Consider the following 144,179-nt stretch of genomic DNA (forward strand, 5'->3'; position numbering starts at 1 on the left):
AGAGGAGAGATAACAAGCAACACCACAGAAACACAAAGGGTTGTAAGAGCATATTCTGAAAAATTACATGCCAAAAAATTGGACAATATAGGAGAAATAGATAAATTCATTGAAACATATAGCCTCTCAAAACTGATGAGGAAGAAATAAAAAATTTGAACAGACCAATTTCCAACAAAGAAATTATATTGGTAGAAAAAAATTAAAATTCCCAACAAACAAAAGTCCAAGACTAGACAGCTTCACAGTTGAATTCTGCCAAACATGTAAAGGCAATGTAATGGAGAGAGGAGTATGAGAATATGGTAAAGTAGAAGGACCTTGAGCTCATACTGTCCCATGTTTACAATGAGATATCCTCCACATCCAAGTTAACAATCCAGAGAGTGATGTGAAGATTGGAAAGATCAAATTCCACAAATAAATATACAGAAGAAACTATATCTGAAACTTTAGGAAGGTTAGAAAGGTTAAGGGAGGTTGCCTGCAGGAATAATGGAGCTGTGTGCTCAGAGTGACCAGAGAAATTGGACCTCACACCACGGAACTCACATGAAGAAGACTAATTCCCATAATATTTGGCTTCAAAACCAGACAGGCTGAATTCCATGAATTTATAAAATCCAGTGGGACTTGGAGCTTAAAACTTTGAAAGTTTGCTTACTCAGTACTGAGCAAGCCAGGAGGGTGAATGATAGCTGAGTCATTGACGTTAAAGGGACTGCAACCTTCACAGAGAGGCAACAAAAAACTGCAATTTGAACAATGCCAGGGGAAAATGGGAGAAAGATCTGTTCATACTGATTTTGGAGCATGTTGGAGGACTTCTCTAAAAATGAAGGGGTTGGCAGATATGATTTTCCTCCCTAACCCCCAACATAAACAAACTGTGAGAAGTGGAACTACAGAGACGTTAACAGGGCACCACACCCACAAGTACTCCTGAGGACTAGCCCACTCCAAGCTTGCTGATCTCAGCCCTGGGCTCAGGGAAAATTTTACTAAAGCCAAGTATGTGCTCTGACCAGCGGCTGGTTGCACAGATGCCACAACATGCCATGCACATTTCCCTTGCCATGCCCAGTACCCTGAGGAGCTGTCAAGCACCATGTCCAGCTGCCAGGTGCATAGATGCCAATGTGAGTATTACCCAGTTGTTGCATCAGACCCAGATTACACACTGCACCTAACTGCATGCCCCCAAACACCATCCTTTTGCACTGCATCCAGCCTCACACCCCTGGCAGCACCAGCATGCTTCAAGGAATCAGACATAGGACTAGTGGTCCAGCACAAATTTTGTGAATGCTGCCACCCTGCTCCCAAGTTCCCTGGTGGACATGCCTCCTAGGAGCTGGTGTTCATGGGTCCCACTAACATCACAAAGAGAAAGCATAACCCACAAATGGCAGAGAGTCAGTACAGATGACTACACTGAAAGGAAAAGTGAATCAGACACAACAGCAGGGAGTAAGCAACAAACATAGGATATTCTCTTTAATAATTTTTTTTTTTAACGTTTATTTATTTTTGAGACAGAGACAGCATGAACGGGGGAGGGTCAGAGAGAGAGGGAGACACAGAATCGGAAGCAGGCTCCAGGCTCTGGGCCATCATCAGCCCAGAGCCTGACGCGGGGCTTGAACTCACGGACCGTGAGATCGTGACCTGAGCTGAAGTCGGACGCTTAACCGACTGAGCCACCCAGGCGCCCCTAGGATATTCTCTTTAAAGGTGAGATTCTGGTGAACAGAGGACACTACACTGCATGGCAGTCCAGGATCTCTTATTCATAAAGTCACTATTTGCAAAAGCAGAAGCTATAACTCCTAGACACAGAGAAACAGACCTGGAGACCAGACCAAATGAGAATACAGAAAAATGTATCCAAAATGAAAGAACAGGTGAAGGCCACATCCAGAGAGCTAAGGAAAGCCAACATCTGTAACACGGCTGATAGAGAATTTAAGTAATGATCGGAGGATACTCACTGAACTTGAGAAAAGAGTGGAAAACATGAGTGAAACCCTTAACACATATAAGGAATAACAAAGCAGAGATAAAAGGCTCAGTAAATGAAATGAGAAACACACTTGATGGAATGAATAGCAGGATGGAAGAAACAGGAAAAAAGGGTGACAAAAAGACAGATTAATGGAAAGTAACCAAGCTGAAAAAAAAAATAGAGACAAAAGAATTACACAAAATTGAATAGACTTAGGGAATTCAGTTACTCTATCAAATGTAATAACATTTGTATTATAAGAGTCCAAGAAGAAGAGAGAGAAAGGGGACAGAAAATTTATTTGAAGAAATAATAGCTGAAAGCATTCTTAACCTGGGAAGGGAAACAGATCCAGATCCATGAGGCACAGAAGAGGCAAATCAAAATTAGCAAATACAGGCCAACACCAAGATATATTGTAATTAAACTTGAAAATCCTAGTAATAAAAAAAGGTCAAAATAAGTCATTAACTTACAAGTGAAAACCTGTAAAACTAGCAGGAAAGTTTTCAACAGAAATTTGATAAGCCAGAAGGAAGTAGCATAATGTATTCAAAGTGCTGAATGGGATAAATCTGCAGCTAAGAATATTCTATCCAGAAAAGCTACAATTTAGAATAGAAGGAGAGATAAAGAGTTTCCCAGACAAACAAAAACTAAAGGAGTTCATGACCACTAACCAATCCCTGAAAGGAACATTAAAAGGGAAACTTTGAGTGCGAAGGAGACCCAAACTGACAGTATAAAGATAAGAAACACGAAAGCAGAGAAAATGAATATTTCTCTAAGAAAACAGTCAAGGAACTCAAGTAAAATAATATAATATAGAATAACATATACCTAAAATGTGGAGAGTAGAGGAGAAAAAAATAAGTTAAAAAGTAAAGAGGCACAAGCATAACATATACTACTATATGCAGAAAAGGTTATATACAAACCTAATATATCAAAAACCTCTAATACACGTGTAAGGAATAAAGGGAAAGAAATCCAAATATGTTACTAAAGCAAACCAGCAAAATATGAAAAAGAAAGACAAGAAAGATCATAGAAAATCATCAGAAATAAGCACAAAAGTAATACAATGGCAATAAATACAAAGTATCAACAATTACTTTGAATGTAAATGGCTAAATGCTCTAATCAAAAGACATAGGGTGAGACAATCAATGGAAAAATATTTGTCATGAAAATGGATATCAAAAGATAAGCAAAGTAGCAATACTTATATTGGACAAAATAGACTTTAAAACAAATACTGTAGGGGCGCCTGGGTGGTGCAGTCGGTTAAGCGTCCGACTTCAGCCAGGTCACGATCTCGCGGTCCGTGAGTTCGAGCCCCGTGTCGGGCTCTGGGCTGATGGCTCAGAGCCTGGAGCCTGTTTCTGATTCTGTGTCTCCCTCTCTCTCTGCCCCTCCCCCATTCATGCTCTATCTCTCTCTGTCCCAAAAATAAATAAACATTGAAAAAAAAAATACTGTAACAAGAGACAAAGTAGGACACTATATAATAATAAAGGGAAAAATCAAACAAGATCTAACACTTGTAATATTTTTGCATCCAACATAAAGACACCCAAATAAATAAAACAGTTAATAACGAAAAATGAATTAATTGATAATAATCTAATAATAATAGGGGACATTAACACCCTACTTACACTGTTGGACACATCATTGAAGCAGAAAATCAACAAGGAGACAGTGGCTTTGAATGACATAATAGAAAAATTGATTTAACAGATATGTTCAGAACATTCCATCTTAAAACAGGGGAATACACATTCTTTTCAACAGCACATGGGACGTTGCTCTTGAATAGATCTCATATTAGCCAGAAATATCAACAATTCAAGAAGATTGAAATCATATTATGCTTATTTTCTGATCATAATGCTATGAAAATAGAAGTCAACCAAAAGAAAAAATCTGGAAACACTACAAATACATGGAGTTTAAATAACATGTTAATAAACAATGAATGGGTCATCTAGGAAATAAAAGAAGTAATAAAAAAGTATATTAAAATGAAAAGACAAATGGTCCAAAACTTCTGGTATGCAGCAAAAGCATTTCTAAGAGGGAAGTTTTCAGCAATACAGTCCTACCTCAAGAATCAAGAAAAATCACAAAAAAAAAAAACAAAAAAACAAAAAAACAAAAAACCAACCTAACAATGCACCTATAGGATCTAGAAAAAGAACAATAAACAAAACCTAAACAGCAAGAGGAATGAAATAATAAAGATTGGAGCAGAAATAAATGACATAGAAACTAAAAAAAATGATAGAACAGCTCAATGAAACCAGAGGCTGGTTCTTTGAAAGCATCAATATAATTGATCAACGACTAGCTAGACTTATAAAGAAAAAAAAAAGAGGACTCCAATAAATAAATTCATAAGTGAAAGAATAGAAATATCACCAGAGAAACACAATCATAAAATAATATTATGTAAAACTATATGCCAACAATTTGGACAATCTGGTTGAAATGGATAAATTCCTGTAAGCATATAAACTACCAAAACTGAAAGAGGAAGAAACAAAATAAACAGACCAGTTAACAGTAAAGAATTGAGTCAGTAATCATAAAACTTCCAACAAGCAAAAGTCCAGGGCCAGATTGCTTCACAGATAAATTCTAGCAAGCATTTAAAGAAGAGTTAATACCTAATCTTCTCAAACTACTCCAAAAAATAGAAAAGGAAGGGAAAACTCCAAATTCATTCTACGAGGCCACAATTACCCTAAATACCAATATTAGATAAAGACACCACACAAAAGAGAACTCGAACATACACATAACTTATCCTCCAAGAATTCCATTCTCATGTCTATATGTGATGTAAATAGCTAATATATATGGGTACTAAAGGTACATGTAAGAGAATATTCATAGCAGCATTTTTCATGACAGTAAAAAATGGGGGAAAACCAAAATGCCCAGAAATTCTAAAATTGATAAATGGTGATATATGTATAAAATATAAAGCATATTCATATCCATATAAGACAGTAAAAATGAACAAACCTCAGCTATTCAGAATTAGGATAAATTTTATATAATACTTAGTGAAAGAATCCAGCCATAATTAATTCCTATTATATGATCCTATTATTATAGGTTCAAAAAAACAGCAAAAAATAATAGATGGTGTTAGAAGTCAGGATAAATTTGCCTTTGAAAGAAATAAGGGTTTTATTTAGGTGAGAATAGTAAGAGTGCATCTGGAGAATGGATAATCTTCCATCTATTGACTATGGGTTTGTTTGCTTTGCTGTAATTAATTGAACTGGACACTTGATAATTGGTATGCTTTTCTTTCTTTTTTTTTTTTGGTATGCTTTTCAAAATGTGTAATACTTTACAAATAATATATTTAAACAATGTTAATTTAATCCATATTTTAAATTCTTTGTCTTCTATTCTTATAGCCTTGAAAATGTGAAAAATAATATGTGTATATAGTATTCATCAAAGCAAAATATTGAAAACAACTTGATTATCAATGGCATATTTATAAATAGAAAATCATGCTCCCAGGGGCTCCTGGGTGGCACAGTCGGTTAAGTGTCCGACTTCAGCCAGGTCACGATCTCGCGGTCCGTGAGTTCGAGCCCCGCGTCAGGCTCTGGGCTGATGGCTCAGAGCCTGGAGCCAGTTTCCGATTCTGTGTCTCCCTCTCTCTCTGCCCCTCCCCCATTCATGCTCTGTCTCTCTCTGTCCCCAAAATAAATAAACGTCCAAAAAAAAAAGAAAATTTAAAAAAAGAAAATCATGCTCCCAGATATTAAGGTGTTCTTTAAGTACTGATATGAAATTATTTTCTTATTAAAAAAAAGGGGGAGCACCTGGGTGGCTCAGTTGGTTAAGTGGCCTACATTGGCTTAGGTCATGATCTAGTGATTCACAGGTCCAGGCCTTGCATCTGGCTCTGTGCTAACAGCTCAGAACCTGAAGCCCGCTTTGGATTCTGTGTCTCCTTTTCTCTCTGCCCCTCCCCTGCTTGTGCTCTCTCTCACTAACAAAAATAAATAATAAAACATTAAAAAAAGAAATAATTTTCTTGATATATTGTTAAGTATAAAACATGGAGACCAATATTTTAATATCTTTTCATGTATGTATAAAGAGAGAAATCTATAATCTTATTTGTTTATTTAAGCTTATAAAAGTGTATATAATGTGTGATAACTTATGTTAAAAATGTGGAGATAGTTGAATATATAGTCGTACTTGTTCATGTGTAAAAACATTTTATGTATATACACATATATGTTTATATATAACATAAAAAGAAGATAAATTACTATCCATACTATCCAAACTATTCTATAGTTTATATAGAAATATATAAACACAAATTGTCTCTGGAAGGATATACAGGAAACCTAACAGTTTTTAATGCTGGGGAAGAGAACTAGATGGCTGCAGAATAGAAGGAAGAAGAATGACTTTTTATAATATATTTTAATATATCTTGAGTTTTATATGATGTGAATGAAATACCCATTAAAATAGTTTTAAGTGTGAAAAGATTGAGAGAAAAGGGTGACATGTTTTCATATGGCTTGGCTCCATGACATGTTGTCATATGGCTTGGCTCCAGGTGGACTGACCACAAGATTTATTATGACTAATTTTCCTCTATTTTCTCTAATAGGTCAATTTAACAATGGAGACTGTTTACTTCGCTTCCCTTTGGTAGGAAACCTTGACTTCCAGTTAAAAGGCAATTACTGATAACCAACATTTTAAAAATATTTTATATTCAATTTTTTGATAGTCTCAAAATTATATTAATAGACATCTATTGTTCTTTTTGTGAATTTTTTTTCAATAAAACCTTATTTTATAATGAAAATTAACTTAAATTTTAAACTTCACTCCAATCTGGCTGTTATCTTTTTTTTTCCTCCCAATAGCCATTTTATGGTATGGTTCTATTGAAAGGGCGGGCCTACGCCAGCCGACTCCATCTTGTTCTGTGTCCTTCACCTGGACCACGCCTCCTCCCTTTGAGTGACCTCCCGCTCACCCATTCAAGCTTCCTGATCAAAACACGCCACTTCCCCAGCCAATCGGCTGCCCCTAGACCCCTATAAAACCTTTGTGCTTTTGAAACTCGCTCTCTTTCCCTGGTATCTCACTGCTGTGTCGGTGCATTGGGGATTGAGCTCGAGCTAGCTCGAATAAAGGCTCTTTGCTTTTGCATCGGACTCGGCTCCCTAGTGGTCTTTGGGGATCACGAATTCTGGGCATAACATTTGGGGGCTCGGCCAGGGATCCCCAAGACCCCCGAGGGACCCCCGACCCGGAGAGCCTGACTGGCCACGGTTAGTGTCTGTTCTGTCTTTTCTGTGTGAGCTCATTTCTGGAATTCTGGTAGTGCCCGACGCGGTCTAAGTGGACGCACTGGAGGACCACGGGCCGGGAGTTACGGAAGACGTTCCGATTCTCCCTTCTGGAGGGATGTGGAATCCCCTCATCTGTTTCGGAGGGACGTGGAATCCCCTCAAAGGTCTGAGACGAGGCGGGTCGCTCCCGCTGGTTGGCGTGAGGCCGTCGTCTAGCTTTCGGTTTTGGAGGGACGTGGAATCCCCTCAAAAGCTAGCTTTCAGTTTTGCTTCCATGGAGTTGGAAGATTTTCTAGGGGCCCTCTGTTTGTCTGTTTTTTTGTTTCTCTGTTTTGCTCTGTGGACTTACTGGACGGACGTTATGGGACAGACTCAGACTATGCCTCTACCCACCCTCTTGGCTTAAGCCCTTCCTAGCCCCGCTCCCTCTGGAGCCAAAACCCATTCTTGCTTTGCAGGGGACAAAGAAGAAGAAAAGTCTTACCCAGCCTTCAGCACCCCTCTACCCTGTCCTACAGGGGGGTACTGAAGAAGAATTAATTTTTCCTCCCCCGTATAACCCCTCTAGGATGCCGGAAGAACACCATCCTCCCCCTCCGGGGGAGGCAGACACTGTTCTGAGAGCGGGAGGCGGAAACGCTCCAGGGGGAAGCTCGCCCTTTACCAGACAAAGGGCTCAGGGGGAGCAATCCGCCTCCGCCGCCGACTCCACTATTCTGCCCCTGCGAGCCACCAGACCCCCAGACGCGGAGGGGAATCAGCCCCATCACTATTGGCCTTTCGCCACTAGTGACCTCTACAATTGGAAAGCTCAGAATCCTAAGTTTTCCGAGAAACTGGCAGGGCTTATTGATTTATTAGACTCTGTTCTTTTTACCCATCAGCCCACGTGGGACGATTGCCAGCAGCTTTTGCAGGTTCTGTTCACGACTGAAGAAAGAGAAAGAATCCTCAATGGGGCCCGAAAACTAGTTCCGGGTGCAGATGGGAATCCCACCACCAACCAGGCTCAGATAGATGCCTTCTTCCCCTTAACTCGGCCCCAGTGGGATTTCAACACGGCAGAAGGTAAGGAGAGGCTCTGGGTCTACCGCCAGACTCTAATGGGGGGTCTCCGAATGGCTGCTAGAAAGCCAACCAATTTGGCCAAGGTAGGAAATGTACAACAGGGAAAAGATGAATCTCCGGCTGCCTTTTTAGAACGGATCATGGAGGCATTCCGTACCTATACCCCCATGGATCCAGAGGCTCCGGAAAGCAAGGCAGCTGTTATCATGGCCTTTGTAAACCAATCGGCCGTAGACATTAGGAGAAAATTACAGAAAATAGATAGACTAGGAGAAAAAAGTCTGCAGGACTTACTGGTGGTAGCCGAAAAGGTATATAATAACCGGGAGCCTCCTGAGGACAAGCAGGCTTGCACCATGGCGGCTGCCAGCAGTAAGCAGACTCGAGACGTGGCCAGAATACTGCTAGCTACCACTGCTGACTTCCCCGAGGAACGAGACCGCCGTCTCTGGCAGCTGGCAGACGACACAAAAAAGGTAAAGGAACCACCAAGAGGGGGAAGCAGAGGCTGCAGAAGGATCAGTGCGCATACTGCAAGGGGATAGGGCATTGGGCCCGAGATTGTCCGAAAAGGGCCGGCGGGAAGGGAAGCAAGACTGATCGAGTAAAAGTCCTAGAGCTGGATGAACTAAGTGATTAGGGGAGTCAGGGTTTGGACCCTCTCCCCGAACCCAGGGTAACTCTTAAAGTGGAGGGGACCCCTATTGACTTCCTTGTCGACACTGGAGCACAACATTCGGTCCTCCGCACCCCACAAGGAAAACTAGCTAGCAAGAAGTCCTGGGTACAAGGGGCAACTGGTATGAGCCAGTATTCATGGACTACCCGAAGAACAGTAGATTTGGGAATGGGCCGGGTATCCCACTCTTTTATGGTAATACCAGAATGCCCCTACCCGCTGTTAGGACGGGACTTACTGACCAAGATTGGAGCTCAGATAACTTTCAGACAAGGGGGGCCTCAGGTCACCGATGGCAAGGGCCACCCCATCCAGGTCCTGACCATGAAACTGGAGGATGAATACCTCCACCACCAGGAGGCGCTCCCGAGAGAGGATAATATAGACACATGGCTACAAGAATTCCCCTCGGTTTGGGCAGAGACAGGGGGGATGGGACTAGCCGCTCATAGGACCCCAGTCTTGGTAGAGCTCAAGCCAGGAGAGAGTCCGGTAAGGATCAAACAATACCCCATGTCTCAGGAGGCCTGGAAGGGGATCCAGCCACACATCCGGAGACTACGAAGCCTAGGGGTACTAGTTCCTTGCCAGTCTGCCTGGAACACCCCCTTACTGCCGGTCAAAAAGCCTCACACAAATGACTACTGACCAGTACAAGACCTCCGGGAAGTAAATAAGAGGGTCGTGGACATACACCCAACTGTTCCCAACCCATATACTCTCTTGAGCTCCTTAGCGCCCTCCAGGGTCTGGTATACTGTACTAGATTTAAAGGACGCCTTCTTCAGTCTGCCGCTGGCACCCCAGAGCCAACCCTTGCTCGCTTTTGAGTGGCATGATCCAGAGGGCTACAGTGGACAACTCACCTGGACACGGCTACCTCAGGGATTCAAAAATTCACCCACCATCTTCGACGAGGCACTACACGAGGACCTGGGTGAGTACAGAAGGGAGCACCCTGGCCTCACCCTTCTACAGTATGTAGATGACATCCTGATTGCTGCCGACACTGCCAAAGACTGTGAGCGAGGGACCCAGGACCTGCTGGCTACCCTGGGGGCCTTAGGATACCGGGCATCCGCGAAGAAGGCTCAGATATGCAGGGAGAGGGTAAGTTACCTGGGATATATCCTGGAGGGCGGACAGCGGCGGTTATCAGAAGCCAGAAAAGAAACTGTCCTAAAGATCCCTACTCCCACCTCCCGAAGAGAAGTGAGGGAATTCCTAGGATCAGCCGGCTACTGCCGCCTCTGGGTTCCAGGTTTTGCTGAGATCGCCAGGCCCCTATATGAAGCTACCAAAGAGGGGAAAACATTTAAATGGGCTGAAAAAGAAGAAACTGCCTTTAATCAGTTAAAAAGGGCCCTCCTAAGTGCCCCAGCCCTGGGCCTACCGGACATTACGAAGCCCTTCCACCTCTTTGTAGACGAACAAAAGGGAATAGCAAAAGGAGTTCTAACTCAAGCCTTAGGCCCCTGGAACCGTCCAGTGGCTTACCTGTCTAAGAAACTAGACCCAGTGGCTGCCGGCTGGCCGCCATGCCTAAGAATTATTGCAGCGACAGCACTCCTAGTCAAGGATGCAGACAAACTGACCCTAGGACAGGAGATCTGGATCACGACCCCACAAGCCATTGAAGGGGTCCTGAAACAGCCTCCGGATAGATGGATGAGCAATACACATATGACTCATTACCAGAGCCTCCTACTCAACCCTCCACGAGTGCAGTTCCACCCCAGTGCAGCCCTCAATCCCGCAACCCTGCTGCCCAACCCTGACCTAGGTGCTCCACTACATGACTGTGCGGGAATCCTGGAACAAGTACATGGATTCCAGACGGACCTGACCGACCGGCCCCTCCCCGATGCTGAGGCTACTTGGTTCACTGATGGCAGCAGCTTTGTGCGAGACGGACACAGGTATGCGGGTGCAGCGGTGGTCACCAAAACCGACACCGTATGGGCAGAGGCTCTACCCTCTGGAACGTCAGCCCAGCGAGCAGAGCTCATAGCCCTCACCAAGGCGCTGATGCTGGGAGCTGGAAAACGGCTCAACATCTACACAGACAGCCGTTATGCATTTGCCACAGCTCATATTCATGGGGCAATTTATCAGGAGAGGGGGTTACTGACGGCAGAAGGACGGACTATAAAAAATAAGCAGGAGATACTTAACCTGCTTACGGCCTTATGGCTTCCTGCCAAGCTAGCCATTATCCACTGCCAAGGGCACCAAAAAGCTGATAACCCAGTAGCTAGAGGTAATCGAAAGGCTGACCAGGCAGCCAAGGCAGTAGCCCTTACTCCAGTCCCCACCATGACCATACAACTACCAGACCCGGGAGACCCAGTTTTACCAGACCAGCCCAAATACTTCCAGGAGGAGTTACAGTGGATCAAGAAACTCCCCATGGCCCAGGAGATAAAGGGATGGTGGTATACACCTAACAAGGAACTCTTGTTGCCAGACCAGCTCGGAGTCTCAATATTAGAGCACATGCATCGGTCTACTCACATGGGGGCCCGAAAATTAAAAGACTTACTCTGACATGCCAGAATCAAGATTCACCAACAGGACACCAAAATAGAGCAAGTTGTATCTGCCTGCAAGACCTGCTAACTCACCAATGCGAGCGCCACATCAAATAAAAAAGGAACCAGGCTCAGAGGCACCAGACTGGGAGCGCAATGGGAAGTTGACTTCACTGAAGTCAAACCAGGAAAGTATGGTTTTAAATATCTTTTAGTATTTACAGACACCCTCTCTGGCTGGGTGGAGGCATACCCAACCAAGCATGAAACGGCTCAGACGGTGGCTAAGAACCTACTAGAAGACATCTTACCCAGTATGGTTTTCCTGCCATGGTAGGATCGGACAATGGACCAGCTTTTATCTCGCAGGTAACACAGGCAGTAGCCAAGGCAGTGGGGGAAAACTGGAAATTACATTGTGCTTATAGGCCCCAGAGCTCAGGACAGGTAGAAAGAATGAATAGAACCCTAAAAGAGACCTTTACCAAATTAACCATGTAGACTGGCGGGGACTGGGTGACTCTCCTACCATACGCCCTTTACCGGGTTAGAAACACTCCTTACACTCTGGGTTTTACTCCCTACGAGATCATGTTTGGCAGGCCACCCCCTGTTATTCCCAGCCTTAGAGCTGAACTTATTGCTGAGTTTAAAGATCAAGAACTTTTTCTTTCCTTGAGCGGGCTCCAGAGGGCGCACGAGGACATTTGGCCGCACCTCCGTGCCATCTACGAGGCTGGCCCGACCCCGACACCTCATCAGTACAGGCCGGGAGACTGGGTCTATGTCAAGAGGCACCACCGAGAGACTCTTGAGCTGCGCTGGAAGGGACCCTACATCGTGGTGTTGACAACCCCCATCGCTCTCAAGGTAGATGGCATCGCGACCTGGGTCCATCACACCCACGCCCAGCCAGCGGACCCCTCCTCGATCCGGAAGGACTTCGTCACGCGATGGGCCATCAGTCGGGACCAACACAAGCCGCTCAAGCTCAAGCTACAGCGCATTCGACCTACCTAATACCGGTAACTCTGTTAACTCTGCTTGTCATTGCTCATACGCCCCCCAAAACATCACCTGGCAGATCATAGACACCAGCTCGGGGACAATACTTAATCAGACTTCCCAGAGCCACCCCAGGGACACTTGCTTCCCAGAACTTTGCGTAAACCTCCAAACTCTGTTCCCCTTGTCACCATAAATGCAGCCGGCCCCATGATTGGGTCCGTAAACTACATGACAAGGGGGGAATGAAAGGGCTGGCCTACGCCAGCCGACTCCATCTTGTTCTGTGTCCTTCACTTAAACCACGCCTCCTCCCTTTGAGTGACCTCCCACTCACCCATTCAAGCTTCCTGATCAAAACACGCCACTTCCCCAGCCAATCGGCTGCCCCTAGACCCCTATAAAACCTTTGACTTTTGAAACTCACTCTCTTTCCCTGGTATCTCACTGCTGCGTCGGTGCAGGTAGGGGATTGAGCTCGAGCTAGCTCGAATAAAGGCTCTTTGCTTCTGCATTGGACTCGGCTCCCTAGTGGTCTTTGGGGATCACGAATTCTGGGCATAACACTATTTAGTAAGCAGCATTAGTTCTTACAACTTATCTAAACCCTGAATATTGTTGTTGTTGCTGTTGCTAAATTTTGCAAAAAATTCACATTCTTAGGACCAGTTTATGAAAGACTATTTTCATATTGGATTTTGGTAGGAACTACAGATGGCCTTTAGTGAAAGAAAATAAAGAATGATTGGGGTGTGTGGTGAGGAAGATGGCGGCGTAGGAGGACGCTGGGCTCACCGCGCGTCCTGTTGATCACTTAGATTCCACCTACACCTGCCTAAATAACCCAGAAAACCGCCAGAGGATTAGCAGAAAGGAGTCTCTGCCGAAGCCAAGCCACAGACAAGAGGCCCACAGAAGAGGGTAGGAAGGGCGGCGAGGCGGTGCGCACTCCACGGACTGGCGGGAGGGAGCCGGGGCGGAGGGGCGGCTCGCCGGCCAAGCAAAGCCCCCGAGTCTGGCTGGCAAAAGCGGTGGGGCCTGACGGACTGTGTTCTGACAGCAAGAGCGACTTAGCTTCTGGGAGGTCATAAGTTAACAGCTCTGCTCGGAAAGCGGGAAGGCTGGAGGACAAAGGGAGGGAGAGCTGCTGAGCCCCCTGACAACAGAGCTCAGTTTGGTGGGGAACAAAGGCGCTCGCCAGCGCCATCTCCCCCGCCCATCCCCCAGCCAAAATCCCAAAGAGACCCAGTTCCTGCCAGGGAACTTGATCGCTTCCCGAAAACACCCAAATCTGTGCTTCTGCGGAGCCAAACCTCCTGCAGCGGATCTGACTCCCTCCCGCTGCCACAGGGCCCCTCCTGAAGTGGATCACCTAAGGAGAAGCGAGCTAAGCCTGCCCTCCTGCCCAGGTGCACCTTGCCTACCCACCCCAGCTAATACGCCAGATCCCCAGCATCACAAGCCTGGCAATGTCCAAGTAGCCCAGATGGGCCACGCCACCCCACAGTGAATCCCGCCCCTAGGAGAGGGGAAGAGAAGGCACACACCAGTCTGACTGTGGCCCCAACGGTGGGCTGGGGGCAGACATCAGGTCAGACTGCGGCCCTGCCCACGAACTCCAGTTATACACCACAGCACAGGGGAAGTGCCGTGCAGGTCCTCACCATGCCAGGGACTATCCAAAATGACCAAGCAGAAGAATTCCCCTCAGAAGAATCTCCAGGAAATAACAACAGCTAATGAGCTGATCAAAAAGGATTTAAATAATATAACAGAAAGTGAATTTAGAATAATGGTCATAAAATTAATCGCTGGGCTTGAAAACAGTATAGAGGACAGCAGAGAATTTCTTGCTACAGAGATCAAGGGACTAAGGAACAGTCACGAGGAGCTGAAAAACGCTTTAAACGAAATGCATAACAAAATGGAAACCACCACGCCTCGGATTGAAGAGGCAGAAGAGAGAATAGGTGAACTAGAAGATAAAGTTATGGAAAAAGAGGAAGCTGAGAAAAAGAGAGATAAAAAAAATCCAGGAGTATGAGGGGAAAATTAGAGAACTAAGTGATACATTAAAAAGAAATAATATACGCATAATTGGTATCCCAGAGGAGGAAGAGAGAGGGAAAGGTGCTGAAGAGGTACTTGAAGAAATAATAGCTGAGAACTTCCTTGCACTGGGGAAGGAAAAAGGCATTGAAATCCAAGAGGCACAGAGAACTCCCTTCAGACGTAACTTGAATCGATCTTCTGCATGACATATCATAGTGAAACTGGCAAAATACAAGGATAAAGAGAAAATTCTGAAAGCAGCAAGGGGTAAACGTGCCCTCACATATAAAGGGAGAGCTATAAGACTCGTGACTGATCTCTCTTTTGAAACTTGGCAGGCCAGAAAGAATTGGCACGAGATTTTCAGTGTGCTAGACAGAAAAAATATGCAGCCGAGAATCCTTTATCCAGCAAGTTTGTCATTTAGAATAGAAGGAGAGATAAAGGTCTTCCCAAACAAACAAAAACTGAAGGAATTTGTCACCACTAAACCAGCCCTACAAGAGATCCTAAGGGGGACCCTGTGAGACAAAGTCCCAGAGACATCACTACAAGCATAAAACATACAGACATCACAATGACTCTAACCCACATCTTTCTATAATAACACTGAATGTAAATGGATTAAATGTGCCAACCAAAAGACATAGGGTATCAGAAAGGATAAAAAAACAAGACCCATCTATTTGCTGTCTACAAGAGACTCATGTTAGACCTGAGGACACCTTTAGATTGAGAGCGAGGGGATGGAGAACTATTTATCATGCGACTGGAAGCCAAAAGAAAGCTGGAGTAGCCATACTTATATCAGACAAACTAGACTTTCAATTAAAGGCTGTAACAAGAGATGAAGAAGGACATTATATAATAGTTACAGGGTCTATCCATCAGGAAGAGCTAACAATTATAAACGTCTATGTGCCGAATACCGGAGCCCCCAAATATTTAAAACAATTACTCATAAGCATAAGCAACCTTATTGAGAAGAATGTGGTAATTGCAGGGGACTTTAACATCCCACTTACAGAAATGGATAGATCATCTAGACACACAGGCAATAAAGAAACAAGGGCTCTGAATGATACATTGGATCAGATGGACTTGCCAGATATATTTAGAACTTTGCATCCCAAAGCAACAGAATATACTTTCTTCTCGAGTGCACATGGAACATTCTCCAAGATAGATCATATACTGGGTCACAAAACAGCCCTTCATAAGTTTACAAGAATTGAAATTATACCATGCATACTTTCAGACCACAATGCTATGAAGCTTGAAATCAACCACAGAAAAAAGTCTGGAAAACCTCCAAAAGCATGGAGGTTAAAGAACACCCTACTAATGAATGAGTGGGTCAACCAGGCAATTAGAGAAGAAATTAAAAATATATGGAAACAAACGAAAATGAAAATACAACAATCCAAACGCTTTGGGACGCAGCGAAGGCAGTCCTGAGAGGAAAATACATTGCAATCCAGGGCTATCTCAAGAAACAAGAAAAATCCCAAATACAAAATCTAACAGCACACCTAAAGGAACTAGAAGCAGAACAGCAAACGCAGCCTAAACCCAGCAGAAGAAGAGAAATAATAAAGATCAGAGCAGAAATAAACAATATAAAATCTAAAAAAACTGTAGAGCAGATCAACGAAACCAAGAGTTGGTTTTTTGAAAAAATAAACAAAATTGACAAACCTCTAGCCAGGCTTCTCAAAAAGAAAAGGAAGATGACCCAAATAGATAAAATCATGAATGAAAATGGAATTATTACAACCAATCCCTCAGAGATACAAACAATTATCAGGGAATACTATGAAAAATTATATGCCAACGAATTGGACAACCTGGAAGAAATGGACAAATTCCTGAACACCCACACTCTTCCAAAACTCAATCAGGAGGAAATAGAAAGCTTGAACAGACCCATAACCAGCGAAGAAATTGAATCAGTCATCAAAAATCTCCCTACAAATAAGAGTCCAGGACCAGATGGCTTCCCAGGGGAGTTCTACTAGATGTTTAAAGCAGAGATAATACCTATCCTTCTCAAGCTATTCCAAGAAATAGAGAGGGAAGGAAAACTTCCCGACTCATTCTAGGAAGCCAGTATTACTTTGATTCCTAAACCAGACAGAGACCCAGTAAAAAAAGAGATCTACAGGCCAATATCCCTGATGAATATGGATGCAAAAATTCTCAATAAGATACTAGCAAATCGAATTCAACGGCATATAAAAAGAATTATTCACCATGATCAAGTGGGATTCATTCCTGGGATGCAGGGCTGGTTCAACATTTGCAAATCAATCAACGTGATACATCACATTAACAAAAAAAAAGAGAAGAACCATATGATCCTGTCAATTGATGCAGACAAGGCCTTTGACAATATCCAGCACCCATTCTTAATAAAAACCCGTGAGAAAGTCGGGATAGAAGGAACATACTTAAAGATCATAAAAGCCATTTATGAAAAGCCCACAGCTAACATCATCCTCAACGGGGAAAAACTGAGAGCTTTTTCTCTGAGATCAGGAACACGACAGGGATGTCCACTCTCACCGCTGTTGTTTAACCTAGTGCTGGAAGTTGTAGCATCAGCAATCAGACAACAAAAGGAAATCAAAGGCATCAAAATTAGCAAAGATGAAGTCAAGCTTTCGCTTTTTGCAGATGACATGATATTATACATGGAAAATCCAAGAGACTCCACCAAAAGTCTGCTAGAACTGATACATGAATTCAGCAAAGTTGCAGGATACAAAATCAGTGTACAGAAATCAGTTGCATTCTTAGACACTAACAATGAAGCAACAGAAAGACAAATAAAGAAACTGATCCCATTCACAATTGCTGAAAGGTAAATGCTGAAAAGCTTATGAAGGTAATTGAAGAAGATATAAGGAAATGGAAAGACATTCCCTGCTCATGGATTGGAAGAATAAATATTGTCAAAATGTCAATACTACCCAAAGCTATCTACACATTCAATGCAATCCCAATCAAAATTGCACCAGCATTCTTCTCGAAACTAGAACAAGCAATCCTAAAATTCATATGGAACCACAAAAGGTCCCGAATAGCCAAAGTAATATTGAAGAAGAAGACCAAAGCAGGAGGCATCACAATCCCAGACTTTAGCCTCTACTCCAAAGCTGTCATCATCAAGACAGCATGGTATTGGCACCAAAACAGACACATAGACCAATGGAATAGAATAGAAACCCCAGAACTAGACCCACAAACGTATGGCCAACTCATCTTTGACAAAGCAGGAAAGAACATCCAATGGAAAAAAGACAGTCTCTTTAACAAATGGTGCTGGGAGAACTGGACAACAACATGCAGAAGGTTAAAACTAGACCACTTTCTCACACCATTCACAAAAATAAACTCAAAATGGAAAAAGGACCTGAATGTGAGACAGGAAACCATCAAAACCTTAGAGGAGAAAGCAGGAAAAGACCTCTCTGACCTCAGCCGTAGCAATCTCTTCCTCGACACATCCTCAAAGGCAAGGGAATTAAAAGCAAAAGTGAATTACTGGGACCTTATGAAGATCAAAAGCTTCTGCACAGCAAAGGAAACAACCAACAAAACTAAAAGGCAACCAACGGAATGGGAAAAGATATTCACAAATGACATATCGGACAAAGGGCTAGTATCCAAAATCTATAAAGAGCTCACCAAACTCCACACCCGAAAAACAAATAACCCAGTGAAGAAATGGGCAGAAAACATGGATAGACACTTCTCTAAGAAGACGTCCGGATGGCCAACAGGCACATGAAAAGATGTTCAGCGTCGCTCCTTATCAGGGAAATACAAATCAAAACCACACTCAGGTATCACCTCACGCCAATCAAAGTGGCCAAAATGAACAAATCAGGAGACTATAGATGCTGGAGAGGATGTGGAGAAACGGGAACCCTCTTGCACTGTTGGTGGGAATGCAAATTGGTGCAGCCGCTCTGGAAAGCAGTGTGGAGGTTCCTCAGAAAATTAAAAATAGACCTACCCTATGACCCAGCAATAGCACTGCTAGGAATTTATCCAAGGGATACAGGAGTACTGATGCATAGGGGCACTTGTACCCCAATGTTCATAGCAGCACTCTCAACAATAGCCAAATTATGGAAAGAGCCTAAATGCCCATCAACTGATGAATGGATAAAGAAATTGTGGTTTATATACACAATGGAATACTACGTGGCAATGAGAAAAAATGAAATATGGCCCTTTGTAGCAACGTGGATGGAACTGGAGAGTGTGATGCTAAGTGAAATAAGCCATACAGAGAAAGACAGATACCATATGGTTTCACTCTTATGTGGATCCTGAGAAACTTAACAGAAGCCCATGAGGGAGGGGAAGGAAAAAAAAAAGGTTAGAGTGGGAGAGAGCCAAAGCATAAGAGACTGTTAAAAACTGAGAACAAACTGAGGGTTGATGGGGGGTGGGAGGGAGGAGAGGGTGGGTGATGGGTATTGAGGAAGGCACCTTTTGGGATGAGCACTGGGTGTTGCATGGAAACCAATTTGACAATAAATTTCATATACAAAAAAAGAAAAAAGAATGATTGGGGTGACTGGGTGGCTCAGTCAATTAAGCATGCAACTTTGGCTCAGGTAATGATCTCACAATTCATGGATTCGAGCCCTGCATCAGGCTCTGTGCTGACAGATTGGAGCCTGAAGCCTGCTTTGTATTCTGTGTCTCCCTCTCTCTCTGCCCCTCCCCCTCTCATGTTCTACCTCTGTCTTTCTCTCTGGCTCTCAAATATATATTTTTTGATTAAAAAAATAAAGAATCATTTATTTTATTGCATATCCTTCAGAGAACAGAGAGCCCATTCATGTCTAAGTCAATGAAAATCTAAAGTACTTTATTTTTCTTGTCTAAGTTACCAAAGCAAAAATAATCAAACCGATGTCCTAGGTCAACCACTTGTAGACAAATCACTGGCTGGTGTGCAAATTTGACATAGGAGTTAAGAATGAGCTAGAATTTGATGAGTCAACTACATTCAAATATTACACAATTATTTGAATTAAGAATTTTAGAGTTTGTGAATAGGAATAACAGATTTTTTGCTCCTTCAAATTTGTAGGTTCCTTTTGTCACATGTAAATCAAATATCTTCAATGAGTAGTAGTAATAGCAAACAATAGGGGTTCCAGGGTGGCTCAGCCAGTTAAGCATCTAACTCTTGGTTTCGGCCCAGGTCACAATCTCACAATTTGTGGGTTCGAACCCCACATCAGGCTCTGTGCCGACAGTATGGAGCCTGCCTGGCATTCTCTTTCTCTCTCTCTCTCTCTCTCTCTCTCTCTGCCCTTCATCCACTTTCTCTCTCTCTCAAAATAAATCAATATTAAAAAATTTAATTAAAAAAGAAATAGCAAACAATGTATCATAAAGTTTAAATTTAGAAATAATTTTGTTTCCAAAATTTCTTCATAAGATTTTACTTCTTTTACAAAAAATATTTATTTTGAGAGAGAGACAGAGAGAGAGAGAAAAGGAGTAAGGGGGTGAGGCAGACACAGAGGGAGAGATAGAGAATCCCAAACTGACTCCCCACTGTCAGTGTGGGGCTGAGACTCATGAACTGTAAGATCATGACTTGAGCTAAAATCAAGACTCAGACACTTAACTGACTGAGCCACCCAGGTGCCATTATAAGATTTTACTTCTTAGTTATCTCTTCAGATTCTTCTACATTCCTTTTTCTCTATAGTAGTTCTCAGAAATTTTAAGTTTATTTATTTATTTATTTATTTATTTATTTATTTTGAGAGAGAGAGACAGAGGGAGATCACGAATAGGGGAGGAGCAGAGAGAGAGAGAGTATGCCAATCAGGCTCTACACTGTCCGTGTGGAGCTTGATGAAGGGCGCAATCTCATGTACAGTGAGATCATGACCTGAGCCAAAATTGAGAGTTGGACTGAGCCACCCAAGCAACCAAGTTGTCAGATGATTTTGATAATGAAAACAGCAGCATTTTTGTTTTCTGTGATTTCTTCAGTCACATAAAATTTTCCTTTCTCTTGTCATACCCTTCAAGTATTCTTTCCAATATGTTAAGAAGACTGCCCCAAATTGACACCAAACCAAATGGTTGATAGGAAATGATCTAAAAATTTGGATGCAGTGGGAAATCAAAGATTATATCTGACATGTAGAGGCTTCCATCTGATCTTTGGATTTGACATGTAAGGAATGAGTGTAAGGAGCTACATCATTGTTTCTCTCCATAAATGATAGATAAATATAGATATATAGAAAAGCGCTAGCCAAGTATTATTTCATTTGTTCTTAATATGAAATATACATGTACATATATTTGAAGGGACAGGAAATAGAGTATTACATTAGTATAGTATTTTCTTAAAAGCTTAGATTGTAAAAATTCCAAATCAGAAATACGACTGTAAAAATTGATGGAACTTAGGATTTAGAGGGATGATAGCGGTGGAGTAGGAGGACTCTAGGCTCATCTAGTCCCATGGACACAACTAGGTACCTATCAAATCATCTTAAATACCGTTCAAATTGACCTGAAGACTGATAGAACAAACTCTACAACTTAAAGGGAGAGAAAGGTTCACATCAAAAAAGGTAGGAAGTGGGGATGTACGGCTTAGGGGAGAAATGGACTGGAGGTTCTACATAAGGGAGGGAGCCATGGTCACAGAGAAGGACAATAAAGAGGAGAAAAAGGAAACACACAAAGAGAATGTTTCCCCAAAAACATTGGCTTGGAAAAAAAGAGGGGTTAACTTTGTGAGTTCATGCAACAAGTGGTATTTAAAGCCTGGAGTTTTAAAAGTCAGTGGGTTTGGCTGAGATAGAGACTGGAGGACACTTCCATGTTTCTCTTGGAGGAAGGCAGGCAAACAACTTGGAGGAAGACAGCGTGGAAGTGGTGATTTGAAGAATATCTGGAGCACATGTTGAAATTATTTGCTCTTCTTAGAGTACATCTTTAAGAGGCAACATTCACAGAAATGCCTCTCTGGAAACAAAACAGTTGGCTAGTGCCATTTCCTTCCCCCACTTCTCAGCATAAACACAAAGCTACCTGGCTGAAATAGTTCAGTACTTATACTAGCTGCCTAACGTGCTTATACCAAACCCACACTGCTGCACTCTGGCAAGACTGCTTTTCTCAGTCAAGCTTGCCTCAGTCCCAGTGCAACAGCCTCTTCCCCCTGAAGACTGGCACAAACACGTGCCTATGCCATGCCTCCAGATCAGACAGTTTTTCAGAGCCTCAGTTCCACTGGAGGTGATGACAAGTCTCATTTCACAAGCAGAATAGAGCACATCTAGTTAAAACTCTCCATATTCAGGCTAATGACTAAACACTGCCCACAACAGGCAAAGAGAACCTCTGTAGAAGACAGGCTTAAAGGATACAGTAGCCAAAACACAACAGCAGAGTGTACCCAGCACACACCAGACACCCTCCCTGAACATCAAGCTGTGGGTACTCAAGACCTGTTCTTCATAAAATTATAACTTTCAAGAACAGGAGACATAAGTGGTTTTTATAATACAAAGAAGAAGGCAGAGATTTAGACAAAGTGCAAAGACAGAGGAATTTATCCCAAATGGAAGATAAGGCCATGGCCAGAGATCTAAGTGCAACAGATATAATAAGTAACATGCATGATGGAAAATTTAAAGCAACAATCATAAACATACTCCTTGGGGTTGAAAAGAGATTAGAACACATCAGTGAGACGATTACTACAGAGATAAAAGAGTTAAAAAAAAAGAACCAGGGATGAAGAATGCAATAAACAAAATTAGAAATAGACATGATGGATGCAAGAAACAGCATGATGGAAGAAACAGAGGAATGAATTAGGGACCTGATTACAAAATAATGGAAAACAATAAAGCTGAACAAAAGAGCAAAAGAAGAGCTGTGCAACATGAGAATAGAATGAGGGAACACAGTGACTCCATTAAACATAATAACATTGGTATTATAAGACTCCTAGAAAAAGAGAAAGAAAAGAGGGCATAGAATTTATTTCAAGAAATAAGAGCAGAAAACTTCCCTAATCTGTGGAAGGAAGCAGACATCCAGATCCAGGAGGCACACAGAACTCCCTTTAAAAGAAATAAATAAAGCAGGCCAATAACAGGACATATTGTAATTAAATCCACAAAATAAAATTATAAAAAATATCATAAAAGCAGCAAAACAAATTTAAGTCCTTAAATTACAAGGGAAGACCCATAAGACTAGCTGCAGATTTCTCAACAGAAAGTTGGCAAGCCAGAATGGAGTGGCATTATACATTCAAAGTGTTGAATGGGAAAAAATCTGCAGATAAGAATACTAAATCTAGAAAGGCTATCATTAATAATAGACGAAGAGATGAAGAGTTTCCTGAAGAAAAACTAAATGAGTTTGTGACCACTAAAACATCCCTGCAAGAAATATTAAAGGGGATTATTTGAGTACATAGGAGAGACCAAAAGTGACAAAGACAACAAAGGATCAGAAAAAATCTCCAGAAACAATGAAAAAAACAGTAATAAAATGGCACTAAATACATATCTATAATAATTACTCTGAATGGAAATGGTCTAAACACTCCAATCAAAAGACATAGTGTGTAAGAATGGATAAAAAAAATCTATATTTTGCCTACAGATACTCATTTTAGACATAACGAAATCTACAAATTGAAAGTGAGGGGATGGAGAACAAGCTATCATACAAAAAGAGGACAAAAGAAAGCCAAAGTAACAATACTTATGTCAGACAGCTAGATTTTATTTTATTTTTAATTTTTTTTCAACGTTTATTTATTTTTGGGACAGAGAGAGACAGAGCATGAACCGGGGAGGGGCAGAGAGAGAGGGAGACACAGAATCGGAAACAGGCTCCAGGCTCTGAGCCATCAGCCCAGAGCCTGACGCGGGGCTCGAACTCACGGACCGCGAGATCGTGACCTGAGCTGAAGTCGGACGCTCAACCGACTGAGCCACCCAGGCGCCCCCAGACAGCTAGATTTTAAACCAAAGATTGTAACAGGTGATGAAGAAGGGTACTAATAAATGGGACAGCCCAACAAGAAGATCTAACAATTATAAATATTTATGCCCCCAACTTGGAAAACCTAAATATATAAGTTACCAACAAACATAAAGGAATTCATTGAACAATACAATAATAGTAGGGGACTTTAACATCCTAATTTCATCAATGGACATATCATCTAAATAAAAAATCAACAAGGAGACAATGGCTTTGAGTCAGCACACTGGACTATATGGACTTAATAGATATATTCAGAACATTTCATCCTAAAACAGTAGCATACACATTTTTTTCAAATGCACATGAGACATTGTTAAGAATAGATTACATGTTAATCAGGCCTGAACAAATACAAAACAAATGAGATCATACCAAGCATATTTTCTGACAACAGTGCTATGAAACTTGAAGTCAACCATAGGAAAAATGTGTAATAACCACAAATATATGGAGGTTAAACAAAATGCTTGTACACATTGAATGGATTAACCAGGAAATCAAAGAAGAAATGTGAAATATACATAGAAACAAATGAAAATGAAAACAGAATGGTCCAAGATCATTGGGATGCAATAAAGCAGTTTAAGCAGGGAGTATATAGCAATATAGGTCTATCTCAAGAAGCACGAAAAATATCAAATAAAAAAACTTACCCTTACATCTAAAGAAGCTAGAAAAAGAACACAAAACAAAGCCAAAAGCTAGCAGAAGGAAGGAAATAAGAAAGATTAGAGAAGAAATAAATGATATAGAAACAAAAAAATAATAGAAAAGATCAATGAAACCAGGAGCTGGATATTTGAGAAAATTAATAAAATTGATAAGTCCGTACTCAGATTTATCAAAAAGAAAAGAGAAAGGGCATGAATAAATAAAATCACAATTTAGGGAAGATAAATAACAACTAACTCCACAGAAATATAAACAATTATTAATAGAATATTATGAAAAAACTATATGCCAACAAATTAGACAACCTGGTAGAAATGGATAAATTAATAGAAATATATAAACTACCAAAACTGAAACAAGAAGAAATAGAAAACTTGAACAGACCAATAATCAGCAAAAAATTTGAATCAGTAATCAAAAAACCCTTAACAAACAAATGTCCAGGGCCAGATGACACTTAACCAACAGAGCCACCCAGGCACCCCTAATCAAAATCTGCTAAATATAATAATAGAGAAGGGTTAAAATGGAGAGATGAAATATAAATATATATATGCAAAACCTATTTAAAGAAAGCTGCTGTGGTCTCATTGACATTAGGAAAGTATACTTTAAGAAAAAAGCATTATGAGAAATAATAGAGGATATTTCATAAAAATAATAATGCAGCAGTACAATATGAATATACAAAAATCCAAAACTTGTTTTTATCAAGTAACATAACTTTAAAATATATAAAGCAGAAATTGACAGGAGTGAAAGATGAGATTTAAAAAAATCCATCCTATAAGCTGGAGATTTTAAAACACTTCTTTTGGTAACAGAATAAGAAAAAGCAGTCAATATAGATATAGAAAATTTAAATAAGACAAAGAAACAAAATGATCTAATTTAAATGTCTATACTACTATATCCAGCATCTACAGAATACACTTTTTTTCCCCCCAAATACACATGGGACACACACCACAATAACATACCCTTGGATATAAATTAGACCTCAAAAATTCCAAAGAGAAGAGTGATGTCCACAAGATGGTAGACTAGCAAACTCCAGGTCCATATTACCCCACAGAAACTTTTAGAAAACAATTATGTTGACTTTTTTAAAGATCTTATTTAAATTTCAGTCAATTAACATACAGCGTAATACTAGTTTCAGGTGTACAATTTAGTGATTCAACACTTACATGCGCCATTTGGTGCTCATCACTGAAATACCTATTACACCAATCCCCCACCCCCACCCCCACCCCTTTGGTAACCATCAGTTGATTCTCTATAGTTAAGAGTCTTTTTCTTGGTTTTCCTCTCTCTTTTTTCCCCTTATGATTGTTTTGTTTCTTAAATTCCACATATGAGTGAAATCATATGAGTTTGTCTTTCTCTGACTGACATTTCACTTAGCATAATAATCTGTAGCTCTATACATGTCATTGCAAATGACAAGATTTCATTCTTTTTTATGGCTAATATTCCATTGTGTGTGTGTGTGTGTGTGTGTGTGTCCCATGTGTATTTATAAATAATTTCTTCTTTATCCATGCATCAGTCCACAGACATTTGGGTCCTTCCCATAATTTAGCTATTGAAGATAATGCTGCTATAAGCATTGGGTTGCATGTATTCTTTTGAATCAGTATTTTTTTTATCCTTTGGGTAAATATCTAGTAGTAAAATTGCTGGATCATAGGGTAGTTCTATTTTTAACTTGTTGAGGAGCCCCTGTACTCTTTTCCACAGTGGCTGCACCAGTTTGCATTCCCACCAACAGTGTAAGAGGGTTCCCCTTTCTCTGCATCCTCACCAACACCTGTTATTTCTGGTGTTGTTAATTTTAGCCATTCTGACTGGTGTGAGGTGATATCTTATTGTAGTTTTAACTTGCATTTCCCTGATTATGTGTGATGTTAAGCATTAATTATATTGAATTTATAAGAGATATGGAAAACAGTCAAAGTCTACAGCAACCAACAGACTGCACAATTAAGAAAAAGCCACATTCAAAATGGTAAGAAATTTCATGGCATTTGTACTCAACTTTGTCCCACCTCTTCAACAGCACAGCACAGTGCAGTCAGGGGAAACCTGTTGGACAAGTTTTAGTCCATTCCCTCAAACTAGAAAAAGGAGAGTAGACTTTATTTGCAGTGTTTTAAACAGTCTAAACAATAAATAAAGAATTGATCTGTTTCACCTAAATCAGGGCTTAGATAAGGAAATGCAATATAGTGCATATCTGAGTCAGGGAAAATCTGCAGGAAGTGGAAGGCATTATACATGAGAACTGATTAGGAAAGCTGCAAGTGGACTACAGAACTGAAGGGTCCAATAGCAAGAGATCATAGGAAAATACAATAGAACATTCAGGCTCTGAAAAGAAACAGAAGTGACACTCCTTGTGGAGGAAAAAAAAGACATTTAAAAACAGCCATGTATAGAATCACACACACACACACCCACACCCGCACCCACACCCACCCACACACACACACACACACACAGGCAAGGTGCATGCCAAGAAAAGGCCTGAGAAAACAATAGGTCTTCATGTCAGGCTGATCTTCAAGCACAGATCATGGCCTGCTAACTAGTGAAGGTCTTCCCTGACAGAGAGCCAATCTGCATAGTCTGCAGAGGCTCAGAGCTGGCTGATTTTATTTAAAAAAAAATTACAAGGTATACACAAAATAGAAAAAAAATATTGCTTCTTCAAAGGAATAAAATGATGTGGCAGAAAAATTACCTAAAGAACCTGGAATCAAAAATAATAGACAAATAATCATAATCAACCATCTTAAATGTGTTCAGAGAGTTAAATGAAAACATCAACAAAGAACAAAAGGAAATCAGGAAAAATTTTGTAAACAAAATCATAAATATCAATAAAGAGATAGAAATCATAACAAGAAATGCAAGAGAAATTCTGGAACCTAATAATACAATAACTAAAATAAATTTACTAAAGGGGTTTAACAGCAGAATTAAAGGGACAGAAGAATCAGCCAACCTTTAAAAATGACATTTGAAATTATCAATTCCAAGAAGAAAAAAGAAAAAAAGAACAAGGAAAAGTGAACAAAAGCTAAGGGATCTATAAGAAATGATAAATGTAATAATTGTTAGATTTCCAGAAGAAGACAAGAGAGATAAAGAAGTAGGAAAAATTGAAGGAATAATGGCTAAAATGTTCCCAAATTTTAGGAAAGAGATGAGTCTACAAGTCCAAGAAGCTCAACAAAATCCAAGTAAAATAAATTCAAAGATATCCACACCAAGATACATTATAATTAATCTGTTGAAAGACAAAGACAAAGAGAGAATCTTGAAAGCAGCAAGAGAAAAGTGGTCATGTAAAAATCTTCAATTAGATTAGCAGTTGATTTCTCAGCAGAAAAGTTGGAGGCCAGAAGGCAGTGGATTGAATGATTGATTGATTGATTGATTGATTGATTTGGAATAATATATTTAAAGTGCTGAAAAAACAGAAGCCCCTGGGTGGCTCAGTTGGTTGAGCAACTTCGGCTCAGGTCATGATCTTGTGGTCTGTAAGTTCGAGCCCCACATCGGGCTCTGTGCTGACAGCTCAGAGCCTGGAGCCTGCTTGGGATTCTGTGTCTCCCTCTCTCTCTGCCCCTCCCCCACTTGTGCTCTGTCTCTCTCTGTCTCAAAAGTAAATCAATGTTAAATTTTTTTTTTTAATTTTTAAAGTGCTGAAGGAATAAACTGTCAGATAAGAATTGTGTATCTGGCAGGGTAATTAGGCAAGCAAAGGTAATAAATAGCATACAAATCGTTAGTGAAGTTGTAAAATTTTCTCTGATTGCAGATGACATGATTATCTATGTGGAAAATCTGAAGGATTCCACAAAAAATGTGAAGCATTTTAAAAATTAAGTTACAAAATACAAATTAACATACAAAAATCAGTTTCTTTTTTATACATTAACAATTACCATTCAAAAAGGAAATGAAGAAAACCATTCCATTCACAATAGAATGAGAAAGAATAAAATACTTAGGAATAAATTTAATCATAGTTATGAAAGAGTTGTACACTGAAAACTGTATAACATTGCTGAGAGTAATTAAAGATACAAATAAATTCATGTTCGTGAAGCTATGCTTATGGAGGATTTAATATTAAGATGTTAATAACGAAGGAAATCTGAAGATTCAATTAAATTCCTATCAAAATCCCAATGATGTTTTTTTGGTAGAAATATAGCAATCTATCCTAAAATTCAAATGGATTCTCAAGAAATTCCAAATAACCAAAACAGTGTTGAAAAAGAACAAAGTTGGAGGTCTCATACTCCCTGATTTCAGATATGACTGCAAACTACAATAATTTAAACTGTGATACTGGCATAAAAACAGACATATAAGCAGTGCCTGGGTGGCTCAGTCAGTTAAGTGTGTGACTCTTGGTTTTGGATCAAGTCATCATCTTGCATTCATGAGTTCAAGCCTCACATCAGGCTGCGCACTGCTTGGGATTCTCCCTCTCTCCCTCTCTCTCTATCCCCTCCCCACTCTTTCACACTCTCTTGCTCTCTCTTTCAAAATAAATAAATAAACTTTAAAAAGACATAAAGAACAAAATAATAGAAGAAAGTGCCCAGAAGTGCCCTTCCATATATGGCCAAGTGATTTTTGCCATGAGTTTCAAGAATATTCAATAGGGAAATAGTCTTGTCAACAAACTGCATGGGGAAAACTGGGTATCCACATGCAAAAGAATTAAATTACACTCTTACGTTATACCATAGATAAAAAAAGGAAAGTTGACCAAAGTTTTAAATATAAGAGGTAAAACTATAGAACTCCTAGAAATACAGAGGGGAAAGCTTCATGATGTTGGACTTGACAATGATTTATTGGATAGGATATGAAAAATGCAAGCAACAACAAAAATACTTATATCGGACTTTATCAAAATTAAAAATTCTTGTGGAAGATTGAGTAATAGAGAGAGAAAGCACAAATTACCAATACAGGAAAGGAAAGAGGAGTTATCTTTAAGACCCTGTGTACATTAAAGGGTAATAAAAGCATATTATTACACAACTTTTTCCCAATAATAATTGAAATGGACAAATTCCTTGAAAGACATCATTTGCTAAAGTTGAGACCAAAAAATGGAAAATCTGAATAGCAAGATAATTTACTAAATAAATTTAAACTGTAATTAAAAACACTTCCACAAAGAAAATTTTAATCCTGGTTTGTTTCACTGCTGAAATTTTCCAAATATTTAAGGAAGAAATCATATCAAACTTACACAAATCCTTTCAGAGGATAGAAAAAAAAATCTTTCCAACTCTTTATATAAGCCTAGCGTAGCCATAATACCAAAACTTGACAAGGACATTGTAAGAAAGAAGACTAAAAGCTATATTAAACATAAATGCAAAAGTTTTCCAACAAAAATATTAACAAAAATAATTCAGTGGTACATAAAAGGCATAATGCATCATGATCAAGTAGAGTTTATTCAGAGAATGCAATGTTGGTTTTACATTTGAAAATCAATCAACATAGGGGTTCCTGGGTGGCTCAGTCAGTTGAGCATCTGGCTTCGGCTCAGGTCATGATCTCACAGTTTGTGGGTTCGAACCCCACATCGGGCTCTGTGCTGACAGGCTAGAGCCTGGAGCCTGCTTTGAATTCTGTGTCTTCCTCTCTCTCTGCTCCTCTACCACTCATGCTCTGTCTCTCTCTCTCTCCTTCAAAAAATAAATAAAAAAATTAGAAAATCAATCAACATAATTCTGCATTTTAAAATAATAAAGGGGAAAACATATGATCATCTTGAGACAGATAAAATACTTGATAACATTGCACACCCATTTATGATAAAGCTCTCAGAAAATTAAGGAAAGAAAGGAGCCTCTTTAATGTGATAGACAATGTCCACTAAAATGTATAGAAAATATTAACCTGAATGGAAAAATATAGAAAACTTACCCCCTGAAGTTTTCACTCATTAAGGATGTCCAACTATCATTTATATTTATTATTTAATAGAGGTTCTATCCAATGCTATAAGACATTGGAAAGGTAATAAAACATTCACATAGAAATTGTCAGTGTACATGTAAAATCTAAAAGACATCTGGAATGTTTTAGAATAAAAACATAAATTTAACAAGTTCAGTGCATACAAAACCAATATAAAATATAATTTTCCCACATATAGGCAACAAAATTAGGAAATTACACTTTATTATCCCATTTAAAATAGCATTAAGGGGCACCTGGGTGGCGCAGTCGGTTAAGCGTCCGACTTCAGCCAGGTCACGATCTCGCAGTCCGAGAGTTCGAGCCCCGCGTCGGGCTCTGGGCTGATGGCTCAGAGCCTGGAGCCTGTTTCCGATTCTGTGTCTCCCTCTCTCTCTGCCCCTCCCCCGTTCATGCTCTGTCTCTCTCTGTCCCAAAAATAAATAAAAAAAAATAAATAAATAAATAAAATAGCATTAAAATACTAAGTTCCTAAGGGATAATTTTGAAGAATGGCAGGCAAGACTGCTACACAGAAACATACAAAATATCACTGAGAAAAGAACTGAAAATAAAATGAAAAATTCATGATTACAAATTAGAAAGGTCCATATGAAGATGTCAGTTCTCCAAAACCCCAACGGGCTTTTTATTGAGTATGATCAGCTGATTTAAAATTTATATAGAAATGTAAATAGTAGAGAATAGTCAAAGTAATTTGGAAGAGAATCAAAGCAGGAAGGCTTATAATGACCTCTTACAGAAATTAAGAAAGTGTGATACTGAAACCAGAAGACACAGGTAGACTAATGGATCATCTAGGAACGTCCAGAAACTAACACCTATGTAAATTACCTGGCATATGATGAAGTTGAAACTACATGGCACGGTGGAAGGCCTGCTATTGCAGTAAATTATACTGGGTCAATTTGCTATCAAATGTGGGAAAATGAATTTTGCTCCTATATATTATTATAAACAAAAAAAAGACAAGAAAAACAGATCTAAATATGACAGATAGGGGTTCCTGGATGGCTCAGTCAGTTAAGTGTTCAGCTCTTCATTTCAGCTAGGTTATGATCTTACCATTTGTGAGTTCAAGCTCCATGTCAAGCCCTGTGTTGGGCTCTATGCTGGTTGCATGAAGCCTGCTTGAGATTCTTTCTATCCCTCTCTCTCTGTTCCTCCCTGTTTGCACGATCTCACTCTAAAGGTAAATAAACATTTTAAATAAATAAATAAATCAGATAAAGGCAGAACTTTTATAAGAAATATATAACAACAACTTCATAACATTGGAGTAGGCACATATTTTCCTGCAGAAAACTAAAATTACAAATCATAAGGTAAAATTGATATATTAGACTATATTATGATTTAAGACTTCTGTGCATCAAAAGATACCAATTAAAGAGTGAAAAGGTAATGCATAAAGTGGGGGAAAGTATTCCCAAAATATATTAATCCTTTTCTGAAAAGGTTGATATACATAATATATAAAAAAAGCATTCCAAATAAATAGGAAAAGAGAGAGAGAGAGTACAATTTTTGAATACACAAAAGACTTAAACAAGTACCCTACAAAAATGATATTCAAGCTGGTGATAGGTGCTAAACTTTAGTTTTCATTAAAATAAATTCAAATTAAAAAAAACTTGATACCATTACATACATTGTAGAATGGCTAAATTGAAAAAAAAAGATAATAAGTGGTGCTTCTGGAAATATTCTTATATCTGTCACTTGGTGGACACATTTAATTTATCTGTCGGGCATATATTTAGTAGTGACATTGCTGTCTCAAAATGTGTACACGTTCACTTTAGGATAAACTGCCAAACTGTTTTCCAAAATGTTTCAATTTACTTTCCCACAAGCAGTTTATGAGAGTTCCACTTGTCTTTATCAACATTATTGATAAGCAAGTAATTGTGGTATTTTCATAAAACAAAATGCTTTATAAAGAATGAAGAATGAAAAATTACAACTACACATAACAATATGGTTGTATCTTACAAATATGATACTACATAAAGAAACCAGGCATTAAAGGATATATAATATACTATTTCATATATAGAAAGTTAAAAAAATAATGTATAGTGTTAGAATTCAGGTTAGTGGTTACCCTTGATGGCGCTGGGGAGAGGTGAGTAGTAATGAGAAATACCAATTTTAGTAGGTACAAGGAAAGGTGGAAACGGTTAGAATGTTACTGGCAGAGTGAGCACTTGATAAAAGTCTTTGGTGTCACAGAAAGAAAGTTGATGGTGTCATATGAAAGTGGATTTTTTTTATATCAAGGTTTTATTTAAATTCTGGTTAATGTATATTGTAATATCGGTCTCAGGAATAGAATTTAGTGACTCATCACATATATAACACGCAGGGCTCATCACAACAGGAGCCCTCCTTAATATCCATTACCCATCTAGCCCATCTCCCTCCCACCTCCCGACCACAAACCCTCAGTTTGTACTCTATAGTTAAATGTCTCTTATGGCTTGCCATATATATATATATATATATATATATATATATGTGTGTGTGTGTGTGTGTATATATATATGTATATATATATGTATATATATATGTATATATATACATATATATATATATACATATATATACATATATATATATATATATATATATATATATTTATCCCCATTCATCATCAATGGAAATTTGGCATCTTTCCATAATTTGGCATTGTTAATAATGCTGCTGTAAACATATGAGTACACGTGGCTCTTTTGTATCCTTTGGGTAAATACCTAGTAGTGCAATTTCTGGGACGTTGGGCAGTTATATTTTTAACAATTTGAGGTACCTCCATAATGTTTTCCAGAGTGGCTACACCAGTTTCCATTCCCACCAACAATACAAGAGGGTTCTCCTTTCCCAGCATCCTTGCCAAAGCCTGTTGTTTCCAGTATTGTTAATTTTAGTTACTCTGACAGGTGTGAAGTGATATCTCATTGTGGTTTTGATTGGTATTTCCCTGATGATGAGTGATGTTGAGCATCTTTTCATGTGTCTGTTGGCTATCTGGATGTCTTCTTTGGAAAAGCGTCTATTCATATCTTCTGCCCCTTTCTTCACTGGATTGTTTTTTGGATGTTGAGTGTGGTAAGTTCTTTATAGATTTTGGATACTAAGCCTTTATCTGATATGTCATTTGCAAATATCCTCACCAATTCCATAAGCTGCCTCTTAGTTGTGTCCATTGTTTCCTTCATGGTGCAGAAGCTTTTTATCTTGATGAAGTTCCAATAGTTCATTTTTGCTTTTGTTTCCCTTCCCTACAGAGACATGTCAAGTAACAAGTTGCTCTAGCTGAGGTCAAAGAGGTTGCTGCCTGAATTCTCTTCTAGAATTTTGTTGCTTTCTTGTCACACATTTAGGTCTATCATATATTTTTAATTTATTTTTCTATGGTGTATGATAGTGGTCCAGTTTCATTTTTCTGCATGTTACTGTCCAGTTTATTCAACAACATTTGTTGAAGAGACTTTTTTTTCCTTTGGATATACTTTCCTGCTTTGTCAAAGATTAGTTGACCATATAGTTATGGGTCTATTTCTGGGTTTTTTATTCTATTCTGTTGATCTATATGTCTGTTTTTGTGTCAGTGCCATACTATCTTGATCACTACAGCTTTGCAATAGAACTTCAAGTCTAGAATTGTGATGCCTCTAGCTTTGTTTTTCTTTTTCAATATTGCTTTGGCTAATCAGGGTCTTCTGTATTTCCATACAAATTTTAGGATTGCTTGTTCTATCTCTGTGAAGAATGCTGGTGTTATTTTGACAGGGACTGAATTAAATGTGTAGACTGCTTTCAGAAGTATCGACATTTTAACAATATTTGTTCTTCCAATCCATGAGCAAGGAAGGTTTTTTTTCCATTTCTTTGTGTCATCTTCAATTTATTTCATAGGATTTCTACAGTTTTCAGAGTACAGATCTTTTACTACTTTGGTTAGATTTATTCCTAGGTATCATATGTGTTTTGGTGTAAATGTAAATGGAATCGATTACTCGGTTTCTCTTTCTGGAGTTTCATTAAGGTGTATAGAAATCCAACAGCATTATATACCTCATGTTTGTCTCCGCAACTTTGCTGATTCGTGTGTCACCTCTAGCAACTTTTTGGTGGAGCTTTTCGGGTTTTCTTTTTTTTTTTTCAATGTTTATTTATTTTTGAGAGAGAGAGAGAGACAGAATGTGAATGGGGAAGGGGCAGAAAGAGAGGGAGACACAGAATCTGAAGCAGGCTCCAGGCTCCGAGCTGTCAGCACAGAGACTGATGAAGATCTTGAACTCACAAACTGTGAGATCATGACCTGAGCTGAAGTCAGACACTTAATTGACTGAGCCACCGACGCCCCCCCCCTTTTTAGTGTTTATTTTGGGAAGAGAGAGAGACAGAGTGTGAGTGTGTAGGGGGGAGGCAGAGAGAGAGGGAGACACAGAATCTGAAGCAGGTGGGTTTTCTACATAGAGTATCATGTTGTGTGTGAATAGTGAACACTTGACTTCTTCCTTGCCATTTTGGATGTCTTTTATTTCTGGTTAATAAATCTTTAAATGTACTGTTTGATTCAATATGCTAGTAACTTTTGGAGAATTTTTGCATTCATCCTCATCAGGGATATTGAACTGTAATTCTCCTTTTTAGTGGGGTCTTTGGTTTTGGATCAAGGTAATGCTAGCTTGGTATACAGAGTTTGGCAGTTTTCCTTCCATTTGTATTTGTTGGAACAGTTTGAGAATTATAGGTATTAACTCTGAAATGTTTGGTAGAATTCCTCTGGGAGGTCAACTGGCTCTGGACTTTTGCTTGTTGGGAGATTTTGATTAGTAAATCCATTTCTTTGCTTGTTATCAATCTGTTTAAATTTTGTTTCTTCCTGTTTTAGTTTTGGTAGTTTATATGCTTCTAGGAATTTATCCAATTCTTCCGGGTCGCCAAATATTTTAGCTTATAATTTTTTATGATATTCTCTTATAATTGCCTATATTTCTGTGGTGTTGGTTGTGATATCTCCTCTTTCATTACATGATTTTATTTATTTGGGTCCCTTCTCTTTTCTGGCTAGGGGGTTACCAATTTTATAATTCTTTCAAAGAACCAGCTCTTAGTTTTGTTGGTCTATTCTACTTTTTGTGTGTTTGTTTGTTTCTACAACATTTATTTTTGTTCTAATCTTTATTATTTCTCTCCTGGGTTTAGGCTTTTTTTTTACTGTTTATTTTCTAGCTTTTTTTTGGTGTAAGGTTAGTTTTGAGACTTTTCTTGCTTCTTGAAGTAAGACTGTGTTGCTATACACTGCCTTCTTATGACCACCTTTGCTGCAGCTCAGAGTTTTGGCATGTCATTTTAAAATTTTCATTTATTGCCATGTATGTCTTTATTTCTTGTTAATTTTCCTGCTTAGCTCATTTATTCTTTAGTAGGATGATCTTTAGCCTCCATGTATTTATGATTTTTCCAAATTTTTATTGTACTTGATTTCAAGTTTCATAGCATTGTGTTTGGAAAGTATTGTTAGTATGATCCCAATCTTTTTGTATGTGTTCAGGACTGATTTGTGACCCAGTATGTGATCTATTATGGAGAGTGTTCCATATACATTTGAAGAGAATATGTATGCTGCTGTTTTAGGATGGAATGTTCTAAATATATCTGTTAAGTCCATCTAGTCCAGTGTGTCATTCAGAGTCATTCTTTCATTGTTGAAATCTGCTTAGATGATCTGTCCATTGATGTTAGTGTGGTGTTAAAGTATTTTCTATTATTATCAGTGTGTCTTCATGTTTGTTATTAATTGACATATATTTGGGTTCTCCCAAGTTCAACACATATATATTTATAATTATTAAATCTTCTTGTTGTATAAACCCCTTTATTATGATGAAGTGACCTTCTTCATCTCTTGTTACAGTCCTTGGTTTACAATCTAGTTTGTCTGATATAAGTATGGCTACTCCAGCTGTTTTTTTGTCATTTATTAGCAAGATAAATCGTTCTCCATCCCCTCCCTTTCAGTCCATAAGTATTTTTACTTCTAAAGTAAGTCTCTTGTAGGCAGCATATAGATGGGTCTTGTATTTTTTCCCCCTTGTTTGTTTGTTTGTTTTGTTCTGTTTTTTGTTTGTTTGTTTGTTTTTGTTTTTGTTCTTGTTTTTGCTTTTTCATCCATTCTGATACCCTGTCATTACATTTAGGAGGTTTAGCAACTTTATTGCATTTTTAAATTTTCAGCCTGACTAGTTTTCAGGCTTTTGTCTCTTCTTTAAGGGACCCCCTGGTGTCTTGCACGCTTTTGTCAAGCCCAGGTAGTATCCTTATGATTATTGTTTGAAATTCTGCTTCAGGAAAATTACTTCTATTTGTTTTGATTAGATCCCTGGCCATGACCTTTTCTTGTCATTTCTTTTGGGATGAATTCCCCTGTCTTGGCATTTTGTCTAGTCTCTATCTTCTCTGTGTTAGTAAAACTTGCTGTATTTCTTGTTCTTGAGATTGATGGCTATATCAAGTTGTCATATACTGTCCAGGGCCTAACACTTTAGAAAGTGTCTCTGGTGTGTGCTGTGTACACTCTACTGTTGTGTTTTGGCTGCTATTTCTTCTTGCCTGCAGTGGGGAGTGTTTGGAACTTTACAAACTATAGTAGAAATTCAGGTTAGAGATTATGAGTCCTAAGTCCAGAATTACAGCAAGGGAAATACAGTGATGTGACAAGTATATCTTTAGTGGGAGAATCAACATAATTTCTTGAAAGATTAGATTCAGAAGATCAAAAAGATGAAAACTTTCAAGGTGACTCTATTGTTGTTAGCTTGGATGTATCATTTATTAAAAGATAAAAAATATATGTCCTTTTGGAAGATATGCTAATTCCACTTTCAGGCATATAGAATTTGATGTGATTAGCCAAGAGTAGGTTTTCTATAAGCAGAAATTTTGCACATACCTTTTTTTTTGTACGTGTGTGTTACTTTTTTTTCCCAATTTGCCTTCTTCCAAGCTTTCCCAGTTATTTCCCAGGCTGTTTACCCCAGGGTTTCTTTCCAAAGATTACTTGGAAGGTCAGGCTGTATACTGAATGTTTGTGTGTGTGTGTGTGTGTGTGTGTGTGTGTGTGTGTGTTTTAGTTTTGAAAATGATATCTGAATTAACATGAAGGACTACTTAAAGAACAGGCCTCAAATACTCCTTATTTGGGCTCATCTAGCCTATCCCTGAAGAACACGTTCTTACCTCAACTCTGCAGGAGATATATCATCAAGATTTGAAGTTTCCTCTGCCACATATTTTACATTCAGCTTGAGTAAAGGGAGCTGCTCCCAACACCAGATTTCATAGTCTGATACCACAATTATCCCCTTTGAGGCCCAAGGCTCAAAGTTACTTTAAATTGTATATTTCTGCCCTTAGCATAAATAACTCAATGGATACTTAGTGTTAATATTAAAATAATTTTTTTAAAAAATGAGACAGGATTCTATTCTACTCCCTTTCAGAAGGCCAGAAACTATTTTGTTCTCTCTATATATTTTATTTTGATAGGTCTGTGCTTGTGATAAAATCATCCTTCTTCATTCCCCAATTAAATTCCTGATCCAACATATTTTTTTTCTTGTTTTAGCATGGCTACTTACCTGTAATAAGATGAAGAAAACTTGGAAGAAGGGAATCTGAAACTAGAACTTTGCATGTGGATGAGAAACACACTCATTTGGACTGACTCAGTCAATAGTTCTGAGAGCCCAATCTATCATCCAATACACAGCATTCAAAGTGAATTATGGCTGTACTTTGAAACCCAGGCAAGCATACAGGTGCCCATATGCCTCAATTAATGGATGTGTAATAATTGTGGGGTAGTGATACTCAAACTCTAGGTGACCAAGAGGCAGGAATGAAGTTATCCAGTGGGTAGTAGAGGTACAGTCACTGTGCTGGGATTCAGTAACAAAATTTGGGACAGAGAAATGCAAACCAAAGAAAACTTGAGACATAGTCTCTGTACTATTCGGTAGGTTACAAAGTCAAATGATCAAGCACAAATATAAAAATTTAATTATATACTTAAAAATTAGTCACCTGCAGTAGAGGTAAGCTGACACTAAGTTTCAGGGTACTGAATAATAGCTACTTATGTTATTTTCTGGATAGACTTGTTCCTAGAGAAGACAATGGAGGTGAAAATAAGGGAAAGGCAAACTTTTAAGAAAGGGATAAAACTTTTTAAGTAAAGGGTCAGAGAGAACTATTCAGGTTTGAGGACTATACAGTTGCAACTATTCAACTCTGTCATTGTGGTGCAAAAACAGCCATCGACAAAACCAATGCTTGTAACTCTGTTCCTAAAGAATTTGTTCAAAAAAATGAAGTTATAGACCAAATTTTTCCCACAGGCTGTACTTTGTTAATTCCTACTCCAGGAGGATATTTAATGGTCTCAGGTGAAGGGAGAATAAGCTTAAGAGAAAAACAGGTGAATCTGAATACTCCTCTCATTTTAAGCAATGAATTGGGTTTAAGATAGTCTGCCTTCTCTTCTTTCAATCATCTCCCTCCCTAAATCCATTAAAGGGCTACTCTCAAATACCTCTTTTGAGATTCCTAGTTGGATTGGTCTGTTCATTTATATAAGACTTAGAACGATATGATTATATTCAGATTACAACTAAGAAAATAATTTAATGTAATAAAAAAAAGGTATCAGTGCAATAATATGTTACCACTTCTCTGCATATACCTACCTTTCTTTTTCTCACTTTCATGACTGTAGCACAGGGAAACACTTCATCAAAGATATTGCCTAAATTTGTCTATAAATTCTTTAAAACATAGCTATTATCCAGTCTTTTCTGGGTGACTGTATAAGGAGGAAAATGTTTCCACAAGAAATTCAGGCCTTCTTATTTTGAAGCTTTAAGGAATGCAGCTTAGAAGACATAGGTTAGTAAAGTAGAAGCAGAAGCTGAGAATTATCAGAGCCTTAAATTGGTTTTTGAAAAATTTATTTGTTGAAATCATGTGATGCTCTTTAGCTTGCAAAATATAGATCATATGACCCAGCTCTATTAAATTATGGTTCAGCTTAAATGTAGGAAATCCTGACTAATGTAGTACACAATGATTAAAAAAAAAACTGAATTTCCCAGAGGAAAATAATAATGTTCTCTCTGACTATAACTAAGAAATATTGAAAATATTCATTTTCATATTTTCCTAACATCATCTGGATCATGCAAAAAGTCAACTCATACTATTGTATTATCCCAATTATACTTATTTCTTATTCATCAAAGGCCTTTGATGAAGTAGTCATACAATAGCAAGAACTTATCCCAGGTTTTAAGTGATACTGGTGCTTGTGAGAGAAATCCACTGGAAGTTGATAGGGATGTAAGTAGCATTTCAACCAAAATGCAGGTATGGTATTCAATAAAGCTGCCAGCTTTTGCACTCAAAAATATTTATGGGTATAAAAATAACTTATAAAGATGACATTCTGGGGCTTCATATTTATTTTCTTTCAATGATTTCCAGATCAAATTTGCTCAGTTTACAAGTTAAAAGATGATTTTCTTCCTAGCTCTCAGCCTTAAGAAATTCCCATCAGAATACAAACAAATCTGTATTTGCTCAACCTATGACACTATTACTTGGAATGACATTTCTGCAATCCAAGCTTTAGATCATATCATGTTGAGCATAAAGAAAAAGCTGCATCAGTGTTACCAACTTCCTCATCATTTCTAATACATTTGTTGCTGTCTATCATTATTGAAATCACCACCATTCCCTTTTAATACAAGTTTAAAAAAACATTTTTAAATTATATCAGTAAAGAACACAAATCTTCCAATTTGAAATTGTAAATCATTATATAACGCCTAAAGCATGGTGAAACTGTCATTCAGATTGAATTCTTATACATAACTACATTTCTAGGTAGCTCTTAAGCTATATATCACACATTGCTATAATAGAGCTACCAAAGATTCAGTTAATAATGTTACAGCAGGACATGGTGATTGCAACTTTTTAAAGACCTATCTATAATATGCTAGACCAGAATGATTAATAGCATTGAATTACAGTATGTTGGCTACAAAGAGAGAAGAGTGAAAATATACTGGTTAGTGAAATATGGTGAGTTTAAAGTAAAAAAAGCACATGTGATTCTTTCAATTTGTTGTTGATCTTAAAAGTATTGGACTATCTTAGGGGTGCCTGGGTGGCTCAGCTGGTTAAACCTCTGATTCTTGATTTCAGTTCAGGTCATGATCTCACGGTTCATAAGTTTAAGGCCCTGCGCTGTCAGTGTGGAGCCAGCTTGAGATTTCCTGTCTCTGTCTCTCTCTGCACCTTCCCTGCTCTCTCTCTCTCTCTCCCCCCCATATCTCTCTCTCTCTCTCTCTCTCTCTCTCTCTCACACACACACACACACCACACACACCAAATTCACAAATATTTTTTTAAAAAGCATTGGATTATTTTCACAAATGTATAAATATTGGTAATAAAATATCTGTAGACTGTGATACTCCCTCTGTATGAAATTTTAAAATATGGGTTCAACTATTTCATAGGAAAAATAGATAATTGACAATCTTAAAAAACAAAACTCATAATAAAATAAGAACTATATGCAGTATGGTTGATTTAATATTATAACTAATGTATTGAATAGTGTTGGAAGCCTTAGCCTCAACAATAAAAGGTATCCAAATTGAAAAGAAGAAGTCAAACTTTCAATCTTCACAGGTGGCATGATATTCTACATGGAAAATCCAAAAGACTCCACTGAAAAGCTGGTAGAACTGATACATGAATTCAACAAAGTCACAGGATACAAAATCAATGTACAGAAATCGGTTGCATTTCTATACACCAATAATGAAGCAACAGAAGGACAAATCAAGAAATTGATCCAAATTACAACTGCACCAAGAACCATAAAATATGTACGAATAAACCTAGCCAAAGATGTAAAAGATCTATATGCTGAGAACTATAGAAAACTTATGAAAGTAATCTAAGAAGACACAAAGAAGTGGAAAAACCTTCCATGCTCATGGATTGTAGGTAAAATATTGTTAAAATTTTGATACTTCCCAAAGCAATATATACTTTCAATGCAATCCCAATCAAAATTGCACTGGCATTCTTCTCAGAGCTAGAACAAACAATCCTAAAATTTGTATCGAACCACAAAAATCCCAGAATAGCCAAAGTAATGTTGAAAAGAAAACCAAAGCTAGAGGCATCACAATCCCAGACTTTAGCCATAACTACAAAGCTGTAATCATCAAGACAGTATGATATTGGCACAAAAACAAACACATAGACCAATGGAACAGAATAGAGAACCCAGAATTGGACCCACAAATGCATGGCCAACTATCTTTGACAAAGCAGGAAAGAGTATCCAATGGATGAAAGACAGTCTCTTTAGTTCTCTGGTGCTGGGAAAACTGGATAGCAACACGCAGAAGAATGAATCTGGACCACTTTCTTACACCATATACAAAAACAAACACAAAATGGATGAAAGACCTAATGTGAGACAAGAAACCATCAGAACCCTAGAGGAGAAAACAGGCAACATACTCTTTGACCTCAGCTGCAGCAACTTCTTACTTGACACGTCTCTGAAGGCAAGGGAAATAAAAGTAAAAATGAACTATTGGGACCTCTTCAAGATAACCTTCTGCACAGCAAAGGAAACAAACAACAAAACTGAAAGGCAACCAATGGAATGGGAGAGGATATTTGCAAATGACATATCAGATAAAGGGTTAGTATCCAAAATCTATAAAGAACTTACCAAACTCAACACCCAAAAAACAAATAATCCAGTGAAGAAATGGGCAGAAGACATGAATAGACACTTTTCCAAAGAAGACATCCACATGGCCAACAGACACATGAAAATATGCTCAACATCATTCATCATCATGGAAATACAAGTCATAACCATACTGAGATACCACCTCACACCTGTCAAAGTGGCTAAAATTAACAATTCAGGAAACAACAGATGCTAGCAAGGATGTGGAGAAAGGGGAACCCTTTTGCACTGTTGGTGGAAATGCAAACTTGTACAGCCACTCTGGAAAACAGTATGGAGGTACTTCAAAAAATTAAAAATAGATTTACCATATTACCCAGCAATAGCACTACTAGTAATTTATCTAAAGGATACAGGAGTGCTGATGCATAAGGACTCATGTACCACAATGTATAGCAGCGTTATCAACAATAGCCAAATTATTGAAAGACCCCAAATGTGCATCAACCAATGAATGGATAAAGAAGTTGTGGTTTATATATACAATGGAATACTACTTGGCAAAGAGAAAGAATGAAATCTTGCCATTTGCAACAACTTGGATGAAACTGGAGGGTATTATGCTAAGTGAAATAAGTCAGTCATATGTTTTCATTCATACGTGGAATTTGAGAAACTTCACAGAACACCATGGGGGAAGGGAAGGGGAAAAATAGTTTCAGAGAGGGAGGCAAACCATAACAGACTCTTAAGTACAGAGAAAAAACTGAGGATTGATGGGGGTATCAGGGGAAATGGGTGATGGGTATTGAGGAGGGCACTTGTTGGGATGAGCCCTGGGTATTGTATGTAAGTAATGAAACATGGGAATCTACTCCTGAAACAAAGAGCACACTGTATACACTGTATGTTAGCTAACATGACAATAAATTATATTTACAAAAAAATAAAATAAAACAAAACAACTTGTATATTGCTTTTTTATTGTTATGTAACAAACTACCACATATTTAACAATGTAAAACAACACTTATTTATTAGCTTATAATTCTGTATTTCAGAAGTCTGTCATCACCTGCCTGGATTCTCTGCTGAGGATCTCAGAAGACTGAAATTAAGGTGATAGTTGAACTGGATTCTTATCTAAGGACTCTGGGAAAAAGTTCCCTTTTTTTTTTTCAAAATTCACTTCTGTATTATTTTAGATCCAAGGTTCTTATTTCCTTACTGTCTGTAGGCTGAGGTCTACTCTTAGCTACTAATGGCCATGCACATTCTTTATAATATGTTCCTCTCCGTATTCAAGCTAGCAACAACATGTTAATCTTCTCATACTTTATATCTCTGATATTCTTTTTTACAATGAGTCAGAGAAAATTATCTTATTTTAAAGAGTTCATGTGAATAGGCTAGGCCCACTCAGGTAATTTCCCTGTGTTAAGGTCAAATGTGACATATAGCGTAACCTAATCATGGAATTAAGATACATAATATTCACAGTCACAGGTACTGTACAAAGTGTGTGCAGGGGCTCTTAGAGGCAATCTTAAAGTTCTGCCAACACACTTAGAAAATTAACTTCACCATTAATTAATTTGATAAAAGGGTTTTTAAGTATCTGCTACATGTCAGGCACTGCTGTATTTGAGTTCTTACTTCCAAACACAGATTATGGTTTCCTCTGTATTACAAATCTGCACCAGTATAATAAACGGGTGGCGAGCACAACTTTGAGAATAAACATAACAGAGGTGAATCCCACTTAGGCCACTTACTGGCTGCATAATCTTGGATAATTCATTTTCTTGAGATTCAATTTCTTCATCCAAAATAAGTGAAAATAATAAGGGTATTTATTTCAAAGTATTATTATGAAGATTAAATGAGATAATGTCTGAAAAGTGTTTAGTACAATAAACATAGATCACTCAATAAATAATAATAGAAAGTGTTCCACAAATTTTTGAAACACATGTGACCACGTGGCCAGGAGGTCTTTATATCTTTCTTCTCTGCAAGATCCAGTGGTGGAAACTATATTCTTACAGTTTTTCTTTCACTGTATAACTTATCCTGGAAAAAATGTTGATATCTGTGTCCATGGTAACACCTTCAGGAAGCAGTTACTGTAATCCACATCAAGCTTACCATTAACTGGGACCAATAACGCTGACCCTTTTTGAAAAAAGGATGGCAGCTCTGTGGTGCTTGCATGATCTCAATTCAGCTTTTCTTTAGCTAGATGGTCTCTGAAGGATCATTCTTCCTCTTAATATAATAGAAATTAGAAAACAGACAAACATGTATATGCTCCCTGTTCATCATAACTGTACCTCAAGATAAAAGAGGCAGTTATGGGAATCTAACCACAATACTGGAAAAAACTAGTGTCTCTCCTTTTTTTTGACACATTAGAAAAGTCTTAATAAGTTTTGACTATGGCTGCTTTTTCCCACTAAGCATAGATGTCCCATGGGAAAAATATAAATCCAACAAAGTTTCCGTTGGTCCAAGTAGAGGGAAATGTTCACAAAGCATAGCTATACAGAGAAATTTGTAGAACTTTCACTAATAAAGAACTAGTCTTGGGACGCCTTAGTGGCTCAGTAGGTTAAGCGACCGGCTTAGGCTCAGGTCATGATCTCTAAGTCCACTAGTTTGAGCCTCGCGTTGTGCCCTGTGCTGACAGCTCAGAGCCTGAAGCCTGCTTTGTATTCTGCGTCTCCCTTTCTCTGCCCCTCCCCCGCTCACACTGTTTCTCTCTCAAAAATAAATACACATTAATTTTTTTTAAAGAACCAGTCTAATTTCAAAGTCATACTTCTTTACCATCGTCATACAGACAGGGCAGCAACCAAATACCACATTTAAAATTTTTGAACTAAATCTTTGCATATGCTTTTAGAGAAATACAGTTTCTAGAGAAAATGGAAAGTATGATCCTTCATCTATGGCTAGAAATGTAATAATGAATGATGTGATCATCTCATTCAGAAATTGAAATTTAAAATGTATGAATCATATGATCATTCCCATTTGCCTGGTAACTTTTCTTAGTACTGGGATTATATAATAAAAGGAGTGTTTGCAGCTTATATTTGGTGGTATCAAGGCATATTACAGTTTTAAATTGCTCATTGAATTTATTTACAACATGGAATATTCTAATAAACACTTTTCAATTGTTTTGAGGAGAGTTTGTTGCTCAAAGGGATTCAAAGCTGGCAAAAGTCTACCAAAGAGAAAGTTCCATAAAATGGTATTAAATATATTTATACATTCACACATCAGTGTGAGATATTTGAGGTCTGGCTATTTTATTCGAGATAGCCAATCTCTAGAGCATTCTCCTCTAGTAACTCATAGTCCACTTTGGAGCCCTCAAACAGGAATTGAGGAATATAGACAGTCAGCTCCAAATCTTGGTTATCAAATTAAGGATTTGGTGAATAGCAACAGCACTGGAAACTATTTTTGAAGTACTGTATAGACTCTGAAGCATTTTGAAAAAATTCCTACCCAGTGGGTTAACAATCAAATTATACACCTAATTTTGAAAATGGAGCCTTTGATGTTATCATTTGCTAAGCATATGACTGATTGCAATATGGGGGTGGGAGAAGTAGGAATGACAACTAAAAAACATATTAGAAGTTACTTGAAAAGTCATCTGATGGAGAATTTTGTTAGTCATTAATGTTTTTCATCAACAATTTATGGATTTTTCTCTGGACAAATTATAGATTTGTGCTACTTTGTCTCCTTGAAATTATATGTGACTATGTCATTTTTTTTGGTCATTAAAATATGAGCAAAAGTGACTTGTGTCATTTTCAAGTGGAAGCTTTATAATCCATTGTGCAATTTATTGATTTATCTCTTTTGCTCTGCCATAGTGACTGACAATGCCATGTAGGGATTCCATTAGCCTTGAAAAATGAGAAATAAATCTTGATAATTTAAGCCAATGAAACAGTAGAATTGTTCTCATAATATAATATTCTATCTTATCCTATTATGTTGACCAAATTTCTTTTCTGAATACGGGAAGAAATAAAAAGCTAATCAGGATGAAACCCATATTTTACATGAGAAGGAGATGAGCACACTGTCTAAATTTTTTCTTAACTAATGAAGTAAAAATATAATACACCATGGAAAAAACATATTTTCCTAGACCTGTAACCACAATTTGTATGCATTTGCATAAGTCAATTAGTGCTCATAGATTATACTTTTAGGAAGATTTACATTGAAGAGAGTTTCAAATAAGATGAACAACAAAATATACAGAAAGTTTTTAAAGATTTTTTTTTAATTCCAGTTAGTTAACATGCAATGTAGTATTAGTTTCAGATATACAATATAGTGACTGAACACTTCCTTACAACACCTGGTCGTTATCACAATAAGTGCTCTCCTTAATCCCTATCACCTATTTCACTCCTCCCCTAACCCACCTCCCCTCTGGTAACCATAAGTTTGTTCTGTATAGTTACGAGTCTGTTTCTTGGATATTCTCTCTACCTTTTTTCCTCTTTGCTTTTTTTTGTTTGTTTCTTTCTTTCTTAAATTCCACATATGAGGGAATCTTTCCCCAACTGACTTTTTTGCTTAGCATAAGACTTTCTAGCTCCACCCATGTCTTTGCAAATGGCAAGATTTCATTATTTTGTATAGATGAGTAACATTCCATTGTATGTGTGTGTGTATATATATATGTATATATGTATATATATATTTATTTATGTACATCAAGTGGTGAATGTATATATATATATATATACATTCACCAGTTGTTGGACACTTAGGCTGTTTCCATAATTTGACTATTGTAGATAATGCTGCTATAAACATTAAGGTACATGTATCCCATTTGCTTAGCATTTTTGTGTTCTTTGAGTAAATAACTGATAGTACAATTGCTGTATGGTAGGTTATTTATATTTTTAATTTTTTAGGGAATCTCCATTCTGTTTTCCAGAGTGGCTGCATCGTTTTGCATTCCCACCAATAGTCTATGAGGGTTCCCCTTTTTTCACATCCTTGCCTGTAGTTTCTTTTGTTATTGATTATTGCCATTCTGATAGGTGTGAAGTGATATATCATTGTAGATTTTTAAAAAAATTTTTAACGTTTATTTATTTTTGAGACAGGGAGAGACAGAGCATGAACAGGTGAGGGTCAGAGAGAGGGAGACACATAATGTGAAACATGCTCCAGCCTCTGAGCTTTCAGCACAGAGCCTGACACGGGGCTCGAACTCATGGACTGTGAGATCATGACCTGACCCAAAGTCAGATGCTCAACTGACTGAGCCACCCAGGGGCCCCTATCATATAGTTTTTATTTGTATTTCCTTGCTGATCAGTGATGTTGAAAGTCTTTTCATGAGTCTATTGGCCATCTGGATGTCTTCTTTGGAGAAATATCTGTTCATGTCTTCTGCCCATTTTTAATTGGGTTATCTGTTTTTTGGGGTGTTTAGTTTGATAAGTACTTTGTAGATTTTGAATACTAACCCTGAATCATATATGTCATTTGGAGATGTCTTCTCCCATTCTGTAGGTTGCCTTTTACTTTTGCTGATTGTTTCCTTCACTGTGCAGAAACTTTATTTTGATGTAGTCCCAATAGTTTATCTTTGCTTTTGTTTCCCATGCCTCAGGAGACATATCTCCAAAGAAGTTGCTGTCTCCAATGTCAAATAAGTTACTGCTTTTGTTATCCTCTAGGATTTTTATGGTTTCAAGTTTTACATGTAGGTCTTTGATCCATTTTGAATCCAGTATGGAATTTTCATGCCTTTCAATAATTACTAGATAGAAGATGGAGAGAGCAATACATAAATTTCCAAGAGAGAAGGGAGAGCCACACGTTAACTTGCTAGAAGGGCTATATCTTTGCTCTACTTGAAGCACAACTTATTGTATGTCTGATTTCATTGGGTTTATAAACCACACACTGAAACTTTGTGATATCTGAAGGCATGGACCACTTTCACTGGTGTAGGGCCTACTCTGCCATGTGAATAATACTAGAGGTCTGCAAAAATAAGATATTGAAAGCAGCAAGTCAATTATAGCGTGACAAATTAAGAACCATAGTCCAGAGAACTGGCAAGAGCAAAACACACAGATAGGCTCTGAAACTATAACTGTGGCTATTTGCTTTCTGTCTTATTTTATAGTTCCTGCTGTGTGGAGTTAGCTCTTTTCACGTGAGTGTTTATAGCCAGCAGAAGAGGCAGGGGTCTGCAGGTATAGCTATCTACTATTTAAGTTAAGGGCAAAGGCCCTAGGTCTTTTGGGAGTTACTTCAATCTTAAAAGATCCTTGCCACTTTGGCAGCTCCTTTCAAGGCCATAGAGATGCTGCAGGCAGGATGGCACCTGGTGGAAGAGCCTCAAAATGGGTACATGTGAACTATACAGATAAGTAATTCAATTCACTGCTGTACTTCATTAATTGAAAAATCTAAAGGAAAATTAAATCAGTGCCAAAAGAATAGTTAACTTGTATTTGTAATGTCATATTAATGGTCTTGCTGATAAATATTTACATCATTTATTTATCATTAGTATGTCCTTTTTATTTAGATTAGAAAGACATTCAAGTGGTGAAGAGCATAATCTCTTCAAACTCCTGAGAGACTAATGCTAGACAGTCCAATTTTATTCAGCTCATGTTCAGCTGCCTACATTTTCAGCATGAAAGTGAGTGAGGTAAATGTATTAAAAAACCTGTTCTAAGTCTCTTTGGACCAGTACTGCACAACATATTTCTTTTGACTTCACAGAATCACAGTAGTGCTTTGGGCCCCTACCATGAACAGTAAATGTGGTCTTTGCTGAAGAGCATATTAAGAAAACTGGAGACTAGGTGGCTCAGTCAGCTAAATGTCCAACTCTTGGTTTCAGCTCAGGTCATCATCTCATGGTTCATGAGTTTGAGCCCCACATTGGGGTCCACATTGCCAGTGTGGAGCCTGCTTGGGATTCTCTCTCTCCCTCTCTCTCTCTGCCCTTCCTCCACTCTCTCTCTCTGTCTCTCTCTTAAAATAAATAAATTAAACTTGAACAAATTTTTAAAAAGAAAACAATGGTGTGCTCTTGCCCTAAAGTAACTAACATCCTAGGCCTTCTACATAATGACTTAATAAAATTTTGTTCATCAAATAATAACATTGATAATAGCAGTTATAATAATAAATAAGGTATTATTTTACAAAACTGATATATGTACATGCCAAGCACTGTGCCAGTTTTTCCCATCTTTTGTAACTAAAATACGAAATGAGAAAACACCTTAGATTGGGGTCAGGGGCATCTCACTGGCCATATCCGAGGGAAAAATAAGGAAAAACAATTAAATGTCATTAAATAGAGAAAAGCAGTAGATTTCTATGTATTCTTTGTTAAAGAGTGTGTGAAATAGAAAAATAATCCAGGAAGCCAAGCACATTAAGATTAAAATAAAAATAAGAGAAACCATTTATTGAGTACTTATTATGTAGCAAATCTTTTTTTTTTCAACATTTTTTATTTATTTTTGGGACAGAGAGAAACAGAGCATGAACGGGGGAGGGGCAGAGAGAGAGGGAGACACAGAATCGGAAACAGGCTCCAGGCTCCGAGCCATCAGCCCAGAGCCTGACGCGGGGCTCGAACTCACGGACAGCGAGATCGTGACCTGGCTGAAGTTGGATGCTTAACCGACTGCGCCACCCAGGCGCCCCAAATCTTCTAAGTATATTACATAGATTATCTCATATACTTCCCAATGTAAAGATAAGGAAACTCTGGTTTAAGGAGGTTAAACCTGTACTACAACTACAGTAAGATGATCATGCAACTGACAGAGTAAACATTCAAACCCAGATGCATCTGACTCTAAAGACTACCTAAGTATCTAGACATTTCTAAAGACCTGCATTAACTGCATTATAGTGAAAGTTGCCCATGACAATAAAAAGGATGGTCCATAACTTGGTCTCTGAGTCAGACATGATGGCTTACTTTTGCCACATAAGTAGCTATATCTCCAAGTTCATTTTGTAAACTGGAGGAATATTAGTTTCTGTATGAAAGTACTAGCTTAATGAATTTTTCAAATGTGGTAATTACATTTTTTAAAAAGTTAATTATGTGGTAAGAAAGCCTCTTTCATATTTTATATATTCCCATGAGTGCTAGGAAAGGAGAAAAGGCCAATAAAGGTCATATTCTCACGAACCAGACAGCAATTCCCATTGGAAACAAAGTACTGAAATTTGTTCCCTTACACAGGCAGTACTAGACTGGAATACAATGACTGTCAAGGAAATAGAGCCCTGAATGAAAAAGGCCACTGTGTCTTTTAGGGAAAGTAAAGGACAGAGTCTTGTCCTAAAATAAAAGTGTCAAATACCAAACCAAAAATATTTAGAGAAAAGTCATGATTGCCTTTTATAGAACTAAAAAAACCTTAGCGTGCTAAAGAAAATCTTTTACATCTCTTGAGCCATTTCAATTGTTTGATTATTGTCATGGTCATCATAATTGAAATGTATTAAGTACTTGCCATAAATTAAGCACTATACATGTAATGATTCCTTTAATCCTCACAACAATACTTGGTCACCCAGATAGCAAAAGCAGATCTGGAATTCACATGGGCAATTTGACATTAGAGCTTACCTTTCAAACACTATACTACACCTCCTCCTGAAACTGAAAAGACAGATAGGATCATCACTATAATTGACCTGGAACCCAGTCAATTTTAGTGTTAAAATAATATTCATGGTTACATGTCTCCTCTGGGTTGGACATAGACACATATATTGGAGTCAGAAAAATATGGTAGGCAGCTGTCCTAAAGTGAACAGAAATGAGTCAACAGTAAACATTCCTAACAAAGGAAGGTTTTAAGGGCACCCCAATATACACATACAAAATTAATCGCCCAAAAGTATTCTATTTCATGTTCATGTATTCTATTTCATGTTCAAATGGTCTATACACCTATACAATAGGTGTAAATGACTATTACTTTTACATAAATCATTTGAAAAATTACATAAAATGTGATAATAAGTCATTGATATAAAGCCCAAATGGAATACAATTCTTCAAATTTTAGTTTCACTAATTTGAAAAAAATGTCAATGATGTTGAATGTTGCAATTCATTATATTCCTACTATGAGTTAGGTACAATATTCTGTGCTTAAGGCAAAGTTGTTTTCTTTAATTTTACAAAAATGCTGTAAAGCATATTTAGTATATGCTTATTGTACAAGTAAGAAAATTTTGGCTTAAATAAGTAATGTCCCCCAAATTGCACTAACATACAGGGGTAGGTTTTGATCTCAAAGGTGATGAATAGGGTCTAATACTTTTTACCTACTATAAGCTCGGTATTGATGTAGGCAATTCACAGGCATCGTCTCATTTTTATCTGATAGATATTCAGTAGAGGGACAAAAATAGCACATTTCAGTGGATAGGAACCATAGCTACTAACTGTATAATTACTGGGAACAAAAGGTTCATGGTCAGTTAAAATTGTGAAATCATAAAATTTTACTCATAGAGACCATACTCCTCCTCTTCCTTTGTCAGACTGATGAAATGCATGCATACAAACCCTGAACCAGCAAGTAGAAACTCAGAATTTGTTTAACTATCAGCATTATGGTGTACATAAACCCATGGCTCCATGTTTGATGGACTATATTCCTGAACCACACAGGCACATAGCTCAAAAAGACGCTGACTGATGGCCAAATCATGTTTCTCAAAAAATAAGCATATACAGTAAAGAAGGCATAGAAAAAGTCTAGCCAATAGTACATGTTTTAGTCTTGTCCCTAGAGAAAAGGGTTATAAAGAGTTTCTATAAAATACTAAGTTTGCACATTTATGACCTAACAATGAAAATATCTTCTCTCCCTTTCTTTCAGAGGATAGTTCCAGTAATTCATCTAAAGGTGCAGATCAAGAGGGAATGAATGCCAGGGACTGTCATTTTTCAGAGGTGTGTTTCATATTAAATTTAGATACCTTGTTGAAAATGGGGTTTCCTTTAATTTTTTCAGAGCATGTTTTTTTCCCTTTATTTTTATAACAATGGTTTCTTAAACCATTAAAAAATTAGTGGTTAGTGAATTTAAAATAGATGTGTTTTTGGCCATTGAGAAAACCAGACCTTCACGTGTTCTGGTGGTGATTGTTTGCTATTTTTATAATAATAAAAGTTTGAATTATTTTTCAGGAAGGAATTCTGCAGATCTCTGACTGAAGAGGACTGTCTAATATACAGCATTTTGAAACATCTGCTCAAGAATTTAATAGTCCTTTTGCATGCACTAGCATTTTTAGCTAAATCTGAAATGTAACAAAGTCATATAGGCTTTCTCCTGTCTCCAATTCACATGCCAATGAACCTGAAAGGGTGCCCTTGGATTCATTCAACATCTTCCCCTGTCTCTTGCACACATGCAATATCCCTTCTTCCTTCTTCACTTGACATTTCACATGCCTAACCATTGGAGTCTGCAACCAAAACCATCACCACCATATTTCAACAATAAATAAATAAAAAAAAATTAATGCCTGGACTTAAGTGCCACTCCCCCTTGACCTTCAATTTTTTTTCTGTTTAATTAGGTCAGTGTAGAGTCTGATAGTTTTAACGTGTAGCACAGGAAGTAATTTTTTAAATGTTATGTGTATTTTTTTTACTGAAGTGTAATTAACATAAAATGTTATATTAGTGTCAGATATACAAGATTGATTCAATAATTCTATACTTAGTCCTCACCATGATAAATGTAGTCACCATCTATACCAAACAGCATTATTACAATATTATTGACTATATTCCTTATGCTGTACCCTTTATCTCTGGGACTTATTTATTCCATAACTAGAAGTTTGAACCTCTTAATCCCCCTTATCTATTTTACCTGTTCCCACCCACTTTCCTTCTGGCAGCCACCTGTTTCTTCTCTACATTTAAAATTCTGCTTTTTGTTTGTTAAAGTTAGGGATGAATGGAAGTGGAGAAAAATTGGATTATTAATAACTAAGTGCAGGGAGACAAAATATCTAAACATCTAAAATGACAATAAAAATATGTTAAAATATTTTCACTCTGTGCACTTAGCTTTGCATAATCCAAATTTGCTCTACTCCCATTTATCCCTAACTTCAACTCCTAATACCAAGGTGCTTTTATCTCATTTCTTTTAATGATGGTCAATGTCTTTGAGAAACAAATGAACACTCCCCAAATATGTCTTGCTACCTTGTCTTTGGACATAATTGTTTTTAATTTTTGTTTTTAAATGGTGAATAGTGGCACACTCATATTTGAGCCCTGAATATTTGTCATGTGACCAGTATGGATTCAGCTGGGCTACATGACTAAAATGAGAAACTGAGGAATATCTCACATAACGATAAATTTCAAACTACCTAATAAGAGTAGAATTTCTGATTATACATCAACCTTGACTCCTATTAACTCTTCTATTAAAAGGTACTCAGTAATAGGACAATATTTATCAGTGTGTATGTTAGAGCTGACATCTGTATTTAATGTCCTTGCCTCTTTTTGGTTAGTCATAATCAGTAAATCCTCATTAGAAAAATAAATATATATATATGTGTGTATACACACACACACACACACACACATATATATATATACATATATATATATATATATTGATTAAACACTAACCCTTAAGTTCTTTGTCATTCATGTTAATATAATAAATATTTCCAAGGGAATTATGGATTAAGGGGGACTTGAGATCATAGCGTTTAGTTTCCTATGAAGTTGCCATGTTCATTATGCAATTTTTAGTGCAAACTGTATTTGCTAGTCATATTAAATGATCAGGAGTACAGAAAAGATCACCTTTTTTTGAAAACGATTAAAGTGATATTTTCACCTTGAATAAAACAGGAGCAATACACTGACAATTTTCATTATAACCACTGAGTCGCTTCTCAACAGACTGGAACTAACTATCTCATCTATGTTTGTTATTTTTGAAATACAATGGATGTGTGGATGTGTGTGTACATTTATTTTTCATAGTTTTGTCAGAGAAATGTTTATTTTTGAGAGAGAGAGAGAGAGAGAGAGAGAGAGAGAGAGAGAGAGAAAGCAGGGAAAGGGCAGAGAGAGATGGAGACACAGAATCCGAGGCAGCTTCAGGCTCTGAGCTATCATCACAGAGCAGATCACAGGGCTAGAAACCCACAAACCGTGAGATTATGACCTGAACTGAAGTCGGACACTTAACTGACTGAGCCATGCAAGTGCCCTGCTGTTGTTTGTTTTAACTTAGTTTTGTTTTTGTTGTTTTATTACAGCTTCACCTCCATCCTTCCCCCAGGGAAGCCAAAGTCACAATACCCATAGATCAAACCAGATCTAGAATTTTTATACCAAGATCCAAATACTAACAGACTAGGATTTTTCAGGTCATTGGAGGAAGAGACTTAAATAAAAAGCCCTTTAATTCATTTCATTCTCCAAGCCATGACATGTGTTCTTCAATGCAACTCTCCATGTGAATATCTTATATTTCAAGTACAGAGCACTCCAGGGCTGTGCACAAAGAAGTTCCAAATGAAATCACTGCAGCATCTGTCCACAGGATCCCTTTGGAATTTAATAATGATTTTGTGAAAATACTACATTAATGCTCAGAGACATTCAGTTTGGAATGGAGCAATGTGCTTCCAGCAGTCACAATCAACCTGAGCAAACTGAATACAGAAAACAAAAGTTTAGGCTTGGTAAATCATGGAAGTTTAACAATATGACTTTTAACTGGAATAGCAATTTTTTTTCAATATAGACAACCTTTCTGATCAGTTCAGGCCAGGAACCAAAAACTAGCAAGTATTTGCCAGCAGGGTCATGTTATTGAGTGAAATCTCTGGACCTAGCACTTACCAGAATAGTAGTCACACAGTAAGGATTTTATAACTGACTTGTGAATTAAGCGTAGAGTTTTATATCTAAAAATTAGTGTGTGGATGGACAGATATGAAAAGGATGAGTTGCATGTGATGGTAACGAGAGTTGCAGACGATTATAGACTGGAATGCTGTTGGGCCATAGTATTGCCAGACTTCCTGACATTACCTAGGGGCAAGTCATCAAGTGGCTGTGATCTTGAATTTTCCAAGTCAGGAGGATCTTATCTGAATTATATCAGAGCTATTTAAGATATCATGGGATTTCTACATGATGTGCACTAGGTTTTTGAATTTCAGGTGGTTATAAATGACAGTACTATGAGGATGCGCTATCAGCCATTATTATGCATCTGCAAATACACACAGCCATGGCCATTTGGCCCTGGCATTTCTTCTTTCGCAATGTCTTTTGTCTACTAGTTTGGAAAAGTCATTTCTCTTTTTCCTTTTGATCTGTGTTTTGCTATATATTTTTACCCTTTGCTCCACTTAATCAATTCAGAAGCATCTAATCTATGTTACTATTTGGAAGCCGTTCTGAGAAACTGGGAGTCCATGGAAATAGGCACTGTAGCACTGAGATGTTCTCTCTGTGTCTCTGTCTCTCTCTTTCTCTCTGTACCTTTCTCCCTTCTACCCTTCCTCCCTCCATCCCTCTTTTCTTTATTTTGTTTGGCTTAGATGGCTAGATGTGGTATCCTTGCTCAGTCTTAAGAATAAAATGTTTCTTGAGATGCTTCAAAGAATTGGGGCAGTCTGTCTTCCTCTTTTACTCTTCTTATCAGCTTATGTTTCTTACTGCTACTGTGCTCTGAATTGGCCCGTCCTTATTAACACAGTATAAGTATCTGAGGCTCTTGTATTGGCCTTAAGTGGATAAAGCAAAAGAGGAGGCTGTTTGGCTTGCATTGGTCCTATATGCTAAGCTAGCTCTAGTCTATGCAAAAGAGAGCTTACCACATGGTCCAGCACAACTAACTGAGGATCCACGTTGTGGCATGGGGCCAATCTTAATGGTAATAAGGTTACTTAATGTTACTTTCTATGACATATTTTCTTTATTCCTACAAGGTGGATAAATAAAGGCACCTGCCTTAAAGACTTGTTGTAAATATACAATGAGGAAATGTGTACAGTGTGCTTAAAATAGTATCTGGCCTTTAGTAAAAGCTATGTAAGTGTTTGTTATTATTCTATTATTTACTACCAGAATGAAGATGTGTTCATATTGCCAGAGAATGTGGATAGTCAGGGGTATCTTAATGGTTTTATCCCCAAACAAAATATTCACCAAACCTCGGTGCTTTCCTTGGGTGCTGAAGATATACCCTGGTTCCGATTAAAGTCATAAGAAGAAGAAAAGAGGTATTCATGTCTTCCAGCCAGCTAGTCTTAATCTAGCTGGTGCATCTTCCTTCTAGTTGAACTATTTTTATACCTAGATGTGATCTCAGTGATACAAAAAAGTCATTTTTGAAGAGTCAAAAGTCAAGTGTCCTTTCTGGATTTGACTCCCAGACATAGTCTTGTCCAAGAGGAGAATGCAATTTTGGGGCTGGCATAGAAATATGATTTCTTGTTTAGTGATCACTTTGATAAGGTACACCTCATTCTAAAAAAAGAATGCTTCTAGGTACATATAAGTGTGTGTATATGTAGAAAGAAAATAAAAAGGTGAAAGAGAAATATTTGTTTTCTAGCCAAGAAACAAATGCTGAGCAGTCTTCTCTACATGTTTTCCATTTTAGATTTTCAAAATCAAAGTATTCAGTTGAACAGGCATGACTGAACTCTGACCTTTACATAACCATCTAAAGGAATCAGTATTTTGCATGTTTTTAAAAGAAGAATTTCAAACTTCAAGACAAGAAGCTCTTTTCTCTTCAGCAGTGAACACTTTTGCCTTACTTGAACTTTAAAAGGCTCCGAGAAGCTAGTCTATAAAAATAAAATAAGAAAATAAAGAAAATGAAAGAGTTGTTCATGTCTTTCCTGCCATGGTAATAACAAAACAAATTAGTTGTTTACTTTCTCTTTAATCCCTCTACCAAGTTCTCTTTAATACATATCTTTTCTTGGATATGTGTCATGAATTTGATAAAACCTATTTTACACTGCAGTTTTTTTTTGTTTTGTTTTTTTATTTTTTTAATTAACTTTTTTTATGAAGGACTAGCTGGTAAAATCTACCTGTCTTAAGATATAATTATAGTTTGGTTAAACTTGCTAAATTAATATGCAATTTTAGTACACTGCAAAGAATATAAATTGAGTATCTAGCATAATTAACAAAATCTGAATACCTAGATTTTAGTCTTCCATAAGGGAATATTGGTATTGAGTAACATTTGGTACACTTTAGATTTGAGCTCCTGTGACTTTTCTTAAGGAAGAGTTATGCAAACTATATGCAGGGAAATGCTTCTCAGGTTATATCTATACTCACAAATCATTTTAATTTATTATGATCATAGTGCATTAAAAAACTGATTTCAGTCCAGTAATTGACAGATTGTTTTCAACATAATGCTTCAAAAATCTTTGTTTCTTTCTAAATTATTTTGTGTGTATATGCAGACTTATTTTTTAAAGTAAGCTCTATGTGAACCTGGGGCTTGAACTCATGACCTCGAGATCAAGTCACATGCCATCCAGGCACCCCATTGTTTGTATGTGTAGTGTGTTTTATCTGATATTTATGACCATATTAAGAAGTATTAAAGTAATTTATTCATTGTGAGGATAAAATAAGTGTATACAAGCACAATGTAAATTGCTCCACACTACGCAACAATGAGAGGGTATTACTACCATGTGGTATTCTCCCATGGGGATGTAATGGCACATAAATAAGCCTACTTCTGTCTTGGCTTAACATCTATTTCTATATCCCTGTTCACTATAATATCCATGGAAAGGGTAAACATCCCCAGAAACCTGATTTACAAAGCTTCCCAAGTGTCTTAATATTATGGGAGTTTGAATGGACCACTAAATGGATCTGTTAACTTTGTTCATTAGTCTTTTCAAAGCTATTAGTGACCTTTTACTCTCTTCCAAATTATGCAACCACTTTGTATGGCCATGTACTATCTCTTCCTCCCTCTCTCTGTAAAATGAGAATGCAAGTACTAACTCAATTACACTTTCACAGTGGTAGAAAGATGGGTTAATATTGACAAAACACTTTGCAGTTTAAAAGGTCCATTCCAACATTACTGAGCATTATTAGAGGATTGCATTACAGCTTAAAGTAGTGATGACTCAACTGACATTGCAGTTTTGACCCCAAACAGCCAATTTTAAGCTATGTTTGAATGTTCAGATGTACATTTTTCCAGTCAGGGACTGATTTTGCTTGGGTTCATATGCTTTTCCAGAATTTTTCCTGGCTATATTTATAGTAAAAATACACTATTCAATTATGAAGGCTTTTTAAAAAACCCATGTTCTGACTCTCCCATGAAAAATATATAATAAAAGTATTTGAGAAAATTCCAAGCAAAAATACTGGGTTGCTGTGTATGCAGATATTGTGTTTGACAAATTGGATGAATACTTTCTTCACAAATATTGTAACATTTAAAAAATTGCCTGGAAAATGAATTTCTGTACATCAAATCCTATTTTTCTTGTGACTGTCACTATAAAATTACATGTTAGTTTCTGTGCTCTCCAAAATGGATTTAACACATAATCAAGTAATATTTGAGGATTCAACAGTACGTGAAAATGATACACACAAAGGAAATGTGTGTCACTTATGAGACTTTTTATATTATTATAAACAGTGAGCACATATTAATCATAGAGTAAAATGCAAGTTCAACAGCTTTGATATTATCATATTAATTTTGTAACTAACCAAAAATCAGGCTGGGAGGGTAGAGAGGGAAAGCCAAAGGACACACAAGAGTGTGTATTTACATATCTTTAATATTAGATGACTTCTGCTGTAAATTTATCTCCCTTAGCCTTAGCACATTGTTTCACCTTTGGTGATATTAAACTATATTCATTCCTCCTAGCTTTAGAATTAAAATATCTTAACATATCATCCAACAGAGGATATAAACATGTTTAGAAAAATATATGCTAATACTTAAACTTACTTGCAAAATGCAAAGTAGGCACAGGTGCTTTTGTTTGACACAGCAGCTTAAATATCAAAAAAAAAAGGAAGAAAACTTTAAGTGAAATAGACTCACAAGACTAAACTAAAAAGCACTTTAACATCTATTAGAGCCTCTGTTTTCCTCGTAATCTTCAACAGAACTACATGCATCTCCCATTTCCCAGCACCTGGTAATAGATCCTTGGTTTAGGAAAATTATCTAAAACAGGAAGAAAGAACATTAGAAAGAGCATGAACCAAACAGTTACAATTCCAAGTGAAATAACAAAGATGGAAATAGAAGCTTGTTTAATAAAAAGGCAAATGGACTGGAAAAATCTCTCAAAAGAGTCGTCGAATGTTTAACAAGTTGGATCAGTATCCATGTCTCCTGGCAATGTAAAAACAATAAATTTGTCAGTGATATTTATAGTTGTAGTATGACCATGCATAACATTTTCCTCACCTCAGCACTGTAACACCATGGTAAACACTTAGGCATACCAAAGAAAAGAAAAGGAAGATTCAGCATTGCCAAGAGTTAAACATATAATTGTAAGAATGGGAGAATTGCCAAGTTGAGTCTCAGACCACTTAGATATTCCCTACAAAATTAATTGAATGACAAGTTTAATGATGTCATATACTGAAAGAGTAACTTATGCTTGAAGCAAGGAGTTAGACTTCAAAATCCTGATCTACCTCATCCATTTGAATCATACTATGTTAACCTTATAACATTCAAACTACAATAAGGGTATGTGTTTTACTGCTATGAACTAACTTGAAAACAGAATAATTTCCTGCAATTTGAGGTTGCTGTTCTCTCTCTTTTTTCATGACATCCCCATCATAACAACAAAATCAAGTAGTGTCAAAACCAGAGACTCCTACTATGGGAATCATTAACCCAACTGAAGTCCAAATGTCCTTAATATAGTTCTGTTGCATGTGAAAACTTTCAAGTATGGGTCTAACTGCAAAAAGGAGACACAAAACAGGAAATGCTTTGACAGCCTAGTACCTGGTTTGGTACAGGGTTCTGGTAACTTCTCAAAATTTTACATTAAAATAGTATCACAGATGGGTGAACTATAGGAAAGAGTATGTTCTTGTTAAATATCCCTAAACTACTGAAAAGGTGAAATAAGTTACACATCACATTTTCCAAGTTTACAGCATACAAAATGCCTATGATTTTTGTACTCTATACATCTTAAATTTATTTCTCAGGGGAGTTTCATAATTTTATTCCCAAGAAGGGGCAGCTTTCCACTCATTTCATCAATCTTCTTTGGTCAATTGTAACATAGGATTCAAATTTGTGCCAAAAACTTCTAGATAATATTTGACCCATGTTAAAATAGTGTTTACCAGCGATCTAATTTTTGTATCATTTCCTTTCCAATCCTGGTTTGAGGCCTGCTTAAAACTACAGAACATTCAAAGGAGGGCCTAGAGAAAGTGAAACTCTTAATTCTTCTGAATCAGTTATTTTTCAGCTTACTGGTAATCCATAACCCCAAGTCTCATCTCCAGAAATTCTCATTCTGTTGGAGAAAGTGTGAGTATAATAGATACAGCTGCTGGTGGTCAGTAGTCTACACAGTGATTAACACAGCTCAAGGGATCTCTGAGAATATGATGAAAATTGGTTGTTTTCTCACCATTTAAAACAGTATTTTGCATACAATTTCAGTCTCTTGGATCCTGAAGGTTTATGTAAGCCCACCAGTTTAAGATCTAGATTTATATCAAAATAGAATGCATACTTTTTAAGTATTCTAGTTTTCTTTAGAAAATGTTCAAATTTATAATTTAACATAATTATCTTCAGGATTTATATCTTGTTGATAGATAATTGATAGTATAAAATGTTTGTATATATTTCCCCCCAAAAGATGATTTAATCTTAATACTTACCCTGCGTTCATCAAAATACTGATGCTCCCTAATAGAGGCTAAAGTCTGAGATTGTGATGCTTCCCACTTTGGTTTTTTTCTTCAATATTACTTTGGCTATTTGGGGTCTTTTGTGGTTCCATACAAATTTTAGGATTGTTCTAGCTTTGAGAAGAACGTTGGTGCAATTTTGATTGGGATTGCATTGAATGTGTAGATTGCTTTGGGTAGTATTGACATTTTAACAATAGTTATACTTCCAATCCATGAGCCTGGAATGTTGCACTCCTTCATGTCTTCCTCAATTTACTTCATAAGTTGCCTATAGTTTTAGGCATACAGATTTTTTACACCTTTGGTTAGGTTTATTCCTAGGTATTTTATGGTTCTTGGTGCAATTGTAAATGGGATCAGGTTCTTGATCTCCATTTCTGTTCCTTCATTATTGGTGTCTGGAAAGGCACTGATTTCTATACATTGATTTTGTATCCTGCAACTTTGCTGAATTCATGTATCAGTTCTAGCAGCCTTTTGGTGGAGTCTGTCAGGTTTTCCATGCAGAGTATCATGTCGTCTGCGAAACTGAAAGTTTGACATCTTTGCTAATTTGGATGCCTTTAATTTCATTTTGTTGTCTGATTGCTGATGCTAAGATGTCCAACACTATGTTAAATAACAATGGTGAGAGTGGACATCCTTGTCATGTTCCTGAACTCAGGGGGGAAGCTCTCAGTTTTTCCCCATTGAGGATGATATTAGCCATGGGCTTTTCATATATGGCTTTTATGATGTTTAACTATGTTCCTTCTATCTCGACTTTCTTGAGGGTTATTATTAAGAAAGGATGCTGTATTGTGCCAAATGCTTTTTCTGCATCTATTGACAGGATAATATGGTTCTTATTCTTTCTTTTATTGATGTGATGTATCATATTGAGTGATTTGCGAATATTGAACCAGCCCTGCAGCCCAGGAATGAATCTCACTTGAACATGGTGAATAATTCTTTTTATATGCTGTTGAATTCAATTTGCTAGTATCTTGTTGAGAATGTTTGCATCTGTATTCATCAGGGATATTGGCCTGTAGTTCTCCTTTTTTGTGGGGTCTCTGTCTGCTTTGGGAATCAAGATAATACTGGCTTCTTTGGGAATCAAGGTAATGTTGGCTTCATAGAATGTGTCCAGAAGTCTTCCTTCCATTTCTATTTTTTGGAACAGCTTGAGAAGGATAGGTATTAACTCTGCATTAAATGCCTGATAGAATTCCCCTGGGAAGCCATATGGTCAAGAAATTTTATTTTTCAGGAGATTTTTGATTACTGATTCAATTTCTTCACTAGTTATGGGTTTGTCCAAATTTTATATTTCTTCCTATTTGAGTTTGGTAGTGTGTGGGTGTCCAGAAATTTGTCCATTTCTTCCAGGTTGTCCAGTTCATTGGCATATAATTTTTCATAGTAATTTCTGATATTTGCTTGGATTTCTGAGGGATTGGTTGTGATAAATCAATTTTCATTCATGATTTTATCTATTTGTGTCCTCTCTCTTTTCTTTTGGAGAAGTCTGGCTAGGGTTTAATCAATTTTGTTTATTCTTTCAAAAAACAATCCCTTAGATTCATTGATCTGTTCTACTGGTTGTTTTCCTTATTCTATATTGTTTTTTTCTGCTCTGATATTTATTATTCCTCTTCTTCTGCTGGCTTTGGTGTTTCTTTGTGGTTCTGCTTCTAGTTTCTTTAGGTGTGCTGTTCAATTTTGTATTTGGGATTTTTCTTGTTTCTTGAAATAGGCCTGGATTGTAATGTAGTTTCTTCTTAGGACTGTCTGTGCTGCATCCCAAAGGGTTTGGACTGTTTTGTTTTCATTTTCATTTGTTTTCATATATTTTTAAATTTCTTCTTTAATTGTCTGGTTGATCCATTTCTTGTTTAGTAGGATGTTCTTTAACCTCCACGCATTTAATGGCTTTCCAAACTTTTCCCTCTGGTTGATTTCAAGTTGCATAGCATTGTGATCTGAAAGTGTGCATGGTATGATCTCAATTCTTTTATATTTACTGAAGGTTGTTTTGTGACCCAGTATGTGATCTATCTTGGAAACTTTTCATTTGCATTCAATAAGAATGTGTATTCAGATTCTCCAGGATGAAAAATTCTGAATATATCTGTCAGGTCCATCTGGTCCACTGTATCATTCAGGGCCATTGTTTATTGATTTTCTGCCTAGATGATCTGTCCATTATTGTAAGTGGAGTATTAAAGTCCCCTTCAATTACCACATTCTTACCAATAAGACGGCTTACATTTGTGGTTAATTGTTATATATTTGGATAGTCCCAAATTCAGATCATTTATACTTGTTAGCTCCTCTTGATGGATAGACTCCATAATTATAATATAATGTACTTCTTCATCTCTTGTTACAGCCTTTAGTTTAAAATCTAGTTTGCCTTATATAAGCATGGAAACTCCAGCTCTCTTTTGGCTTCCAGTAACATGATGTATGGTTCCCATCTCCTCATTTTCAATCTGAAGGTGTCCTCAGGTCTAAAATGGGTCTCTTGTAGGCATAAAATAGATGGGAAAACCTTTTTCCTTTCTTTTATTCTGAATTACAGGCTTGCTGTATAAAGGATTCTTGGCTACATATTTACTACAAAGCTGTAATCATGAAGACAATATTGTACTGGCACAAACACAGATACATAGACCAATGGAATAGAATAGAGAACCCAGAATTGGACCTACAAATGTAAGGTCAACTAATCTTTGACAAAGCAGAAAGAGTATTCAATGGGAAAAAAGATGGTTTCTTTAGTGAATGATGCTGGAAGATCTGAACAGCAAAGTGCAGAAGAATGAAACTCGACCATTTTCTTACATCATTCACAAAAATAAACTCAAAATGGATAAAGGACCTGAATGTGAGACAGAAAACCATAAAAACCCTGGAGGAGAAAGCAGGCAACAACCTCTTTGATCTTAGCTGCTGCAGTTTCTTGCTAAAAACATCTCCAAAGGCAAGGGAACTAAAAGCAAAAATGAACTATTGAGACCTCATTAAGATAAAAAAGCTTATGAACTGCAAAGGAAACAATCAACAAAACTAAAAGGCAACCAACAGAATGGGAAAATTTATTTGCAAATGACATATTGGATAAAGGGTTACTATCCAAAATCTGTAAAAAAAATTTTTACCAAACTCAACACCTGAACAACAAATAATCCAGTGAAGAAGTGGGCAAAAGACATGAATAGACACTTTTCCAAAGACATCCATATGGCCAACAGACACATGAAAAGATGCTCAACATCAGTAATCATCAGTCAAAACCACACTGAGATACCATCTCACACCTATCAAAGTGGCTAAAATTAACAACTCAGGAGACAACAGATGCTGTCAAGGATGTGGAGAAAGGGGAACCCTCTTGCACTGTTGGTAGGAATGCAAACTGGTACATCCACTCTGGAAAACATTGTGATGAAGATTCCTCAAAAAATTAAAAATTGATCTACCCTATGACCCAGCAATAGCACTACTAGGAATTTATCCAAAGGATACAGGAGTGCTGATTCATAGGTGCACATGTACCCCAATGTTTATAACAGCACTTTCAACAATAGCCAAATTGTGGAGAGAGTCTAAATGTCCATCAAGCAATGAATCGATAAAGAAGATGTGGTTATGGGCACCTGGGTGGCTCACTTGGTTGGGTGTCCGACTTCAGCTCAGGTCATGATCTCACAGCTTGTGAGTTCGAGCCCTGCATTGGGCTCTGTGCTGACAGCTCAGAACCTGGAGCCTTCTTCAAATTCTCTCTCTCTCTCTCTCTCTCTCTCTCTCTCTCTCCCCCCACCCTCCGCTTATGCTCTGTGTCTCTCTCAAAAATAAATAAACATTAAATTGAAAAAAAGATGTGGTAAAGCGGGCAAGATGGCGGCTTAGGAGGACGCTGGGCTCACTGCACGTCCTGCTGATCACTTAGATTCCATCTACACCTGCCTAAATAACCCAGAAAACCGCCAGAGGATTAGCAGAACGGAGTCGCCGGAGCCAAACACAGACAAGAGGCCCACGGAAGAGGGTAGGAAGGGCAGCGAGGCGGTGCGCGCTCCACGGACTGGCGGGAGGGAGCCGGGGCGGAGGGGCGGCTCACCGGCCAAGCAGAGCTCCCAAGTCTGGCTTGCAAAAGTGGAGGGGCCTGACGGACTGTGTTCCCACAACAAGCGCGACTTAGCGTCTGGGAGGTCATAAGTTAACAGCTCTGCTCGGAAAGCAGGAAGGCTGGAGGACAAAGGGAGGGAGAGCTGCTGAGCCCCCTGACAACAGAGCTCAGTTTGGTGGGGAACAAAGGCTCTCGCCAGCGCCATCTCCCCCGCCCATCCCCCAGCCAAAATCCCAAAGAGAACCAGTTCCTGCCAGGGAACTTGCTCCCTCCACGCAAACACCCAACTCTGCGCTTCTGCGGAGCCAAACCTCCTGCAGCGGATCTGACTCCCTCCCGCTGCCACAGGGCCCCTCCTGAAGTGGATCACCTAAGGAGAAGCGAACTAAGCCTGCCCCTCCTGCCCCCGTGCACCTTGCCTACCCACCCCAGCTAATATGCCAGATCCCCAGCATCACAAGCCTGGCAGGGTGCAAGTAGCCCAGACGAGCCACACCACCCCACAGTGAATCCCGCCCCTAGGAGAGGGGAAGGGAAGGCACACACCAGTCTGACTGTGGCCCCAGCGGTGGGCTGGGGGCAGACATCAGGTCGGACTGCAGCCCCGCCCACCAACTCCAGTTATACACCACAGCACAGGGGAAGTGCCCTGCAGGTCCTCACCACGCCAGGGACTATCCAGAATGACCAAGCGGAAGAATTCCCCTCAGAAGAATCTCCAGGAAATAACAACAGCTAATGAGCTGATCAAAAAGGATTTAAATAATATAACAGAAAGTGAATTTAGAATAATGGTCATAAAATTAATCGCTGGGCTTGAAAACAGTATACAGGACAGCAGAGAATCTCTTGCTACAGAGATCAAGGGACTAAGGAACAGTCACGAGGAGCTGAAAAACGCTTTAAACGAAATGCATAACAAAATGGAAACCACCACAGCTCGAATTGAAGAGGCAGAGGAGAGAATAGGTGAACTAGAAGATAAAGTTATGGAAAAAGAGGAAGCTGAGAAAAAGAGAGATAAAAAAATCCAGGAGTATGAGGGGAAAATTAGAGAACGAAGTGATACACTAAAAAGAAATAATATACGCATAATTGGTATCCCAGAGGAGGAAGAGAGAGGGAAAGGGGCTGAAGGGGTACTTGAAAAAATCATAGCTGAGAACTTCCCTGAACTGGGGAAGGAAAAAGGCATTGAAATCCAAGAGGCACAGAGAACTCCCTTCAGACGTAACTTGAATCGATCTTCTGCACGACATATCATAGTGAAACTGGCAAAATACAAGGATAAAGAGAAAATTCTGAAAGCAGCAAGGGGTAAACGTGCCCTCACATATAAAGGGAGAGCTATAAGGCTCGTGACTGATCTCTCTTTTGAAACTTGGCAGGCCAGAAAGAATTGGCACGAGATTTTCAGGGTGCTAGACAGAAAAAATATGCAGCCAAGAATCCTTTATCCAGCAAGTTTGTCATTTAGAATAGAAGGAGAGATAAAGGTCTTCCCAAACAAACACTGAAGGAATTTGTCACCACTAAACCAGCCTTACAAGAGATCCTAAGGGGGACCCTGTGAGACAAAGTCCCAGAGACGTCACTACAAGCATAAAACCTACAGACATCACAATGACTCTAAACCCGTATCTTTCTACAATAACACTGAATGTAAATGGATTAAATGCGCCAACCAAAAGACATAGGGTATCAGAATGGATAAAAAAACAAGACCCATCTATTTGCTGTCTACAAGAGACTCATTTTAGACCTGAGGACACCTTTAGATTGAGAGTGAGGGGATGGAGAACTATTTATCATGCGAGTGGAAGCCAAAAGAAAGCTGGAGTAGCCATACTTATATCAGACAAACTAGACTTTAAATTAAAGGCTGGGGTCGGCGGCAAGATGGCGGCTTAGGAGGACGCTGGGCTCACCGCACGTCCTGCTGATCACTTAGATTCCATCTACATCTGCCTAAATAACCCAGAAAACCGCCAGAGGATTAGCAGAACGGAGTCGCCGGAGCCAAACGCAGACGAGAGGCCCACGGAAGAGGGTAGGAAGGGCGGCGAGGCGGTGCGCGCTCCACGGACTGGCGGGAGGGAGCCGGGGCGGAGGGGCGGCTCGCCGGCCAAGCACAGCCACCGAGTCTGGCTTGCAAAAGCGGAGGGGCCTGACGGACTGTGTTCCCACAACAAGCGCGACTTAGCGTCTGGGAGGTCATAAGTTAACAGCTCTGCTCGGAAAGCAGGAAGGCTGGAGGACAAAGGGAGGGAGAGCTGCTGAGCCCCCTGACAACAGAGCTCAGTTTGGTGGGGAACAAAGGCGCTCGCCAGCGCCATCTCCCCCGCCCATCCCCCAGCCGAAATCCCAAAGAGAACCTGTTCCTGCCAGGGAACTTGCTCGCTCCACGCAAACACCCAACTCTGCGCTTCGGCGGAGCCAAACCTCCGGCAGCGGATCTGACTCCCTCCCGCTGCCACAGGGCCCCTCCTGAAGTGGATCACCTAAGGAGAAGCGATCTAAGCCTGCCCCTCCTGCCCCCGAGCACCTTGCCTACCCACCCCAGCTAATACGCCAGATCCCCAGCATCACAAGCCTGGCACGGTGCAAGTAGCCCAGACGAGCCACACCACCCCACAGTGAATCCCGCCCCTAGGAGAGGGGAAGAGAAGGCACACACCAGTCTGACCGTGGCCCCAGCGGTGGGCTGGAGACAGACATCAGGTCTGACTGCGGCCCCGCCCACCAACTCCAGTTATACACTACAGCACAGGGGAAGTGCCCTGCAGGTCCGCACCACTCCAGGGACTATCCAAAATGACCAAGCGGAAGAACTCCCCTCAGAAGAATCTCCAGGAAATAACAACAGCTAATGAGCTGATCAAAAAGGATTTAAATAATATAACAGAAAGTGAATTTAGAATAATAGTCATAAAATTAATCGCTGGGCTTGAAAACAGTATACAGGACAGCAGAGAATCTCTTGCTACAGAGATCAAGGGACTAAGGAACAGTCACGAGGAGCTGAAAAACGCTTTAAACGAAATGCATAACAAAATGGAAACCACCACAGCTCGGCTTGAAGAGGCAGAGGAGAGAATAGGTGAACTAGAAGATAAAGTTATGGAAAAAGAGGAAGCTGAGAAAAAGAGAGATAAAAAAATCCAGGAGTATGAGGGGAAAATTAGAGAATTAAGTGATACACTAAAAAGAAATAATATACGCATAATTGGTATCCCAGAGGAGGAAGAGAGAGGGAAAGGTGCTGAAGGGATACTTGAAGAAATAATAGCTGAGAACTTCCCTGAACTGGGGAAGGAAAAAGGCATTGAAATCCAAGAGGCACAGAGAACTCCCTTCAGACGTAACTTGAATCGATCTTCTGCACGACATATCATAGTGAAACTGGCAAAATACAAGGATAAAGAGAAAATTCTGAAAGCAGCAAGGGGTAAACGTGCCCTCACATATAAAGGGAGACCTATAAGACTCGTGACTGATCTCTCTTTTGAAACTTGGCAGGCCAGAAAGAATTGGCACGAGATTTTCAGGGTGCTAGACAGAAAAAATGTGCAGCCGAGAATCCTTTATCCAGCAAGTCTGTCATTTAGAATAGAAGGAGAGATAAAGGTCTTCCCAAACAAACAAAAACTGAAGGAATTTGTCACCACTAAACCAGCCCTACAAGAGATCCTAAGGGGGACCCTGTGAGACAAAGTCCCAGAGACATCACTACAAGCATAAAACATACAGACATCACAATGACTCTAAACCCGTATCTTTCTATAATAACACTGAATGTAAATGGATTAAATGCGCCAACCAAAAGACATAGGGTATCAGAATGGATAAAAAAACAAGACCCATCTATTTGCTGTCTACAAGAGACTCATTTTAGACCTGAGGACACCTTTAGATTGAGAGTGAGGGGATGGAGAACTATTTATCATGCGACTGGAAGCCAAAAGAAAGCTGGAGTAGCCATACTTATATCAGACAAACTAGACTTTAAATTAAAGGCTGTAACAAGAGATGAAGAAGGACATTATATAATAGTTACAGGGTCTATCCATCAGGAAGAGCTAACAATTATAAATGTCTATGCACCGAATACCGGAGCCCCCAAATATATAAAACAATTACTCATAAACATAAGCAACCTTATTGATAAGAATGTGGTAATTGCAGGGGACTTTAATACACCACTTACAGAAATGGATAGATCATCTAGACACACGGTCAATAAAGAAACAAGGGCCCTGAATGAGACATTGGATCAGATGGACTTGACAGATATATTTAGAACTCTGCATCCCAAAGCAACAGAATATACTTTCTTCTCGAGTGCACATGGAACATTCTCCAAGATAGATCATATACTGGGTCACAAAACAGCCCTTCATAAGTTTACAAGAATTGAAATTATACCATGCTTACTTTCAGACCACAATGCTATGAAGCTTGAAATCAACCACAGAAAAAAGTCTGGAAAACCTCCAAAAGCATGGAGGTTAAAGAACACCCTACTAACGAATGAGTGGGTCAACCAGGCAATTAGAGAAGAAATTAAAAAATATATGGAAACAAATGAAAATGAAAATACAACAATCCAAACGCTTTGGGACGCAGCAAAGGCAGTCCTGAGAGGAAAATACATTGCAATCCAGGCCTATCTCAAGAAACAAGAAAAATCCCAAATACAAAATCTAACAGCACACCTAAAGGAACTAGAAGCAGAACAGCAAAGGCAGCCTAAGCCCAGCAGAAGAAGAGAAATAATAAAGATCAGGGCAGAAATAAACAATATAGAAACTAAAAAAACTGTAGAGCAGATCAACGAAACCAAGAGTTGGTTTTTTGAAAAAATAAACAAAATTGACAAACCTCTAGCCAGGCTTCTCAAAAAGAAAAGGGAGATGACCCAAATAGATAAAATCATGAATGAAAATGGAATTATTACAACCAATCCCTCAGAGATACAAACAATTATCAGGGAATACTATGAAAAATTATATGCCAACAAACTGGACAACCTGGAAGAAATGGACAAATTCCTGAACAACCACACTCTTCCAAAACTCAATCAGGAGGAAATAGAAAGCTTGAACAGACCCATAACCAGCGAAGAAATTGAATCGGTTATCAAAAATCTCCCAACAAATAAGAGTCCAGGACCAGATGGCTTCCCAGGGGAGTTCTACCAGACGTTTAAAGCAGAGATAATACCTATCCTTCTCAAGCTATTCCAAGAAATAGAAAGGGAAGGAAAACTTCCAGACTCATTCTATGAAGCCAGTATTACTTTGATTCCTAAACCAGACAGAGACCCAGTAAAAAAAGAGAACTACAGGCCAATATCCCTGATGAATATGGATGCAAAAATTCTCAATAAGGTACTAGCAAATCGAATTCAACGGCATATAAAAAGAATTATTCACCATGATCAAGTGGGATTCATTCCTGGGATGCAGGGCTGGTTCAACATTCGCAAATCAATCAACGTGATACATCACATTAACAAAAAAAAAGAGAAGAACCATATGATCCTGTCAATCGATGCAGAAAAGGCCTTCGACAAAATCCAGCACCCTTTCTTAATAAAAACCCTTGAGAAAGTCGGGATAGAAGGAACATACTTAAAGATCATAAAAGCCATTTATGAAAAGCCCACAGCTAACATCATCCTCAACGGGGAAAAACTGAGAGCTTTTTCCCTGAGATCAGGAACACGACAAGGATGCCCACTCTCACCGCTGCTGTTTAACATAGTGCTGGAAGTTCTAGCGTCAGCAATCAGACAACAAAAGGAAATCAAAGGCATCAAAATTGGCAAAGATGAAGTCAAGCTTTCGCTTTTTGCAGATGACATGATATTATACATGGAAAATCCGATAGACTCCACCAAAAGTCTGCTAGAACTGATACAGGAATTCAGCAAAGTTGCAGGATACAAAATCAATGTACAGAAATCAGTTGCATTCTTATACACTAACAATGAAGCAACAGAAAGACAAATAAAGAAACTGATCCCATTCACAATTGCACCAAGAAGCATAAAATACCTAGGAATAAATCTAACCAAAGATGTAAAGGATCTGTATGCTGAAAATTATAGAAAGCTTATGAAGGAAATTGAAGAAGATTTAAAGAAATGGAAAGACATTCCCTGCTCATGGATTGGAAAAATAAATATTGTCAAAATGTCAATACTACCCAAAGCTATCTACACATTCAATGCAATCCCAATCAAAATTGCACCAGCATTCTTCTCGAAACTAGAACAAGCAATCCTAAAATTCATATGGAACCACAAAAGGCCCCGAATAGCCAAAGGAATTTTGAAGAAGAAGACCAAAGCAGGAGGCATCACAATCCCAGACTTTAGCCTCTACTACAAAGCTGTCATCATCAAGACAGCATGGTATTGGCACCAAAACAGACACATAGACCAATGGAATAGAATAGAAACCCCAGAACTAGACCCACAAACGTATGGCCAACTCATCTTTGACAAAGCAGGAAAGAACATCCAATGGAAAAAAGACAGCCTCTTTAACAAATGGTGCTGGGAGAACTGGACAGCAACATGCAGAAGGTTGAAACTAGACCACTTTCTCACACCATTCACAAAAATAAACTCAAAATGGATAAAGGACCTAAATGTGAGACAGGAAACTATCAAAACCTTAGAGGAGAAAGCAGGAAAAGACCTCTCTGACCTCAGCCGTAGCAATCTCTTACTGGACACATCCCCAAAGGCAAGGGAATTAAAAGCAAAAGTGAATTACTGGGACCTTATGAAGATAAAAAGCTTCTGCACAGCCAAGGAAACAACCAACAAAACTAAAAGGCAACCAACGGAATGGGAAAAGATATTTGCAAATGACATATCGGACAAAGGGCTAGTATCCAAAATCTATAAAGAGCTCACCAAACTCCACACCCGAAAAACAAATAACCCAGTGAAGACATGGGCAGAAAACATGAATAGACACTTCTCTAAAGAAGACATCCGGATGGCCAACAGGCACATGAAAAGATGTTCAGCGTCGCTCCTTATCAGGGAAATACAAATCAAAACCACACTCAGGTATCACCTCACGCCAGTCAGAGTGGCCAAAATGAACAAATCCGGAGACTATAGATGCTGGAGAGGATGTGGAGAAACGGGAACCCTCTTGCACTGTTGGTGGGAATGCAAATTGGTGCAGCCGCTCTGGAAAGCAGTGTGGAGGTTCCTCAGAAAATTAAAAATAGACCTACCCTATGACCCAGCAATAGCACTGCTAGGAATTTATCCAAGGGATACAGGAGCGCTGATGCATAGGGCCACGTGTACCCCAATGTTCATAGCAGCACTCTCAACAATAGCCAAATTATGGAAAGAGCCTAAATGTCCATCAACTGATGAATGGATAAAGAAATTGTGGTTTATATACACAATGGAATATTACGTGGCAATGAGAAAAAATGAAATATGGCCTTTCGTAGCAACGTGGATGGAACTGGAGAGTGTGATGCTAAGTGAAATAAGCCATACAGAGAAAGACAGATACCATATGGTTTCACTCTTATGTGGATCCTGAGAAACTTCACAGGAACCCATGGGGGAGGGGAAGGAAAAAAAAAAAAAAAGAGGTTAGAATGGGAGAGAGCCAAAGCATAAGAGACTTAAAAACTGAGAACAAACTGAGGGTTGATGGGGGGTGGGAGGGAGGAGAGGGTGGGTGATGGGTATTGAGGAGGGCACCTTTTGGGATGAGCACTGGGTGTTGTATGGAAACCAATTTGTCAATAAATTTCATAAAAAAAAAAAAAAAAAAAAAAAAAAAAAAAAAAATTAAAGGCTGGAACAAGAGATGAAGAAGGACATTATATAGTAGTTACAGGGTCTATCCATCAGTAAGACTAACAATTATAAATGTCTATGCACCGAATACCGGAGCCCCCAAATATATAAAACAATTACTCATAAACATAAGCAACCTTATTGAGAAGAATGTGGTAATTGCAGGGGACTTTAACACCCCACTTACAGAAATGGATAGATCATCTAGACACACGGTCAATAAAGAAACAAGGGCCCTGAATGAGACATTGGATCAGATGGACTTGACAGATATATTTAGAACTCTGCATCCCAAAGCAACAGAATATACTTTCTTCTCGAGTGCACATGGAAAATTCTCCAAGATAGATCATATACTGGGTCACAAAACAGCCCTTCATAAGTTTACAAGAATTGAAATTATACCATGCTTACTTTCAGAGCACAATGCTATGAAGCTTGAAATCAACCACAGAAAAAAGTCTGGAAAACCTCCAAAAGCATGGAGATTAAAGAACACCCTACTAACAAATGAGTGGGTCAACCAGGCAATTAGAGAAGAAATTAAAAAATATATGGAAACAAATGAAAATGAAAATACAACATTCCAAATGCTTTGGGATCAGCGAAGGCAGTCCTGAGAGGAAAATACATTGCCATCCAGGCCTATCTCAAGAAACAAGAAAAATCCCAAATACAAAATCTAACAAAACACCTAAAGGAACTAGAAGCAGAACAGCAAAGGCAGCCTAAACCCAGCAGAAGAAGAGAAATAATAAAGATCAGAGCAGAAATCAACAATATAGAATCTAAAAAAACTGTAGAGCAGATCAACGAAACCAAGAGTTGGTTTTTTGAAAAAATAAACAAAATTGACAAACCTCTAGCCAGGCTTCTCAAAAAGAAAAGGGAGATGACCCAAATAGATAAAATCATGAATGAAAATGGAATTATTACAACCAATCCCTCAGAGATACAAACAATTATCAGGGAATACTATGAAAACTTATATGCCAACAAATTGGACAACCTGGAAGAAATGGACAAATTCCTGAACACCCACACTCTTCCAAAACTCAATCAGGAGGAAATAGAAAGCTTGAACAGACCCATAACCAGCGAAGAAATTGAATCAGTTATCAAAAATCTCCCAACAAATAAGAGTCCAGGACCAGATGGCTTCCCAGGGGAGTTCTACCAGACGTTTAAAGCAGAGACAATACCTATCCTTCTCAAGCTATTCCAAGAAATAGAAAGGGAAGGAAAACTTCCAGACTCATTCTATGAAGCCAGTATTACTTTGATTCCTAAACCAGACAGAGACCCAGTAAAAAGAGAGAACTACAGGCCAATATCCCTGATGAATATGGATGCAAAAATTCTCAATAAGATACTAGCAAATCGAATTCAACGGCATATAAAAAGAATTATTCACCATGATCAAGTGGGATTCATTCCTGGGATGCAGGGCTGGTTCAACATTCACAAATCAATCAACGTGATACATCACATCAACAAAAAAAAAAAAAAGAGAAGAACCATATGATCCTGTCAATCGATGCAGAAAAGGCCTTCGACAAAATCCAGCACCCTTTCTTAATAAACCCCTTGAGAAAGTCGGGATAGAAGGAACATACTTAAAGATCATAAAAGCCATTTATGAAAAGCCCACAGCTAACATCATCCTCAACGGGGAAAAACTGAGAGCTTTTTCCCTGAGATCAGGAACACGACAAGGATGCCCACTCTCACCGCTGCTGTTTAACATAGTGCTGGAAGTTCTAGCATCAGCAATCAGACAACAAAAGGAAATCAAAGGCATCAAAATTGGCAAAGATGAAGTCAAACTTTCGCTTTTTGCAGATGACATGATATTATACATGGAAAACCCAATAGACTCCACCAAAAGTCTGCTAGAACTGATACATGAATTCAGCAATGTTGCAGGATACAAAATCAATGTACAGAAATCAGTTGCATTCTTATACACTAACAATGAAGCAACAGAAAGACAAATAAAGAAACTGATCCCATTCACAATTGCACCAAGAAGCATAAAATACCTAGGAATAAATCTAACCAAAGATGTAAAGGATCTGTATGCTGAAAACTATAGAAAGCTTATGAAGGAAATTGAAGAAGATTTAAAGAAATGGAAAGACATTCCCTGCTCATGGATTGGAAGAATAAATATTGTCAAAATGTCAATACTACCCAAAGCTATCTACACATTCAATGCAATCCCAATCAAAATTGCACTAGCATTCTTCTTGAACCTAGAACAAGCAATCCTAAAATTCATATGGAACCACAAAAGGCCCCAAATAGCCAAAGTAATTTTGAAAAAGAAGACCAAAGCAGGAGGTATCACAATCCCAGACTTTAGCCTCTACTACAAAGCTGTCCTCATCAAGACAGCATGGTATTGGCACAAAAACAGACACATAGACCAATGGAATAGAATAGAAACCCCAGAACTAGACCCACAAACGTATGGCCAACTAATCTTTGACAAAGCAGGAAAGAACATCCAATGGAAAAAAGACAGCCTCTTTAACAAATGGTGCTGGGAGAACTGGACAGCATCATGCAGAAGGTTGAAACTAGACCACTTTCTCACACCATTCACAAAAATAAACTCAAAATGGATAAAGGACCTAAATGTGAGACAGGAAACCATCAAAACCTTAGAGGAGAAAGCAGGAAAAGACCTCTCTGACCTAGGCCGTAGCAATCTCTTACTCGACACATCCCCAACGGCAAGGGAATTAAAAGCAAAAGTGAATTACTGGGACCTTATGAAGATCAAAAGCTTCTGCACAGCAAAGGAAACAACCAACAAAACTAAAAGGCAACCAACGGAATGGGAAAAGATATTTGCAAATGACATATCGGACAAAGGGCTAGTATCCAAAATCTATAAAGAGCTCACCAAACTCCACACCCGAAAAACAAATAACCCAGTGAAGAAATTGGCAGAAAACATGAATAGACACTTTTCTAAAGAAGACATCCGGATGGCCAACAGGCACATGAAAAGATGTTCAGCGTCGCTCCTTATCAGGGAAATACAAATCAATACCACACTCAGGTATCACCTCACGCCAGTCAGAGTGGCCAAAATGAACAAATCAGGAGACTATAGATGCTGGAGAGGATGTGGAGAAACGGGAACCCTCTTGCACTGTTGGTGGGAATGCAAATTGGTGCAGCCGCTCTGGAAAGCAGTGTGGAGGTTCCTCAGAAAATTAAAAATAGACCTACCCTATGACCCAGCAATAGCACTGCTAGGAATTTATCCAAAGGATACAGGAGTACTGATGCATAGGGCCACTTGTACCCCAATGTTCATAGCAGCACTCTCAATAATAGCCAAATTATGGAAGGAGCCTAAATGTCCATCAACTGATGAATGGATAAAGAAATTGTGGTTTATATACACAATGGAATATTACGTGGCAATGAGAAAAAATGAAATATGGCCTTTTGTAGCAACGTGGATGGAACTGGAGAGTGTGATGCTAAGTGAAATAAGCCATACAGAGAAAGACAGATACCATATGGTTTCACTCTTATGTGGACCCTGAGAAACTTACCAGGAACCCATGGGGGAGGGGAAGGAAAAAAAAAAGAGGTTAGAATGGGAGAGAGCCAAAGCATAAGAGACTGTTAAAAACTGAGAACAAACTGAGGGTTGATGGGGGGTGGGAGGGAGGAGAGGGTGGGTGAGGGGTATTGAGGAGGGCACCTTTTGGGATGAGCACTGGGTGTTGTATGGAAACCAATTTGTCAATAAATTTCATTAAAAAAAATAATAATAAAAAAAATAAAAGAAAGATGTGGTTAATATATACAATGGAATACTACTTGGCAAGGAGTAATATTAAATCATGCCATTTGCAGCAAAGTGGAATGAACTGGAAGGTATTATGCTGAGTTAAATAAGTCCATCAGAGAAAGACAGATACCATATGTTTTCACTCATATGTGGACCGTGACAAACTTAACAGATTACCATGGGGGAAGGGAATGGGAAAAATGCTTATAAACAGAGATAGAGGGAGGCAAACTGTAAAAGGCTCTTAAATACAGAGAACAAACTTAGGGTTGGTGGGGAGGTGGAGGAAAGGGGAAAATGGGTGATGAGCATTGAAGAGAGCACTTGTTGGGATGTGCACTGGGTGTTGTATGTAAGCAATGAATCAAGGGAATCTATCCCAGAAACCAAGAACATACTTTACTCACTGTATGTTAGCCAATTTGGCAAATTATATTGAAAGTAATTAAAGAAATAAAAAATAAACAAAGATTAAATGAAATATTAATTAATTAGCTAACTAATTACAAATTTTTATACTCCTTATCTCCTATGCTTGCTTTAGAGGCTTGGGTTCACTCTTTCCCACCACTGTCAATGTTTGTCTGCAGTAAATTCTTCATGGCCATGCCATATCTATTCATTTTTATATTGTGCTTTTTCCTTCCCCTGCAACCTGGGTGCCTAAGATAAAAATAGTTTCTCAATGAATACTTTTATTTGGCTTAGCCTGTTATTTTACTAATTACAAAGATAGCACCTGATTATCATATAAAACATACAAAATATAGAAAATGATAAAATAATCATCAACTGCAATCTCATACGTTTTCACTTGGGGTTATTGCTTAGACATGTATTATAAAAATAAATCTTCCTCTAACTTTTTTTAAGTTTATGTATTTATTTTGAGAGAAAGAGAGAGGTAGAGAGAGATAGGGAGTGAATCCTAAGCAGGCTCCATGCTCTCAGTGCACAGCCCAACGTGGGGCTTGATCCTACGAACGATGAGACCATGACATGAGCCAAGATCAAGAGTAAGATGCTTAACTAACAGAGTCACCCAGGTGCCCCAATCTTCCCCTATCTTAACTTCAATATCATTCCCCAGAAATCACCCTTTTCTGCAATCCAGTACCTTTGTGATATTTATATAATACTACTATTTATATAATAGTATTATTTTGTGTTGTATAAATTGGGTTTTTTCACCAAAATTAAAAATGAACACTTTCTTAAGTTAGTTCATATATCTATTTCACTCACTTTAACAGTTAATAGTATTTAATAAATATATTTTAATTTATGAATGAACTACTTAATTAGTAATTTGGCTACCATTATATTATTTTTGAAATTATTAAGACTGTAGGTAAATGGATATGACTATTCTTTGTTATAGGATAATTAAATTCCAGAATTTTTAAAATTCTGGCTTAGGATATAAAATTCCTCTGTTAGAAACTAGCCAAATTACTGCTTGTTTCCAAAGATCAAGGAATAAACATGACATTATACTTCCTCCCAAAATTAATATATGTAAAATTCCTTTCAGTCAGTGTAAATTCTTCTACCTTATTTTGTCAGGGCACTATATTGACTTAGATTTTGTGATACTTCAGAAGATCTACAACTTGCTCTTTGTTTCAGAGAGAGGGACTCTGAATCTCACTGCCATGTCAATAACAATGACAATAGGCACAGTGATAATATTTTCATGGAAACAATGAATGGATTTTCTGAGAGAATAGAAACCTCAAGAGCAGCAGTACTTACTTTGAGAAGTACCCAGCAATAGATCTGAGAAGCCCTTCAAGTGCATTTAGCATCTATCTTTGCTCCTCATGCAATTAACTAAGATATCTTTTTTGTCCCCCTTGTCTTTAGTACTGGATAGAAGCAAAACAATTCCATTTCCAGAAAAGTGATAGCCAACATCAATGTTGATGTTGACATATCAAGCTTGGGTTTATATGAAAGTTTAAAAGAATACAGACAAGATTACATTCTAACAACTTTCCCATAGATTTAGGATGGAAATTTGCACCAATAAATTTGGTTCCAACAGAAAAGAGGATGCCCCCAAGAACCCTACTAGAAGGTTAAAAATTATGGAAAAGATGATAAAAGACACTTGGAGCTACTCTGTCCAGATATTTGAGTATTCACTGTCTCTAGGGATCACATCTAAAATTAGAATTCTAAGAGTAAACAAAGAAAAGATGAACTACTTCATATGAACAAAGTTTGGAATAAATTCCTAGGACAACAGTCAAGCATGAATATAAGTAGGCCAATACAATGAGGAAAATAAAAATAAAAACTTCTATGTGCAGGAATAAATTACCAGACAGTCTACAAATTTTTCATATAGCTAACCATTTCCAGTGTTTTAAAGTGCCGTAAAATATCTCTGAATACATTTCATGCATCTTTTAAAATTATTTCTTATGTCCTTCCCTCTCTGTAACTATTTCCCCCTTCCATTCCTCCATGGCCTTCTGTTAAGTTTCTCAAGTTCCACATGTGAGTCAAAAAATATGATATCTGTCTTTCTCTGTCTGACTTATTTCACTTAGCATAATACGCTCCAGTTCCATCAACGTTGCTGCAAATGACAGGATTTCATTCTTTCTCATTGTCAAGTAGTAGTCTTCCATTGTATACAAACAGAGAACACCCTGAGGGCTGATGGGGGGGCAGGTAGAGGGGAAAATGGGTGATGGGCATTGAGGAGGGCACTTGTTGGGATGAGCACTGGGTATTGTATGTAAGTGATGAATCATGGGAATCTACCCCCACAACCAAAAGCACACTGTATACACTGTTAGCCAACTTGACAGTAAATTATATTTTTAAAAAGTAAAAAGAAATCTTTCTTATATATTTATTCCATATTACTGTGGGGAAGAGAGTTATTATTCTATCTCTTTTCATCATAAGATAGGGCTGAAAGAAAGTGTGTGTGTGTGTGTGTGTGTGTGTGTGTGTGTGTGCGCCTGTCCACAATGCAGGCTTCCTTCTGAAAGTAATTATAGTTGGTTTAGCTGTGGCTTGCTTAAGACCATACACCAAGTCAACATATTTAAAAAAGGTTCCAGAGAGTATAGAATGTTTCTCACCTATTAAATCTAGACAAGTGCACACTATAGCATCAAAAATTGTTAAAGATAAAAACTACCTTAAGTGACCCATCTATTCATTTTCTGAATGAAGCCGAGGCTCCACAAATTAAATGCCAAAATTCAAATTTGCCTAACGAGTTAGTGGATTTGCTGGCCTATTTATTTTTACATAGTATGTTTTCAGAGGTGCTACAGAGCCCTGTGTTCCAAAATATTTCCTACACAGCCTTCCAGAAGACTTGAGATTCCAAAGGTCAGAATCTTTCATGTGAATTATTAATATTCTGCTGTCCCAAATGTTATCATGGATGAACTATCCACACTTTTATGTTAGGTCAATTATTTCTACTTGTTTACTAGATTTTATCTCCTCTCACCCATTCCCTCAATTAATCATCTCTCTATATTCCTTGTAGACTATTTTTCCTCTTTAATGTATAATTCCCACCAGCATGCTTTTATTATTATCTCATATTTTTCTGAATACCTTGTTGAAAATATAGATTTTAAAATCATCTTTTGGTCATACTTTTATTGCCAATTGTAATTCAAATTCTCTCCTCCCCTTAACAGCAAACCTCTCTGAAAAAAGTTTTCTACATTTGTTACTGAATTCTTCCCTTCACATTCTCTTAAACACACTCCAACCAGACTTTACCCCTCACTACTCCACCAAAACTTGTTAAAAGTTCAGTGATCACCTTACATCTGACTTCATCTATCAGCAGTATTTGACATAGTCAATCACACCTTCTTCTTTGATACATTTTCTTCATTTAGCTTCCAAGATACCACATTTTCATGATTTAACTTCTGGCTACTCATTTATTCTTTTCTAGTATCCTTTGCTAGTTTTTTTTCCCTTTCCCCAATTGTTTAGTATTGAAATTTCTTAAAGCTCAGCTCAACTTAGAGATCCCATTCATTCTTAAAAGTTGAAATAACATCTACATGCCAAATAAAGCCTATATTTACATCTCCAGATCTGGTATGTCTCCCAAATTCAAGATTCATATATCCAACTACCTAATCAACATCTTCACCTGAGTGTCTAATAGATAGTTTATCTTAAAACTGAATTCCTGACCTTCACACTTTCATTTTCTCTATTCTCAACCTTCCATCATAGAGTATATGACAACTCCATCCTTTGTCCATCCTTTGACATCCTATGTCAAAAACTTTAGAGTCATCTTTTGTTCCTCCCTTTGTCTAAAACTCCACATTCAATTAGCCAGAAGAGTCTGTTGGCACTATCTACAACATTATACCTATTTTAATTTTAATTACTTTAACCCTATCACCACCATCATCTCTCATTTGGATTACTGGTCTCGTCTGTCTCTGCTGCTGCCCTTCTTTGCCCTCTATAGCGTGCTTTCAGCATAGTTGTAAGAATAGTCAGGTTTGTCCATGCAATGGGCTTTCAGTGGCTACCCATTTTACTCCTAGTAGAATTAAAGTCATCAACATGACTTACAAGGCGGTATATGATCAATTCTTCCTTACTTTTAATCCCTCACATTTACCTCTTCAATACTGCCTATACTATCTACTTTTCTCCTCCTTGTGCATTATATTCTAATCACACTGAATTCTTTTTCTTTTTTTAATTGTCATACATGTGTTACCCCTAAAGTCTTCATTCTATTTCCTCTGCTGCCTGGGATACTTTTTCTCCAAATATCTACATGGCTCACTTCTTCAAGTACTTCAAGTCTTTTTTTCTCATATTACCTTCTCAATGAGGTACACTGCATTTAAAATTGCAAACTCTTGCACTAAAATCCCAATACTATTTACACTGTTCTATTTTTATATCACTTATAAATTTCTAATGGACGATATGATTTACTTATTCTATACATTGTTTGTGAATTTTCACCTATAAGACAAGAACCTACACAAGAGCAGAGGTCCTAGAATGATACCTGGAATATTTTAGGTGCACAGTAAGTTACTGTAAATTGAGTGAGTTAGTAAGTGATTATCTTTATATTTGTATACAACTCTATAATGTTCAAAATATTACAAGTAAATAATTTAATCTTTAACAATTCTATGAAATAAGAGCATAGATTTTATGTCTTATGCTTTTACAGATGTGGAAATGGAGGCTCAGAGGTAATGGTTCTGATGGTGTCCTAAAGACCTCTAGTAAAATAAAGTATGTTGCAAGACATATAACACATTAGCAATTAGGGAGCCATTAACCAATCATAAAAACTTCACTTATCAGTAGTAACCAAGATTCTGAAGAAATTAATCCAAGTCAGTTTTGATGGGCCCAATTATAGGGTATAGATCTGTAACAACTGCCTTGAGCAGTAGAAGAAATAAAATTCATGTCATAGAAAAAACTTTCGTGTGCATTTTTTATATTAAGCTCTATATGAAAGCAAGTAATGGAGCCCAAGATTATTTGAATACAGCATGATTTTTTATTACTCTTAAGTAGTATGGTATGTGTGTGTATTTTCACTCTAGATGAATGTAGAACTTTACCTTTTCTCATTATAATTCAAAAAGTTAAGGTTTGGACATCTTTCCATTTATCTTTTTTAAAAAATCGTAAATGTTTATTTATTTTTGAGAGAGATAGAGACAGAGCCTGAGCAGAGAAAGGACAGAGAGAGACATGCACAGAATCCAAAGCAGGCTTTAGGCTCTGAGCTGTCAGCACAGAGCCCCATGCAGGCCTCAAACACACAAACAATGAGATCATGACCTGAGTCAAAGTCAGATCCTTAACCAACTGAGCCACCCAAGCACCTGACATCTTTCCATTTAATACAGAAAGCCTTTTAAATCTCTATTCTGTAGACTACTTTTTCCCCCCTAAATCTGAAGAGGGAAGGAAAGCCCAATTGTGGCAAACTTTAAACATTGATTTCCAGAATTTGAACTTTGTTTCTGTCAGCAAAGTGGCTGAATGGACTGTGGAGACAGAACTCCCCTCCTAGGGTAGACAGATATGTTTCTTAGTGATGACAATGACCATTTATTGAGTGCTCACTTTGTATCAGGCACTGCTAAATGCTTTAATGGATTGTTCTATTTAACATGCATGAGAGTTAAAGAATTATTTAGTACTACTTTGCACATTTTACAGATTAAGAGACTGAAGCACACGGTGATAAGATAACTTGTTTAAGTGTAGATTCAAGCCCTAAGTGTTAGAATCAAGAACATATCTTTTAACCATTATACTATAAATTATTAAAGTAGCATAAACTCTCTAATTTCCTGTATCCAAGTAGTTTTGATTCAGTTTCTTATATAATATTTACAAGAAACAAAGTAGAATATTGCAATCAGCATTTAGTAATTTAGGCAGTGTTTAATTTATTTATATAATGCCATTTATAAAATACCACTTGGATATTGTCTTTCCATGTATTTTTGGCAAAGTGAATTCATGCTTAGTGTCCTTCTTAGCCTGAGAAAGAATAAAAGGAAATAAAACATTGATTTGATGAAAATAGAATAATCAAATTACATGGGTAATTTTTTTTTTACTTTGTTGATCCCAAATTTCAATTTCTAATTCTGAGATTTTAGCATCATGCATTCTTTTCATGTCTTCTTTTGTAACTTTAATATATGGTAACATTTTGAGAAATATACTTGTTCTTTTTTTAACAATAAAAATAATTACAATATTGTGTAACTGTCCCACCTTAAAACCTTGCTAAGTTGTTTACCAGTGGTACCATAGTGATAATGTATCACTTTAAGAAGTATAGAAGTGATAAGGAAAGAAAAATAATAATACAGTAAAATTGTATGAAATATATTGGTAAATTCATGAGTTGTGGTGAATATGCCCTATTATTTTAAGTCAAATATAATCTAGTTCTGATCTTTCTATTATACCTTAGCATATTCTTCAATTAGAATTTTAGCTTTCTTTCTCCTTTATAGACTCAAAATGACAAACAGATAAAACTCCAATGGAAATGCTATGCTAATTGAAAAACACAGCTGGACACATGACTTCAAAGGTGTGGGCTATACTCAGCAGTGGGCTTTAGTCACAACGATGTTCTTAAGGCAAAATGAGACATTCAACAGAGTCAAAATTTAATTGCCTAGTTTGCTAGGCATAAGCAAGGGACTTCAAATGAATTCTCATATTTTCCATTAAATTGCACCAATTTAATGCTTTAAATCACACACAACTTCTTATTCATATGCTCTTTTGCAACTGTATTTGCCACCTACTTTCCCACATTCAAGACTTTATCTTCAATAATCAAAACCATGTTGAGATGCCACCTCACACCTGTCAGAATGGCTAAAAGTAATGCAAGAAACAAGTGTTGGTGAGGATGTGAAGAAAGGGGAATGCCCTTACACTGTTGGTGGGAATGCAAACTGGTGCAGATACTCTGGAAAACAGGGTGGAGGTTTTTCAAATGTTTAAAAGATACAAAAATACAGATTCAAATGGGTACATGCACCCTGATGTTAGTGCAGCATTATCAATAAGAACCAAATTACCGAAAGAGCCCAAATGCACATCTATTGGTGAATGGTTAAAGATGTGGTATATTACTCAGCCATAAAAAAGAATGAAATCTTGCCACTTGCAACAACATAGATCAATAAATGGATCTAGAAAGTATAATGCTAAATGACAAAGTCAGAGAAAGACAAATACCATATGATTTCACTCATATGTAGAATTTAAGAAACAAATGAACATATGGAAGGGGAGAAAAAAGGAAAAAGAGAGAGGGATAGAGGGAAACAAACCATAGGGACTCTTAAAGATAGACAACAAACTGAGGGTTGATTGAAGAAGGTGGGTGGGGGCTGGGATAGATGGTTGATGAGTATTAAGGAGAACACTTGTTATGAAGAGCACTGGATATTATATGTAAGTGATGAATCACTGAATTTTCTCTTGAAACAAATATTGTACTGTGTGTTAAATGACTGAAACTTAAAAAAAATTGAAAAGAAAAAGGAAATGTCTTAACCTCCATTTCTTTTCCTGCTGTACTTCACTTCCTATTCTGTTTTCTCTTGCGGCCATACCTTCAAATTTGACAATTACCTAAGATTTATGTCTTTGTCAAAAATATTCTGTACATTTGCAGTTACTGATAATACTATGTCCTGGTAAAATATTTGTTTTTGTCAATTAAGACCATGAATCAGCAATGGCAGGTAACATTTAAAAGCAATCATAGCCTCCTTTTAATAGAATCTAAGAGACAAAGTGTTATCAGAATTGATCCAGAGTAAATAGCTACCCACCCAATATCCTAATCCTTTATATAGCATGCTACGCAAAGGGGTATCAAAACTGAGCTAAATAATTTCTAGGGATGAGGAAGTTGACATGCTATGAGAAGCAGAATATTCCATTATTAGAAATGTGTTCTTTTACTAAACCTAAATCTGGTTTTCTGTAATTTTCATCATTTTTCTATGTTCCACTTTTCGTTAAGCATACAAAGTCTAAATATAGCATATAATAGGAGTTCTAGGAAATAGATATCATACTCTCTTCTCAAAATTTCTATTTTTTAGGCTAAATTTCTTCTATTCCTTTAAGTTCCTCCGGTTACATTCTTTTTTTTTTTCCAGCAGGTTTGTCATCTTCCTGAGTCCCAATATCTACCATACTAACTATCCATATAATTTATGCTTGCATTAAGGCCTTTATACAATGTCAAAACAAAATTTTGGGACATATTTTTAAAAAATTGGCCTTCAGATTGTCAATAATCTGTTAATTATCTTTGAGTAGAGTAATCCAATCAGCATTATTCAGCCCATGTACCTCAATTTTTTTCCACTAGATTGTAACAAGAAACTTTGTCCAATGTATTCCTAATCAAGGATAAATGTAAGTCTAGCAAACCTACCATAAAAGGAAATAATGTGTGGTGTAACATCAACAGATGGTGAAGAGGAAACCCTGGACCCTGCTTTCCCCCCACAAACACATCTATTCAGCAATCATTCATGGACAAATTCCCTTTGTGAGAAATTCAGACACTAATTGAAAGCCTCCTGTACAAGCAAACATGACACTTGATTCACTGAAACAAATAAGGAGATTCAGGATACTCTTTCACCAAAATCCCTACTCTCAGCATCGTGACATGATCAGGAAGAGATCCTCTAGCACCTAGTTTATCTCAGGGGAGTGAAAGACTTAGTTCACATGTGAAGTGACCAAACTTCAAAGAAGGCTTTCCAGAGGACTGAATTCTATTCCGCCAGTTTAAGAGCTCTGAGCTGACAGAAGCCATACCTCTTCCCCACTGTTCAGCACAGAACAATCAGATGAAATATCCCAGTTCTCAACCTCCCTTTACAGAGGGAAAATGTTGATCCATGCATCCAACACTCTGGATTCTCCAAGAATGTCCAAAAAACTGGCATTTCTCTTACCAGTCTTGGAGCTCTGACAGGTTTGGCACAATCTAGCCACGTGGAAGAGAATAAAAATGATGGCTTGTGATTATAAAAGCCATGACTACCCTCCCTGGCTAAGCATAAATTGATCAGACAAAAACCACAGCTGTCTGTTTCTCCCTGGAGAGGAAAAAGATTGTTCTGGGCATCCAAAGCACAACTTTTCTGATGGCTGCCCACAGGAATAGCTTTTAACTTGCCTATTTCATAGTGATGATGGAACCTGACATAACCTAGCCACCTGGGAGCAAGTAAGAACAGAGATGGGTATTTCAAATGGCAGTTGACATAAACCCCTGCCACCACCACCCAGTTTAGCATAGAGTGAGCAAATAAAAAACCCAGTTCCCAAATTCTCCCAGGAGAGGAAAAAAGTTGGATGGAGTTTCCAGTAGTCTAACTTTTCTGGATGCTGCCCAATGGTTTCTCTTATCCTGGGGCATCTATGAGACTTAGCATACAAGGGATGCAAACAAAAAAAAAAATGTGTTAAATTAGCACATAGTTTTGAGAGGATCTCAAAATATATAGCTGAGCTGACTGGTGGAGATTTTCTCCTGTATGAGGCCTGAAAAGATGGCTTATTGGCCTAATATGCAGACTCCAACACAGAGATTCAATGGGAAAATGAAGAATTGGGAAAATATATTCCAAACAAAAGAGTGAGATAAATCTTCAGAAATTGAACTTATTGAAATAGAAATATATGCCTTACCTACCAGAGAATTCAAAATAAATATCATAAAAATGCTCACTGAGGTCAAAAAACAATGCACAAAGTGAAAATTTCAACAAAGATAGAAAATATTAAAAGTACCAAACAGAAATTATGGAGCTGAAAATCACAATAATTAAACTGAAAAAAAAAATCACTAGAGGAGCTGAACAGCAGACTAGATCAAACAGAATATAGAATCAGGGAAGTTGAAAACAAGTTATTGGAAATAATTTAATCAGAGGCAGACAAAAATGAAAAAGAGTGAAAAAAGTTTAAGGGACTTAAAATACACCATCAAGAATTATATAGTCACACTGATGGAGAAGGGAAAGAAAGGATCAGAAAGCTTATTCAAAAAATAATGACTGAGAATAATGACACCAGAATGACAACATAAATTGTCCATGACTTTGTTCTCCCTCACAAGAACAATTAACAACTATGCAAGAACAAGACAACACTGAGATAACCCTAGAACACAGGTTTGGAGCTCAAGCACCCAATCCTACCTCTGAGACCCAGACAGACTGCATTAGAAGAGTAAGAGAAGCAGCTACAACTTGATCACATTTCTCCTCCCCCAGGAGAGTGCAATACCACATGGTGAGATCGCCCTTGAGTCTCCAGTTCCTGCAGTGGGAAAAGAAATCGCAGAGTGGGGATAAGGTGCATCCAGCTTCCCCTGGCATTGGGGGTAACTTTGTGGGCCCCTACTCTGATTTTGTACCATAAGGATTTCAGGGGAATATGTAGGGCCCAGCCCCTGGGGATCTGTGATAAATAATCAAGGAGGGGCTTACAAAAATCAGCACAGGGATCTTGGCACATCAGTTTCATACCTATAGTGCTCAAGCAGTAATCCCAACCAGCAGTTTTATTCATCTGCAGAACAATCAAGGGCACGTTTTAATAAGGGAACTCAGCAAGATGCAGATCTGCCTGGCTATCTTTGCCCTAGAGCCTGGTATGCCCATGTTCAGGTAAGGTGCTGATTAACAGCCCCACCTGCTATGAAGAGTGTCTTCCATCCTTATCTACCAGAAGTGCTAGTAACAACCCCTCGAAGCTGTGCAACCCATTGACACTGGAGCCCAGAGTCAAGTGGGCAGGACTGACTGCTCCCAGAGCAAAGCAAGTACTGAGAGTGGAAGCTTCCTATGCTATGAACAGGCAGGAGAACTGACTCACAGACGAGGTTGAGGGTAGCTCCTGGTCCCTCTAACCAGAAATCCTATGTGAAAATTTGAGAGTAGGTTATGATGACCCTTCTCCTTCCTGCCCAGGCAAAGGAGCTGAGACATATCCCCACCCACTGTAGACAGTGTCTTCTGGACCAATATGACCAAAAGGGATGATTAAAATACCTGAAAGTTATGTGGTCCAGCACCACTCAAGCTAAGAGAAGAGCAGACAGAACTCAACAGTTGTCAGGGAAAAGCCAGTGGTCCTGTTCAGCCAGGGAACTTGCAGGTTGGCTTGAGTTAAGAGAGTTTTATTTTCTTGCTATGCCCAGATATGAAACCTAATTTTTTGTTCCACTTAGCACTGAATACAGCCTTCAACCACTCCAATCAGGGAACCTAACCACAGAACACAGGAAGCAGCATAGCCCATTCAACATTTTTACAGACAAACAGTGACTCTTAAACAGAGAGCACAGTCCTTGGTTTCTTCTGTCTGAAGAACAAAACTGGTGGAGTCCCCAGATCAGGATATTCAGTGCACTCTCAGATCTTATTCAGGTCCCCAAACAACAAGATAGTAAGGCCCTGGTTTCAGATCTTAAATTTAAGGTTTTTTTTTTTTGAGTTAATTCTTGTGAGTGGTGTAAGATATGGGTGGTGTTTTATTCCATTACATATATATATATATATATATATATATATATATATATATATATCCAATTATCCCAACACCATTTATTGAAGAGTGTCTTTTTCTCCATTGAATGTTATTTTCTCCATTGTCAAATATCAAATATCCTTGGTGAATGGATAAGGAAGTTGTAAGATATATACATTATATTATATATTATACTATACTATAGGCTGAGATTGAAAAGATAGAAAATCTATTCCATGCAAATGGTAACCAAAATAGAGCAAGAGTGATTAAAATTATATCAGACTAAATAGACTTTAAGTCAAAAACTTCCATAAAAGACAAAGAAGAATTTTATATAATGATGAAAGTGCCAATCCACTAGGAAGATATCACAATTAGAAATATATATGCATCCCACATCAGAACACTTAAATATGTAAATTAAACATCAACAGAAAAGAACAAAAGGAGAAGTAGACAATATGACCTGTAGGAGAATTCAGTATTCTAATCTCAATAGTGGAAAGAACATTCAGACAAAAAAATCAATAAGGAAAGAAGGGCTTAAATAACATTATAGACCAAATGGACCTAACAGACACATAGAGAGTATTCCACCCAACAGAAGCAGACTTTACCTTCTTCTGAAGCACACACAGAATTTCTTCAGGATAAATCACATCTTAGAGTCACAAAACAAGGCTTAACAAATTCAAGAAAATGAAACAATATCTAGTATCTTCTTTGACCACAACTGTATGAAACTAGAAATCAATAATGAGAGGAAGCAAGAAATTCACAAATATATGGAAAGTAAACAACCAATGGGTCAAAGAAGAAATTAAAGGCTATGATTTCAAGATAAATGAAATGAAACAGAACAGGGGCGCCTGGGTGGCTCAGTCGGTTAAGCAGCCGACTTCGGCTCAGGTCATGATCTAGCAGTCTGTGGGTTCGAGCCCCACATCGGGCTCTGTGCTGACAGCTCAGAGCCTGGAGCCTGTTTCAGATTCTGGGTCTCCCTCTCTCTGACCCTCCCCCGTTCATCCTCTGTCTCTCTCTGTCTCAAAAATAAATTAACGTTAAAAAAAATAAAAAAATAAAAAAAAAGAAATGAAACAGAACATACTAAAACTTATACAATGAAGCAAAGGCAGTGTTAAGAATAACTTAACACTAAACAATAAACATCTACATTAAACAATAAATGTTCATTTATTTATCTAACATATTTTTATTTATAAATTGACAGAAGATGCTTCTCCATGTCAGATTCTGAAATACTTCAAATTGATGTTTGGATTTCATGAATTCTGCATTTTCATCAATTATAATTCTTACAGAAAGATTAACTTTTATTTTATTTTATTTTTTTAAAAATTTTTTTAACGTTTATTTATTTTTGAGACAGAGAGAGACAGCATGAATGGGGGAGGGGCAGAGAGAGAGGGAGACACAGAATCGGAAACAGGCTCCAGGCTCTGAGCCATCAGCCCAGAGCCTGACGCGGGGCTCAAACTCACAGACTGTGAGATCGTGACCTGGCTGAAGTTGGACGCTTAACCGACTGCGCCACCCAGGTGCCCCCAAAGATTAACTTTTAAATCTTTTACAACAATTTTACCGATTTTTCTAAATATAAATGTAGCTGAAAATGATGTTTGAGTGAATCCTCCTATGCAACACATAATGTTTGTCTTTCCATGGAATCTTTTACATCTAGGATTTCTTTTTACATGAATGCTTTATTGCATGAATAATATTGTTAAAGATTTTTTAACCTTTTTTTAAGTTTTGTTGATCGTGAGCATTGTTTTTTTTTTCTATTTTATTCCTTTGTTTTTCAAATCAGGGAGAATTATACTAAATTAATTAACTCACAAAAACTAGCAGCTAAAATTAATCTTAAGCAAATTATTAATATCTGAATGATAGCTGTGATCTCAAAATGGTGTCAGGTAAGAATCTAACATAAGAAGCAAATATGTAAAAATTTAACCAAGCATAACCAAAATTCTAAAATATATCCTTTTTTTAATTTATTGTAAATCCTATCTCAAAATAAGATATTGCAAATGACATAGCTATAGTACTTGGCACATAGAAGGCCTTTAACAATTTTTTTTTCCATAAGAGACTTAAATACAGAGAACAAACTGAGGGTTGCTGGAGGGATTTTTGGTGATGGGATGGACTAAATGGGTGATAGGCATTAGGGAGGGCACTCGGGATGAGCACTGGGTGTTGTATGTGAGTGATGGATCACTACCTTCTACTCCTGAAATCATTATTAAACTATATGTTGACTAACTTTGATTTTGACTTAAAAAAATAAAGAAAAAACAAGAAGAGAGTATTATAGGCAAGGCAGTTTTAAAAATATGTGAAGCAAGAAAGTAAAACTAAACATAAGTGTGTGGAAAAAAATAAACATTTATAACAATAAATATCTACATTAAAAAAAGAAGAAAGATCTTAAATAGATAATGTAACATTATACCATAAGGAGCTTGAAACTAAGAACAAACTAAGCCCAATTTAGCATGGAAAGGAAATAACAAAGGTAAAAGGAGAAATGAATGAAATAGAAAATGGAAACATAACAGAAACACCAATAAAACTAAAAGTTGGTTTGTTGAAAATATAACATTGAAAAACTTCAGCTAGACTAAGTAAATAAGAGAGATTTAAATAAAATAAGATATTACTGATTCCATGCAGATCAAAAATCGTAAAAGAATACTATGGGGTGCCTGGGTGGCGCAGTCGGTTAAGTGTCCGACTTCAGCCAGGTCACGATCTCGCGGTCCGTGAGTTCGAGCCCTGCGTCGGGCTCTGGGCGGATGGCTTGGAGGCTGGAGCCTGTTTCCGATTCTGTCTCCCTCTCTCTCTGCCCCTCCCCCGTTCATGCTCTGTCTCTCTCTGTCCCCAAAAAAATAAATAAACGTTGAAAAAAAAATTAAAAAAAAAGAATACTATAAACAATTATATGCAAATACATTGGATAATCTAGAAGAAATTAATAAATTCATAGAACTATACAACCCACCATGTCTGAAACATGAACAATTAGAAAGTCTGAACAGACCTATAACTCATATGGAGTTTGAGTCAGTAATCAAATGCCACAAAACAAAGAAAAGCCCAGACCAATGGCTTTACTGGTAAATTCTCTCAAACATTTGAAAAGGAATTAATGTCAATCCTCTTCAAACTCTTCCAAAACATAGAAGAGGAGGGAACACCCCTGAACTCACTTTGTGAAGCCAAAATTACCCTGATGCCAAATTCGGACAAAACTTTCCTATAAGATGAGAAAAAAGGCAAGAATGCTCACTCTTGCCACATGTATTCAAAATTATAATAGAAGATCTATCCAGAGAAATTAGGAAAGAAAAGTAAATAAAAGGCATCCATATCAGAAAGGAAGAGGTAAAATTATCCCTGTTTGCAGGTGACATAATCTCATATAAAGAAAATCCTAAAGACTCCATAAAAAAAAAAAACTTGTTAGAAAAAATAAATCCAGTTATATTTTAGGACATAAAATCAACATACAAAATACTAGTGCATTTTTATCTAATAACAACAAGCTATCAGAAAAGGAAATTAAGAAAATGACATTTATAATAGCATTAAAAAGAATAAAATGCTTAAGAATAAACTTAACTAAGGAAATGAAAGCCTTGTGTACTGAAAACTAGAACACACTGATGAAATAAATTAAATGCACAGGAAATGAAGTCATCCTGTGTTCATGAATTGGAAGGCATAATATTGTGAAAATGTCCATACTATCCAAAGTAATCTACATATTCAATGCAATCCTTATCAAAACCACAGTGGTATTTTTACATAAATAGAAAACATGAATTCTAAAATTCATATGAAACCACAAAAGACCATGAATAGTCAAATAAATTTGAGAAAGAACAATGCTTGGGGCATGTTACTTCTTGATTTCAAAATATATTACAAGGCTATAATAAACAAAACAGTATGGTACTGGCATAAAAACAGACACAGACCAATGAAACAGAATACAAGACCAGAAATAAATCCACGTATCTTTGGACAAATAATCTTTGCTCCAAGAATACACAATTGGAAAAGGATAGTATTTTCAACAGATGATGTTGGGTAAACTGGATATTCACATACAAAAATGAAGTTGGAACTTATCTTTCACCATACACAAAGAATTGACACAAAGTGGATTAAGGATTTAAACACAAGACCTGAAGTTGTAAAACTCCTATAATAAAACATATGAGAAAAGTTTTCTGACATTGGTCTTAACAATGATTTCATCAATATGACACCAAAAATACAGGCAAAAAATAGACAAAAGGAACTACAGCAAACTAAAAAGGTTTTGAACAACAAAGGAAATAATCAGCAGAGTAAAAGGTAATGTACAGAATGGGAGAAAATATTTGCAAACCATATATCTGATAAAAGACAAACCGCAAAATATATTAGGAACTCATACAACACAACAGCAAATAAAACCAAAACAAACAATTAGTCCAATTTTTTAAAAAATTAACTAAAAAATAAAAATAACAAATAAATAAATTTAATAGACATTTCTCCTAAGAAGACATATAAATGGGCAATGAGTATGTGAAAGGATGATCAACATCAGTAATCATCTCCCAAAGGTTACTCGTTCATCTGTATGACCAGCTGAGGTGAACAACAACAAAAAAAAACAACAAAAAAAAAAAACCAAAAACCTCCTATTTAAAAAGGAGCCATGCCACGAAGAAGAGCAGAGAGGGGCTGCAGCACTGCGAAATTCAAGGGATTCAGGGCCCTGGGAGAACGGCTTTCTCCAGAGAGCTGCAGCACTATTTTCCTCCTCAACCTGTTCCAAATCTAGCAAGACCCTTGGTCAGAAGTACTGCCCCTGGTGGCAATCTGTCTCATGAGGAACTCCACTTCCTATTCCTGTGGAAAGCCTACAGGCCCATGTGGGTGAGTGTCTCGCTCCCTGGTGCATACGGGTGGAGGGGGCGGCGTGGAGGTGGCCCGGCGTGAAATCGGAGACATATATGTCGAAGACATATAAATGGCCAATGAGTATGTGAAAGAATGCTCAATATCAGTAGTCATCAGTAAAACCTGATGCCAGGATGATTATTCATCAAAATAAACAAGAAATGGTAAGTGCTGAGAAAAATGTGGAGAAATTGGAATTCCGATATAATGTTGATGGGAATTTAAAACGGTTTAGTTACTATGAAAACTATCATAGAGGTTTCTCAGAAAAGTATGACTAGAACTACAATATGATACATCAATCTCACTTCTGAGTATTTATCAAGAATAATGGAAATCAGGATTTATCACTCTCATGCTGATTGCAGCACTATTCAGAATAGCCAAGAGGTGAAAACAACCTAAATGTACAACAGCTGATGATGCATAAAGAAAGTGTGGTATATATGTGTAATGGAATACTATTCACCCTAACAAAGAAGGAAGTTATTCAATATGCAACAACAAGGATGAAGCTTGAGGTTATTATTCTAAGTGAAATAAGCCAGTCACAGAAAGACAAATAAATACCGCTTGATACTTACAAGAATTATCTAATATAGTCAAGTTCATAGAGTCTAGAAGTGCTGGTGGTTGTCAAGGGTTGTAAGGAGGGACATGGGGAATTATTAATCAATGGAAATCAATGGAAATACAATATCAGTTAGGCAAGATGAGTAAGTTTTAGAGATCTGCTGTCCAATATTTTACCTATGGTCAAGAAGATTTCTGCACTTAAAAATTTAAGAGGCTAGATTCCATGCTAAGTATTCTTATTAGTACAACCATTAAAAAAAAAAAAAAAAAACTTGTGTAAGTTTGACATGTAGTTCCTAAGACAATCCGCATTGGTTCTAATAATCACTGCTTTCTGTTTAATTAATTCTAAATTTTGGTAGTGAATAACATACCACACATGCAATGTGCTTTGATTCCTTTTGAAAATTAGGATACACTGCTGATATTTCTTTGTATGCCATCAGCTGTCAAAGATATCCTTTTACTGGGAGAAAACACATGGTACATATATACTTTAGCTGAGTTTGGAACTTTAAATAATTTTAGGCATATTAAAAGCAGTCAAGGCACTGTGAGATCACGAAAACAGATATAATATTGAATAGTGTTGACTTTTGGTCCTCTTAATCGAACAAGTGTGAATACATTTCTTTTACATTCAGGAAAGAAAAAAAAAGATCATTTAAAAAGTAATTTACTGGGAGTGATCAGGTAGAAAATATAAAAGAAAGTTTGGATCAAGATGGTGGACTGTACACAAGTTTTTCCTTCACTGCTCTCATATTCCTTAAACTGAAAGAAAATAATTTGTATGTATAAATTCTGTGTATGTGTGTATTAAATATTATTTTTTAAAGGCTTTGTGAGGAATTCCTGTAAGATAGGGAGCAGATTGAATGGCTGTGAAGAAGGCTGACAGGCGAAAAGCAGCCAGAAAGAAGGAGCAAGGGAGCCGGCCAGTCTGGCTCCGGTTTGAGGGAAGAGGTCCGGGAGCGCGTGAGGAAATGAAGGAGAGCCTGAGACTGTGTGGACTGAACGCGGGTGCGCGCACTGACCCACCCTGCTGCTACAGACCGAGCGGAAGGAGGAATGGCAGGGGGCGGGGCCGAAGCGCAGGCGGGCTCAGAGGGGTCGGATTCCTGAAGCCGCAAAAACCCCAGCGCCAGAGCTAGGCCAAGCAAAGCAGTGCTGCGAAGCAGAGGCCGCAGGGACTTGTCAAAGACCCACGGCTGCCTTCGCCTTTGCTGCTGCAGTCAACTCTCTTATTCCTTGCCTACCTTTCCCGTCGCCTCCTCAGTCACCGTTTCGCAGCGGCAACACCATCCATAACAGCTAAGTGGTCAATTCTGGGACTTGGGGTTGGGAATCAGGGCGGGTGCGAGGCGTGGGCAGTACAAGCCAGCCCGCCGTCTCCTGCGGCAACCGCCACTGCTGCAGACACTTCTCCCGAGCGGGAAAGGAGAACACTGTCAAAAGGCTCACGCTGTATCTTGAATGTTTGAATTTCATAGTAAAAAGTAAGAAACTTAGTGGAAATAGTAGAATCTCTTTGTCTATGTATAGTAGTGACCACCAGCAGAAGTAATTATTTCTAAATACTAAGTTAACTTCCAAATGGATTGTCTAATTCAGTACTCAGACAGAAACCACCAATTGGAAACAATCATCTATAGTAGCTGTGCCCTGCAAAATGTCATGGAAAGGTCTTCATTCTCCAGGCTTCCACACTAAAGCAAAGAAAGCACTCTGGGTAACTCCTACAGAGGGATTTATACAACATCCTACTGAGACAAAAGTGATCAGTAAGTTTATTTTCTTATTGCCTCACTGAAGACATATTTTGTGTACACATGAGATTTTGATGTTAACATTTTCAGAATCAATTGCAAATGCAACAAAATACTGTTTGCCACTATAACAGAGGTATGATTTTAATTTTTTTAATTTAAATTTTAGTTAGTTAATATAGTGCAATATTGGTTTCAGAAGTACAATTCAGTGATTCACAACTAACATACAACACCGAGTGCTCATCACAAGTGTCCTCCTTAGTACCCATAACCCATCTACTCCTCTTCCACCCACCTTCATCAACACATAGTTTGTTCTGTATCCTTAAGAGTCTCTTATGGTTTGTTTCCCCCTCTTCTCTTCCCCCTCCTTCCCATATGTTCATCTGTTTTGTTTCTTAAATTCCACATAAGAGTAAAATCATAAGGTATTTGTCTTTCTCTGATTGACTTATTTTTCCTAGCATAATATGTTCTAGCTACATCTATGTCATTGCAAATGGCGAGATCTAATTTTTGTGATGGCTGAGTCATATTCCATTATATGTATCCCATGTCTTCTTTATCCATATGTCAATGGACATACGGATATTTGGGCTCTCTCCATATTTTGCCTATGGTTGATGATGCTTCTATAAACACTAGGATGCATGTAGCCCTTCATATGTGTATTTTTGTGTCCTTTGGGAGAATACCTAGTAGTGCAATTGCTGGATCATAGGGTAGTTCTATTTTTAGTTTCTTGAGGAACCTCCATACTCTTTTCCAGAGTGGCTGCACCAGTTTGCATTCCTACAAAAAGTGCAAGAGTTTTCCACTTTCTCCATATCCTCACCAACACCACTTGTTTCTTATGATTATATATATATATATATATATATATACACATATATATATATATATATATAATTTTTAGGTACCAACATCCTATCAACTTTTAGATGAATCTGTGTTCTTTAGAGACATTTTGATATTGAAGAAATGCAATTATTCCTAAACAGGTTAATTTACTGACATTCATGATGTAATTCACTAAATATGGGAATTTTTCATTTCCACTTTCAGCTTTTACTTCTTGTAAAGAATTTAGATATTATTTTTCAAATGGTCACAGCTATACCTGAATACTGCTAATGAAAGGGAACTTTCCAAAACCTTCTGTAAAGATGAACATTAAGGTCCAGCCCTCAATCATTCACTTAGATTTTGCAAACGGGAGCTGTCCTTCCTCATTTTATTTATGCAAGTGCTTGGTATCTGCTTATTTACTAATAAGTCATGTGCTACTCCAATGCAGGAGTACAATTAAGGAACTGATTTAAGAGCTAAAGCCATATCGTCAACGGTATGATTATAAAAAATGGTAGTATATTTGAAACATCAGGAACCAGTTAAAACCGAAGTTATATAAATTGTGGAAGCTTCATAATCAAATATTTATGTCTCTCTCTGAAGTATTTGAAAAAATTAAATTATTAAAAGCAAATATTGTAGCAAATAGGTTCTCTTCAATCTCAATAAAAGTTACATTTCACTATCACTGTCACATTCTTATTTTTTGCTTTCAGTCTTTTAAGACTGAAGAGGAATGTAACAAACTGGTAACAAATAAAAGCTTTTCAATGTAATTTACTTTGTGAGTAATATCTAATTGATTCAGACTGATGGTACTGCAGAGTTTGATGTATTGCTGAAGTAGGAAATACGTGGGACCAAGTAAATTTATAAACTCCTCTTCTTGAGAGAAAAATGGCTGCTATATTTCATGTTGTCATTTTTTTAATTTGTAACAATGTAGTTGTGTACCTATGTGGAATGATACAAAAGAATACCAAATAATGTGTACACCTATAACAGTCTCACCCACCTACCAGTTTCAGATTAGGCAGACTTAACCTTCTACTTGTTCAAAATAAAGGATTTAATCAAAATGCAGAATTAATCCCAAAGAGCCAATCTCACATATAAAAAGCAAAGTTGCCCAGCAATATACATAACTCAGCCACCTGCAGTTCAGAGTTCATACCTTGTTAATATAACCAAAATTAGAACAATTCAATGGCTTGGTTTTGTGTTTTGGTTAGATCACTTGTTACTGCTGAAATCTGCTCTGTGCTTTGCTCAAAATCCTGAATGTGATTTTTCCAAAACCTTATTCTCAAAGTGGAACACAGTATTTTGAAAATAAATGGGATGGTCAAGATTGTGCTTTTATGTCTTATATGTTCAGGTCAGAAGCACCTCATCTCAATTCAGTGACAATTGTCCTATTTTACACCAGATTAAACACTTGAATTTTAAAATAGATATGTCTTGGACACCTTTGTATTTTAACTAAAGATCCCCATCCAATGTATATGTTCCTTGGCTGATAGAACACTGGGGGGGGGGGCAGGGGAGATAATATAAAAACAAAAAAAAATATTTTTTATCTTTTCTCATCTCATCCATTCCAGGATGAATATCCCTGAGTCCTAGGTCTGAAGGTCTGTCTTCAAATCTCACAATATAATGGAAGCCTCTCTATGGAGATCTTCTTCCCTGTCAGCAAGGTATCATGCCATGTAGCTGAAAAGCTCCCAGTTATCTGTGATGTTTCCTAATGTGCTATAAAAAGAAGTGTCCCTAACCTAGATAAAGACTTGAGATGCAGTGACTTAAGATATGCTTTAGAGACTCCCAGCATACAAATGTTGTAACAAGTCTATTAAGGCATAGATGAGTAACTGTGGAATGGTAAGGGAAGTTAAATACCCTTTCATGACCCAGTTCCTTGTAACTCCAAAGACTGTCTTGTCATTAAATGTGGAACTCTTTGATATTTGAGTGTAGGTGTCTAGGGAACAGATGATGAAGATAATTTTTTCTATGTAATTTTATAAAGTAAACTGTGCATTTTCTGCTTAAGAAATGCATTTCTGCATTCTTCATTTTAAGTAAATCAAATTTCCTCTCCACTGCTCTCATCCTTGCTCATTGCCAGACTCCTTTTCTGCTTTTTGATTTCTAAGATGACATTCATTTTGAAACTTAAAATTCTGGGTTTATCTCTGAGTCATTCTTTTTCCTTAATCCCTCTATCAAATTTATCACTAAATAATTTTATTTATTCCTCTGAAAATGCCTCAGATTAATTTCCCCTTCTTTATTCTCACTATACTATCCCCAAATGTCCCCAAACTCATCTATGAATTATTGCAGCTGCCACATCTGTATTTCCTAGGAATCAAGACTCCTCTATCTGCAGTCCATTTTATTTAGTACCATCAGGGTGCATTTCTTAATTTTCTTGCAAGCATAAATATGCCCCATATTGACTTCAGCGTCAAGACCAGACAGCTTTGTCTTACTATCTTGTCCAATCCTATCTCTCCTTTTTCTGCTTAGCTATAAATTTTCTTCATACTCACCATGCTTATTCTTGTGCTTTTTCATGTTGCCACCCTCAATTGAAATGCCATAAGTCTTAACTTCCATTTTCTTGTGACTGACAATTCTTCAAGGTTCTAGCTAAATCTCACTTTCACAAAGTCTTATATTTCAATCCCCATATTAATCTCATCACAGATAAATCTAGTATGGTAGTGAGTACATAATGCTTTCTGATAGAAAAATTCAATTATATGATTTCAATATCATTAAATTGTTATTTATTCTATGGAATATATATTTTATATTAATAAACATCCATAACTGTAATGTGTTCATGCATAGTTTCAAAAGAAAAAAAGTCACAGAATTTATGTATATAAATATATATGAACATATAAATACATATCAACATATATTTTTAAAAACACATAGGAAAAGAACAGGAATCATACTTACTTCGAATAACAAACAGTGGTTACCTATAAGAAAAGGGGAGCAAAATTGACAAAAAGGTCAACAAAGGAGATCTTTAAGGCTTTATTCTAAACATACCTATGCTGCTAGAAATTTTCTAAAAAATATATTCAAGTTTTACTTGTGTGATTAAAAAAAAAATATTTAGATGAGGGGCACCTGGATGGCTCAGTTGATTGAACATCCAACTTTGGCTCAGATCATTATCTCCCAGGTTGTGAGCTCTAGCCCCGTGTTGGGCTCTGTGCTGACAGCTCAGAGTCTGGAGGCTGCTTCAGATTCTGTGTCTCCCTCTCTCTCTGCCCCTACCCCACTTGTGAGCTCTCTCTCTCTCTCTCTCTCTGTCTCTCTCAAAAATAAATATACATTAAAAAAATTCAAAGAAATTATTTAGGTGAGGAGAAAAATAAAGTTCTCAAGAAGGTCATCCCAAATACTCAAGGAATGCACTCCACCTTTCCTCCTTTATATATGTATAGGAGATGCATTCCTTTCACTCATGGTCTACTGCATCCTGAGACAGCATTCTGAAATAGTCTTCTGCCTTTAATGTTTCTGTATCTCCACTTCCATTCAGCCCAGACCAATTTGTTCACTACTTAAAATTAGTAGATTTGATAAAGTCCTGGGAAACATAGGTCAAACACTTAAAATGGGTTACTTTTTTTATTTTTCTGTACAAAACTCAAGCTAGAAACTGATGAAATTTGACTAATTTTCAATCTAATGAATCCTATTAAGGTGTATATTGTCCCTTAAATCTAAAATTGTCAAACAAAAGAAATAGAAGAAAATCATTGCCTGTTTTTCATTCATATTCATATAGTTATTTGTTTTGAATATCATTTTAGAACTATTGGCTTTCCACTAAATATATAATTTTGAAAAAAAATTATTTGATTTTGTCTTGGAGCTAAAATCTGTTCTTTTGATTGCTCTTCCTCTGTTTACTCCCAATTTTATTGAGATATAATTGACATATAACATTGTGTAAATTTAAGGTGTACAATGTGTTGATTTAATACACCTAAATATTGTGAAATGTTTATCAGGATAAGGTTACTTAACACATGTTTCACCTCACATAATTTTTACTTTGTTTATTTTATTGTGAGAACATTTAAAATATACTCACATAGCAACTTTTAGGTATACAATACAATAATGTTAACTATAGTCACCATGCATACATTAGATCTATGGAACTTATTGTTATAATTGAAAGTTTATACCCTTTGACCAACATCACTTCATTTTCCCTACCCACTATTCTATTGTCCGATTCTCTATTTAATTTTTTTTTTTTAGATTTCACGTATAAGTGAGATCTTAAAGTATTCGCCTTTCTCTTGTCTGATTTATCACACTTAGCATAATATCATTTTTTTAACATTTATTTACTATTGAGAGACAGAGAGAGACAGAGCATGAGCATGGGAGGGACAGAGACAGGGAGAGACACAGAATCTGAAGCAGGCTTCAGGCTCTGAGCTGTCATCACAGAGCCCGACGCAGGGCCCGAACTCACAAACCTCGAGATCAAGACCTGAGCAGAAGTCCGACACTTGGTAACCCAGGTGCTCCCTAGCATAATATTCTTAAGGTCCATTCATGTAGTCACAAATGGCAGGATTTCCTTCTTTTCATGACTCAATATTTCTGAGGCTTGTATAAACTATCTTATAGATATAACTGTTTATTTTAAGGTAATAATTTAACTTGAAATGCATACTAAAAACTACCCTTTTACTCCAGATATATTTTGGTTTTGATGTCACAATTTACATATTTTTGAATAGTATATCTCTTAATAGACTATTGTAGATATAAGTATTTTAAATATTTACATTATTTGTCCTTTATACTAGAGTTAAGTGATTAACCAAGAACCATATTATAGTATCATAATATTCTAAATTTGACTATATGCTTACATTTATTAATGTGTTGAGTATTTTTACATGTTTTCACATTACTAATTAGTGTGCTGTCATTTCAGCTTGTAGAACTTTCAGCATTTCTTGTAAGACAAGTCTAGTAGTAGTGAAATCTTTCAGCTTTGTTTATCTAAGGAATTCCTTATTTCTCTTTCATTTCTGAAGGACAATTTTTGGCATTTTTTTTCCTTTCAACACTTGAAATATATCACCATATTTCCTGACCTGTAAGGTATCTGCTGAAAAACAAACTGATAACCTTGTAAGTGACAACTTATTTTCTCTTGCTACTTTCAGGACTCTTTGTCTTTGATTTTTGGCAGTTTTATTATAATGTGTTTTGGAGAAGATCTCTTTCAGTTTAATTTATTTGGGAAATTGTGATCTTCACAAACTTGGATATCTAAATCTCTACCTATTTTAAGAAGTTCTTAACCATTACTTCTTTAAATAAGCTTTCTGCCCCTTTCTCCATCCCTTTTCCTCTAGGACTCCAATTATGTGTAGATTGTTTCTTTTAATGGTGTCCTATAAGTCTGGTAGGCTTTTTTCATTCTTTTTTTATTATTTTTAATTTTTGCCCCTCTGACTGGATTATTTCAAATAATCTGTCTTCGACTTCACTGAGTTGCTATTTTGATTGGTCCAGTCTGTTGTTCAAGCTCTCTGATTTTAGATGACAATTATTACACTCTTCCACCTCAAAACTTCTGTCCCAAAATTTGTTTTCCATCTTTTTGTTGAGTTTCTCATTTTTGTTCTTGTATTGTTTTCCTGTTTTTTTAAGCTTTTTAACTTTTAATTTGTGTTCTCTTGTAGCTCTCTGACTGTCTTTATAACAATTATTTTGAATTATGTTTTAGGCAATTCATGTATCTCTATTTCTTTATAGTCAGTTACTGTAAGTTTACTGTGCTCCTTTGGTGGTGTCACATTTTTTTTTATTCTTTGTATAGGCCAGTGACAGGAGATAAAACCAGATCTGAGCCCACAGTAAACTAAGGGAGCCATCACTGTCAATGTGCATTTTTGTGCCTTCAGGGTCTTGCATGGGAATGTGCATGGCAGTAGAGGCTGGTGCTGAGATACTTGGGCCAATGGATGCAGGTGTGTAGCTGGAGACACTAATCTCAAGTACACACACAGAGGTAAGGGTCAGTCATGGGGTCTAGGCTGGTGCCTTGTACTCATGCAACCTCAGAAGCTGGGGCTAGCTGCCAATGCAGATCCTAGGCTCTAGCAGAGGGTAAGGGAATAGAGAGGGATTCATGTGGCTGGTGTCCACTACCGTGAAAACCTGTGTGTGTGTGTGGGGGGAAGTTAGTAGTAAAAATATGTAGGGGTTCTGTAGTGGATGTTCTGACCATTGGTTTCTACAGTGGCAAATGCAGATGGCATCTTCTGTAGAGCAGGTCACTGGGAATTGCACTTGCTCCCACTGCATGACTAATAACCGGTAGCTCCTGCCCTTCCTCCCTGTTCCAAGCCATCTCTATTTGTCTCAGATTTGCCAGTGTCTGAGGGGGATGAAACTGAAATGGGTCTTTTGTGCAGTGCCCTGTATAACTGGGTAAGCTTGTCATTCACTCTGCTCTCCTTTTCCCGGTGAGGGGAAAGCTTTCAAGTTAAGGAGTTCCCTTCTGTTAGGGAGTAGTGCAAACCAGGGGGATAGGATGACTCAGGCACAATAAAACTGTGGTTCTTTCCCTTTTGTGTGGTTATTCTAGGTTTTTTATTTCACTGTGTACTGATGTCTCTTATTTTATTTATTTTTTAATGGTTATTCAGTTTTGAGAGAGAGAGAGAGAGAGTGAGAGCAGGGGAGGGGCAGAAAGAGAGGGAAACACAGAATCCAAAGAAGATTCCAGGCTCTAAGCTGGCAGCACAGAGCCTGATGTGGGGCTTGAACCCAGTACCACAAGATCATGGCCTAAGCTGAAGTCAGATGCTTAACCAACTGAGCCACGCAGGCGCCCTTGTGTACTGATGTTTCTTAAGTGGTATCCTGAGCTAATTTTGTTCATAAATATTTGCCTAACTTAATTTATGGGGGGTATAGAGTCTGGGATCTCCTACTCCAACATTGTACTGATGAATATAATCATTCTTCCTCTTTTCAATGTAATGTATCATTCCTAATGAAAATGTAGTTTCATCACGGTCCTACTGCTTTACATATAATATGCTAGAAATAAAACATATATTGTAGGATAGCTAGAAAAAAGAAGTAAACTATACAAATACAAGTACTATGTTTTCTGAAAGCATGCAAATCCATTTTCTGTCAAAGATTCGGAGTTGGAAAATGCTAATGCTTGAAATCCCTATTTTTCTCCTTAGGTAGAAGCAATCCCCACCTCATGAATGGGTAGTATTAAATATTGCTTGTTGAGTTTCAGGAATGAATTATCACTAGAAATAATGCTATCCATGGTAAACATACCAAATTTTCAGGCAAGCTTAAAGTAAAATAAAAGCCTACTCATCTCATTTTGTACCTGCTATGAAATGTGAATGGTTCTCTCAAGTCTAACCACCATGTATGTCCATGTTCCTGTAGTAATAAACTCTTTAGAATTTTAAGTTAGTCTGTTAGGAACTGCTCTACTACCCCTGGAGGGAGAAAATAAACTCACTTAAATGTATGCTGACAATAATACCTTTACTGATTCAAAACAAACCCTAGGAAACATTAAAGTTGTTTATTCAGCCTTTCAATAAACATAGTGACGTCTATGTTCTCTGACCTGAAGATATAATTGTAATAAAAAAAGATACGTTTCCCACTCCGATTTTTTTTTCTGATTAGATGTTTTTAATTTTTTGTTTGTTTGTTTCAAGTTTTTATTTAAATTCCAATTATTTAACATACACTGTAATATAAGTTTCATGAGTATAGTTTAGTGATTCGTCACTTACATTTAACACCCAGTGCTCATCCCAACAAGTGCCCTCCTTAATATCTATCACTCATTTAACATTCCCCCCACCCACCTCCCCTCTAGCAACCCTCAGTTTGTTCTCTATAGTTAAGAGTCTCTCATGGTTTGCTTCCCTCTCTTTTTATTTCCCTTTCCCCTATGTTCATTTATTTTGTTTCTAAAATTCCACATGAGTGAAATCATATGGTATTTGTCTTTCTCTGCTGACATATTTCCCTTAGCATAATACACTCTAGTTCCATCCACATTGTTGTAAATGGTAAGATTCTGTTCTTTTTGATGGCTGAGTAATATTAAATTGTGTAAATATACCACAATTTCTTTATCCATTCATCAGTTGATGGACATTTGGTCTCTTTCCATAACTTTGGCCATTGTTGATAATGCTACTATAAACATTAGGGTGCATGTGCCTCTTTGAATCAGTATTTTTGTATCCTTTGGTTAAATATCTAGTAGTGCAATTGCTGGATCATAGGGCATTTCTATTTTTAACTTTTTGAGAAACCTCCATACTGTTCCCCAGAGTGGTTGCACCAGTTTGTATTCCCATCAACAGTGTAAGAGGTTTCCCCTTTGTCCACATCTTTGTCAACATCTGTTGTTTTCTGTGTTGTTAATTTTAGCCCCTCTGCCTGGTGTGAGGTGATATTTCATTGTAGTTTTCGATTTGTATTTCCCAGATGACCAGTGATGATAAGTATCATTTCATGTGTCTACTACTCATCTGTATATTTTCTTTAGAAAAAAAAAGTCTATTCATGTCTTCTGCCCATTTATTTAACTATTTAAATATGTGTTATCATATTTGGGGGGTTCAGTTTAATAAGTTATTTATAGATTTTGGATACTAGGCCTTTATCATGTATGTCATTTGTAAATATATTCTCCCATTCCAAACTTTTACTTCTACTTTTGTGTTTCCTTTGTTGTACAGAGCCTTTTTATCTTGATAACTCCAAATAGTTCATTTTTGTTTTTGTTTCCTTTGCCTCCAGAGACTTACCTAGTAAGAATTTACTATGGCCAATGTCAAAGAGGTTGCTGCTTGTGTTCTCATCTAGGATTTTGATAGTTTCCTGTCTCACATTTAGGTCTTTAAACCATTTTGAATTTATTCTTGTGTATGGCATAAGAGAATGGTCCAGTTTCATTCTTTTGCATGTTGCTGTCCTGTTTTCCCAACATCACTTGTTGAAGAGATTGTTTTCTTTTTTCCCATTGGATATTCTTATTGTTTTGTCAAAGATTAGTTGACCATATATTTGTTGGCCCATTTCTGGGTTTTCTATTCTGTTCCATTGATCTATGTGACTGTTTTTATACCATTATGGTACTGTCTTGATTACTAAAACTTTGTAATATAACTTGAAATCCAGAATTGTGGTGCTTCCAGCTTTGCTTTTACTTTTCTTTTTTTTTTCTTTTTTTAACGTTTATTTATTTTTGAGACAGAGAAAGAGCAAGAACGGGGGAGGGTCAGAGAGAGAGGGAGACACAGAATCTGAAGCAAGCTCCAGGCTCTGAGCTGTTAGCACAGAGCCAGACACGGGGCTTGAACTCACGGACCGCGAGATCATGACCTGAGCTGAAGTCGGACCCTTAACCGACTGAGCCACCCAGGCGCCCCTACTTTTTCAAGATTGTTTTGGATATTCAGGATCTTTTGTGGTGCCATACAAATTTTAGGATTGTTTGTTCTAGCTCTGTGAAGAATTCTTCTGGTATGTTGATAGGGATTTTTTTTAATGTGTAAATTTTTGGGGGTAGCATTTTGACAATGTTTGTTATTTCAATCCATGAGCATGGAATGTCTTTCCATTTTTTCTTCAATTTCTTTCATAAGTCTTCTATAGTTTTCAGAATACATATCTTTTACCTCTTCGGTTAGATTTATTCTTATATCCCCTATGTGAAATTTTAAATAGGATCTATTCCTTGACTTCTCTTTCTGTTGCTTCATTATTGGTGTATATAAATGCAACAGATTTCTATACTTTGGTTTTATATCCTGCAACTTTACTGAATTCGTGTATCAGTTCTAGCAATTTGAATACAAAGTTAAAGTTTGACTTCTTCCTTGCCAATGTGTATGTCTTTTATTTCTTTTTGTTTCCTGATCCTGAGACTAGGACTTCCGATACTAAGGTGAACAACAGTGGTGAGAAAGGACATCTTTGTCTTGTTCCTGATCTTAGAGAAAAAAACTCTCAGTTCCTGATCTTAGAGAAAAAAAAAAAGCTCTCAGTTTTTGCCCATTAAGGATGGTATTAGCTGTGGGTATTTCGTATATGGCCTTTATGATGTTGAACTATGTTCCCTCTATCCCTACTTTGCTAAGGGTTTTTTTTCAGAAATGAAGTGCTATACTTTGTCAAATGCTTTTTCTGCATCTACAGAGAGGTCATATGGTTCTTATCCTTTCTTTTATTAATGTGGTGCATCATGTTGGTGGATTTGTGAATATTGAACGACTCTTGCAACCCAAGAATAAATTCCACTTGTTTGTGGTGAAAAATTATTTTAATGTATGGTTGGATTTGATTTGCTGGCATTTTGTTGAGAATTTTTGCCTCTATGTTCACCAGGGATATTGACCTGTAATTCTCTTTTTTAGTGGGGTCTTTGGTGTTGGAATCAAGGTAATGTTGGATTCATAGAATGTGTTTGGAAAAATTTTTTCCATTTCTATATTTTGGAACAGTTTGAGGAGAATAGGTATTAACTGTTCTTTAAATGTTTGGTAGAATTTCCCTGGGAAGCCATCTGTTCCTGGACTTTTTTTGGGGGGGGGGAGATTTTTGATTACTGATCAATTTCTTTGCTTGTTATCAGTCTGTTTAACTTTTCTATTTCTTCCTGTTTCAGTTTTGCCAGTTTATGTGTTGCTAGGAATTTATCCAGTTCTTCCACATTGCTCAATTTGTTGTCATATATATATTTTTTTAATTTCCTACTCTCATTTATAAGGAGTCATTAGAGCAGAGACCTACAAGAGGTTAATATGTGAGCAATGCAACTGTTGGAGGAAGACAACTTTGAGATAAATTAAATAGTACATTCAAGTTGGAATGAATGGAGATTGCCTGGAAAAGTGGAGGAACAGTAACATGTTGCAAAATCAATCAGTGTTTCTGGAATAATAGTAAAAGAGGGAGCATGTAGTAGAACATGAAATTAGAGATGGAGAGACTTATGGGGCATTGTTAGGGCATTTGGTTTCCCTCTGTATACTGACTTGAAGAACATAAAGTAGCATAATAGAACTTGTGTTTCAACGATAACACCTAGTTACTTCATTGAGAACTTTCTGAAGTGGGCCAAGGGTAGATTCAAGAGTTAGGAAAATGTTGAATTATTTCTAGTGACAGAGGATGGTGGCTTGAGCCGTGTCATGACAGTGGAGGTGGTGAGATCAGTTTTGGTATATATCTTGAAATTAAAGCCAATGATATTTTCTGGTAAATTGGTTGTAAGTTTAGGAGAAAGAAGTCAAGATGAACTTGGCTCAAGGTTTTTGTCTTGATAAACTAGAAGAAATGGATTTGTCATTGAGACAGGAAAGAACGAGAGGAAAGTAGGTTTTAGGGGAATAAAAAAATCAAAAGTCTTATTTTGGACATGCTAATTTTGAGGTATTAGCATCTTCACAAAGAGATATTAAATAGACCATTATATAAATGAGTTTGGAATTTTAGGAAGAGGTCAGGATAGGCGTTATTGTTATATTAACAGTATTTAAATCCATGAGACTGATGTTAATGTGGATTAACACAATAGATAGAGAAGAGTACAAATGCTAAAGTAGAACAAGACCTGGATGATATGAAAATGTAGACAAAGTTATCCACCTCAGAATGGTAGTCAATTTTGAGAGAAAGTTTGAGACAGGAGAAAAGTTGGCATCTATGCTGAGAACAAAACCATGAATCAGCTAGAAGAAATTGAGAAAAGTGTTTTGAGGATGTGCAATGACCTGGAGGCAGCACTAAGTGGGAATTAGTAAAAAGATGTTCAGATTGGCCACAACATAGACTACAAGGAAAGAAGGGTGATAGAAAGTGAGGCTAGATAGAAGACAGGGGATAGACTGTCCAACATCTTGCAACCCATATTAAGGAGATTGAATTGTAGAAAAGAATTATTGGAGGTTGAAGATAACATATTTTTAGTTTACAGATTTCTGCCATTGGTTCTGAATGATACCTTTTCTGCCCCCCCCCAAAAAAAAATAAACAATGCAACCTTACACACACAAACACACACGTACATTTCTTAGACCATAGAAATGAGTTCACTCTTCCTTAAAATTAATCCTGCCAATCTTAAGAATTAAAGTGACTTTCCTTTCCACTGCCAGTGCCTACTATTTCAAAGACTCTTTATTTCCTAACCTTTAACCCAAGTTATATGAAATGAGAAGTTTTTTTTCTCATATCACCTTATGTCCATTAGTTTCATCATTACTACTATGATGAGGTCCTTCACTAAATTGGCACTTTAGCAACATAAAATAAAGAAGGAGAGTAGAATGAGGAGGAAGCTTCAGAGAGTTTCTATCTACATGGAATAAGTAAGATAAATAGCATCATCTCAAAAATAAATGAAATTTTAAGAAACTCAGGTTAGAATGTGAAGCTATCTCCTGCCAAGTTTGCCACAAAATGATTTTAAGAACTGGAGGAAAAAAAGGATCTTTATATTTAGTTGTTATTTATATTTACTATAAAAAGAAAAGGATGCAAAGCTTGAAGGTAGCATTGTTACCCTCTTGTGATCATAGACTGTTATACATAAAAGAGATAGAGAGATATCATCCAATCCTCTTATTTTCTTATCTCATTTTCCAGGTGAGTAAACTGAAATCCAGAAACGTTGACTGGTAAAACATGAATGCAATCCTTCATAGAATGTGCTCTCTGGCTTTGAATTTCCTCTCCCTTTTAGAATTGTTTAATAGGAGTCAGGGACATAATTACCCAAATGATTCCAGTGGAAATTCAGTGGCAAAAAAAAAATCAGAGTCTTTATTACATACAGTGACTTATATGTTAACTGATTAAAGTTTAATTTTTAACTTTAAAATTTTTAAATTTAAAATTAAAAAAAGTTTTAATTTTTTTTCTAAATATAATTAATTGTCAAGTTAGTTAACACACAGCATATACAGCATGCTCTTGGTTTCTGGAGTAGATTCCCATGATTCATCACTTACATATGATACCCAGTGCTCATCCCAACAATTGCCATCCTCAATGCACCCCCACACATGCCCCCTTTAACCCTCAGTTTGTTCTCTGTATTTAAGAGTCTCTTATGATTTGCTTTCCTCTCTGCTTGAAATGATTTTTCCCCTTCCCTTCCCCATGGTCTTCCATTAAGTTTCTCAAATTCTTCATATGAATGAAAACATTTGATATCTCTCTTTCTCTGACTGACTTATTTCACTCAGAATAACACCCAAAAAACAAACAATCCAGTGAAAAAATGGGCAGAAGACATGAATAGACATTTTCCAAAGAAGACATCCAGATGGGCAACAGACACATGAAAAGATTCCCAACATTGCTCATCATCAGGGAAATACAAATTCAAACCACACTGAAATATCACCTCACATCAGAGTGGCTAAAATTAACAACTCAGGATACAAAAGATGCTGGTGAGGATGTGGAGAAATGGGAACCCTCTTGCACTGTTGGTGGGAATGCAAACTGATGCAGTCGCTATGGAAAATAGTGTGGAGGTTCCTCAAAAAATAAAAAAAAAATAGAATTACCTTATGACCCAGCAATAACACTACTAGGAATTTATTCAAAAGTTACAGGAGTGCTGATTCAAAGGGACACATGTAACCCAATGTTTATAGCAGTGCTATCAGCAATAGAAAAATTATGGAAAGAGCCTAAATGTCCATCAAATGATGAATGGATAAAGAAGATATGGTTTATATATACAATGGAATACTACTTGGCGATGAGAAAGAATGAAATCTTGCCATTTGCAACAATATAGATGGAACTAACTGGAGGGTATTTTGATAAGTGAAAGAAGTCAAACTGATTAAAAGTTAAAAATAAAACAAAAATTAAAAAAACCCACTCATCTACATAGATTCTTAGATAGCCACGTTGAAATTTAAGGAAAATATGTTTCATGGTTTGAGATTTCACTGTTGTATTTTCTTTGTATTGTTTTTGTTATGTCTTCATTTTGAGTCTATTGGTACTAGAATTCAGAAGTGTTGCTGATATGCTGCCTACACTATCACAATAAGTAACAGCAAAAGCTCTTAGGGTAAAAGATTTTGTCTTTAATAATGTGAGTTCTCATATATTTAGCTTTTAGTGCCCCATGCACAGTGATTTTGAATTTACAAAGTGATAGGTACACAGTGCAGAGAGGAGAATTGGTGGAGAGAAAAGTCTTGGTGCCACAGAGGGTAGGGAGTTGTGCTCCTGGAGAGGGTGCAGAGAGAGAAAAAGAAAGGGCGAGAGAGTGAAGCTGATCAGGATCACAGAAGAAAAGCACTACCCCTGAAAGTAGCTGAAGAGAGAGAGAGAGAGAGAGAGAGAGAGAGAGAGAAGGGAAGAGGGGATTGGACAAGAAATCTGTTCCCCCAAACCATTGATGGGGATAAAGGAGAAGGTTTCAATACTGCCAGTTTTGTATATACAGTGGAGTGCAGAGTTTGAAATTTCATAGCTCAGTGTTTGGCAGTGATGTGGTGAGGAAGCAGGGAAAATCCCAGGGAACAGGCAGTATAGTCTGTGCCACACGAGAAGAAACAGTTCCCCTGCTTGGAGTGCAATTGGAGAGGCCATATTGCCTCTCCTTTAGTAAAAGTCACCAGAGGCCACAGAGAGCTGCTGTGTTTACTGACATAGGAATAAAGATGCCAAATGAGGGCAATAAACCCTGGCACTGGCTGTGTGTTACAATTTACCATAAACTTTAAGCCTCTGCTGCTGAGCCTTCATGCAAACATTTTCTGGGACAAGTCTTTACCAGGCCATTGTTCTGTGAGACCCTCCCCCAGAAGATCAGTGCTGGTCCAAGATGCAGGGGTCTCTGAAGTGTGGGGTTTTGAAACACAGCTCCCTCTGAGATAAAACTCTGGAGGGAGGCATCACCTGGCATATGGACATCTTGGACACAGAGAAGGTAAAGGGATGGAGAGGGTGGAAGCCTGAGACAAAGGAGAGGTGATTGCATCTGTGAGGCTCAAAATTCCCACTCCAGAGACTAGAGAGCAGATAAAGCCATTTTCATTGCTGGTACACCTGCACTGATTGGCCTTAATGAGCTAAGCAGCGCCACCAAGTGTAGAATGGAGCTGGTACACCAAGCCGTACCCACCTACCTATGTCCTCCAGGCACATCTCCACTAAGGAAAATCAGCCTGAGAATCATCAGGAGGCCTCTACCCCAGAGAACCAGCACTGATCTCTTTCAGTGGCTTAGTCTACAGATGATATTGTTCTGCAAAGTTTCAGCTCTAGGAGATACTGAATCTACTTTTAGTTGGGTTTCTTTTTGTTTGTTTTTTTATGTTTGTTCATTTTCTTTTTTTCTGTTTTTATGTTGTTTTTTTTTTCTTTCTTTCTACTGTTTTCTTGGATACAGAAAGAGGAAATTTTTATTCTATTTCATTTTCTTTATTTTCATTTATTTTACTGTATTATGTATTTTTTAATTTCTAATTTACTTTTATTTATTTATTTATTTACTTATTTACTTTTATCTTTTATCTCTTTTCCATTAAGCTTCTCTCACACAAGCAGATTGAAACACACCTAGGATATAGTTTCCTCTATTTGATTTTTCTTTGTTTTTAATTTTAATTTTTAGTTTTATTAATTATTTTCATCCTTCAAAATGACAGATGTAGGAATTCACCCCAAAAGAAAGAATGGGAAGACATAATTGCAAGGGATTGAATCAACACAGATGTAAGTCAGATGTCTGAACTACAATTTAAAACCACGATTATAACAATACTAGTTGGGGTTGAAAAAATCATAGAAGACATCAGAGATATTCCCTTTCTTCAGAGATAAAAGAACTAAAATCTATTCAGGGCAAATTTAAAAATGCTATAACTGATATGCAATTTTGAATGGATGCCACTATGGCACGAATGGACAAAGCAGAGCAGTGAATCAGTGATATACAAGATAAAATAATGGGAAAAATGCAATTAAAAAGAAGAGGGAAACAGAGGCAAAAGCTCACAATACGAAACTTATAGAATTCAGTCACTTATAAAAGGGGGATAATATTCTTATGATAGGAGTCCCAGAAGATGAATAGAGAGAAGAAGGGGCAGAATCTTTATGTAGCTAATTATAGCTGCAAAAGTTCCTAATCTGGGGAAGAACACAGGCATCAAAATCCAACCATTACCAAGACATATCTTAGTCAAATTCGCAAAATAAACAGAGAAGGGAAGAATCCTGAAAGCAGGAAGGGAGAAAAAGACCTTAGCCTACAAAGGAAGACAGATCAGCTTGCTCTGTCCATAGAAACTTGGCAAGCCAGAAAAGAGTGGCAAAATAGAATCAATGTGCTGAAAGGGAAAAATATGCAGTCAAGAACTCTTAATCACCAAGGCTGTCATTCAGAATAGAAGGAGAGATAGAGTTCCCCAGATAAACAAAAACTAAAGGAGTTCATGACCACTGAACCAGCTGTGCAAGAAATTTTATGGATAACTCTTTGAGTGGAGAAAAAACAAAACATAAAAAGACCAAAAGCAACAAAGAGTAGTCAGGACCAGATAACACCCGAAATAGCTACTCTACAGGCAACACTATGGCACTAAATTCATATCTTTAAATAATCACTCTGAATGTAAATGACTTAATTCTCCAATCAAAAGACATAGGGTATCATAAAAAAAACCAAACAAGTTCCATCTATATGCTGCCTACAGGAGACTCATTTTAGACCTAAAGACACCTGCACATTGAAAATGAGGGAATGGAAAACCATCTATCATGCTAATGGACCTCAAAAGAAACCCAGAATAGCCATACTTATATTGGATGAACTAGATTTTAAAACAAAGACTGTAACAAGAGATGAAGAAAGGTATTGTATCATATGTAAGGGGTCCATCCATCAGGAAGATGTAACAATTATAAATATTTTATGACCCAAACTTGGAGGAACCCAAATATATAAATCAATTAATCACAAACATAAAGTAACTCATTGATAATAATGCAATAATAGTAGGGGATGATAATATCCTACTTAAAGCAACGGGCAGATAATTTAAGCAGAAATTCAACAAGGAAACAATGGTTTTGAATGACACAGGGACCAGCTGGGCTTAACAGATAAATTCAGAACATTTCATACTAAAGCAGCAGAATACACAATCTTCTTGAGTGCACATGGAACATTCTCCAGAATAGCTCACATACTGGGTCACAAATCAACACTCAACAGTAAAAACAGATTGAGATCATGCAATGCATATTTTCAGTTCACAACACTATGAAACTTGAAATCAACCAGAAGAAAAAATTTGGAAAGACCACAGTACTTGGAGGTTAAAGAAAATTCTACTAAATAACGAATGGGTCAAACAAGAAATGAAGAGGAAATTAATACATGTAAGCCAATGAAAATGAAAATACAATAGTCTAAAACTTTTGGGATGAAGCAAAGGTGGTCATAAGAGGGAGGTATATAGAAATACAGGAGGAAATACAGAAGGAAGAAATGTCTCAAATACACAACCTAAGCTTATTGCCAAATGAGATTGTGAAAGAACAGCAAATAAAGCCCAAAGCCAATCGAAAGAGGAAAATAATAAAGATTAGAGCAGAAATCAATGATATAAAAATTTTAAAACAGTGTAGAGCAGATAAAAAAATAGGAGCTGGATATTTGAAGAAATTGGCAAAATTGGTAAACCCGTATACAGACTTATCAAAAAGAGGAAGTGACGCAAATAAAGTAAATCACGAATGAAAGAGGAGAAATCACAACCAACACCATAGAAATGCAAACAATTATAAGACAATATTTTAGGCAATTATATACCAACAAATAGGGCAATTTGGAAGAAATGGATAAATTCCTAGAAAGAGATAAACTACCAAAACTGAAATAGGAAGAAGTAGAAAATTTGAACAGACCCATAACCAATAAACAAATTGAATCAGTCATCAAAAATATCCCAATAAGCAAGAGTTCAGGGTGAGATGGCTTCCTAGGGAATTCTACCAGACATTTAAAGAAGAGTTAATACCTATTATTTTGAAACTGTTCCAAAAAATAGAAATAAAAAAAAATTAAAACTCATTCTATGAGGCCAGCATTACTTTGATTCCAAAACCAGACAAAGACCCCACTAAAATGGAGACTTACAGACCAATTTCTCTAATGAATATGGATGCAAATATTCTCAACAAGATACTACTAAACTGAATCCATGAATACATTAAAACAATTATTCACCATGATCAAGTGGTATTTATTCCTGGCCTGTAGGGGTGGTTAAATGTCCACAAATCAATCCATGTAATATATCACATTGATAAAAGAAAGGATAATAACCACATGATATTCTCAATAGATGCCGAAAAAGCATTTGACAAAATACAGCATCCTTTCTTGATAACAACTATCAAGAAAGTAAGGATAGAAGAAACATACTTCAACATCAAAAAGGCCATGTACAAAAGACCCACAGGAAATACCATCCTCAGTGGGGGAAAAAAAACTGAGGGCTTTCCCCCTAACGTCAGGAAGACGACAGAGATGTCCACTTTCACCACTGTTGTTCAACATAGTACTGGAAGTCCTAGCCCCAGGAATCAGAAAACAAAAAAGAAATAAATAAAAGGCATACAAATTGGCAAAGAAGAAGTTAAATTTTTTTTTATTTGCAGATGGCCTTTTACTCTACATAGAAAACCTGAAAGACTTACCAAAAAATTGATAGAACTAATACATGAATTCATCAATGTCATAAGATATAAAATCAATGGGGTCAGGTATCTTTGTGTTTCTATATATTATAATGAAGCACAGAAAGAGAAATCAAGGAATCAACCTGACTTACAATTGCACCAACCCGATAAGATACCTAGAGATAAACCTAACCAAAGAGGAAAAAGATCTGTATGCTGAAAATTATAAAACACTTATGAAAGAAATTGACGAAGACAGAAAGAAATAGAAAAATATTCCATACTCATGGATTGGAAGAACAAATATTATTAAAATGTCGATAATACCCAAAGCAATCTGCAAATACCATGCCATCCCTATCAAAATACCAGCATTCTTCACAGAGCTAGAACAAACAATTCTAAAATTTGAATGGAACAGAAAAGGCCTGAATACCCAATGTAATGTTGAAAATGAAAACAAAGGCTGGAGGCATCACAATTCTGGACTCCGAGCTGTATTACAATGTTGTAATCATGAAGACAGTATGGCAATGATACAAAAACAGACACGTAGATCAATGGAACAGAATAGAGAACCCAGAAATGGACCCACACTATATGGTCAACTAATCTTTGACAAAGCAGGATGGAATATACTATGGAAAAAAAAAACAGTCTCTTCACCAAATGAAGTTGGGAAAACTGGACAGTAACATGCATAAGAATGAAACCTGACCACTTTCTTATACCATACACAACAGTAAATTCAAAACGGATGAAAGACCTAATGTAAAATAGGAAACCATCAAAATCCTCCAGGAGAAAATAGGCAACTGCCTTTTTGAGCTCCGTCGCAGCAGCTTCTTACTAAATATATCTCTGGTAACAAGAAAAGCAAAAGCAAAAATGAACTATTGGGACCTCATCAAGATAAAAAGCTTTTTCACAGCCAAGGAAACAATCAGCAAAATTAAAAGGAACCAACAGAATAGGCAAATATATTTCAAAATGACGTATCTGTTAAAGGGTTAATATCCAACATCTATAAAGAACTTATCAAAAACAAATAATACAGTGAAGAAATGGGCAGAAGACATGGATAGACACTTTTCCAAAGAAGACAACCAGATGGCTAACAGACCCATGAAAAGATGCTCAACGTCATTCATCATCAGGGAAATACAAGTCAAAAGCACAATGAAATGTCACCTCACACCTGCCATAATGGCTAAAATTAACAAGTCAAGAAACAACAGATGTTGCCAAGGATGTGAAAAGAGGGGAATCCTCTTACACAGTTGGTGGGAATGCAAACTGGTGCAGCCACTCTGGAAAACAGCATGGAGAGTCCTCAAAAAGTTAAAAATAGAACTATCCTAGGGGTCTAGCAATTCCACTGCTAGGTATTTATCAAAAAATGCTGATTTAAAGGGGCACATGTACCCAAATATTTATAGCATGTATCACAATTGCCAAATTATGGAAAGAGCCCAAATATCCATTGACTGATGAATGGATAAAGAAGATGTAGTGTGCGGGTACACACACACACACACACACACACACACACACACACACGGGAATATTAGTTGACTATCAAAATGAATGAAATCTTGCCATTTACAACAATGTCAATGGAACCAGAGTGTATTGTGCTAAGTGAAATAAGTCAGTCAGAAAATGACAGAGGATCTCACTCATCTGGGGAATTTAAGAAACAAAACAGATTAACATAGAGGAAGGGAAAGAAAAATTAAAAATATAAAAACAGAAAGCAGCAAACCATTAGAGACTCCTAGCTATAGAGAACAAGCTGAAGGCTGCTGGAGGGGAGGTGGGTGGGGGATGGACTAAATGGGTGATGGGCATTGAGGAGGGCACTTGTTGGGATATGTGCTGGATGTTGCATGTAAGGGATGAATCAGTGAATTCTACTCTTGATACGAGTACTACTCTATGAGTTAACTAACTTGAATTTAAAAGAATAAATAAGATAAAATAATAAACTAAACTAAATTAAACTAAACTAAACAACTAAAATCAAATAATTAAATAAATAAATAAATAAATAAATAAATAAATAAATAAACAGAAGACTCCAGAAAACTTTCAGCACTACAAGGGATGGGGAATTCAAGGATAGGCTTGGAAGATTTTTTGAAGTAATATTATTTAAGCACTGAATTTGCTCCTGATACATGTATTTAATGAGAAATTTTATATATAGCATACTGATACACATAGTGAAGACTTGAACACATGTGAATATGCACTGTATGTTGTGTTTTAGGATAAATAGTATCATTTTTAAGTGAGTGATATATAAGGCTAGAGAGTTTTATAATATCATTTACCTCTTCCCTAAAACAGAAGACACACAAAAAGAAATTCTTTGAAAGGATTAGGTAACAGCTTACAACCTGATAACATTTGGTAGAATCTAGGTGCACAATGGCAGATATGTATAGACCAGGAAAGACCCAAACATCTAGAAAAGTGAGTAAATGATGATGGAAGTAATAATTTATGATGATTGGACATATAAATATTTCAAGATTAAAAGGTCCTTTGTTTTCTTCCCATAAAGCATTAGAGAAGAAAAGAACAGTGGCTTTGGGCACCTGGGTGGCTCAATCAGTTGAGGGTCTGACTTCAGCTCAGGTCATGATCTCACAGTTCATGAGTTCTAGCACCACATTGAGCTCTCTGCTGTCAGTGAGGAACCTACTTCAGATCCTCTGTTTCTCTGTCTCTCTGCCCCTCTCCCACTCACACTCTCTCTTTCAAAAAATATATATACAGGTAACCTGGGTGGCTCAGTCAGTTAAGTATCCAATTCCTGACTTTGGCTCAGTTCATGATCTCAATGTTCATGGATTTGAGCCCCATATCAGGCTCTGTGTTGGCAATGCAGAGCCTGCTTGGAATTCTCTCTCCCTCTCTCTGCCTCTCCCCATTCACACTGTCTCTCTCAAATAAATTTAAAAAATGACACTATGTATATATATATATATATATATATATATATATATACACACACATTTGAAAAAAAGAACAGTGGTTTCTATCTTCTTACTCTTATATATACGTACCATTACTACATGGAAATCCTCTGGAGGTTAAAAACAGTGCATTACTTCTAAAAACATGTTGAAACTATGTCATTGTTTCTTATACTTGAGATAATATTTCCCATTTGTACATGGAGAAAAGAGCTCAATAAAATGCTGCATGAATACTAGGTGACTACATTACTCAGGAACATGTTAATTTAATAATTTATAGCCATCATGTGTTCATCCTAAATGGTTTCCAGTAAAGGGAAAACAACAGAACATGTTTCACCAGATCCAAAGTTTAATATATACTCTTATAACCAATAGTGAAATTTTAGACTATGGCTTTCTAGAGTTAGATATTTATCTTTACAAACTTTCATGTCCTAGCAAAAGTGACCTTTTAATTGCCCATTTTTCAGTTAAAGTTGAAATTGAAGGAACTGATTTGTGCCATAAGATATATATATCCTAGGGGGCCAACATGTTGGAGAAGCAAGGGGATCTGTACTTCCTGCATCTCTCAAACAAAGAAGTGCAGAAGCCAAAGGATTTTGAACCCCAAGATTCTGGAAGAAAAGGAGACTGAGTCTAAAAGGGAGACACTGGGACATCCTTGATGGGCTATAGGTGGGTGATTGCGATCTGGGGGAGATAAAACAGGATGCATAGGCATGGAGGGGAGGGATCCCCTTTTGCAGAGAGAGGAAGGGAAGAGAAAGAATGGCTGTGGAAGTGCAGGACTGTATCTGGACAAGAGATAAATCTTGGACCGGGACTGAGAGGGATCCCATCTCTAATTGTGGGGATTTCTTGAGACTGGGGCCAGCTGCTCCATTTGCACACCTGGGGAGGAGGGGATCCAGCCCTGGGTTTGGTGGTAGGTAAGGGGCGCAGTCCCCAGCAGAAGAAAATGGTCCCCTCCCTGGAGTGCTCCATGATAGAACAAAGCCTGCCTGTATCAGCCACCCCCAGGCTCAGTGGCTGGGTCAAGGACACAGTCCACAGCAGGAAAAGGTGGTCCTGCTGAACTGCTGCTGCACAGACAAAGCTAGCCAAGACCACAAAGGGGGTTGCACAGAGAGGTGCTTCCCCAGTGCCAGAGCGCATGGAGCAGGACTTTGAATCCTAGACAAGTGACGGGTCAGGGGAGTCAGTGAAGAGAGAAGGACTGCCCCATCGGTGCCTGTGGCACAGTGAGGATGACTCAAACAGAGTCCACCAGGTCTTGGAGAAGAGACTGGGGGATCACAATTTGCCCCTTATCACCACCACCAAGGCGAGGCCGCAGGGATCAATCCTGGGCCCATAATGGAGGTGGAACCAGCCTACACCAAACCACACCCCTCTGCCCCTGGTAACTGCATATATGCAGGAGCAGGATAGATGCCTTGGAGCCAGAGGGCTCCATCATCTAGACCAGTCATGCTGCATAGCCTGGATTAATTCCAGGACAATTCTTGTTATTTAGATATATTCTCTCTTCTTATTACTTCACCCCTCTAGGCTGGTTTCTGCTTGTTTGTTTAAGCACACATGTTTAATCCATTCTCCTGATACATGTTCTACACCTCCTTCTGTACTTTCTGTTCTTTCTCTCTGGAAAAATCAAGCCATATAGTCTCTCTGTCTTGGTAACTTTATCTTCGTTTCATTTTCCCTGCCTCCTTATTTTCCTTTCTCTCTCTCTGGAGTAAGCCATTTAGTCTCTCTGCCTGGTCAGTGTTTATTTTCTCTTTCTCCCAGCCCCTGTCATTTCTTTCCTTGTAAGTACTCTTACATAAGCACCGCCTACACCTTGTTTTTACTTGTGTCTGGTGTTTCGGTTGTTTTGATTTCGGATTACTTTGTGTGTGCGTTTGTGTGTGTGTGTTTTCTTTTGTATGTTTGTTTGTTTCATTTGTCTGTGTGCTTGCGTGTCTTTGTTTCCTGTTTGTGGTCTGTTTGTTTTCTTTTCCAGGGCTACTTCAAAGAACAAATAAAAGCACATCTCATGGAGGGTCCAAAACATCACTACAAGTAGATAAATAAAATAACCAAAGTCACAACAAGAGAGAGCAAGTAACAGTCTCCAAAAAACACATCCCGAAGAGCCAGGCCCTGGACAGGGTATGAACCCTCTTTAATATACCAGTGTTCGCAGGTGCAGAACACATAACAAGCTTTTAAAACTCATCAGGGACAGAAAACTAGCCAAAATTACAAAACAGAAGAATTCCCCTCAAAAGAAATTCCAGGAAGAAGTGACAGATAAAGAATTGATCAAAACAGATATAAGGAATATAACTGAAGAAGAATTTAGAATAATAGTCATAAGATTAATCACTGGGCTGGGGCGCCTGGGTGGCGCAGTCGGTTAAGCGTCCGACTTCAGCCAGGTCACGATCTCGCGGTCTGTGAGTTCGAGCCCCGCATCAGGCTCTGGGCTGATGGCTCGGAGCCTGGAGCCTGTTTCCGATTCTGTGTCTCCCTCTCTCTCTGCCCCTCCCCCGTTCATGCTCTGTCTCTCTCTGTCCCCCAAAAAATAAATAAACGTTGAAAAAAAATTAAAAAAAATAAAAATAAAAATAAAATAAAAAAAGATTAATCACTGGGCTTGAAAAAAGCATGAAAGACAACAGAGAATCTATTACTGCAGAGACAAAGGAACTAAAAAAATAATCATGATGTGTTAAAAAATGCTATAAATGAGGTGCAAAATAAAATGGAGGCAGCCACAGCACAGATTGAAGAGGCAGAGGGGAGAATAGGTGAATTAGAAGATAAAATTATGGAGAAAGAGGAAGCTGAGAAAAAGAGAGAAAAAATCTAATAGCTAATATCTAAATCTAAAAATCTAAATCTAAATCTAAAAGCTAATATCATCCTCAATGGGGAAAAACTGAGACCTTTCCCCCTGAGATTGGGAACACGACAGGGATGTCTACTCTCACTGCTGTTGTTCAACATAGTGTTGCAATTTCTAGCATCACCAATCAGACAACAAAAGGAAAGCAAAGACATCAAAATTGGTAAAGATGAAGTTAAGCTTTCACTTTTTGCAGATGACATGACATTATACATGGAAAACCCGATAGACTGCACCAAAAGTCTGCTAGAACTGATACATGAAATCATCAAAGTCGCAGGATACAAAATTAATGTATAGAAATCAGTTGCATTCTTATACAGTATTAATGAGGCAACAGAAAGACAAATAGAGAAACTGATCCCATTCACAATTGCACCAACAATCATAAAATGCCTAGGAATAAACCTAACCAAAGATGTAAAATATCTTTATGCTGAAAACTATAGAAAGCTTATGAAAGAAATTGAAGATACAAAGAAATGGAAAACATTCCATGCTCATGGATTGGAAGAATGAATATTGTTAAAATGTCAATATTATCCAAAGCAATCTACACATTCAATGCAATCCCAATCAAAATTGCACCAGCATTCTTCTCGAAGCTAGAATAAGCAATCCTACAATTTGTATGGAACCACAAAAGACCACGAATAGCCAAAGGAATATTGAAGAAGATGACCAAAGTTGGAGGCATGTCAATCCCAGTCTTTAGCCTCTACTCCAAAGCTGTAATCATCAAGACAGCATGGTATTGGCACAAAAACATACACATCGACCAATGGAATAGAATAGAAACCCCAGAACTAGACCCACAAAAGTATGTCCAACTAATCTTTGACAAAGCAGGAAAGAATATCCAATGGAAAAAAGACAGTCTCTTTAACAAATGGTGCTGGGAGAACTGGACAGCAACATGCAGAAGGATGAAACTAGACCACTTTCTTACACCATTCACAAAAACAAACTCAAAATGGAAAAAGGACCTGAATGTGAGACAAGAAACCATCAAAACCCTAGAGGAGAAAGCAGGAAAAAACCTCTCTGTCCTCAGCCTCAGCAAATTCTTACTTGACACATTCTCAAGGGCAAGGGAATTAAAAGCAAAAATGAAGTATTGCGACCTCATGAAGATAAATGCTTCTGCACAGCAAAGGAAACAATCAACAAAACTAAAAGGCAGCCAATGGAATGGGAAAAGATATTTGCAAATGACATATCGGACAAAGGGCTAGTATCCAAAATCTATAAATAGCTCTCCAAACTCCACACCTGGAAAACAAATAATCCAGTGAAGAAATGCGCAGAAAACATGAGTAGACACTTCTCTAAAGAAGACATCCAGATGGCCAACAGACACATGAAAAGATGCTCAACGTCTCTCCTCATCAGGGAAATACAAATCAAAACCACACTCAGATATCACCTCACGCCAGTCAGAGTGGCTAAAATGAACAAATCAGGAGACTATAGATGCTGGAGAGGATGTGGAAAAATGGGAACCCTCTTGCACTGTTGGTGGGAATGCCAACTGGTGCAGACACTCTGTAAAACACTGTGGAGTTTCCTCAAAAATTAAAAATAGATCTACCCTATGACCCAACAATAGCACTGCTAGGAATTTCCCCAAGGGATACTGGAGTACTGATGCATAGGGGCATTTGTACCCCAATGTTTACAGTAGCACTTTCTACAATAGCCAAATTATGGAAAGAGCCTAAGTGTCCATCAACTGACGAATGGATAAAGAAATCGTGGCTTATATATACAGTGGTATACTACGTGGCAATGAGAAAGAATGAAATATGACCTTTTGTAGCAACGTGGATAGAACTGGAGAGTGTTATGCTAAGTGAAATGAGTCATACAGAGAAAGACAGATGCCGTATATTTTCACTCTCGTGTAGATCCTGAGAAACTTAACAGAAGACCATGGGGGAGGGGAAGGAAAAAACATGTTAGAGAGGGACAGAGTCAAACCATAAGAGACTCTTAAAAACTGAGAATAAACTGAGGGCTGATGGGGGGGCGGAGAGAGGGGAGGGTGGGTGATGGGCATTCAGGAAGGCACCAGTTAGGATGAGCCCTGGGTATTGTATGGAAACCAACTTGACAATAAAGTTCATATTTTAAAAAAAATGTCAATGCTACCCAACGCACTCTACACATTCAATGAAATCCCAATCAAAATTGCACCAGCATTCTTCTCAAGTCTTGAACAAACAATCCTAAAATTTGTACACAACTGCAAATAACCCCAAATAACCAAGGTGATATTGAAGAAGAAAACCAAAGCAGGAGGCATCTCAATCCCAGACTTTAGCCTCTACTACAAAGCTGTAATCAAGACAGCATGGTGTTGGCACAAAAACAGACACATAGGCCAATGGAATAGAATAGAAACCCCAGAACTAGACCAACAAAAGTATGGCCAACTAATCTTTGACAAAGCAGGAAAAAGTATCCAATGGAAAAAGGACAGTCTCTTTAACAAATCATGCTTGGAAAACTGGACAGCAACATGAAGAAGAATGAAACTAGACCATTTTCTTACACCATACACAAAAATAAATTCAAAGTGCATGAAGGACCTGAATGTGAGACACAAAACCATCAAAAGGCTAGAGGAGAAATCAGGAAAAAACTCTTTGACGTCAGCTGCAGCAATTTCTTACTGGACACATCCCCAAAGTCCAGGGAATTAAAAGCAAAAATGAACTTTTGGGACCTCATCAAGACAAAATCTTATGAACTGCAAAGGAAACAATCAACAAATCTAAAAGGCAACCAACAGAATGGGAGAAGATATTTGCAAATGACATATTGGATAAAGGGCTAGTATCTAAAATCTATAAAGAACTCACCAAACTCTACAGCTGAAAAACAAATAATCCAGTGAAGAAATCGTCAGAAGACATGAATAGATACTTTTCCAAATAATACATCTAAACGGCCCACAGGCACATGAAAAGATGCTTAATGTCACTCCTCATCAGGGAAATACAATTCAAAACCACACGGAGATATCACCTCATGCTAGTCAGAATGGCTAATAATGAACAAAAGAGGAGACTATAGATGCTGGCGAGGATGTGGAGAAAGGGGGACACTCTTGCACTGTTGGTGGGAATGCAAATTGGTGCAGCCACTCTGGAAAACAGTGCGGAGTTCCCTCAAAATGTTAAAACTAGAACTACCCTATGACCCAGCAATAGCACTGCTAGGAATTTACCCAAAGAATACAGGAGCTCTGATGCATAGGGGCACATTTACCCAATGTTTATAGTAGCACTTTCCACAATAGCCAAATTATGGAAAGAGCCTAAATGTCCATGAACTGATGAATGTGTAAAGAAGATGTGGTTTATATATACAATTGAATACCACTTGGCAATGAGAAAGAATGAAATCTGGTCTTTTGTTGCAACTTGGATGGGACTGGAGGGTATTATGCTAAGTGAAATAAGCTCATCAGAGAAAGACAAAATACCATATGTTTTCACTTATATGTGGAGGTTGAGAAACTTAACAGAAGACCATGGGGGAGGGGAAGGGGAAAAAAAGTTACAGAGAGGGAGGGAGGCAAACAATTACAGACTCTTAGGGACTGAGAACAAACTAAGGGTTGATGTGGGGTGGAGGAGAGGGAAACTGGGTGATGGGCATGGAGGAGGGCACTTGTTGGGATGAACACTGGGTGTTTCATGGAAACCAATTGACAATAATTTATATTTAAAAATAAAATAAACTTTTCTCAAAAAAAAAGATATATATAGCCTAGATTCTGCATGTGCTACATACAACTCTTAGTAGGTGGTGGAAATATTTTGGTAAATAAATTTTAAAATAACTATGTAACCAAAGAAAGTACAATTTTTTTATTCAAGAAGTATGCATTTGTCTAAAATATTTAGAAGTATTTCCCAATGAGTACTTATAAAATGAATGAAGGGTTGGGAAAAAGTGTCACTTGCTGATATTTGTGTAATCCAATTTCTAGGATGCAGTTGGGTGTGAATTTGTAATCAGCCTCCTGTCAGATTGTGTGGCCTTAGATGACAGTGCATCACTGGAAATGTCGCTTGGGCGTCTGACTTTGGCTCAGGTCATTATCTCACAGTTCCTGAGTTCGAGCCCTGTGTCAGGCTCTGTGCTGACAGCTCAGACCCTGGAGTCTGCTTCAGATTCAGTGTCTACCTCTCTCGCTGTTCCTCCCTGCTCGCACTCTGTGTGTGTGTGTGTGTGTGTGTGTGTGTGTGTGTGTGTCTCAAAAATAAAGATAAAAAAAATTTTTAAAGAATAAATGTTACAGGGGCGCCTGGGTGGCGCAGTCGGTTAAGCGTCCGACTTCAGCCAGGTCACGATCTCGCGGTCCGTGAGTTCGAGCCCCGCATCAGGCTCTGGGCTGATGGCTCAGAGCCTGGAGCCTGTTTCTGATTCTGTGTCTCCCTCTCTCTCTGCCCCTCCCCCGTTCATGCTCTGTCTCTCTCTGTCCCAAAAATAAATAAACGTTGAAAAAAAAATTAAAAAAAAAAAGAATAAATGTTACAAAATTACAAAAAAAATAAAAGTGCTTGTCAATCAAAGCTCGTCACACTCTTTACAAAAAGAGAAGCTTAAATAGAAAGGAGCAGCAACAACAGGTGGCATGGATTTCAGAATGGGCTTATACCCAAGAGAAGAAATAACACTGATTTATGAGCATACCAATAGGGCCTAGTACCAAGCCAGCTCCAAATCCCTCTGTTTTTAGAACAGCTTTTAATTTTTTACTATCTTATGAAATGGAAGTGAATTAGTTACCAATGACCAGCAGTGTCATTGCTTGTCTCTGCCACAAGGTGTTTATCCAGGTATGTCAGCAGTGTCCATGGTCACATGCTTAAAATCTAATCTGGAGAAATAGCCTTTGGGATCCTTCCTTCTGCCTGAATGTAACATTAGACCAGAGATGATAGGTCTTTTTGCCTCGAGAAAATATTTGCTCACTCAAGAATAAGACTGGGACACATCAACTTTGTTTCACTGAGAACATTAGCTTTTCTAAAGGAGTCCCTTTTTACTTGCTCTTAACCTGAGGGTAATATATTTTGCAAGTGGCATTCAAAAGATGTATCAAAAGATAATTTGGTTATCCCAAAATTGAAAATTATATTTCAGGTTTATAGGATGATATTTCCAATGAAGGGGATGTACAGGAATATTTTGGTTATGTCATTGAAAAAGACACTGAGAGCTAGATAACTTGTCCCTGGCTTTACTCACAAATTACACTGGAATTATTTATAAATTATTAGCCAGTGACCCTGCAGTTAAGAGGATAAAGCAAACAAGAATTGAAACTTGAAGGATAAATAAAAATAATACATGAAGAGGAAAGAGACAAATTTAAGCTGAAAAATGGAAGGGATGGAATTGTTGCTGTGTGACCTTCAGAATGTTGTGTAATTATGTTGTGCTTCACTTTCCTTACTTCTCATCTGTAAAATGGGAATAAAAAAAGTACTTGATTCACAGTTTTGAAGAGTATTTGCATTTATAGCATATATAGAGCATCACAGTTCCTGATTCATGGAAAGCACTCAATAAATGTTGAACTATAATAATTTTTAAATTTAATTCCAGTATAATTAACATAAAGTGTTATATTAGTTTCAGTTATACAATATAGTGATTCAAATTTCCATACATCACCCAGTGCTCTTCACAACGATTGCTCTCCTTAATCCCGACCATCTGTGTCACCCTTCTGCACACCCCCTCTTCTCTTGTAACCATAGGTTTGTTCTCTGTACTTAATAGTCTGTTTCTTGGTTTGTCTCTCTCTGTCTTGTTTATTCTTTTTTCATTTCCTCATTTGTTTTGTTTCTTAAATTCCACATATGAATGAAATCTTATGGCATTTGTTTTTCTCTAAGTGATTTGTTTCACAGAACATTATACTCTCTAGCTCCATCTCTTTTATGGCTGAATAAACTCAGCCATAAATTTATATGCCACATAGTTTTTTATACATTAATGTATCAGTGGAAACTTTGGCTGCTTCCATGATTTTGCTATCGTAGATTAACGCTGCAATAAACATAGGTGTGCACATATCCTTTTGAATTAGTATTTTTGTGTTATTTTGTTTGTTTGTTTGTTTGTAAGCCCAGTAGTTGAATTACTGGATCATAGGGTAGTTCTACTTTTAACTTTTTGAGGAAACTCCATACTGTTTTCCACAATGGCTATATCAGTTTTCATTCCTACCAACAGTGCAAGAGGGTTCCTTTTCTCCCATATTGTTGCCAACACTTGTTATTTTTTTTAAATTTTAGCCATTGTGACAGGTGTGAAGTAATATGGCAGTGTTGTTTTTATTTGCATTTCCCTGATAGTAAGTGATGATGACCATCCTTTCACATGTATGTTGACCATCTGTATGTCTTCTTTTGAGAAATGTCTGTTCATATTTTCTGCCCATTTTTAATTGGATTATTTGTTTTTGCATGTTGGATTGTATCCGTTTTTCATATATTTTGGATACTAACCCTTTATTGGATATGTCATTTGCAAAAATCTTCTGTAGTTTGGCTTTTACTTTTGTTGATTGTTTCTTTTGCTGTGCAGAAGCTTTTTATCTTGATGAAGTCCCAATAGTTTATTTATTTTTGTCTTTGTTTCCATTGCCTCAGGAGACATATCCAGAAAGAATTTGCATGGCCAACATCAGAGAAATTACTGACTGTGCTTTAGTCCAGGATTTTCATTGATTTAGGTCCCATATTTACATCTTTAAACCATTTGGATTTATGTTTGTGTATGGTGTAAGAAAGTGGTCCAGTTTCATTCCTCTGCTGTAGCTGACCAGTTTTCCCAACACAATTTGTTGAAAAGACTGTCTTTTTCCTGTTGAATATTCTGCCCTGCTTTGTTGAAGACTAATTGACCATATAATTATGGTCTTATTTCTGGGTTTTCTATTCTGTTCTATTGATTGTCTATTTTTGTGCCACTACTATATTGCTTTGATTATTAAAACTTCATAATATATCTTGAAGCCTGGAATTGTAATACCTCCATCTTTGCTTTTCTTTTTCAAAAATGCTTTGGTTATATTTTTTGTGGTTCCATATGAATTTTAGGATTGTTTTTCTAGTTCTGTAAAAATTGCTATTGGTGTTTTAATAGCTACTACATTAAATATATAGATCACATTGGTTAGTATAGGCATTTTAACAATATTTGTTCTTCCAATCCATGAGCATGAAGTGTCTTTCCATTTCTTTGTGTCATCTTTAATTTACTTCATCAATATTTTATAGTTTTCAGAGTACACGTCTTTCACCTTTTTGGGTAGATTTATCCCTATGTATCTTATTGTTTTGGGTACATGTATAAATGGGATTGTTATCTTAATTTCTCTTTCTACTGCTTCATTATTTATGTATAGACATGCAATAGATTTCTGCACATTGATTTTTGTATCGTATAACTTTACTGAATTCACTTACCAGGTTTAGTAGTTTTTTTTTTTTTGGTGGAGTCTTTCAGATTTTCTGTATGTAGTATCATGCCATTTGCAAATAGTGAAATCTTCTTCCTTACTAATCTGGATAACTTTCATTTCTTTGTTGTTGATTTCTGTGACTAGGATTTCTAATAATATGTTGATTAAAAGTGGTGAGTATTGGCATCCTTATTTTATTCCTGATTTTAAGGGGAAAGCTCTCAGTTTTTTCCCATTAGGATGATGTTAGCTGTGGCTTTTTCATATACGACCATTATGTTGAGGTGTGTTCCTTTTAAACATACTTTATTGAGGGCTTTTATCATGAACTGATGCTGTAAGTTGTCAAATACGTCTGTTGAAATTATCACGTGTTTTTTTATCCTTTCTCTTCTTGATGTGATGTATCATGTTGATAATTTGCAAATATTGAACCATACTTGCATTTTGGAAATAAATCCCAGGTGATCATGGTGACTTTTTAAAAATTTATTGTTGAATTCAGTTTGCTAGCATTTTGTTGAGGACTTTTGCATCTGAGATAATTGGAGATATTGGCCTGTAGCTGTCTTTTTTGTGGTGGATTTTTTCTGGCTTTTGTGTCAGGGTGATACCGGCCTTCTTCTGTATTTTGGAAGAGTTTGATGAAAATAGGTATTGTCTTTTTTTTTTTTTTATGTTTGGTAGAATTTGCCTGTGAAGCCTTCAGTTCCTGGACTTTTGTTTGCTGGGAGTTAACATACACGGTTATATTAGTTTCAGGTGTACAATATAGAGATTGAACAATTATATTAATTTCAGGTGTACAATATACACATTGAACAAGTCCATACATCACCTGTGTTCATCACTACAAGTCATCCCTTAATCCCTGTCACTTCTTTCACCCATCCTCCACCCACCTCCCTTCTTGTAACCATCAGTTTGTTCTCTGTAGTTAAGAGTCTGTTTCTTTGTTTCTGTCTCATTCTCTTTCTCTCCCCCTTTCTCATTTTGTTCTCATTTTGTCTTAAATTCCACATGAGTGACATCAGATGGCGTTTGTCTTTCTCTGACAGATCTACTTCACTTAGGGTTATACTCTCTAGATCCACCCACATTGTTGCAAATGGCAAAATTTTATTTTTTATGGCTAAAAAATATTCCATTATATACACAACATATTCTTTATCTATTCATCTATCTATAAACACTTCAGCGGCTTCAATAATTTGGCTATTATAGATAATGCTGCTATACCTATCAGGGTATACGTATACCTTTGAATTAGTATTTTTGTTTACTTTGGGTAAACACCTAGGGCAATTGCAGGATTTTATAAATCTATTTTAACTTTTTGAGGAACCTGCATATTGTATTTCACAGTGGCTATACCAATTTTCATTTCCACCAACGATGAAAGGAAATTCCTTTTTTTCATCACCTGTTGTTTCTTGTGTGTGTGTGTGTGTGTGTGTGTGTGTGTGTGTGTGTTTATGTTAGCCATTCTTACAGGTGTGGGGTCATATCTCATTGTAATTTTGATTTGCAATTGCATGATGGTAAGTGATGATGAACACCTTTTCATTCATCTGTTCCCATCAGGATGTCTTCTTTGGAAAAGTGCCTGTTCATTACTTCTGCCCATTTTTAATTGGTTTATTTGTTTTGGTTGTGTTGAGTTGTGTCTGTTCCTTATATACTTTGAATACTAATCTTTTATCAGATACATCATTTGCAAATATGTTCTCCCATTCCATAGGTTGTGCATAAATTTTTCATTTTGATATAGACACAATAGTTTATTTTTGCTTTAGTATCCACAAAAAAAGTTTCTAAGGCCGATGTCAAAGATGTTGCTATGTTCCATTCTAGGATTTTTATAGTGTCATGTCTCACATTTAGGTATTTAATCCATATTGAATTCATTTTTGTATATGGTATAAGCAAGTGGTGCAGTTTCTTTCTACTGCATGTTTCTGTTTCTGGACAGAAAGACTGTCTTTTTCCTATTGGATATTCTTTCCTGCTTTGTCAAAGATTAATTGGCCGTATAGTTATGGGTCCATTCCTGGGTTTTCTATTCTGTTCTATTAATCTATGTGTCTATATTTTTGTGCCAGTACTATACTATTTTGATTACTACAGCTTTGTAATATAACTTGAAGTCCAGAATTGTGATACCTGCAGCTTTGCTTTCCTTTTTAAGATTGCCTTGGCTATTCAGGGACTTCTGTGATTCTTTTTTTTTTTTTTTTTACATCCAAATTAGTTAGCATATAGTGCAACAATGATTTCAGGAGTATATTCCTTAATGCTCCTTACCCATTTAGCCCATTCCCCCTCCCACAACCCCTCCAGTAACCCTATGTTTGTTCTCCATATTTAAGAGTCTGTTATGTTTTGTCCCCCACCCCGGTTTTTATATTATTTTTGCTTCTCTTCCCTTATGTTCATCTGTTCTGCGTCTTAAAGTCCCCATATGAGTGAAGTCATATGATATTTATCTTTCTCTGACTAATTTCGCTTAGCATAATAACCTCTAGTTCCATCCACGTAGTTGCAATTGGCAAGATTTCATTCTTTTTGGTTTCCGAGTAATATTCCATTGTACATATATACCATATCTTCTTTATCCATTCATCCATTGATGGACATTTGGCTCTTTCCATACTTTGGCTATTGTTCATAGTGCAGCTATAAACATTGAGGTGCATATGTCCCTTTGGAACAACATACCTGTATCCCTTGGATAAATACCTAGTAGTGCAATTGCTGGGTCATGGGGTAGTTCTATTTTCTTAACATTTATTCGTTTTTGAGAGTGAGAGAGACAGAGCATTTGCAGGGGATGGGCAGAGAGAGAGGGAGACACAGAATCTGAAGGAGGCTCCAGGCTCTGAGCTGTCAGCACAGAGCCCGACACGGGGCTCGAACTTACTGACCATGAGATCATGACCTGAGCTGAAGTTGGACGCCCAACCAACTGAGCCACCCAGGCACCCCAAGGGTAGTTCCATTTTTAATTTTTTGAGAAACCTCCATACTGTTTTCCAGAGGGGCTGCACCAGCTTGCATTCCCACAAGCAATGCAAAAGAGATACTCTTTCTGCATCCTCACCAACATCTGTTGTTGCCTGAGTTGTTAATGTTAGCCATTCTGACAGGTGTAAGGTAGTATCTCATTGTGGTTTTGATTTGTATTTCCATGATGATTCATGTGTCACTTGGCCATCTGGATGTCTTCTTTGGAAAGTGTCTATTCATGTCTTTTGCCCATTTCTTCACTGGATTCTTTGTTTTTTGGATGTTGAGTTTGATAAGTTCTTTAGAGATTTTGGATACAAACCCTTTATCTGATATGTCGTTTGAAAATATCTTCTCCCATTATGTCGGTTGCCTTTTAGTTTTGCTGATTGTTTCCTTCGCTGTGCAGAAGATTTTTATTTTTATGAGGTCCCAATTGTTCATTTTGGCTTTTTTTTCCTTGCCTCCAAAGACGTGTTGAATAAGAAGTTGCTGTGACCAAGATCAAAGAGGTTTTTGCCTGCTTTCTCGAGGATTTTGATGGTTTCCTGTCTTACATTGAGGTCTTTCATCCACTTTGAGTTTATTTTTGTGTATGGTGTAAGAAAGTGCTCCAGGTTCATTTTTCTGCATGTCGCTGTCCAGTTTTCCCAGCACCACTTGCTGAAGAGACTGTCTTTATTCCATTGGATATCCTTTCCTGCTTTGTCAAAGATTAGTTGGCCATACATTTGTGCATCCATTTCTGGGTTCTCTATTCTGTTCCATCAATCTGAGTGTCTGTTTTTGTGCCAGGGACTTTTGTGATTCTATATAAATTTCAGAATTGTTTGTTCCACTTCTGTGAATAATTCTGTTGGTATTTTGATAGGGATTGAAGTAAATATGTAGATTTCCTTTGGTATTATAGATATTTTAACAATATTTGTTCTTCCAATCTATGAACATGGAATGTCTTTCCATTTCTTTCTGTCATCTTCAATTTCTTTCATCAGTGTTTACAGCTTTCAGAGTACAGTTCTTTAGCCACTTTGGTTAGTTTTATTCCTAGACATCTTATTTTTGGTGCATTGTAAATGAGAGTATTTTCCTAATTTCTTTTCTGCTGCTTCATTATTGGTGTATAAAAATGCATCAGATTTCTTTACTTTGATGTTGTGTTCTGAAACTTCACTCAATTCATGCATCAGTTCTAGTCTCTTTTTGGTGTACTTTTTTGGGTTTTGTATACATAGTATCATGTCTTTTGGAAATAGTGAAACTTTAGTTTCTTTCTTATGAATTTGGATGCACTTATTACTTCTTGTTGTCTGTAGCTGTGGCTAGGACCTCCAGTACTATGTTGAATAAAAACAGTAAGAGTGGACACACTTGTCTTGTTCCAGACTTTAGAGGATGTCCTCTCAGGTTTTTTTTGCTATTGAAGAAGATATGAGCTGTGGATTTTTCATAAATAGCCTTCCCTATGTTGACATAGGTTCCTCTAAACCTGCTTTGTTAAGGTTTTTTCTCCAAATCGATATTGTATTTGTCAAATGCTTTTTATGAATCTACTGAGATGATCATATGGTTCTTATACTTCCTTTTATTAATGTGGTGTATCATGTTGATTGATTTGCAAATATTGAACTGCATTTGCAACCTAGGAATACATCCTATTTGATTTTGTGAATGAGTTTTTAAACATATTGCTGAGTTTGGTTTACTAGTATTTTATTGAGGATTTTTGCAACTCTATTCATCAAAGATATTGGCCTAAAGTTTTCTTTTCAGTGGTGTCCTTATCCCATTTCAGTATTAGGATAGTTCTGTACTCATAGAATGAATTAATAAGTTTACCTTCCTTTTCTATTTTTTTGGAATAGGAAGAATAGGTATTGACTCTTCTTTAAATATTTGGTAAAATTACCCTGTGAAGCCATGTAGTCCTGGACTTTTGTTTGTTGGGATTTTTTTTCTGATTCTATTTATTTGCTGGTTATTGATCTATTCAAATTTTCTTTTTCTTCTTGTTCAAATTTTGGTAGTTTACTTGTTTCTAGATATTTATCCATTTCTTCTACACTGTTCAGTTTGTTGGTATACAGTTTTTCATAATGTTTTCTTATAATTATTTGTATTTATGTGATATTGCTATTTCTTTCTCCTCTTTCATTTGTGATTTTATTTCTTTGAGACATTTCTTTTTTTCTTAATAAGTCTTGCTAGAGGTTTATAATTTTATTGATTTTTTCCCCGAAGAATGAGCTCCTGGCTTTAGTGATTTGTTCTATTGTTTGTTTGTTTTGGTTTCTATATCATTTATTTCTCCTCTAATATTTATTATTTCCTTTCTTCTGTTGGTTTAGGTTTTGTTTGTCCTTTTTCTAGCTCGTTTACATATAAGGTTAAGTTGTTTATTTGAGATGTTCCTTGCTTCTTGAGGTATCCCGTATTGCTATAAAGTTCCCTCTTATGACCACTTTTGCTGCATCCCAAAGGTTTTGTACTGTCATGTTTGCATTTTCATTAGTTTCTATGCACTTTTCTTTTTCTTATTTTATTTCCTAGTTGAGCCTTTCATTGTTTAGTGGCATGTTATTTAACCTTCATATATTTGTGGTGTTTCCAGATTTCTTCTTATCATTTATTTCTAGCTTCATAGTGTTGTTGTTTATAGGTGCATTGTATGACTTTCATATACTTGAATTTGTTGAGGTTTGTTTTGTGATCCATTCTGGAGAATGTTCCATGTGCACTTGAAATGAATGTGTATTCTACTGTTTTAGGAGAGAATGTTCTGACTATATTTCTTAAATCAATCTGGTCCAGTGTGTCATTAAAAGCCACTGTTTCCTTGTTTATTTTCTGTTTAGATGGTCTATCCATTGATGTAACTAGGGTGTTAAAGTCCCTTATTATTATTGTGTCATTATCAATTAGTTCATTTATGTCTGTTATTAGGTTTGTTGGTTTGTTTTTTGTTTTTTTGTATTTGGGTGCTTCCATTTTGGGCACATAAATATTTATATTTATTATATCTTCTTGTTGGATTTTTCCCTTTATTGTTATATCATGTCCTCCTTTGTCTCTTGTTAGTCTTTGTTTTAGAGGCAGTTTTTCTGATATATAATTTTACTCCATCTTTCTTTTGACGTCTATTTGCAGGGTAGATGTTTCTGCATCCCCTCACTTTCTATCTGTAGGTGTCTTCAGGTATAAAATGTGTCTTTTGTACGCAGCATATAGATGGGTCTTGTTTTTAATCTATTCTGTCATTCTGTGTCTTTTCTTTTTTTTAATTTTTATTTAATTTATTTTTTAAAATTTACATCCAAGTTAGTTAGCATATATTGCAACAATGATTTCAGGAGTAGATTCCTTAATGCTCCTTACCCATTTAAGTAGGCTTCACACCCAATGCAGAGCTCAATGTGGGGCTTGACTCACAACCCTGAGATCAAGACCTCAGCTGAGATCAAGAGTCTTACACTTAACTGTTTGAGCCACCCAGGTGCCCCTGTCACCTGTGCCTTTTGATTGGAGCATTTGGTTCATTTGCATTCAAACTAATTATTGATAGATATATATTTATTACCATTTTATTACTTGGTTTATGATTGTTTCTGAAGATTTACTCTGATAATTTTTTATCTTTCTCTCATGGTTTGCTGATTTTTAGTGATATATTTGGATTTCTTCCTTTTTATTCTTTGCATATTTATTAGTGGTTTCTGTTATGTGGTTACTATTACATTTTTATACAATCTTTTCAGGTATGGCTACCTATATTAAGTTGATGTTCATTAAGTTTGAACCCATCTTTTCTCCTCCCCACATTTTAGGTGTATGTTATTCTATTTTATATCTTCTTTTTTGTTAGTTCCTTGACTTATTTTTTTATAGAAAATTTACTTTCACTGCTTTTATGTTTCCTACCTTTATACTGTCATATTTGGTCTTCCCTTTCTATTCCAAGAGTCAACTTTAATGTTGCTATTAGGGGTGGTTTAGTGGTCATGAACTCTAAGTTTTTGTTTGTTTAGGAAACTCTATCTCTTCTTCTATTCTGAATGATAGCTTTACTGCATAAGTATTCTTGTTGCAGATTTTTTTCCCATCCAGCACTTCTAATATATCATGCCATTCCCTTTGGTTTTCAAAGTTTCTGTTGAAGAATCACCTGCTAGTCTTATGGGTTTTGCCTTATAAGTTAATGGCTTTTCTTGCAGCTATTATTTTTTTTTATTTACCACTGGATTTTGTTACTTTAATTGCAATATGTCTTGGATTGGGTCTCCTTTTGTTGATTTTGATGGGAATTCTCTGTACCTCATCTGGATATCTGTTTCCTTCCCTAGATAAGGGAAGTTTTCAGTTATTATTTCTTTAAATACATTTTCTTCCCCCTTCTCTCTTCTTCCTTGGCTCCTGTAGTACAAGTGTTATGTTGAAAGAGCCACTAACTTCCCTAAGTCTATTCTCATTTTGCATAATTATTTTTTTGTCTCTTTTGTTCAGCTTGATTACTTTCCATTACTCTGTCTTCTAGGTCACTAATTCATTCCTCTGCTTATTCTATCCTGTTATTCATTCCAACAAGCATGCTTCTCATTTCCTTTATTGAGCTCTTTATCTCTGCTATGTTATTCCTTATATCTGTGTTAAGACTCTCACTGATTGCTTCCACTCTCTTCTCAAGTCCAGTGAATACCCTTATGATCATTGCTTTAAATTCTCTATCAGGCATGTTGTTTATGTCTGTTTTGCTTAGATCTCTGGCCATAGCCTTGTCCTTTTCTTTAATTTGGAATAAATTTCTCTGTCTCCTCATTTTGTCTACTTTTTGTGTCTGTTTCCCTGTGTTAAGAAAGTCAGCCCTATCTTCTCTTAAAAGTAGTGAATTTAAAATAAAACTTTTTTTTAAGGATGCATGTGGTTGGCTCAGACAGAAGAGCATGAAAGTCTTGAACTTGGGTCATGATTTTGAGCCCCAAATTGGGTGTAAACATTCTTTTTTAAAAAAGGCAAAACTTAAAAAAAAAAAAGAAAGTGTTGACTTTATAAGAAAGAGGTTCTGCTGTGCCCTATAGTGTAGTGTCTCCAGTTCACCAGGATGTGGCCCTTCAGGAGTGTGTCCTATGTGTGTGCTTACATTCTACTGTTGTGTCTGAATTATTTTTCCTTTCAGTTTAGTTGTCTGCATTGATTCTCTGTCTGTTGTGGTCTCTGCTTTCTCTCTGTGGTTTTAATGGGACCCAAACAAGTCAGGTTTGAAGGAGCATGCCCACCGGGGAACTTGGGAACAGAGCACTGGTTTTAGCAAAATTTACCCCAGGGCACTAGTCCTATACTGGATCCCCTGAAGTTCTGTGTTGGCTGGAGTTTGTGCACTGGGGTGGATAGGGGTGCAAGCCTGACTCCAGTGTACAATAGTGGCTTGGAGTGTGCATATGGGCTTAGCATGTCAGCAGGGTGCAACATGCAAGGGTGGTAGCTCAGGGTGGTGTGGCAGATACGTGGGGTGTGGTGGCTTATTGTGGCACAAAGTGGTACCTGTGTACCAAGTGGCTGGGTAGCACATGAACATGGCTTTAACAAAATTTGCCCTAACCCGAGGGCTGAGGCTAGCAGGCTTGGAGTGGGAAAGTCCTCAGGAGAAATCGTGGGCATAGTGCACTGGCTATGGGTTAAGTAGCAAGTGTCTGTACAGCCTGACCTCTTGCAGATAGCCCTGTGTTTATACTGGGGATAGGAGAGAAAAATGGCACCTGCCAGATCCCTCGGTTTCTGAGTACTCCCCCAGCATGCTCCAAAATCAGTATAAACAGATCTGTCTTCCCACTGCCCCAAGTGTTGTATAAAATGTCATTTATGTGTTGCCTGTCTGTGAAGACTGCTGTCTCTTTAACAGCAGGGACCCAGCTATCATGGCCCTTCTGGGTTGCTGAGTCAGCTGACTTTGAATGCTCCCGGTTCCAAGTCCCACTGGTTTTATAAACTCATGGAATTCAACCCCTCTGGCTTTTAAAGCCAAACTTTATGGCTTTCCTATGTGAGGTTCCTGGTGTGAGGGCCCATTTCTCTGCAGTCTCCACGGGCACAGCTCCCTCCCTCCTGTGGGCAGCCTTCCTCTGCCTTTCTGACCTTCTTAACCTTTCAGATGAAGCTTCTTCTCTATATTTACTGGTAGGGTTTCTTCTGGCAGTCTTCAGATTGCTCTCTGGTTTGCTGATTTGTATGTGGATGATATCTAGTTGCGAACATGGGATGGGATGAGCTCAGGGTCCTCCTACTCTGCCATTTTCCCACACTCCCTTAAAGCTGCACCCCACAGATATTGGACCATTGTGGTTTCATCCTCATTTATTTATATGTAAATTTTGATTTATTTGGTTTCCTAAGTGACCCATTCATTGTTTAGTAGCATGTTATTTAACATCCATTTATTTGCAGTCTTTCCAGGTTTTTTTTCCTGTGGTTGATTTCTAGTTTCACAGCACTGAGGTCAGAAAAGATGCAGGGTATGGCTTTGATCTGTGTGAATTTGTTGAGACTTGTTTTGACATCTAATATGTGATCTATTCAGGAGAATGTTCCATGTGCACTTGAAAGGAATGGGCATTCTGTTGTTTTAGGATGGAATGTTCTGAATATATCTGTCAAATAATCTGGTCCAGTGTGTTTCCTTGTTTGGATTATCTGTCCATTAATGTAAATTGGGTATTAAAGTCCCCTACTATTACTGTATTACTATCAATTAGTTACTTTGTTATTAACTGTTTTGTGTATTGGGGTGCTTCCATTTTGGGTACATGAGTATTTACATTTGCTATATCTTCTTGTTGGGCTGTTCCCTTTGTTATTATACAGTGTCCTTCTTTGTCTCCTTTTCCAGACTTAGTTTAAAAGTCTATTTTGTCTGATATAAGAATTGCTACTACAGCTTTTTTCTGACATTCATTTACACGATAAATGTTGTTTCATCCCTTCATTTTCAATCTGCAAGTTTATTTAGGTGTGAATTGAGTCTTTTGTGAGATGGGTCTTTTTTTAAGTCCATTCTGTCATCCTATCAATTTGGTTGCAGCATTTAGTTCATTTACATTCAAACTAATTATTGATAGATATGTATTTATTGTCATTTTGTTATGTGTTTTTTGGTTGTTTTTGTAGTTTTTCTCTGATCTTTTCTTCTCTATCTCTCTTTAGTGGTTTGCTGGGTTTCTTTAGTGATATATTAGATTCCTTACTCTTTATCTTTTGCATTTCTATTACTGGTTTTTTGGTTGTGGTTACCATTTGGCTTATATATAACATCTTTGGCATATAGCAGTCTATATGAAGTTGATAATCACTTAATTTTGAACTCATTCTTTACTCCTCTCTTCTCCATGTGCCAAATATTTGGTATCATATTTTATACTCTTTAACTTTGTTTGTCTTGACTGATTTTTGCAGGTATAACTATTTATTTATTTATTTATTTATTTATTTATTTATTTATTCATGTTTTTGTCCTTCCTATTTTTCTTATTCTTACTTGTGGCTTTGTCTTTCCACTCACAGAGTCCGCCTTAACATTTCTTGTAGGGCTGGTTTAGTGGTCATTAATTCTTTTGTCTGTTTGGGAAATCCTTTATTTCTCCTTCTATTTTGAATGATTGCCTTGCTGGTTAGAGTATTCTTAGCTTCATATTTTTTTCAGCACTTTGAATATATCATGCCACTTGTTTCTTGCATGCAAAGTTTTGCTAAAAAAACAGCTTTGCTTTCTGAAGTTTCCTTTGTATGTAATTGTCTTCTTTTCTCTTGGAACCTTTAAGAATTCTTCCTCTGTTTTTTTTTTTTTTTTTTTTTTTTTTTGCCATCTTAATTACTACATGTCATGGTGTGGACAGTTTTGCATTGAATTTGTTTAGAATCTCTGCCTCCTGAAAATGGATTTCTGTTTCCCTCCCTAAATTCGGGAAGTTTTCAACTAGTATTTTTTTAAATGCATTTTCTGCCCCCTTTCTCTCTCTTCTGGGATCCCTACAGTGTGAATGTTATTATGCTTGATGGTGTTGCTGAGTTCTGTAAGTGTATTCTCATTATGCAGTATTTGTTTATCTCTCGGCCGTTGAGATTCATTGCTTTCCATTACTCTATCCTCCAGGTCACTGATATGTTCCTCTGTTTCCTGTGGCTTAGTATTTACTCCATGTATTGTATTTTCTATTTTACTTATTGGGTTTCTCATCTCTGATATATTTTATCTCTTTGTCCAGGGTCTTACTGATGTTCCCCACCCTTTTCTGAAGTTCAGTGAGTATCTTTAGGATCATTACTCAATTTTTTATTAAGTTTTTTAAAGTGTATTTATTTGGAGAGAGAGTGAGAGAACATGATCTTGATTTGTGGAGGAGTAGAGAGAGGAGGAGAGAGAGAACACCAAGCCGGTTCCACATAATAAGCACAGAGCCCCATGTAGAGCTTGAACCCATGAACTATGAGATCATGACCTGAGCCAAAATCAAGAGTCAGATGCTTAACCAACTGAACCACCCAGGTGCCCAGAATTGTTACTTTATTTTTTTTTAATTTTTTTTTTCAACGTTTATTTATTTTTGGGACAGAGAGAGACAGAGCATGAACGGGGGAGGGGCAGAGAGAGAGGGAGACACAGAGTCGGAAACAGGCTCCAGGCTCTGAGCCATCAGCCCAGAGCCCGACGCGGGGCTCGAACTCCCGGACCGCGAGATCGTGACCTGGCTGAAGTCGGACGCTTAACCGACTGCGCCACCCAGGCGCCCCAGAATTGTTACTTTAAATTATCTACCAGGCATACTACTTATTTTTCTTCTGCTTAGATGTCCTGCTGTAATCTTTTCCTGTTCTTTCATTTGGGACATATTCTTCTATCTCCTCATTTTTCCACCTCTGTATGTCTGTTTCTCTGTGTTAGGAAAGTCAGATGTGTCTTCTGTTCTTGAAAGTAGTGGTTTTATGAACAAGAGTTCCTATAGTGCCTAGCAGTGCAGTGTCCCCTGTTCACCAGAACTTCGCACTTCAAGGGAGTCTCCTATGTGCTTTTCTTATATCCTTTTGTTGTGTCTAAGTCATTTTTTTCTTTAAGTCCAGTTGTCTGAGCTGACTCTCTGCCTGTTATGGGCTCTGCTTTTTTTTTTTCTGTGGTGTTAGTGGGTCCCAGGCAGGTTGGCTCTGTGGGTGTGGGGCAGCAGTGTTACTAAAATTTGAGCTGAGTGGCTAGACCTAGGCTGAATCCCCTGAAGCTCTGTGGCTGCTGGGTTTATAGCATGTGGATGAGGTAGTGGTGGCCAGGGGTGTGTGCACAGAGGAGGCAGCTGCTGGGGATGCACAGTGTCTGTGTGCATGGCAGCTGCACAGGGCACATGTGTTTGCATGATATTACCAAAATTTACACTGAGACCAGGGTTGAGGCCAGCAGGCTTGGAGTGGAAAAGTCCTCAGGAGAACATGTGGGTGGGGCACACTGCTAGCAGGTTAGGTAGCAAGTAGCTGTGCTGGGATGCCTCTGGCAGGTGGCCCTGTTTTTATGCCAAGGAAGGGGAGGAAAATGGCACCTGTCACTTCCTTTGTTCCCAGAAAATTCTCCCAAGTTGCACCTAAATCAGTATATATATATATATATATATATATATATATATATATACATATATATATATATATATACACTGTGTGTGTGTGTGTATCTTCCTCCCAATTACTGCAATCATTGTGCAAACTGTTGCTTCTATGTTGCCTCATTGTGGGCTGCTATCTCTTTAAGATTGGAGAACCAGCTATCACTGGCTCTCCTAGCTTGCCCAGTGTTGAGTCAGCTGACTCTTAAATCTCCAGGCTTTGGTTATAAAAACACAGAATTCAGCTCCTCTGATTTCCAAAGCCAGACATTATGGGGATTCATCTTCTCTGTGTTGGCTCCCTGGTGCTTTCCCTTTTCCTTGCCCACAACTCTTCCCCTCCTGAGCAGTCCCAACCACCATTTCTGTTCACCCTAATCTCTCAGATGTGGCTTCTTCTCTACATTTTGTTGTGGAGTTTGTTCTGAAAATCTTCATATTGCCCTCCAGTTGACTTACTCAGATGTAAGTTGTATTTAGTTGTAAATGTGGGATAGAGTGAACTTAGATTCCTCCTACTCCACCATCTTTCCAAGCTCAAATCAATAATAATTATTAATTAAATGAAAATTATGTTCTAGGTTTTGTTCTTGTTGCAATGTAATATTTAATATATCAGATAATCCCCACATTTCTTATGATTTTCTTTTTACAGGTAAAAAATCTTAAGTAACTTACCTAGGGCACACAGGTGTCAAATAGTAGGACAAAAATTAATACCCAAACCTATATGTTTCTAAAGCTCATGTCCTGTATTTCAAGCTACATCTATTACACATTACCAAATACTTTCTACACTCTCTCTTCTGGAAAAAAAAATATTCTTTAAATGTAAACAATAATATTGTGTTTGATAAACTTAAAAATTCCTTTTTTATGTCAAATGTATCAACCTCCTCTTAAGTGTTAAATTAGGCACGGTGGGTTCCTGAAACCTCCAGGAAATGTGCTCTGGAGTCTGTCAAGTATCATTAGTGCAGGGACATTGGGTAACATGATATAGTATTTCTCATTCTCATAGTCTCTAGCTATCTTAAAAAATTAAAAAAAATAATTCATTGGTAGGTTATATTAGATACTATTACATTGTCTAGAAAAACAGACTTCTAAAACTAGAAGGAAGGAAAAGAGTTTGGAGAGATAAGAAGCAAAGTACAAACTAATAATCTGTTAACTAGAACAATCTGGCCAAGACAGAGCCTCAGTACTTGGGAGCCCCCAGCTTCCATCATCTCTAAAAACTACTACCAGCACTGCTAGAGATGGTAGCAGCTTTTCTCAATTAATTACAATCATAAATTTAATCTGGTGTTACCAATTGAGGTTCATAGTATGGGATGTTAGCATCCATTTATCTCAGCCCAGGTTACATACCCAGATCCTGGCCTCCATGGGGAAAGTAAAAGAATCTCCAGCTTTTGATTTTGAATAGAAGGTGGGCTACTGTGTTAATTAGTACATTACATAGTGAAAGGTTGGACAATAAACAGCTAAAAAAGCAGAAAATATCCTCTACATCTATTCAGATGGCTCTGAATCATTTTTTCTGGGTTCCTTTCACATCAAAGTGTTGCTTATTCCATAAATTCCATTTTAATTTAAAAATTGAAGATGTACCACATTGTACATACTGCTTTTTGCAATGGTTTCCTGGAAGTGACTGTTAATCAAAGACTATATAAATCAATGACATTTTATACCTAAACAGACTCTTGGAAAACAAGCTAAAAGATAACACTTTGAGTACATATATGATCCTAAACTCTATTCTATGTTTTCATATTTTATTTTCATATCATTTGAACACCAATAATTATCTACCAGCCTTCATTGGCCTGTATCTCAAAAAGTGGCCTTATTTATACGTTTGTAAGAGCATTTTACGTTCACTACTGATGGGGATTTGGGTGGCTCAATTGGTTAAGCATCCCATGTAGGCTCAGGTCATGATCTGGAGGATTGTGAGTTCAAAACCTGCATTGGG

The 144,179-nt window shown here is 37.3% G+C and overlaps 1 protein-coding gene across 1 annotated transcript; it reads left to right on the forward strand.

The window, feature by feature from the left end:
• Positions 1–8,141: 8,141 nt before the first annotated feature.
• LOC125157002 (uncharacterized) lies at positions 8,142–96,078 on the forward strand (the record flags this gene model as incomplete). Its single annotated transcript, XM_047843263.1, is given in 5 exon segments — positions 8,142–8,877; positions 8,910–11,461; positions 11,534–11,954; positions 11,957–12,561; positions 95,815–96,078. Coding segments are annotated over 5 exon segments (4,578 nt in total), but the record flags the coding sequence as incomplete, so codon positions are not given.
• Positions 96,079–144,179: the final 48,101 nt, after the last annotated feature.

Source organism: Prionailurus viverrinus, chromosome X, assembly GCF_022837055.1.
Source record: "Prionailurus viverrinus isolate Anna chromosome X, UM_Priviv_1.0, whole genome shotgun sequence".
In the NCBI taxonomy this organism is placed as follows: domain Eukaryota; kingdom Metazoa; phylum Chordata; class Mammalia; order Carnivora; family Felidae; genus Prionailurus; species Prionailurus viverrinus.